At 39.6% G+C, this 129,738-nt stretch overlaps 2 protein-coding genes across 10 annotated transcripts; one reads left to right on the top strand and one right to left on the bottom strand.

The window, feature by feature from the left end:
• Positions 1 to 31,457: 31,457 nt before the first annotated feature.
• On the bottom strand, positions 31,458 to 70,932 carry KIF20B (kinesin family member 20B). 4 transcript variants are annotated; one of them, XM_065671884.1, is made up of 33 exons: positions 70,830 to 70,932; positions 68,437 to 68,593; positions 67,851 to 67,937; positions 67,617 to 67,733; positions 67,285 to 67,423; positions 65,717 to 65,901; positions 63,564 to 63,612; positions 62,816 to 63,013; positions 62,586 to 62,697; positions 62,068 to 62,139; positions 61,488 to 61,634; positions 60,063 to 60,225; positions 59,036 to 59,275; positions 58,185 to 58,324; positions 57,697 to 57,841; positions 56,876 to 57,143; positions 56,075 to 56,136; positions 55,815 to 55,934; positions 54,118 to 54,280; positions 49,150 to 50,350; positions 47,697 to 47,835; positions 46,685 to 46,807; positions 46,266 to 46,326; positions 45,305 to 45,430; positions 44,906 to 45,042; positions 43,743 to 43,898; positions 42,619 to 42,798; positions 41,950 to 42,114; positions 39,538 to 39,741; positions 37,223 to 37,300; positions 36,356 to 36,497; positions 32,746 to 32,888; positions 31,458 to 31,717 (listed from the first exon to the last, which is right to left on the bottom strand). In XM_065671884.1, exons 2-33 carry the CDS (start codon positions 68,590 to 68,592, stop codon positions 31,640 to 31,642), a joined length of 5,496 nt encoding a protein of 1,831 aa, XP_065527956.1. In that variant the 5' UTR covers position 68,593; positions 70,830 to 70,932; the 3' UTR covers positions 31,458 to 31,639. The 4 variants fall into 4 exon arrangements, with proteins under 4 accessions (XP_065527956.1, XP_065527958.1, XP_065527957.1 ...); XM_065671886.1 differs by having other exon boundaries at positions 56,876 to 57,077; XM_065671885.1 differs by having other exon boundaries at positions 62,816 to 63,010.
• A 130-nt stretch (positions 70,933 to 71,062) lies between these two features.
• PANK1 (pantothenate kinase 1) lies at positions 71,063 to 118,229 on the top strand. Of its 6 annotated transcripts, XM_065671880.1 has the most exons (10): positions 71,063 to 71,329; positions 72,307 to 72,406; positions 76,012 to 76,176; positions 79,773 to 79,868; positions 99,239 to 99,591; positions 107,857 to 108,110; positions 110,358 to 110,534; positions 110,939 to 111,062; positions 115,971 to 116,096; positions 116,709 to 118,229. In XM_065671880.1, the coding sequence occupies exons 5-10, from the start codon at positions 99,256 to 99,258 to the stop codon at positions 116,766 to 116,768; spliced, it is 1,077 nt and encodes a 358-aa protein (XP_065527952.1). In that variant the 5' UTR covers positions 71,063 to 71,329; positions 72,307 to 72,406; positions 76,012 to 76,176; positions 79,773 to 79,868; positions 99,239 to 99,255; the 3' UTR covers positions 116,769 to 118,229. The 6 variants fall into 6 exon arrangements, with proteins under 6 accessions (XP_065527952.1, XP_065527954.1, XP_065527955.1 ...); XM_065671882.1 differs by lacking the exon at positions 72,307 to 72,406; XM_065671883.1 differs by lacking the exons at positions 72,307 to 72,406; positions 76,012 to 76,176; positions 79,773 to 79,868.
• Positions 118,230 to 129,738: the final 11,509 nt, after the last annotated feature.

Here is a 129,738-nt window from a genome sequence, read left to right as displayed (position 1 = left end):
TGCATAGATTGCATGTCAGACAGGATGCATTTAGAACGAAGAAGTAAGAATCCCAGGGAAATTCATACCACCTAGTTTCTCTACCCGAACCTTGGCAAAGTTCAGCTTTAGAATCAAGGTTTGGGATTGCTTATATTGATAATAATATGCTTATTGTTACAATTAACCCTTAACAATAAGTCCTGTGCCACATCTTGCTACTTAAGGGACTGCCAGAAATGGTGGGAAAAGATATGTCAGCTCCTGACACTGATTCAAAACTGGTTCTACTGAAAAAGCTAGACGCAGAACTAAAACCAGAAAATTGTTCAGTTTATATTACTCCATGTCTTACCAGCCATGGGACAGAAGAGGGAGAATCTGTCTTTAGCAGGGATAAGGCACTTGCTTCATTTAGTATTTCAAACATGTTTCACATAACACAAACCTTCTCAAAGTACAATTTCACACTTTTCTGTGAGCAAACAGATGATATTTATGTAATTTAAACTCCTCTAACCAATCACTTATTCTTACTAACATGATATGAGATTTGATAGTCTTATTTTATTCATGACTGCTGCTTGTCTGCATATCCCATACTATTACTCAGTCTAGTGATCTGCCATGAAACACTTTTTCCTGATACTAATTGACTTTCACTCACCGATCTCCTAATCTATGTTGCCCTTGAGATGTGGACAAATAGCCAAAGCTGAAAAGTCAGAAGAAGCTGCGTCTGTCTCTCTTCCAAGCGTTGCCCCATACACTCATGGCATGGTAGCAAAGATTAGCCTTTCCAGCTCTACAGTTTGTAGTATTCTGGCAGGTTTAAAAAAGAGACACCTTACACTTTCATGTAAAGCATGGAGTTCCTAGACTATCCCTCAGAAGAATTTCAATTCCCAGTTTACAGAAAATCAAAGCCTGAACTGATGGGTAGGTAATGTGCACAGCTCTTTCATAAACTCTGTACGTGCATTAGAAGAAACTTTTAGTGTCTTAGGTTCTCTTTAAATGCAAATTATGTCAGCCAGATGTAATTCACACCTACTAGAGGTTCATCAACTTGGTCTTAAAGAAGCCATCCTACTGAATTTCTATCGAGCATTTCTAGTTCTAATATACTTCAAATTGTGGTGTGCAATTTTTGTTTTATTCCTTAGTGCAAATCCAGATTTTGTTTTAATTTCTTACATTTTTATCACAAACTAAAATCCTGTAAATTCTAAGTGATTCTTTTGAGTTGAAGGTTTATCATTGTTCAGCAAAAAGTTGATACTGAAACAAAAAGTGGTTCATCTGTGTATAATTGCCATTAAATTAAATCTTGCCCACATGAGCTCCTCAGTGAGAAGGCCTGATGGGTAACTACTCAGAGAAGCAAATTCTGAACATGGCACATTAGTAGCTCTAAGAAGGAAACCATACCTTCAGCTATGGTAAAACCACATCTGGCTTTCCTGAATTAAATCATCTCTAAATGTTCACACAAACTTGCTGAAGCATTTAATTCATGATGGCAAGATTATAGTATAGATATGTATAGCAAGATTTTGTAGTAACTTTTTATGCCATTATTTCTAATCTAAGCCACTATTTGAGCTAACATATAGTCTAATGAGTTTGAAACCCATCTACTGCATTAAGAAAAAAGCTGCATAGCTATCATATTACCAAAACACTGTTTATTCAAGTATTACCAATTGCAGTGATAAGTTTTCATATGATTTACTGCATTGTGACTTTCATCAGTATGGATTGTCTGGTAAGGAAGAGATCATCCTGCAGTCTTTTCCTCTCTCTCCTCTCTCTGGCTGCCTACTTTCATGAAACCTGTGCAGATGGAATAACTGTGATACATCTGCCTATGTATTAAACAGTTAAGATGTGGACACATGCACATAGTACGGTTGTATAAAGTTTTGTCTCTTCCGGAAACCAAGAAAAATAACACCTGCCATCTCCTGTGTCAGGTTGCTGAGATCACTTACCTACGGCTGATCTTTGTCATGACTGTGTCCCAGAAGAGCTGAGGGTAACTCCTGCAGCACCAGAGCAATCCATCTCCTAGAAAAGCAGATGCGTAAATCTACTCACCAGGCAAATAAATGTGACTGCCACAGTCACCACGTGCCCATCTGCTGAATGCTGGGCTGCCAGGTCGTTCTACAAGCATGTTTTTAAATTTTGAGCCTAAGGAAAGTGCAGGAGTTTTCCCTGAGAAGGTGCTCTACATGTATTGCCAAGGGTTTTAAATGTCAGTAGAAATGCACGGATACATTGACTTGCAAATATGAGATCTTTCCACACTTGACACTACTGAAGAAAACAAGGATTTTGTTATTTCCTAGGCAGGCATCAACACATTTTATGCTGTTTGTTCCTTCTGATGAAAATATTTTAAAATATTCTTTATTCAAAAAGGCAAACAAGCTTTCAGGCAAAAGCAGAGGGAAAAAACTTGAGAAAATGTAAGTTGTGAATAGTTTCATTTTCAGGAAATTTTGGCAATTTGAGGCATCTCTGGAACTGTCTGGACAGACTTGCTGAAAGCTTTGCCTTCCTTTCTGTCAGTGTATTCGCATCTTGTCTTGCAGTACTCCCCACTCACAACCCCACTACCTCCTGCAAGCAGACATTCAGGCACAAATCACATTGTAAGAAACAGCAGCAACAGAGTCCAAAACATTCTCCTTTGGCACCTAATTCAAACAAAAGCTGACAGCTCATTTCCAGACGTGAGATGCTCTGAATAAGCTCACATCTGCAAACCCAATTATTTTAAAAACTTACTCCACCATCAGTGAAAGCCATCTGCCAACAGTAATTAATATTTATTGATATATATTGGTAGTAAATAAGGGATAGATTAACCATCTCATAACCTGGAAACACATGCCATTGCCCTATTCTTGCTGGCACTTCTATAACAAAAGTCCTTTTAGGACATTTTTTTCCTTCTTCTTTGTACTTTTGTACAAAAAGAACCCCCCCCCCAAAAAAAAAAAAAAAAAAAAGAAAATAAAACAGAAAGCTTAGGTTTTATTCTTGCAGTTTCTTTAGGGAGAGGCAGAAAGATACCAGATGTTTCAGTGCAGCCCATTTGTAATTTGGCAATCTCTGCAAGCATTGCTGACCCACTTCAGCGTTTTTGAGAACAGGCAGCATTTTGTGAAGTATTACAATCCACTGTACATGTTTCAGATAAACATGTACCAAAGAGAATAAGAAAGATAAAAATTTGAGAGTGGCATCTGAAGCCAAAGAAAGAAGCACTAAATGAAGGTGGGAAAATTACTGGAACCTTGTTAAAAAGTCTCCCCTCTTCTTCTTCCATAGGAAGGGAATCGTACCAATATTGCACTCAATTAAACTGTTCTTCAGCCACAGTAAAAGCTCAGCCTCTTATTAAAAAACCCCAAACATTTCATAGCTGCCTAAAAACTTTTCAAAGGAAGTCAGGATCAGTTGAGATAAAGAAATGTGAGCACTTCCATCTGTGCTTTCCACCATTTCCCAGAATGCTAAAGTCCGGTTCTACTTTGACCTAGTAAAATAATCCTGAACGGCTTGCTATTTGCTCCTGCTTAAGCAAAGAGTCTGCCAGGGCACTCCAATAGGCCCTGCAGGCCCTGACCAGCCTCCCCCAGGACCGGCTCCCACACCATGCTGTTGGATGGGGCCTGTCCCAGGATTAGCAGAATCCCCCTCAACTCCCCAGCCGTTGCTGCACCCTGACAGAGCCAGGGGGGAAAGAGAAAGCCAGCACACTGTTCTAAGAAAAAAAATGGTAATGAAAGTGGAAGGGCCCATAAACTTGTTCCTAAGTCTTCCTTTGGACAAGGCACAACACAAATCAGAGGGCTTTCATTCTGCAGAAACACAGCAGGTTCTGTGTCTTCAGCTTAATTTTCATCAAGTTTCTATAGGTGTCACACCAGAGGATGTGCCTATAGTGACCCCAAGGAGAGCAGCAAAACTGCAAGGGCAGCTGGCATTGCTTTTCTAACTTTAACATTCCCATCCCCTGCTCTCCTTTAGACACCTTTTCCTGCTGAGTTTGTGATATGTTCCATGACATAAAGATCCTACTCTAACAACATCACAAAGTGATAAGACATTTGCCCTCAGGTTCATAGCTGTCAGGTGAACAGTGATGATGATTTAAATAGGAAAAGACATAAACTGATAGAAAAAGGTTACTAGGTGTTGAAAATTGTAAATCTTAAGGAATACATTCAGTCTGCAATCGGTATGTTACCTGGTGAGTGACAAGAAGTGGGAGTATCACTAGCCCTGATAATTTCATACCAGAGAAGCAGTGTTAAAAAGAGCATCCTTTCAAAAAGCAGAGTATTTACAAAAGAGCATTCCTGGATACCTTCATGTTGTCCTCAGTCAATGACATTTCAAACATTTGGACATATGCAACCACTAAGCTTGGAAGGTAACTCTTACTGTGATGCAAAGCACTGATCTACGTGAAGACCTCGGGGTGACCTACATGACCTGCACACTACCCTAGACACCACCGTGTCCATCTGCTTGTTCCTTCTCACCCCCACCTCTCCCAGTGAGCATTTGAACCATCCTTGCGAAGTGGAAAAAAACTCTATAGAACAAAGTGAGAAGGGTATGCAAGTTAGGTCTGGGCTGGTTAGAAACGGAGAAAACTAGTGAACCCATGACCACGGGTAAAGAGTTAACTAGGGTGATCTGGGCCAGGAGATCTCCACTGGTGCCTCTTATTTTGTAATTCTAGCCTTTAGTTTCCTTGGTTTTATTAAGTATGCTCTCAAATCAAGATCTTCTGGTTTGCATCAAGCAAAATGTTATGTTCTATGCAGAATAACACAGGTGCTTGTTTATTCCAGAATCAGTAAACTCAAAACTGATCTTAGTAAGGTGTTTTCCTCACTTCGGCCCCCACATTTTCATCACATCAATAACCATGTTATTCTTGCAGCCTTAGTTCATTCACGAAGATATTCTCCATGAATGTCCTGCTCAATTAAAAATAACTCCGCATAGTTATTTGCCTAAACTCAAGCAAGTATGTGACTGAACCAAGGTCTAAATGGACAAACAAGGTGATCTTCAGAACTGGCTTGAGCATAGCACAGTCAAGCTATACAAAAAAGGAGAGAGGAAGAGATTTATATCTTCATCCTTTTCTTACATATAAATATAAATGTAAAGCTATTTATAATTAAAAGCCACTAAAGCTCTTGAAATATATTTATCTTAAAAGGCAGTTTTGCTAATTGCAGATTTCCTTAAATAGTGAAGTCTTTATAGAGAGAGTTTATAATATAGTATTAACAGAGAGATAAACTGATTTACATGAGAAATTACCTCTTTTAGTAGCAGTTGCCAAAACTTCTTGGGTTTATTATAAAATTAAGTCCCTATGAACATTATACCTGGTAACAAGAAGGGATTCTACAGGTATGTAGCAAACAAAAAACAGACTAGGGACAGCACAGGCCCCCGAGGAAGCCCTCGGGAGAACTGGCTACACAGGATTTGGAGAAGGCTGAGGTTCTGAATGACTTCTTCGCCTCGGTCTTCACTGGCAAAGGCTCTGACTGCACCACCCAGGTCTTAGAAGGTAGGCGCAGGGACTGTGGGAATGAAGACCTTGGGCCAACTGTAGGAGAGGATCTGGTTCAAGACCATCTTAAAAATCTGAACGTGCACAATTCCGTGGGACCTGATGGAATCCATCCGCGGGTCCTGAAGGAGCTGGCGAATGAAGTTGCTAAGCCACTGGCCATCATATTTGAAAAATCATGGCAGTCAGGTGAAGTTCCCGACGACTGGAAAAAGGGAAATATAACCCCCATTTTCAAGAAGGGGAAAATGGAAAACTTGGGAATTTCAGACCAGTCAGTCTCACCTCTGTGCCGGGCAAAATCTTGGAGCACATTCTCCTGGAAGGCATGCTAAGGCACATGAAAAACAACAAGGTGCTTGGTGACAGCCAGCATGGCTTCACTAAGGGGAAATCCTGCCTGACCAATTTGGTGGCCTTCTATGATGGGGCAACAGAATTGATGGATAAGGGTAAAGCAGTTGATGTCATCTCCCTGGACTTGTGCAAAGCTGGCCGCACACAAAGAGTTGTGGTCAATGGCTCGATGTCCGGCTGGAGACCAGTAACGAGTGGTGTCCCTCAGGGATCGGTGTTGGGACCGATCTTGTTTAACATCTTCATCGCTGACATGGACAGTGGGATTGAGTGCGCCCTCAGCAAGTTTGCCGATGACACCAAGCTGTGTGGTCCGGTTGATATGCTGGAGGGAAGGGATGCCATCCAGAGGGACCTTGACACGCTTGTGAGGTGGGCTGATGCCAACCTTATGAAGTTCAACCATGCCAAGTGCAAGGTCCTACACCTGGGTCGGAGCAATCCCAGGCACAGCTACAGACTGGGCAAAGAAGAGATTCAGAGCGGCCCTGCAGAGAAGGACTTGGGGGTGTTGGTCAATGAGAAGATGAACATGAGCCGGCAGTTTGTGCTCGCAGCCCAGAAAGCCAACCGTATCCTGGGCTGCATCAAAAGGAGTGTGACCAACAGGTCGAAAGAGGTGATCCTGCCCCTCTACTCTGCTCTCGTGAGACCTCACCTGGATTATTGTGTGCAGTTCTGGTGTCCTCAACATAAAAAGGACATGGAACTCCTGGAACAAGTCCAGAGGAGGGCCACGAGGATGATCAGGGGACTGGAGCACCTCCCGTATGAAGACAGGCTGAGGAAGTTGGGGCTGTTCAGCCTGGAGAAGAGAAGGCTGCATGGAGACCTCATAGCAGCCTTCCAGTATCTGAAGGGGGCCTAGAGGGATGCTGGGGAGGGTCTCTTCGTCAGGGACTGTAGTGACAGGACAAGGGGTAACGGGTTAAAACTTAAACAGGGGAAGTTTAGATTGGATACAAGGAGGAAATTCTTTCCTGTTAGGGTGGTGAGACACTGGAATGGGTTGCCCAGGGGGGTTGTGAGTGCTCCATCCCTGGCAGTGTTCAAGGCCAGGTTGGATGAAGCCTTGTGTGGGATGGTTTAGTGTGAGGTGTCCCTGCCCATGGCAGGGGGGTTGGAACTAGATGATCTTGAGGTCCTTTCCAACCCTAACTATTCTATGATTCTATACCTTGACTGTAGAAGGGAACAGACACCTGCCATCTTTCTGTTTGTAAGAATGTACTTCCGAACACATTGTTATTTACCTGGTAATAGCTGCTACTTCACACATGCTCGATGCAGCCTTCATTCAAACTACAATTCTTAATATAATGAGAATTACTCAGGAGAACCTTACCACCCAATGCTTAGTGTACTTGTTAATGCAGCTAAGGCTGGGTTTTCTAGACAAAATAAAATACAAAAATAATAGCTGTGTACCATGGCATTTTAAACCAGATGCTGATTTGTATAAGAAAGATGCAGGAGCAGAGAGCAGAAATTTGAATGAGGCAGAGAAAACAAGCAAGGAAAGTGAAGCTGTAAGTACTCCATGGCTGGTGGATGCTGAATAATTGTAGAATTGTAGGATTGAAAGAGTTAGAAGAGCTTCTTTACTGATACATCTGCCTGCCAGTTCAGACTGTTTCCCTATGTACGGGTAGCCACTTCAAATTCAGACTTGAAAGGAAGGTCAAGGCCCTTTACAACAAGACCTACAAGCTAAAAACAGCAGAATAATAAAAATGGTTAAAACTGCTTGTTAATGCAGTACAGTATTTACAGTATTTAATTGAACTCAAAACATTGTTTTACTAAAATATGTTTTCTGGAAAGGCCTAGGACATAAGCAGTGAGTTTATGTATTCCTGGAGTGATATGCTAGAATGCTTAAACTTTTTAAGTCTAAAAACGGATGTCAGTTTCCCATTTCAAATGGCTTTGGCTCTGCACTCCTAAATATTGATTCAGGTCTTACATTTTTCATTGAACTCAACATAGCATATCATGGTGTCTGATATGCAACCCTGCAAAGGTACTCAGAGGCACTATATTTCAGAAGCATTATTCTCTTCTTGTAAGTGTGACCTTGCATGCATTGCTGTTAGGTGCTGAAATTTGCAGCTAAAACACATTTCGGCTGAATGGGCTCAATTTAGCTCTGATTTACCTCTGAAAGAAGCAACCTAAAACTTTGTCAAAGATTTCATATACCTTTGGTTTTCATAAAAACCACCAAGCTGTATCAGACCTAACACTTGTTTTTACAGTTTCATTGGAAATACTGCTGTTTAACACTGATTTTCAACTAACAAGGATGTCTGGGAAGCTGCCAGTCCATACACCATTTCTCTTAGGCTTTGATATTACAGTGCTATTTCGTTTTGGGTGGGTGGGTGGGCTTGAGTTTATTTTGTTTGAAAAGTGACACAGTGAAGTCCATGGATACTTAAAAATTGCTAGAATGCCTTTGAGAAACATTACTGAATAGTATCTCTAGCTCTGTTCACAGTCCATAAGAGAAAGTCTCCTTCTCAGGATGTTCTCTCACATAAAAGCATGTGAGTGTATTATGATGTCACAAAATGCATAAACAAGGGGCATCTATAAACTCTCTCCTTAAAAACATTTAGCATTTAAGTGCTGCTAACACTTGAACTGCTGCTCAGGACTGAAATTATCATGTGAGTCCTGCAGGCACTTTAAGAGAGGACTTTTCACCTGATGATTATTTGAGTTTCATGACAAAGGAAAACCAATCAGTGCGAAAGGATACAGTTGAATCTCTGTGCCTAACACACCAGCTCAAAAGTGAGTGAGGTTTAGTCAGATATGGTGAGATCAGGCTGCCGTGGGAGAGATTAGACTTTGACACTATGAGATAGCGAGCATGGGAAACCAGGGCTGGAGCACATCTGTAGGAAAGAAATCACATTGCTTCATAAACAAACTAGGGTAGCTTTATCTGATATGATAATGTGCTCAGACATCCATGCTTGAAACATATTTTGAGAGACTGTCTATCAACTGTAAAGAGAAACTGCTGGCTGATCAGAGACAGAATTCAGATGCAATTTTCCTCTAATAGGAGAACTTGTTTTGTAATCACATATCAAATGTTATCAGATAAAAGATGCAAACTGTTTTGGTAAATTGCCACCATATTTCCCCTCTATTTGGAAGATTATAGTGTTAAGAAGTATAATACTCCTCCAAAACAGGTAATAATTCCTCAGTGTTCAGGATGGAGTCAAGAGTGTAATAGCCTTCTGCACCCTCAGCCCTGCTAGAGCTTCACTAGAAGGTAGAACATCACCTCCCCATGTGGAAAGGTGTAAGCAGCGCACAGGATACCTGCCATTTTGGGCATTTACTCATTGACAGGAGTTGTGCAGGCTTTCTGTGCCCTTCAGAGAAAGACACACAGCAACAGGTTAAAATCCTCAAGGGGTCAGTGCAGAAAATACAGAACAAGCCTGATGGAATGTCTTTTGCAAATCCCCAAGTACTCAAGGTACTATTTGAAGAGGGTCAACAAAACAAATTTCACACTATGGAGAAAAATCATGCACTCTTTGAGCCTGCAAACAGCCATTCTTTTTCATTAAAAGTCTGTCTACAGCTCCTTGCATTTGTATTTGGTTTGAATTGTACTTTGCCTGTTTAAATTGATTGTTTTATTCTCTGGTCCCCATTTCCAACAGCACCAAGACCCTGTTAGAGGTAGAGACAACGACCAGAAAAACACAGTTTGCAATAGGACACCTTGGAGTGAATGAAAGAACTTTTGGCTTTGGCCAAACACTCCATAGTTCTGATAGCAAGGCCAGTAGAAGTCTGCATGAGCAATATCATACCAGCATTCACCTTTTCTCTCCCACAGGTGATTCACTTCTGCGGCAGGTTCAAATTAATTATTTTCCAGGAAAAAAAATAGCTATACCTGGAATTGCAGATGTAAGACCAACTGAGTTCCAAATTTCTCAAATTCAGTAGTAAACTGTGAAGTACCAGAAAATGGGAATTACAGGTGTTACCATAAAAAAACAAACAAAAAACCAACCAAACAAACAAACAAAAAAAAAAACACAACCAAAAAAAAAAAACCCCTAACCCAAACCATTAAAAAAACCAAAATAAAAACAGAAGCTGAGTTTGGAAAATATCTGTAATTTTCAGACTCAATGTAAATTATAACACACAGTCATGCAGTTACAGCCCCTCCTAATCATCTGCACCTGACTTTTGAGTTCAGGATGCTTCTTCCTATCCTCCGAGTCACAGAGGGAAATACTCCTGAAGATCCAATTATTCCATACAGTGTAGCAGCTCTAATTAAGATGAAGCTTCATCTGTGCTCTGGATTGTTTAAAAGATTTGTGAGCATCTGCCTTAACTGAGAACAGTTGTAAAATTATGCTAACAAACCAGCCAGAGCAAAGATTTGGCTACTGTAATAGAATTTGGAGTTTAAGTTTTTTTCTTCCCCAAGTGCACAAAAATTTCTCAGTGTTCAGGATGGAGTCAAGAGTGTAATAGCCTTCTGCACCCTCAGCCCTGCTAGAGCTTCACTAGAAGGTAGAACATCACCTCTCCATGTGGAAAGGTGTAAGCAGCACACAGGACACCTGCCACTTTGGGCATTTACTCACTGACAGGAGTTGTGCAGACTTTCTGTGCCCTTAAAATAAAATCCAGATACCGCAAGGATAACAAATGGTGCTGTATTACACCACACTTTTTATCTATTTTTGACTCACAGATTGATTATCTCCTGGTTTTTGTAAGTTTTCTAAGAGGAAGATATTTACCAAGGTTCACACCTTAGCACACATCAGATTGCACGAAATTCAGTCCAAAAAAATGCTTTGTACATAAGCTGTGTGAAGACAGAGATAAAGTAAGCTTCAAACCCTTCACTAATGCAAGGCTTTGCACCACAGTTTTATTTGTGTATCACCTAATGCCAGCTTCTAAAAGAGAGATCAAATGGACTGAGGTGGAGGTAGAGTGTATGATCTCTTCTGGAGTACTTCTGCTTGCGGAGTTAAGATAAGTGACCAAGGTCCACATTAGGGGCAGTTGTTCGACCCATGTAAGCCTTCAATTTACCATTGCTCCTTGGGTGTTAATATATTTGCCTTTTAAGTCCTCAACTCAAGCAAACCAATAAACCAGCATCTGGGTAGAATAGGCAGTCCTTGGCTTAAGTAAGGCCATAATATGACACTTCAGCTGTCCTTTCCACTGCTTCAGCTACCTGTTGGTACAACCAAGGTGGAGTAAAACCTGAAAACAGGTAGAAAAAGGAGTATATCTGTTCATCCCCAAACACTGTAATAGAACAGCTTCTCAGCCCACTGTTATTAGGCAGTGGCAACAGGAGCTTCCTTGCTTTGTTTACACTTTCAAATACCTCAACTAAAGCAAAAACTGCATTTGAAAGAAAGGACTTTCTTTGCAGAGTTTAGTGCAATTTCTCCCTCCTTCTGTATTGTTGTGAATAAGGTAGCTCAGGAGACAGCTCTTGATTTATGGTCAGTATAAATCAAAGAAGGGGCGACTTAAGGGCTGCACACAAACTAATTTGTCTGTGATCCCCTAAAGAGTTTGCTAAACACTAGAAAATTAGCAGTTCTTGCTTGCTGTAGTGACAAGAAAGAGCCTTCAGCGCTGATAAATATTGAGAGGCTATCAGCTGCTGACTGCTTGCTGTGTTTCCACAGAACTGTACAGATTAACCCCATAGAGGGTCCAAGAGGGACACAAGCTTAAACTATATAGAATGTGGGATTTCAACGTGCTGCAGGGAACGAGCAAGCCACAAGTTTAAGAATTCTGGGAGACTCCTCCCCAAAACAGAGCTCTAAAGGGCAGTAAAAACACTGCACTTTTACAGTAAAGTGCCTGAAGAATACCTTCTTTACCACAAATCTACATTTCCCACCTGTTCATAGTTACATTTCTATGTATATAGTGTTTCTGTAGACTTATGAATACACCACTGCTTAGCTGAAGAATGTAAGAGCAGATGCTGTTGTCTTCCTCCACCTCAGAAACAGTTAGAGGGTATCAGCTGTTCTGAGTAAGACAGGAGCACATTAGCTGTCAGAAACATTAACTTTATTAACCATTTCAGCACTGAGCACTTTTTTGCCATCCAGTTAGAAGTGTTGTCCATAATTCCAACCCTCTATCCATAACTGCTGAGACACCAAAGGCAAAACCTGTCACGCACCAGCAAGAAAGTGAAAATTTTACAAAAATGTTTCAGTTTTTACATAAAACTTACTGAAATTCTTGTGTGAGTCAATTTAGATATCCAGATAGAGACGCAGAGACAGGAAAATAAACACAGAGATAAAAATTAAGCTCAGCCTCACAAGTGGGAAAAGGGCACAGGCAGATCATGTAATAACTTTCCAGGGTAATGCTCTTTCCACTACCTTCAATATACCTGATCCATGCTAAGAGGAGACTAGTAACACTGCAGAGGGGAGCATTAATTTTCACAACAAACATGGCTAGTACAGGGTAATCCCCATGTTCTTCCTCCCCTCTGGCTCTATCACCCTCTTTAGATTTGAGGCTATTTGCCCCCTCACCGGACTAGATAAGTGTGGCTAGATGTGCCTCTGCTGCTGACTGTAGTAGCTTTTTGAAACTGTAGCTTTAGTTCAGAAGCAGAGCTCAGTACTAATAAACAGGAAAAAATATCTTAACCTTCTTCCCCTCTGCTTCTGGCTAAGCCTCTCTGTTCTCTTATATCACATGTGGAGCCCTGTCAACAGCCAATCCTGCCCACTAAATTAGCAGAAAGCCATGCAACAGTGCCCACAGCAGACTATTAGCCAAAGCATCCTGAATCTCAGGCGTGACAAATCCAAGACTTGCTTTATAGGAGCACACCACAGCTGCCCAGAAACATCCATAGCCCACTGTATGTCCTGTTTGAAAGCAGAGATGGGAAGTTTGTAATGCTCTCCCATCACTCATCTTCAGCTGAAGCTGTTCATTGAAGTGGAATCTTGTGGACCAAGACTTTGACATATGTAAGACAAGTGACCAGAACTACAATTAATAGAATAACCTTGCTCTGTCCAAGAAGAGTCTGGAGACAGCATTTGCTGAGAACTGATTTTTTTTAAATGAAAAACAATCCTTCAGTTTTATCTTGCTTATATAGTTTATATTGGAAAACTATGGCTGGAACACATCTTGCAACAATTCTTTTTTATTCTCTCTACAGGGTAAAATTATGCTCTGGTTTACACAAAGAAAAATCCACCTCTTGATCAAAAGAATTATGTTCAGTTATAGATTTTATTTACTGTTATGTATCCTTGGAGAGCCTGGAATCTTATTGCTAAAACCAGATGAATATTACTTTCTTAGCTTTTTCCTTGCAAGCACATAAATCTCATTCCATGTAGCAAACATTTGTCTCTAGAGAAAACACATTTAAACATCCTTAGAGATTACAGAAGCTCCGCTAAAGCAAGAAGCTATTCTACCATATCCAAAAATGACATCTAATTCCATCCCACTCCCCTGTGAAGTGGCCAATGCTTCCCATGCCCTCTGAGTTTGGCCAGAGCCCCTGACGCATCACAGGGCAAGACATCACCTCGAAGGCAAGACCCTGCCACTACCCACACTTTATAGCCCACCGTGTCAGGTAAGGGATTACAGTACCCTATGAAGAAAGATGCTGGCAGTCACCTCCAAATCAATTGGAAAGTGCCAGTACAAGCTGCTAACAGCTATTGCCATTAAATATTTATGTCAGCTACTCTTGCTGAAGTTCAAGTTGAAAATGAGTACAAATTGACTACTGTTCACCAACAGAGCTGAGCTGATGGATAAGCTGAAGGCCCCATGGACCACTACTCCCATCCTACATGGTCTCTGCACCCAGCCGCATTCTCCTGCTCCTGTGTGCTCCTTCTGCAGCTGTGGTAGTTGTCTGCACTCTTGCCAAGCTAATTCCCGCTCCTCAACCCACAGAAAGATCGATTTGCTTTGTTGCTGGGGCAGTTTTCAGTGGCACCCCAAATTGTCTGTTGGGTGCTGGTATCAGCACTAGAAATGAGAACAAGAAGAGGGATGGTGGGGGCGTAGGACTTGTGTGCCTGAGAACAACGGGCCACTAGATTAACTCATCTTCACCACTGAATCCTGAGCTCTGACGTAGTGCGACTGTGAAGTATGCATCGCGGCATCAGCAGAGAAGTTGTACCTCTTTCTCACGCAAGGACTTATTCAGCCTTTAAGGAATGAGAGAAGACACCTGGCCAGTGAAGAGACCTTTCCATTTCTGAGAAAGTATCAGAGGCACTAATTCCCATATGAGGGAAAAACCTACAAACAGTTCCTGAATAATGGAGATTAAGCAACTTCTGACCTTATCACAAGATGAGCGGATCAGGCCTGTTTTTTCTGTTTTGGTTGGTTTTTTCACATTTTACCTTGACTTTGCCTGAGCTAAGAGTAATTTTATTGTAACTGCATAACGAGAAGCCATTCCGCAACCATGGATCCGATAAATTTCTGAAGTGGTCACAATCGGGCACAAAGCCCTACATTTGAATGCAGGACAAGGATTACAAACAGAAGAGATGTCACTTATTGGACTAAGCTGTACAAAGGAATAATTAGACTGCCTTTGGACATTTAAGCCTTTCTTGATCCAATAAGGACAATTACCTCAGACCACCATGGCTATCACAAATCTTGTATGTTATGTCTTGGATGGTATACGTGAAATATATTTTTTTGCATATGGATGTATATACATCTATATATGTATCTCCATGCCATGATATAGTATGAAAGATTAAAAAAAGAAAGTGTTATGAAGCAGTAACTAAAAGTAGGGCCTGAGTCTTTGTGTCTGATCTTTCCAGAAATACCTGTCAGTCTAAAAAACACGTCAAAGGCATTGTCTCTATTTACAGATCTTGTTCTGTCTGTGTCTTTGCTCCACTGTAGCTACAGGAAAATATCACAAGTTTTAGCACAGGCTCCAGACCCCACAGAGTAGAACACACCATGAGGACCTGAAACAGGTAGAGCTGGGGCAGGAGAGAGAGGCCTCCTCCCCCAAGTGAGAGCACTGGATTGCAGCCACTGTTGAAGTTAAAAATTAACTTTATCCAGAGTTGTGCTATTCTTCTGCCGTTTTGTCATACCCCTCTAACAGAGGTGACACCTGACAGCCTGCAGACACCATTAATCTCTATTACAGACAAATTACATCACTGACTGTAGAAAGTCTTTTTGCTAACCGGCAATTTAAATAATACCAACTCACAATTTTAGCTTCAAGTTCCTGCCTTGACTGGCTTCATGGATAAATTCACAGCTTTCAAGGAATGGCATTGACGGAATACAGATCAACTGGGGAGAATTCTGACACGCTGCTTTTTGTCCTTACTGGCCACTGAGGATGCTCCACAAGGTTCCTCTGATCCCAAAAGTGCTGACACCATTACCGTGAGCAAGAGAAAGTTGATCTTAAGTTGTGAAGACAGATGTGCAGAACTGCTTTGTGTCAAAAGGTTCGTGGTGTTCACTAAGAGCAGGAGACTAAAAATGCGGTAATTTAATTCTTTTCATCCCTTCACTGTTTAGAGTGCTACAAAGAACCACTGCAGAGACTAAGCACACACTGATAAAGAAACTATTTAAAATACCTGAGGTGGTCTAACCTTTATACCTCTGCTAATTTTGAGGCTATGGTCCCAGTAGCAGCTGCTAACATCTTCTCCAGCTCCTTTAAATAAAATCACCTTGTCAGCATTTGCCCGTCAGTGAATCTCTCATAACGTCACCAAGTAATTCAGTGCTTTAGGAGTTTTTGTTTGACCAGTGTCCACAGAATGGCAGCTTTTTGTTGTTCTAGCAAACTCTGTCGAAGATTTCTTACTTTTCATTCATAACCCACAGGTTGCATCTCCCACATGAAGCTAAATTCTGTTTGCAGGCAAATTTCCATTGAAGCCAACAAAGCCATGTACAAGTGCATTTATAGACAGGTTTTGGCACACTTCAGTTAACAGTCAGTCAGGGCAGCTTGAATAATACAGCAGCTAATACAGACATTTTATCTATCACACAAGCAATTCTGTTCCAATTCAATTTACAAATTAAATCACCTTCCAAGCTGGGATAGCACACTGACAAAAAGGTATGTATAATGATGTAGTCTTCTCTTTCTGCTTTAATCCTTAGCATATATCTTTGAATTGCAGCATTGGAAAGCAAAGCTGTGAGGTATGAAAAAAATAATTCCATTATCTAAAATTTTAAAATTGATACATTCTCATATCAGTTTTCTCTGCAAACCCAGTGTGCCAGTCTCATATCCAAGTACCGATGTTCTGTAATGTCTCAGTTCTGAATGTGGTTTGGGGGTTTTGTCCATCACTGCATCTGTCATGAGCTGTTCCAAATCATCTGTAATTCACTTTACTATCACATATACTCATGTTTCAACCGCCTTTAGTTAATGCAAGACAAACTGGCAGCAAGTAAGAGAAAAACATGTGAAAAGAAAGAGTAAAAGGTAATTTTGAAGTTCTCTGCCCACCACTAATTTAATTCACTGTTGTCCCTCTGGTAATAAATTAATTCCTTTTCCATCATTTAAGTGCGGATGCTAAAAAAAAAAAAAAAAGAAACTTTTTAGTGACTCACAGCCTCTGGAATCTGGTTTATTATTTAAACAGTAAGATTTTGTTAATGAATAGAATTTAAAACATCTGAAAGATTTTCTGTCAAGAAGATCATAGAATCATGTAGGTTGGAAAAGACCTTTAAGACTGAGTTCAACTGAAAACCCGTCACTGCCAAATCCACCACTAAACTATGTCCTTAAATTCCACGTCTATACGTCTTTTAGGCAGCTCTAGGGATGGTGACTCTACACTTCCCTGGACAGCCTGTTCCAATGTTTGACAACCCTTTTGGTCAACAATCTAATCCTCCCCTAGCACAACAAGAGACTGTTGCTTCAACCAGCAAAAGCCTGATACCAGTTCTAAGTCTAAGACTAGTCCAGAGGAACCATTTGCAGACAGTGGATTCAGCAATGCTGACAGGCGAATCTCCCCACATGCTGAAACAGATTCTTTAATGCTGTTCCATCAGCTATTCTATACTTGTTTTATGAGTTTCTGTAAATATAAAACCACTACAGCTCACATCTTTAATATGTTAGTGCAAGAAACAGGCTTTTACTGTCAACACTAATATAAAGCAACATTCAATAAGAGAAGCTGTCTGAAGATCCAGCTTCTGCTCCTGACATCAAAGACTGGCAAACAGACCTCAAGTTCCTACTGCTAGAAGCACAACCCCAGATGCAAACACAAGAGCTATCAATATAGTCAAATTCAGAAGTAGTTGCACACTCCTATCAAGCTATAAAGCACCACAAGGTATTGTCATGTTTGTGACTAGGTCAGGCACTGCATCCTTGAAGTCCACAGGCAAGTTGCTCAGCTGGTTCAGAGTATGAGGAAGAATGAGAGTCAACCTGAATAAAATAGCACATAGCACATCACTTTTAATCTCTAGGAAAGTGACAACAAATGCAGTGATGGACATTAGAAAAACATATAAACATCAGGACTTAAAAGTTAACTGTAAAAATTACTTAAGAAGCAAAACAGAAGCCAGAAGAATGAAAAGCAGTGAGACAGAGTAGATAGCAATACTTCTAAAAGGTGTTCAAAAGAGATAACATTTAATGCAAAATATAACCTTTATTAGAGCATTCTTGGCTAGATTGAAGAGCCCTGGTTTTCCCCTAACTTCATCTGTTCACTGGAGAGGTTAGGGAGTCCTTAACCATACCAGTTAGTGTCCATCTTATATTTTTATCTGTAGAGCATTGACCTACAAAGAACATACTTTCACAGTGGCTTTAACATTAAAGCAATGCAGGGATGAGGAAGGTAATTTCATAAGGTTTTTGAACTTTTTCCCCAAGTAAAAATGAAATTTCAACATCTTTGAGTTGTTGCATATTATAAATGTGTTTGAATCAAGCAGAACATTTTATTTCTGCAAATCACAAATTATAAGCAAATATATAGCTTACAAAGAGCATATATATCTTCTACTGGACATAGATTTCTCCCTCCCACAACACTGAAATGTTTAAGTTATGAAGCACTTAGTATTTTGGCAAAATCTGTATAACAGAAATATCCTCTTTCATCAGTTATGTTTATTTCATTAGCAAATAGGAGTCACTCCTTAAATGAAATTCACCTTCAGGGTTTTTCTTTGAAAAGCTGTCATGAGAGAGCAAAGAGACTGACTGTACTTGCTACATCATTTTTTTTATTACTCATTTGCATCACTAAAGTCTGACTATATTTATGAAGTTTAATTTACAAGAAAGGAAAAACTTGCATTCCTGAGAGATTGTCCAAGAGATTTCTTGCTGGGAACTCAGGGTTCCAGCTTGGTTCAAGCAGCATCTGCAGGAGTAAGCACTTCACTGGGCCTGTTTTACATAAGAAGTTTAGCAGTCGATATTAGTAACGAGAGCATCTATCTGATTATCATAGAATCATAGAATAGTTAGGGTTGGAAAGGACCTCAAGATCACCTAGTTCCAACCACCCTGCCATAGACAGGGACACCTCACACTAAACCATCCCACACAAGGCTTCATCCAACCTGGCCTTGAACACCGCCAGGGATAGAGCACTCACAACCTCCCTGGGCAACCCATTCCAGTGCCTCACCACCCTAACAGGAAAGAATTTCCTCCTTATAGCCAATCTAAACTTCCCCTGTTTAAGTTTTAACCCGTTACCCCTTGTCCTGTCACTACAGTCCCTAATAAAGAGTCCATCCCCAGCATCCCTATAGGCTCCCTTCAGGTACTGGAAGGCTGCTATGAGGTCTCCACACAGCCTTCTCTTCTCCAGGCTGAACAGCCCCAACTTCCTCAGCCTGTCTTCATACGGGAGGTGCTCCAGTCCCCTGCTCATCCTCGTGGCCCTCCTCTGGACTTGTTCCAGCAGTTCCATGTCCTTTTTATGTTGAGGACACCTGGGACTGAGAAGCACAAACTTGCTAAGTTGTGTCTTAGTTGAAAAAGATATCAATGACCTGGATGAGGGAACTGAGTGCACCCTCAGCAAGTTCGCTGATGACACAAAACTGGGAGGAGTGGCTGACACATCAGAAGGCTGTGCTGCCATTCAGCGAGACCTGGACAGGCTGGAGAGTTGGGCGGGGAGAAACTTGATGAAACTTGATGAAATTTAACAAGGGCAAGTGTAGAGTCTTGCATCTGGGGAAGAACAACCCCATGTACCAGTACAGGTTGGGGGTTGACCTGCTGGAAAGTAGTGAAGGGGAAAGGGACCTGGGGGTCCTGGTGGATAGGAGGATGACCATGAGCCAGCAATGTGCTCTTGTGGCCAAGAAGGCAAATGGCATCTTAGGGTGCATTAGAAAGGGAGTGGTTAGTAGGTCAAGAGAGGTTCTCCTCCCCCTCTACTCAGCCTTGGTGAGGCCGCATCTGGAATATTGCGTCCAGTTCTGGGCCCCTCTGTTCAAGAAGGACAGGGAATTGCTGGAAGGAGTCCAGCGCAGAGCCACAAAGATGATTAAGGGAGTGGAACATCTCCCTTATGAGGAGAGGCTGAGGGAGCTGGGTCTCTTTAGCTTGGAGAAGAGGAGACTGAGGGGTGACCTCATCAATGTTTACAAATATGTAAAGGGTGGGTGTCAGGATGATGGAGCTAGGCTTTTTTCAGTGATATCCAGTGATAGGACAAGGGGCAATGGGTGTAAACTGGAACATAGGAAGTTCCATGTTAACATCAGGAAGAACTTCTTTACTGTAAGAGTGACAGAGCACTGGAACAGGTGGCCCAGGGGGGTTGTGGAGTCTCCTACACTGGAGATATTCAAGGCCCGCCTGGACAAGTTCCTGTGTGATGTACTGTAGGTTACCCTGCTCTTGCAGGGGGGTTGGACTAGATGATCTTTTGAGGTCCCTTCCAACCCTTGGGATTCTGTGATTCTGTGACACCAGAACTGCACGCAATACTCCAGGTGAGGTCTCACAAGAGCAGAGTAGAGGGGCAGGATCACCTCCTTCGACCTGCTGGTCACGCTCCTTTTGATGCAGCCCAGGATACGGTTGGCTTTCTGGGCTGCGAGCACACACTGCTGGCTCATGTTCATTTTCACATCGACCAACATCCCCAAGTCCTTCTCCGCAGGGCTGCTCTGAATCTCTTCTTTGCCCAGTCTGTAGCCGTGCCTGGGATTGCTCCGACCCAGGTGTAGGACCTTGCACTTGGCATGGTTGAACTTCAGAAGGTTGGCATCAGCCCACCTCACAAGCGTGGGCTGGAGGAAATTAATGCCAAGTGGCATTTTACACATTGATATCATATGCTTAAGATGATGAGATAAATTAAGCTCAAAGCATTTTCTCCAGAGTTTGCTTCAAAATGGACGAAAACCTGTTTTGAAAAACAAGGATTACTCAAATTTATTACCTGGAAAGCTGCCTGTTCTAGCTGGCTAAACTGCTCGGAAAGACAGACATCCAAAACATCTTGCATGTTGACTTTTCACGAAGAAAACACTTCCATGATTCCAGAATTATTCCAACCACTAAGAGTAAATGAGCCAAGACTGTTTCTTAGTGGATGCGGAGAGCCTAGTGCTCTGAAAACACTCTGTAAAGTGTGCACTGAAAAGTGCCTCTGTAGGAGAGGATCTGGTTCAAGACCATCTTAAAAATCTGAACGCGCACAAGTCCGTGGGACCTGATGGAATCCATCCGCGGGTCCTGAAGGAGCTGGCGAATGAAGTTGCTAAGCCACTGGCCATCGTATTTGAAAAATCATGGCAGTCAGGTGAAGTTCCCGACGACTGGAAAAAGGGAAATATAACCCCCATTTTCAAGAAGGGGAAAATGGAAGACCCAGGCAATTACAGACCAGTCAGTCTCACCTCTGTGCCTGGTAAAGTCTTGGAGCACATTCTCCTGGAAGGCATGCTAAGGCACATGAAAACCAACAAGGTGCTTCGTGACAGCCAGCATGGCTTCACTAAGGGGAAATCCTGCCTGACCAATTTGGTGGCCTTCTATAATGGGGCAACAGAATTGATGGACAAGGGTAAAGCAGTTGATGTCATCTACCTGGACTTGTGCAAAGCGTTTGACACTGTCCCACACGACATCCTTCTCTCTAAATTGGAGAGACATCATTTTGATGGATGGACCACTCAGTGGATAAAGAACTGGCTGGATGGCTGCACACAAAGAGTTGTGGTCAATGGCTCGATGTCCGGCTGGAGACCAGTAACGAGTGGTGTCCCTCAGGGATTGGTGTTGGGACCGGTCTTGTTTAACATCTTCATCGCTGACATGGACAGTGGGATTGAGTGCACCCTCAGCAAGTTTGCTGATGACACCAAGCTGTGTAGTTCAGTTGATATGCTGGAGGGAAGGGATGCCATCCAGAGGGACCTTGACACACTTGTGAGGTGGGCTGATGCCAACCTTCTGAAGTTCAACCATGCCAAGTGCAAGGTCCTACACCTGGGTCGGAGCAATCCCAGGCATGGCTACAGACTGGGCAAAGAAGAGATTCAGAGCAGCCCTGCGGAGAAGGACTTGGGGGTGCTGGTCGATGAGAAAATGAACATGAGCCGGCAGTGTGCGCTTGCAGCCCAGAAAGCCAACCGTATCCTGGGCTGCATCAAAAGGAGCGTGACCAGCAGGTCGAAGGAGGTGATCCTGCCCCTCTACTCCGCTCTCATGAGACCTCACCTGGAGTATTGTGTGCAGTTCTGGTGTCCTCAACATAAAAAGGACATGGAACTGCTGGAACAAGTCCAGAGGAGGGCCGCGAGGATGATCAGGGGACTGGAGCACCTCCTGTATGAAGACAGGCTGAGGAAGTTGGGGCTGTTCAGCCTGGAGAAGAGAAGGCTGCATGGAGACCTAATAGCAGCCTTCCAGTATCTGAAGAGGGCCTATAGGGATGCTGTGGAGGGACTCTTCGTCAGGGACTGTAGTGACAGGTCAAGGGGTAATGGGTTAAAACTTAAACAGGGGAAATTTAGTTTGGAGATAAGGAGGAAATTCTTTCCTGTTAGGGTGGTGAGGCACTGGAATCGGTTGCCCAGGGAGGTTGTGAGTGCTCCATCCCTGGCAGTGTTCAAGGCCAGGTTGGTTGAAGCCTTGTGTGGGATGGTTTAGTGTGAGGTGTCCCTGCCCATGGCAGGGCGGTTGGAACTAGGTGATCTTGAGGTCCTTTCCAACCCTAACTATTCTATGATTCTATGAAAAACTGCCTACCATGTAATTTACGCTACTTATGGGGAAAGCATAAACAGGTGATTGGAAAGCAGACTTTCTCCTGACCTCCCATCACAGACAAGGAAAGATAGACTTTAAAGATAGAGAAGCCAGAATGTGCTCAAGTGAAGCATTTCCTGGAACTTTCCTGTTGTGTATTTTCCTAGAAAGAACGCATCTTATTTGCATACCTGGACAAGCCTCACAGTCAATGACATCAGATCAGAGCTAGTGACATTCCTCCCTGCCAGGAGAGGAATAAGTGACTTTTCCAAATTCCTATGAACACAGAAGTGTATCTATAAAACCACTTTCCTTAGTGATAGCTTTTGTTTCAACACCTACCTATGCTCAAAGCCACAAGATTGCTCCAAAGCCACTTTTCCAATGGTTTCCTGTTACAGAAGCAGCAGGTTGTTTTTGTGGGAGCTAAAGGCCTCTTCTTTATCAACATCTTAAATCTCAGACACAAAGATACAGATAAAAGCTGTCCAAATGGGCATGGGTCATCAAGCTGGAGTTTATTGTGAAAGAGAGGATATCAACCTGTGCAGCAGCATCTCAGCTGCCACTGAAACCTATCAGTTCCCACAAATGATCACAAAACCTTCCAATAAGGAAATACTCAGATAATTATTGTAATAGCTGTTTCAACGGAGGAATTTGTGACTTCGTGTGTGTGGAGCAAAGTCTGAGACCTCCAAGCACCTCCCTCATTTAGAAATCAAATAGCAGTTTTGATTTCCAAATTTTCTTATTTTTTAAAAAAAATTATTTTCAAGTCACTGAAATCAATGACATGGTATAAATAATTCATCAAAAACGTGGAAAGTAACATCATATTAAATGCTGAGAGGCAGATGTAACTAGCAGTGAGTGCAGGTAATTTCATTCCATTATCACTGGACAATAGGAAGCTCAGAGATTTGCAGAAGTGACAAGCCAGATAGTGTATCTGTTCCTTAGCTTGCTGTTATACAGCCATCCAGAGCCCAGCCATAGGCACAATGCTGTAGCATCCCAGAGAGAGAAGAGCTAGCACTTTCTAGCTTGCTAGGAACATCTAGTAGGAAGAGAGCAGTGCTGAAAGGAAGTTGCGTAGTAATAATGTCTCTCTTGCCCTCATCACGCCACAAAGCCTCAGCTCATATAGAAACCACTGACAACATGGTGTTTTAAAAATGTTAATAGCTTTGTAAGATACCCTATTAAGTCCCAGTGGTTAAATGTCAGAGTTGTCAAAGTGATAAAACTGCTATGCTAAATGTTTCAATTATTTATTAAAGCATCTTATTGTCCCTGCCTCCTGTGCATTACGAAAACTCACACAAATAAGTCTGAGACTAACCAAACACTGTGGCATTCTATAAAAGGTCAATTTCAGAGCAGGAAAACACGAGATAGGCACAGTAAATAAATCATTACAGTAAAAAGCAGTATAATATACTGTTGGTTTTTTGGTTGTTTTTTTTTTTTTTTTTGTGCAGTGAAAGCTGGCAATTAGACAATTGTTGTCATGATAAAATGCTGTTTAAAAACCCCCAGTGCTTCTGTAATGTAATTGTACATTGTAAGGTATTTGATACAGATGAAGGCTCTCATATCTTATTTACCCCTTCTTGCCTTTGCCTCTAATGTCACATGGTCAATAATCTGCACATTTCTGGAATGCAAACATTTGCTCAAGTAATTTGCATATTGCAGTTCACCAGCATCAATTTCAGATAATTTCAAGCTATAGTGTTTCATTTTACAGCGTGGTCCTGAACAATCCTGCTGTCGACTGGAAGCATTTGCCCAGGTCTCGTTAACACTGGAAGAAGATAACAACTTTTATCTGATTGGATTAACGTTGTCTAGGTACTTTTACCTTCCATGTTAAAATTTTTCCCCTTTCCCATGTAATCCTAAAACCAAAACCAAAATAAGTAATATAGATAAATGTAGTACACATATTACCCTGCAGAGCAAGAGGTTATACACATCCCCTTAAAGTAAAATAAAATTTTGAAAACTGTTTTCTGCCAAAGTTCAAAGAGTATTATCTTGTAACTGTGATATGTGGAACAACTGAAAACTGGTAAGGACAATGAATTCAAATGCATCTGCTTCCATAAATTCCTTGGTTAGATACTTGTGTAGTAGCTGCCAGTCTGTCCTGGGAGTCATGTATGTTGCTTTCCTCTCAAGATCAGTCCTGACACCCACGTTGATGTCTACATTGAGACAAGGAGGCACAAAAGCCCAAAATGTAATCAGTTCTAAGTAATGTTAATTTTGATGGCTTTGTAATGGAAAATGACTGCGGTGCTTGAAGGTAGTTGACATAGTTTTAGATCCTTAGGACCTTAGTACAAAAAGTGTAAGAAAAGCAGAATAGAAAAACAGGACCTGGGGATGGAGATTATCTGGGTCAAACAGATGTCCAGGATGGGAGCAGTTAAACTAACTGATAAGTAGAAGGACAGGATGATTGCTATGTCTGTAATGTTAATTAAGCTGGTGCTTCAAAGACTGCCAGAGGTTATGAAGATTGCTGGGAGAAGTAAACATCCCTTGAAGCCCACCATCACATTTTTGTATGCCTGCGGGAAACTTTCTGGAAAATGATGTAATTCATGTGTAGCCTTGTGCATATGTATGTATGCCCAGTGACCACTTAAGGATGTCCTGTATAGCAATACGGGGACACACTTAAGAGGAGCTATCCTGTGTGTCTCCTGGTATCGCAATAAAGAATACCGGCTTGTCAACTTGAAACTCTGTTGGCAAATTTGTTCCTGGAGTTTTCTCCGAATCAACATATAGATGTATCCAGCTGTCACCAATGTTATAAAAATTTCGTCTTAGCCATGATCTGATTCAATTATTTTATTACAATTGATTAATATCGAGAGGCAATAAGCAAGCAGCGCTGGGTGCACTGGGGAGTCTCCATTCCACCAGAGACGCGCACTGGGGTCTTTGGGGTCTAGTCTGTTATACTTCTTGGTCCGGGGTCTCAGCCAATCCCTTCTTCTGTACTCGGATGCTGACGTGGCCCCTTTCCATTATTCTTTTCTTGTTGCTGGGGTCTTTCGCTGGTGAAGACGTTGCTGAACTTCTTGGTAATACATTAAGGGGGAGGTGTCTTTCACATGCAATTAACCACCATCTTAGTCCCATAAATTCCATTCCTTATCTGGTTACTTATCCTGTAACAGGATGTATCTTTCTCTTAGTTATGTAACCCCCTTAAAGCATTCAAGCAGTTAATCAAAGCACTCTTTAAACAACAAAGCGGTTCCAAGCAGTTAAACAAAGCACCCTTAGAAAACAAAGCGGTTTAGTAAGAGGGATTATTCCTTGGTTTCTTCTTCTCTCTCATCATTGTATTGACAAGAATATGTATCGTAATCATGATCATTCTTATACATCCCACACAAGGTACAATGGTCACAAGGGGTTCCAATTCCACATAAAGTGCAATGGTGACAAGAACTCCTAAGCTGCTGACACGAATCATTCCTGTATACCTCACACCAAGCAGTTAAACTTCCAAATTTCAAGTTTTTAATGAGGTAATGAAATATAAATGAATAATTTCTGTGATTTTTTTCACCATTTTCTCCAGAACACAAATCTGGCTATCATAAGCCTACAAGCAAGGAAAAAAAGCTCATTTGTACAGCAACAAATACTGTAATTCTGACTTCAGAAAATGAAACTAAGTTCTATTCAGATGTATTGTCAACTGCTTTCAAGGTAATTCACTCCTGTCAAACACTCTCACACACTCATGCCAGCTTCCTTCTATGCTTCTATCTTTTGAGCAACCAAGTCAATAAGAGATTGCATGGGGACATGCTGCCAGCCAAGAACCTTTCAACTAGCTTGTCTGCCTGCATCTGAAATTTTAAAGGGCACTGAGGGGAGAATTAATATTTGGGGTTTTGCACAGAGCCTGTGCAATCATTTCTGGTGTTGCTTTGAGGCATTAACACATGTCAAAACAGAAATACTATTCAAGGGCTATTGATGACTGATGACATCTAAATCTACTTTGATTAACAATGCACACAAAATTAACCAGATAGCTTTCTCCAAGTACATAGTCAGAACTATCCCCTTTACTAGCCAGATAGCTTTCTCCAAGTACTGTAAACCACGACAAGTACATAGTCAGAACTACCGACTTTAAATGAGGCCCCCAAGATAAAGTATACCTGCCTATGAGGTAAGGTACTTTGAGGAGATCTAAAATACATACACTGTTTAATATACTGATTTTATCCACATATGCTGCCTTTATCCACTTTTCTTTAAGTCAGAATTTTCTACTCTCTCCTATCTGACACGAAACAGCAATGATGCATCAAATTAGCAATTTCTTTATGATTAAAAGGACTCCTTTTTAAGTGCAAAGCACACTTCAAATAGTTGAAAGTGAACTGAAAGAGGTGCAAGCTCATTTTGCCTAAATCTTCTAGTTATTTAATGAACTGGAAAAGCTGGTTTTTTGGTTCAACTCAAAAAACCTGTCTTTGTTCCCAGAGCAGAGTTTCAGAATTCATCTTTCAGCAGCAACCCAAGAGTGCATGGAGGCCTCTGTACACAGCAGGAAAGGTAGAATTTGGCATTTTCATGTTGTACAGTAAGCCAGAGCTTGCTTCATAGAATATTCATTATTCTCATAAATTATCCAAAAATAAATCAATGTTATAGCACTTACAGCAAAATGCATTCTAAGCCCCTGTGGCAGAATAGTGGTTTTGTTTAATGTCAGCAGCTCAGGAGTGAGGTGAGGAAACAATGGGGAAGTCCAACTTTATCCATCAGTGCAAAGAGCTATAAATATTTGGAAATTTTGGAAACAGCTCTTGGAAAAAAAACTCTTCCCTCACAAAGCTGATCCCATACCCTTAAGTCTTGGAGGAACCCCAGCTCTGCCTAGTCAATTTTGCACTGGGAGTGTCCTTTATGTCTTTGTTAGAAAAGAAACACACTCTGGTGAAATGTTAGCACGCAGAAATTTATGAATAGTTTACAGCAGACACCAGTGCATATAAACCAATACTACTTCTCAGAATCCCAGAAGCAAAATCATCTGTGACGGGGCTATACGCTGACTGCTCCTGTGCATGGGTAACATCACTGTAGCAGGAAAAAAGATCTGGAGAGCTAGGATCTTTCCAAGAGAATAGTCCAGCAGTGCTCCGTTCTTAACTTTTAACGAAGCTTGGCTAAATGCGATGAACATTGGGTTAGTTTAAAACGAAGTAAAACACTTCTGCCTCTCCAAGCCTAGCAGCTGAAGGTCTCAGGGGCGAGACTCGCCATCTCGGGCAGTGTCCCAGCGCCATCTCCTGGGAGTTTTGCTGGCGCTGGCAGCATACCTTAACTGGCTTTGTAGAGATCAAAGCAAGCACGTTTCACCAAAGTACTTTTGTTTTTCTTCTCTCACAGCACCAATCAAGTTTCAAGAACTTCCAAGTACTCACGTCATTTACGGAAAAGTCACCCCCAAAATATTCTGCTCCCTTTTCTCGCTTCAACTCCTGAGTTGCCCTCAATTCATGAGCTATCTGATCAAATAGTGCCACTCTTCTTCTTTGTTTAGTTTTGCCAGAGAAAAGCTTGACCTATATGAATACCCTCATATTTTCCTTCCAGAAGCCTTCATTAGGTCTGTAGTTGGAGTGTCATGAGGATGAGGAAAGCCTTCACCCCAAATGACGTGAAGTTGCAGAAGGATTAGTCTTTTCTAGATGAGCATTAACCATTGGAAAAGTTGGGTTAGCTTGACACAAGTACAACACAGGCTATTTTCTAAGAACTATGCCTCGCAGCATGTCACATTAAAAATGAACTATTCAAAGACAATGTCCTTGCTGTACAAGGCAGTTTGCAGGATTCAGGTGTTACACCAGAAATAGAACTGTTTCATATTATAGAAAAGTCTTCTTCCTTGTGTAGGAAAACAGCACACCAGAGAAGCAAGGCCATATCTTAAAAGAAAGGAGGCCATGTCTTAAAAGTCTGTTATTGAAGTTATAAGGACTTAAGCTTATTCTCTTCGTGCAAAGGAAGCTTTCAGTATCAGTATCAGAAGTTTTCAATGTATAGAATAGATTGATACTGAGTAAGGTTGCCCTCTTAGAATCATAGAATATGAACACTGCCAGAGATGGAGCACACACAGCCTCCCTGGGCAACCCATTCCAGTGCCTCACCACCCTAACAGGAAAGAATTTCCTCCTTATATCCAATCTAAACTTCCCCTGTTTAAGTTTTCACCCATTACCCCTTGTCCTGTCATTACAGTCCCTGACAAAGACTCCCTCCCCAGCATCCCTATAGGCCCCCTTCAGGTACTGGTACAGGACTGGTACAGGTACCTTCAAGGTACTCTTCCTGAACCTAGTTCAGAAACTAGATTTATTCAAATTCGGAGGGCTGGAGGCAGGACTGGAGCACAGAACAGTGGAAGTCACTGTACCTATTTCCCAAGAAATTTTCCTGTGTGGGATCTGAGTGTCTAAGGACATCAGTACTGCATGACCCAATTTCATATATAGAAACTCTTACCCTCTTCAGCCAGTGAGGCACAGTAATACATGCATCAGACCTTCCTACAGCCAAGTAAGTTCTGAGAACATGGACAATTTCAGTATTACCAGATATCTTCATGTCAAAATATAGACCAAATTTCCATTAAATGGTTCTTATATCTTAGTATTTGCTAGGTAAAGAATTGACATCTCCATTAACAGACAAAAAACATTCTCTGCTCTGCAAGTTAATTGATGAACCTTACACTAAAGCATAAGGTAAAATAAATAGGAGATATGCTCAGATTTGAGTTAGCTATGGTACTTATCAGGAAGAATCAGAAGGCAAAACGGACATGAGGTCCTAAAATACCTTTTTGCTTTGTTCTCCAGAGGAGCTGATAAAAGAACAATACAAAACTAGCCCCAGCCTTAACTAGGAGGACAAAAAAAAAAAAAATTCACATTACTCCATTCTTTCTGAAAGAGTGAAAGTGAATATGCTCCTTTCTTGGATTATTTCTTTTATTCCCTTTCAATTCAGGAAATAACTGGAAATCCTGACATGGAGAAAGGAGATAAATAAAGTATGACCCATTCTCTAGGCTACCAGCATATATAGGCTCAAGCTTCAACAACTGTAGGAAGCACAGAAATCACAGTTCCTTGATCAAAACAAAAGGGAACATGCTTTATTTCTGTATTAAAAATTTGTAACCATGGAGTTTGATAACCAAGCCTACACCTACAAAGGAAGTTAATTCAGTATGGCTCTTCCAAATGCAAAAGCTAATTTAAGGACAAAAAATAGAACAAGTTAAATTTTGTGCATGTATATATAGCTACTCTCGTGCTCAGGTTATAATTAAGACACCCATTCAAATGGCTTCCAGAAAAAACTGTTTTTAATAGCCTTTAGATAGCTCAGCAACACTGACGAAATTTAGTAAATATAAGAGCTTAGAAATATTGGCAATACATCTTAAGTGCAGTAGCATTCCTAAATGTCAGTGACTTGACTACACTGAGACACTCTGCTTCCTAGTTAGCTGCACAGATAGATTGCAATTTACCAGAGTAATCAAAGTAATTTTGTCACTTAGTTAACCATGAAATCAGGAAGAAGCACATATTACTTGAAACTATGAAATTTTATATTTGATAAGGAGAATAAACACCATCAGCAATTTCAGTTACATCAAATAGCTGAAGATATTTCTATTACTTTCCACACACTTAGATCAATAAAGAAATCATACAGGCAACAGCAAGTAATTCGGTGCTCTTCCAATCCTCCATTTATCTTGCATGTTTTCCTGTTAAATAAGAGCTGTAAGGCCATTTGACGATTTAACGATAAGCAATCAACTTGCCATTCAAGGCAACATGATGGCATATGAATTTCACTGCAGGCAAGTGCAAGGTTGTACAGTATGGAAAGATCAATCCAGCTAAACAGGCACATGCTGATGGGTTCTAAAATTAACTGAAACTATTCAGAAAAAAAAAAAAAAGGGTCAAGACTGAAGCTGGCTGAAAAAGAACATCTGCTAAGAATGGGGAAAAAAAACCCAGACAAAATGTTAAGGCAAAAAATAAAATATCCCAAGTACTGTCCCATTGTTTAAGACTGTTTTATCATAGAAGCACAGGATGGTTTGGGTTGGAAGGGATCTTAAAGATCAGCTAGTTCCAATCCTCCTCCAGTGGCCAGGGTCATCTTCACCTTGCACATTTCCTGCCTCCAGCTATAAAAGACTTCTGTAGAATGAATAACTTGCATCTACATCAGGTAACAATCTTCACTGGTGTGTTCTAGAGCCCTGAAAGAGATCAGTCCAGGTATCTGGACTACAGATAGCAGAAGACAGGAGATCTAGAGAAAGACAAAATATTCATAGAATCATAAAATAGTTAGGGCTGGAAAGGACCTCAAGATCATCTAGTTCCAACCACCCTGCCATGGGCAGGGGCACCTCACACTAAACCATCCCACACAAGGCCTCATCCAACCTGGCCTTGAACACTGCCAGGGATGGAGCACTCACAACCTCCCTGGGCAACCCATTCCAGTGTCTCACCACCCTAACAGGAAAGGATTTCCTCCTTATCTCCAAACTAAACTTCCCCTGTTTAAGTTTTAACCCATTACCCCTTGTCCTGTCACTACAGTCCCTGATGAAGAGTCCCTCCCCAGCATCCCTATAGGCCCCCTTCAGATAATGGAAGGCTGCTATTAGGTCCCCACGCAGCCTTCTCTTCTCCAGGCTGAACAGCCCCAACTTCCTCAGCCTGTCCTCATACAGGAGGTGCTCCAGGCCCCTGATCATCCTCGTGGCCCTCCTCTGGACTTGTTCCAACAGTTCCATGTCCTTTTTATGTTGAGGACACCAGAACTGCACGCAAATAGTCCAGGTGAGGTCTCACGAGAGCAGAGTAGAGGGGCAGGATCACCTCCTTCGACCTGCTGGTCATGCTCCTTTTGATGCAGCCCAGGATACAGTTGGCTTTCTGGGCTGAAACTACTGTTTCATTGTGCATTCCTGCACAATGGGTAAATTATGAACACTTCCAAAGACCCCATTCCTAAAAATAAAAAAAAAAATAAAAAAAAATAATGGACTCAGACACAAGCTTTCTTGAACAGCACTTAAGTTTTAATGAAGTCAAAAATTAATAACATCAGAACAATCCTATACATCTATATACATACTTCAGAGCATAAAGAAGTATTAATTACTTCCTATGTACAATCAACTGAAATAATACAATGGAAATATGACCTGAACAAGGAAATACTAACATGCTGTTGCAAGATTATTTAGCTTGTTTTGATCGAAGCCGTCGCTTGATAATTAGATGATCGCTTTCCTTCTCTTTTTGTTCTATAAGGATCTGAAAGGGATTATATTTCAAGGGTTACTCAGCATTTCTTTAGAGACAAATTACATCCACTTCTAGACCCATGTAATCAACAACCTGTTTTTTCCCCAGAAGGTGTTTTCAGAATGAAATTTCCTTATTATCTTTTAGCCAGAGGTCTCTGGTACAGAAAAACTCTTATTGCATCAGAATAAGTGACAAATACCGGGGACACACAAAATCACTTTTTTTCCCCCTGAAACAAATACCTAAGTCCAAAGCAAAATGTGATCTGAAAGCAGCTCTCACTTCTAAACTCTGATACTCATTTTGTTAAACAGGAAGTGTTCAGAAAACATTTTTATCTTAATTTTCTTTAGCTATCTCTGCTTTCCTAGGATTTGGTCAGTCACTTTTCCTTTTACTTCCAAGCTTCTTAGCTTCTTTTGCTCTGCATTTCTGTGACTTTCTCCACCATCTTGTGAAAAACATTTTTGTTTCTGCTATATCCACTCATACAATTTACAGAAAAGTCAATAGCATATCTCACTATGGGCAGCCATTGTTACTGTCAAAACCATCTACGTGGATTTCAGAAGTCATAAATCAAGCCCTGGCCTAGAAGACTTGTTCTAGGCTGGCTTAGACAGGGCAACGCAATTTAAGCACACACAGAAGGCTATCTAAGCTGTGCTTTGAAAAGCATGGATGTACCATCATCCTACAGTAACCTAAATATCAGCTGGGCTTAAATGCAAGTTACTGTTGGTGCTCCCTTACCCTGCAAAGTTAATTGTACTTGCAGACTTTTGTAGCTTTAGTGTTAACAATTATGCTATTCCAAATCTATGGACAGGTGAGAAAACAGAGAAAGTAAAACAGCAGAAAGAAGAGGCCAAAAGCAATGGCTAGGTAGAATCAAGAAATAAACAAGTATTTTCAAACTTCTTCTACAACTTGATTCGACCTTCAGATTTGTTCTGTCCCACTAATAGTGTATTTTAAGTCACAGTTACAGAAGTAGATCACAGTGGACAGAACAGTAACCTGTAATCACTTACCGAAGAAGCAGGGATATCTAGAGGGCAAGAAATGTCAGTTGAATACAGCTTTCTCTTAGCTCGTTTTGGCTTCAGCTCATTTTCTTTTATGCTTTCTGGTTCAGCAGAACTCGGAGAGCTTATTGTTGCAATCAGCTTCTTTGCTAGATGAAAATATTTAATCATAAATCAATGTCTTGCTGTGTTTATAAACCTCAAGACTAATGAATAAAGCAAGCTTTATTAAAAACAACTTAAAAATGAAAGATATTGCCTGAAGTTTAAATATAAAAATTTTGATGTGGTATTTGACTACCACAGTTTTCTATGGCTGGAAAAAGTTTTCCATAGCTTCAGGTGCAAAAACTTTAATGTGCTATTTAAAGCTGTCCTTTAAAATCAGGTAGGATTCAGATTTCACTGGAAAAAAAAAACATTCAAAAAAAGTTGAACAACAGGCTTAACACTTCATTGTGCTGACAGGAGCACAGGGTAGAGTCAATTTTCTCTATATATTTCTGTAGTTTTACCAAGGCAGGACTAGCTCTATGAAGAGATGACTGTATGCATATTATGAGCTAGAAAAGTAAGAAGACAACCTGAACAATAGCAAGTTATGTAAAAGAGGAAAAAATACAGGACATCATACTAAAGGTTACAAATTAAGCCTCATTTGCCCAAATTAAGTATTTTCATGGTAAAATTTGAGTAACCTGAATTTGGCTTACATTGAGGACAATGTTGTCCTCACGGAACCAAATCTGACAAGCCTGGAATGTTTTAAAAATCCCACTATTGTCATCTAGACTGTCTTACAGCAGGTAAGATGCACTCTGTAGCAAGTCAAGTTTTTCAGTTGATATAGAGATCTTAATTTTAACCACCCACACTGAATAATGACTGATCTTGTTTTAACGAAACGATTGCATCTTTTAGAATTTAACACAGGCAATCCCTTGTGCCCACTGCTAATTTTATTTTTGTTTCCAACACAGTAACTCAGAAATCATGTTTTAGTATAGGAAAGAATAACATATTCCTTAGTAGAAAGTCCCAGCAGTTAATCTTCCCAAGGCTACGCTTAAACTTAGTGAAATCCATTAACCGCTTCATAGTCAGTTTATTGAAGTCTTCCAAATATTTTCATAAGACATCAGCTTTTAGGTTCTGTAGAACTATTTTTTTCTCCCACATATGTACATTAAAAAGAGCATTAATACAGTTTCCACAGAAACAAAGTGGTGGGGAGGTGGGGTGTGGGTGAGGAGGGATCACTTATAGAACAAGGTAAGATTTAGAATCTGGATTCACAGAATCACAGAATCACAGAATCCCAAGGGTTGGAAGGGACCTAAAAAGATCATCTAGTCCAACCCCCCTGCAAGAGCAGGGTAACCTACAGTACATCACGCAGGAACTTGTCCAGGCGGGCCTTGAATATCTCCAGTGTAGGAGACTCCACAACCCCCCTGGGCAACCTGTTCCAGTGCTCTGTCACTCTTACAGTAAAGAAGTTCTTCCTGATGTTAACGTGGAACTTCCTATGCTCCAGTTTACACCCATTGCCCCTTGTCCTATCACTGGATATCACTGAAAAAAGCCTAGCTCCATCATCCTGACACCTACCCTTCACATATTTGTAAACATTGATGAGGTCACCCCTCAGTCTCCTCTTCTCCAAGCTAAAGAGACCCAGCTCCCTCAGCCTCTCCTCATAAGGGAGATGTTCCACTCCCTTAATCATCTTTGTGGCTCTGCGCTGGACTCCTTCAAGCAATTCCCTGTCCTTCTTGAATTGAGGGGCCCAGAACTGGACACAATATTCCAGATGCGGCCTCACCAAGGCTGAGTAGAGGGGGAGGAGAACCTCTCTTGACCTACTAACCACTCCCTTTCTAATGCACCCTAAGATGCCATTTGCCTTCTTGGCCACAAGAGCACATTGCTGGCTCATGGTCATCCTCCTATCCACCAGGACCCCCAGGTCCCTTTCCCGTTCACTACTTTCCAGCAGGTCAACCCCCAACCTGTACTGGTACATGGGGTTGTTCTTCCCCAGATGCAAGACTCTACACTTGCCCTTGTTAAATTTCATCAAGTTTCTCCCCGCCCAACTCTCCAGCCTGTCCAGGTCTCGCTGAATGGCAGCACAGTCCTCTGGTGTGTCAGCCACTCCTCCCAGTTTTGTGTCATCAGCAAACTTGCTGAGGGTGCACTCAGTTCCCTCATCCAGGTCATTGATGAAAATATTAAACAGCACCGGTCCCAGCACCGACCCCTGAGGAACTCCACTAGTCACAGACCTCCAGCTAGATTCTGCGCCATTGACCACAACTCTCTGCCTTCTTCCTTTCAACCAGTTCTCGATCCACTTGGGAGGAATATAGGACAGTTGTTAGAGGATGTAGGGAGGCAATTAGGACAGCTAAGGCCTCCTTGGAACTCAATCTTGCTAGTCGGGTTAAAGACAATAGAAAGGGCTTCTTCAAATACATAGCAAATAAAACTAACACAAGAGGCAATATAGGCCCACTGCTGAACGAAGTGGGTACCCTGGAGACAGAGGATATAAAGAAGGCAGAGGTGCTGAATGCCTTCTTTGCCTCTGTCTTTACTCCTGCAGACTCTCCCCGAGGGCCCCGGATTTCTATAGCCCCAGAAGGAGTCAGGACAAAGGAGGAGTTTGCTTTGGTAGATGAGGATTGGGTTAGGGATCAGCTATGCAATCTGGACATCTGTAAATCGATGGGTCCGGATGGAATGCACCCACGGGTGCTGAGGGAGCTGGCGGAGGTCATTGCTAGGCCACTTTCCATCATCTTTGGTAAGTCGTGGGAAACGGGCGAGGTGCCTGAGGATTGGCGGATGGCAAAGGTCACACCAATCTATAAGAAGGGCAAGAAGGAGGACCCGGGTAACTATAGACCGGTCAGCCTTACCTCCATCCCTGGAAAGGTGATGGAACAACTTATTCTTGACTCCATCACTAGGCATATCAAGGATGAGGGGGTCATTAAGAACAGCCAACATGGTTTTATGAGGGGGAAGTCATGTATGACCAACCTTATAGCCTTCTATGAGGAAGTGACTAGGTGGAGGGATGATGGTAGAGCGGTAGATGTAGTTTTTCTTGATTTCAGTAAGGCATTTGATACTGTCTCCCACAGCATCCTCATAGATAAGCTAAGGAAGTGTGGGCTTGACGATCAAGTAGTGATTCAGCTGTTTATATTTTTTCTTTAGAGCAGCAGGACAAGTTCCTGAAAGTGCCCCTAATTGTTTTACTGTAAGCAAAACCAAAGTAACTCCAACATGTTGAGCTTAACAGTTATGTCTTTTATGATGAATTTCTATGCATATATTCCACACTGCATCCTTTCATTCCATCCAGTTTACCTTTCACAACCTAAGCTTTATAACCATGTGGTCTTTGCAATCAAGATAGCCTTTTCTGTTCCGCAAGATTTAATATAGCGGGCCCCGGTTCTGACTCCTTTATTTCATAAACAAAACAGCAACTTAATGAAGCAGACATCATTTAACAGTATATGTATTAACAGGTTACAGTAGAAAAAAGCTATTCTGCAATGCCCAGAGAATATGCAATGAGACTTGCTTGTTCTGTACAAACCTTTAGACTGAATAATAGTAGGAGAACTTTGGAAGAAATCTCCAATTTTTTGTAGTGTTCCATCTTTCTTTTTAGCCGAGCTCTTACTTGAAGTGGATTCTTGCTTTCTTAAGGGGTATGGTTTTCTAAGTTGTATAGACATCTGTACAAAAATACAAGAGCATTGCTGAAGTTGCAAATTGACTTATCTTAAAGTTTAATTCTATTTTATTTTACCTTAGTGTTATTTTCAAGCTGACATTTTGAGCTTTCCTACTGACATCTCTGTTCACTGTAATAATGACACTACCACAGCAAAAAACATAAACAGCCTTATTTTATACCCAGAATTAAAAAACATTGTCGAAGTTTCACAAGATGCATTTAAGGGCATGAGAAGTATAGAAAGCAGTTTCTTAAAGAAAAAAAAGGATTCAAAGTTGTAGGCAATTTCATCAGACCAGCTGTTCTAATTGTAACTAAAACAAGAGAAAACTGGTGGGAAAAATGAATCTACTACCCGTCCTCTGAACCCACCCAGTTTACTACTAATGCCTAAAATAATCTTAACAATTTTCATGTATATAGATGAAATAAACCTTGCTTTTACTTCAAAGGTATTGCCTATATCATCATGTATATTAATAGCATATTCAATATGAAAGGTCATTCCCTATGAACGATTGTGCAGTTCAGCTAGTACACATTCTTGGCAAATACAGACTTACTCTTTTTGGTTAGTTTATCGAGTTTAGGAGGACAACATGTTTAGAATCATATTCAAGTACACAGGTAAAGATAAGATACTGCTGCATATGTCTGCTCCTTTCACAAGTCCACCTTTACAGAAAAGGCCAAACTAACTTCAAAAATAGAATAAAATCAAACCATTTTCTTGTTGCTTGTAGAAGGCAAATTAGTCATAGCAGGTTCTGCATTTTTTTTGTTCTCACTTTTCACAAAATCCTAAGAAAAGAAATACGACGAATTTTACCTAGGATTCTTCTGGAAAAAACAATTATTTATGTTACAGAAGCAGCCACTGTTTAAATGCTGTGACTAACAATAGGGAGCCATTGGCTCACACTGGATAGAAGTAATTATTCAAATGTGAATTAAATGCTAAACAGACTTGTAGAAGGTAACTAGAAATACGTGTGGTCAAAACATTCAGACATTTGTTATTTTCTTCTTTCCATTGTTTCCTATACTTCTGGTTTTAAGACATTTGAGAAGCAAATACACAAATTTAAGGTAACTCAATAAACCTAAATAAAAATTCAAATTTACAGTGACAATTATAAAAACATGTCAGTGACATAAACAGCTTAACATGATAGTGTTAAGCTGTCATTAAAAGATGACTTTCATCTCATTTATTGGTGCCAAGAGATTTCAGGTAACCAACAGCCATACCAACTGATAACAGTGCCAGAAGAGAAAGAATTTTGTTCTTTAATTATACGAGTCTCAACAAAAGATGTGGGTTTTTAAAAACCAAACCCAAACCCCAAAAAATACCAACCCCAAACTATACCACTTAAAAAAAAAAGGGAGATGAGCAGTATGTGGTTGAGCACCACAGGTTTCCCCCCAGCCCTTAGTTTTACTGCTGAGAACATGCTTTTCTGTTCCAGACAATTTAAAAAACAAATTGTGTCTTCAGTAGACTTGTGACAGCTAAAGTTGCTGAATCTTTTTATAATGTATTTAGCATAACAAATTATATTTAAGAGTCATATTTGGGTGAACAGAACAGCAATAGGATACTTTTAAATTTAGTGTCATGTTATCAAAAAGTTACTTAGCTAAATGTTCTCCCAGAAGGGTATGAGCACAAACAACACTGAAAGGATTTAAAAGAATAGGTAAAACAATCTTCTCTAAAAACATGGAGGTCCTTTCCAACTCTAACTATTCTATGGTTCTATAACTACATTTGATTAAATACCTGTAGAAAAAGTTCGGTACTTTTTCAGTGCATTCAGAATGGTGGTTATTTTTATACCTACTTTGTCAGCAAGCTGAAAAAAAAAAAAACTACTCTCAAAAGAAAACTAGTTCAAGCCACAAGAAATTTCAATCAGCTCTGGACATGCTTCCAGAATGAAGTGTTGAATTCCAGATGAACTGACTTACACAGCTTTTAACAGGTTTAACAAAATGAGTTTATTGAAGTCCTTTTGCGCAGTAATCATGGAAGTGATTATTATCTTACATTTTTTTAATCTCTTAATAAAATAGTTATCACTTAGGAATGATTGAGCAAGAAATGCTAGAAAAGCATCAGACACTTCCCTCTTCAGCTGAGACAAGTTCACTCGCTAAAACATCACTTACTACCTGGACAAATCATCCACAATGTCATACGCACCTGAAGGCTTCAAAAGTCCTTAAAAGCCTAGAGGTTCATAAGCCCCACAAGTACGATTACAAGCACCACCACAATGCGGTCTTACGGTTTTAAGGCCTTCTTAAGTGTCTTAGAGAAAACTGTGTTGGCACTGATAGAAGGCAGAGGGATGGAACATGCAGTTCAGGTAGGAGAAGTGAAGATTTTTACCATCTTGGACTGCTGTGGAGCCTTGGTCCCACATGTAAACACCACAGCACATTAAGAGGACTGGAGTACATAATCTAATACAACTGAAGAAATTAAAGAGGTATTAAGGCCTACAGAAAACAGGGAGGTTCAGGTGCTGGTACATAGTCCCTTCAAGTATAAAATGATCAGAGAACTCAAGCTGGAGGAAAAGTGGAATGAAGTGGTCTTGAAACTTTGAAATGCATTGATTAAGCTCACAGACTTAACTTGCAATTGACCATTAGAGGGGTTGATAATTGGCATCAATAATTGTCTAAACCAAAAGAAAAAAATCTACAGAACTAGTCTGCAATCCCACATATATCACAGCTGGAGGCAGAAGCAAATGGCACTTGTAGGGAGAGAGAAATGTAAAAGGTGAAGAGAAAGTGCAAATCAGAGACAAGGGGCCAGAGTCTGGATAAAGTGAAGTCTGTAAGTCTATTCCCTTATTCATCACAGGCCAGAGATTCATTCACTTGGCAGGGGGGAGGACAGGATGATATTTGAAGAAGCTTAAATATACCCTACATATATCTTTTGGGTCCCAGTGAGAATCAGGAGGATTTTAACAAATTATCAGAGTACTAGAGAATATGTCAGTTGGTGTAGGTCATACCTCATCCATCTCTTCACTTTTTCTTTTCTTTCTTGACTTGAGCATTTTAACTGTAACTGGTATGGCGCTGCCCTGGTGCTTCACCTCCATCTTACTGGGTTGCAAAGGTGTGAACTGGATTTCCATCTCTGGTTTTGGGAACCGACTAGTTTTTCCATTTTCTGTAGACACTTCAGATGAGTCAAGGACAATTTCAGAATGGTCCTGCAAGCATAGGAACATTTTAAGAAAACGAGCTTTAAAATAACTATGACTTAAATGCTATAATACATACCCTTCTCCAGTGGATTGCAAAGCAAGCATTCCTTTTTCTAGCGGTCAGCTTTTTGAACACTTCTAATAAAAGCGAAGAAATCTACTTCAACTACAGCAGAATTTAACTCTTATTTTCTAAAACTTTCTTGTTAAATCTTAAGAAGTGAAAACTTCCATACATGATGAAGAACTTAAAGTCTTCCTTGCTGAACTCAGCCTGGTACTTTGTTTGCAAGTCATTTTCCTCAAGGGCAGAGACAGCTAGTCAGTTTTCACAGCTATTGATGCTATTTTACTCATGTTAGCTCTGCTGCTCCTTAGGAACTGGGCAGTAATAGGAGCTTGAGAGAAAAGCATAGTCTTTCCCTAGCTTGTTTTCAGGGAGCTTTCCCTTCCCCTTCTACACTTAGAGAAGTTAATTGTGTAAGTAACAAGATTCAACTGATTCAAGCCAAATTCAACTGATGAGGACTTCCTCACTCTACTTAATAATCAGCCACTTTATAAGCCTTGGCAACAGGTAAGTTTTCAAGAACACGTGGTTCAGGTCAGATATATTCACATGATTATGTCATACAGCTTTTATTTCTACCAAGAGCAACAAAACTAGGTGATCTGGTCATCAAGAAAGATTTACAGAAAAAAAAAAACCAACAAACCAAAAAACAGCCATGAAAAAACCAACCCCAAAACCTTTTAGAATTGTTTGGGCAACAAGAAACAGGACATTTTGAATCACTAAAATCTATTCACGCTAAGAGATTATAAGAAATGCACTGCTGGGTCTCACCAGCAGTCCATCTAGTTCAATATTCTGCCTCTGGCAGTGGCAAAGGGAGATGCTGTTATTAAGGGATAAGATGCGTGATCCTGGTCGCCTTGCCATCTGTTCTTTCCATACTCACCCAGCACTCTCAGTTGTTGCATTAGAGGGGTCAAAGGATATACCTCTGCCTAATCCTCAGAGTACCCATTTGTGAATATATTTATGGATTTCAAATATAAGTTTTTCTACTCCCTGCTGATAGTACCTGTTTTAAGAAGATTATTAGTGGGTTCAGATAGGAATAAATTATTTTACTTTTATTGTTTAAATTATCTCTTATTAGTTTCATCAAGAGCTGCCCAGTTCTTGCAGAATTTTAGGAAAGACAGTTCTGACTTTTGTTTACCCACCACAACCATAATTTTGTAAACCTCAGGTCCATAACTGTCCAGTAGCTTTAACCTCTCTTAATCAGAGTGCCCTCTTCTTAAATGGCAGGAGACATATCCACTTGAATGCTCTAGTTTTTCTTCTTTATTGTCACAATGTGTTTCCCAGGAATTATTTGACTTCTCCCCCCAAAACTTTACCCCATTCACTTCAACACCAAACATAAGTTTCTTACATCATAATCCTCCTAGACACCTCCACTTACCCGTAGGAACAAGTATTGTCTCTATCTCCTTGAGGTAAATATGTCAGCACCAACTGTTCACAACAATTCTCCAATAGCTATTTTAATAGCAAAAATATTTATGGTACTCTCTTACCTGCTATTACAAAGCTGTGTAAAGTAGTAACCCTTCTGAGAGCTACTCTGTCCTCCCTCATTCATCACAAGCTTTATCTCTATGGCACTAGCTGAACTGATGAACTAGCAAGAAACTAGCCAATCTTATTTGTCAGTAGACAGGAAAGAGATGAAGAGATGCATTTTGTCATTCAGTCCAGTTCTGTAGCAAGAGGAGAAATGCTGTTTTGTTCTTCTGAACCCCTGTATAGGTTGGAAGCTGCTATTACAGAAACATCTCTATTACCACAGTAGAGGCAATATCACAAGAGTTTTGAGCTGAAAGTCCCTTAGCATAATCAAACTGAATTGGCACTACAATGTCTCAAATCTCTAGAACCTGGATTAGTTAACTAGGTTTTTCCCTCAGGTATGTAAGTTCTATAACGTATCAAGAGATGGTATGCTATTAACATAAGTACCCTATATTTCTGATAGCAAAAGTAGGAGATAGAATGAACAAGAACTCAGAACTGAAGTATGAACAACTATGAGCAATAAGTTTTGTCAGATTCCCAATGTTGCTGAAACATATATTGAGAAAACAACAAAAGTTATTAAAAGCTTATAATTAGTACATACTTTCCATAACAAACCATACCTCTTTGTTTACAGACTGATCTATTTCATCTTGTCCTTCTTCAGGTAAAGGTACTTTTGCCATAGACGGAAGTCTTTCATGGTTAACTTGCTGTTTCAGTTCCTTTATAAAGTCATCCTTCTCAGCCAGCTGTTTCCTTAGTTCTTCTATATCAGTTTCCTTATCCTAAAATCCATAGCAAAAAATGCCACAAATTGCAGGATTGGCAAAAGAAAATATATACACGAGCATCATTACTTGGATGCAGTTTCAGAGCTGCAAGCTAAACCAGTCAGCTATCCAACAAAAAGCCAGCAATTTCATGTATGAGTGGTCACTATTTAAAGTGAAGTCATGTAACACCCTTTATGGGAAGATGTAATGCAAATTTTTATTTTACTCTACTTATGTGGAGTTACAGATATAGTTCACCTCCCATTTGCTCCTTAAGTCCCTGCTGCTGTGAAAAAAGCAGCAGCTATGACAACTGTTTCAGATCTCCAGTCCAACTTTGCAATCAAAGGATCAAAGAGACTACTTTGGTTACTGTTAAAAATTTAGTTTCAAACATAAAGCTTCTATTTTTAATGAGCAGCTAATTTAATAATAATAAAAAACTATTGTGTTTTGCAGAATTAATGAATAACAAAGTAAAAAAAAAAAATCCCAGAAGAACAAGAGAGAGAGAACCTTTCCTAAATCCTTTAGTGCAGCCTGTTTCAGTTCTGCTATTTCCTTATCTTTTTGTGTGGTGTTAGAAACCAAAGTCTTGAGCTGTATTTCCAAAGCTTCTACTAATTTATCTCTCTCTTCACGCCACTTCTGAAGATTGTTGTCCTTTTCTACCAGCTGTGCAGCAGCAAGTTTTTCCTAAATAGGGAAAAAAATACATTAGAACTGAACACCAGTTCTACACACTATCTGAACTGTTCTGATAGTAATACTATGTGAAACCGAACTATTTTATGGCCTGAGTAAACTTGAACTTGAAAGCCTATATTGATCTTACAAAGCTAGCATAGATCTATTCTTACAAAAAACATACAAAAGCAAACTATGCTTCAATTAGAGAATCTGTGTCTATATTTATACTCTTTGTTAGTAATAAAAGCAGAGTAAGCAAGTCTCAGGCAAGCAAAGTCACAGATGTTAAAGTAAACTTAAGCTCCTAATACCCTCCTGTACTGACTGCAGGTCCAGAAAGTCATTGCCAACTATATCTGGATGCAAGTAACAGTTTTAGATTGGTCAGATTTATTTAATAATTTTATATACTCAAGAAATACAACCATGATGCAGCCTGGTGAACAGGCAAGGTGTTTACCTTGCTATTAACTCAGTTGAAAGTGATATAGGAGCAAAACCACTAGCATTTTAACCAAGTATTTTTACTCTAAATCTCAAAAGAAGATTTCTTGTTAACTTCTGCTTTTAGGAATAAGCCAAACAAACAATCCTGTTTTTCCAAGTATGTTTTCTTAGCTTCAATTTAGCAGCAATTCATGTAAGTGTAGGTTACTGATAGCTGTTTTACACACAAAAAGTTTGAAGAATTCAGTGAGGTGGTGATAGGATAGAAAGGAATAGGCATGTTAACTTCTACTACATATGAAGCTTTTTCATTTTGTGACCCTCCTATTCTTCCGTTTTCTTAACAAGATGGTCTCATCTAGGCTTTGCCATGTGATAAAGTGAGAGGATTTTGACAAAGGTCAGCTACCCTCAAGCATCCACTCTGTTAACACTTCACATGAGATTTGCTCTGTACTAAAGACACTAGAGGATTCAATACACCAAGACCTCCAGTCACTTACAATTTCTGCTTGTTGCTTTACATGGCGTTCTCTTTCCTCCTCAAATTTTCTCATTTCTCTGTTGCGAAGGATCTCAGCTTCTTTTACTTGATGTATGAGTGTCATTTTTTCCTCCAGCCACTTCTTTCTATCAGTTTGATACTTTGCCTCATTTTCCTATTTTAATTAAACCAGAAATAAAACCACAGATATAGATTAAGAAAAAAAAATCTCAAAATCCAGATTACCATTAAACGGATTTCTTTCAAAAAGATAAAAATCCTAATACAGGTTTACTCCAGCATATTTCCAAGTGCAAGTATTACATTCTCAAATGTTCCTCCGTATTGAAAAAAAAAAAAGTGAATGATATTCAGCACATTTTATTCAGACTGATACATCTTGGAAATTTTTTTTTCTCATCTAAAAATGTGCTGAGTGAGCACATTATAAAAGTTACACCAAAAGTAAACAGACTCTTTTAACTTACAAATTCCCAATCTTTTATGCTGCCTTGCAGGATATGTTAGAAAACTTATTTCTATTTCAAGACTGAAAGGCAAAGAATACAGGACAGTTTGAATGGTAGGCAGAGATAGGGCATACCAAAGAATGTTGCTTTAATCTACAGCAACCTTGCCTCCTTTCCTATCACAATCAAAGCTCTTGTCAGACATTCACCTATATAAAACAGAAAGCACCCAAGCAGCCGCTTGTGGAGAGAGGAGGGAAATCTCCTCTCTAACCCCTTGAGGATAAGGTTAAATCCTCAGCCTAACAAGAAGGGGTTACAGGTCATACAGCAAGCACAAGATCTTGAAAGAGTTTGCTAAAGTTGCCAAAGCAACTGACAAGAAAGAGGTTTGGAATAGCTATCAAAAGTTAAATTAGCTCAGTCAACTGTCAGAGAAGCCTAGCTATAAGAAGGACATCTATGGTAGCATAATATAGGGAAGAGTGCAGTTCACTATGGGGCATTCAGTGATGCCATACATTACACAGATATTGCATCCAGACGTTGCTGTACTGGTGCACAGCAGCTTATAGAGGAGGTTTCCTTTACTGGTGTAACAACTTGCCATATGATGCCCTAGCTCTTGAAGACAGTGACACAAAAAAAAGTAGATTCCTAGATGAAAGTTATTGCTTTAAAACTAAGTATGAATTACGTCACTATATTTTACCTTCAGTTCTTTTTGCAGCTTTATTATTTCCTCATTTTCACTTTTGTTTTTCTCTTCATTTTTGCTCATCTTTTGCTGCCAGTCACTATCACTCTGGTTATTCAGCTCTCTACATTTCTGCTTCCATACTTCCAGTTCTAGTCAGTACACAAAATGAGGTTATATAATATACAGCTTAAATGCATATTTGAGCACATTCACATCCTTATTCTAAAGTTACTGGGATTTATCAGCTGTGACTGTAAAGGGACAAGAGAGCCTTTAACTGTTAGAAGTTTGTTATGTACTACATAAAATTAATGCCTAATGGCAGTCAACAAATAAAACCATAAATTTAAAGCATCTAATCACAACGGATCCAATATAATTTTGCCTCCCTGCTCCATTTCCATAGATTACCCAAAACTAATCTGTTGGTCTCTTCTAGTTTGGCTTCAATCACTTCTTCTTGTTCAATCTGTGTCTGTTCTTGTTCTTCTAATGTTATCCGCATATCTTCAATTATTTTTTCCTTTGCACACAGATCTGAAGATTTGAAAAATATTTACAGATGAGCCCTATAATGTTTTAACTTAGTTCAGGTCAGCTGTCCTGGCTGTGCTCCCCCCCAGCTTCTTGTGCTCCTCATCACTAACTGAGCATGAGAAACCACTACTTAACGCACTGATGTTTTAATTGTTGCTTTCAACATTAATCTTATGCTAAAACCAAAACACAGCACTGTACCAGCTACTAGGAAGACAATTAATTCTATCCCAGCAGAAAAACAGGACAAGCCCTCTCCTTGTTTCCACAATCCTCTCCCAAAGGGCCTTTATTAGAAGTCATTTCCCCATTCCCCAAGATCAAAAGCTCTATTAGAAACAGTGCAACTCTACTGAACTATCTGAATCCAAAATTCTTAAGTGATTCTCATGAACCTGATTTAGGCAAGCATTTCAGTTTAACATCAGACTGTGACTTATATGGGAAACTAATAATTGTTCAACTGTTAGATGTTTGTCAAGCCTGCAGAAACTGCTAGAAACTGCAGTTACTGTGCTAGTTGAGGTTTCAGTGCTCCAATTTGTTAAAATGACTAATACCAACATTTAATACCCTGACACTGATATCAACAAATTCACACTTTCTCTGAGCTCGTATTTCTTAATCTGAGACTGACTGCTTTCAAATGTACCTGCAAATAATGCCTTAATAAAATTTAGTTCGACTGTATAATTTTAATGCTGTGTTTGAAGTTTCTAGGGTTTTTTTAAATGTAAATATACAAAACTGTCCCAAGTCCATTAACAATACGACAACTCATTATGTTGCCATTCCACACCAAAGGGGGGAAGTAATAAAACAGTCTTTTTCTGACCTTTACATGTTTTCTCATACTCTTTGGAGATTTCTTCCAGCTTCTCATTATTCAGCTGCTCCTAAAGCATTTAAGAAAAACAGTTCAGCATAAATTTTTTACGTGGTGTTAAGGAGCATTCAAGTTGACTAAACCCCAAAAAAGTTTAGAGGAAAACATTACTACTAACATATCTGTGTCACTAATCAGAATATCTGCAGGTATTAAGTGTGTATTAATTAGGCAGATTATTTAAAAACAATTTGACAGTATCATGCAGTGAGAATTTTTTTAAACGTCATTTATCCACCTATTAAAATTAATTTCAAAGTGGCTACTCTTATCTTTACCCCAGTTTCTGTAAGCTTTCTCCTGCTGCTTGCCTCATTCAAGGATTCAAAAAAATACTAAGCAGTAAAAAAAAAATACAAAACCCCAACCTTTTTAAGCCGCAGAATTGTGCGCTGTTTTATCTCCAATTCTTCACTGAGCTGGTTTTTAATTTTCTGAAGTTCATTAACCTTGCTCCTCAGTGATTTCTCCTCAGATCGCATTGTAGCCACCTGTAACAACGCACAAAGACATCAAGGAAAGCTAGTATTTTGTATAAGCCTTTTGCAACCTTTGTAAGTTACCTAAATAAGTAATTCTTTTTAATTAAGAGTTAAATATCTGCAAACAGCTATATTTCAGGGGCTGGGGGTTAAAAACAAAAATAAAAGAAACAAAACAAAAAAGACCTACCAGGAAATAACTTAAGCTACAAATTCATTTCCTTGCTATTTTTCAAACAAGGGATTATACACTGAAAGTTGAGTAGGAATAGGTCCTCAAATTATAGGCTGCTGGGAAAGACATTAATACTTCAAGTCTTAATTTTTAAGCCAAACTCTTACAATAGCCATTTGGATTTTAAGTTCTTGTAATATCCCATGGCATTCTAAGAAACCCTGCTGCTTGATAAGCAAATACTAACAATTAACATTAAAGCAATTCCATGTTTTCATTTCTCTAATAGGAAACATAAAATCTTAACAGTTTCTTTTTCTGAATAATCCATCTCCTCCTTCCAGATATCAGTGTTTTCCCCCTGAAACATCAGTCTTTGAAGTCAGTGCAAATAACGTAAGGGTACTGTTGTCATAAAGATTATAAACTACTTCTCCATAACCAGATTAGCCATAGATTTTACAAGCCTTTTTCAAGGACATTAACAAAATTTACACCCTCCCTGCAGTATCTGTATTAATCTGTTTTGACATCTGGCATTATCTTTAGCTTACAACTTTAATGGCAATTTAATTTTAGATGATTCACTGTTATGCTAAATGCATCACTTGAAACAGCTTTATTATTAATCACGTAACATTCATAGCTTGAAATTTGTGAAAACAGGTTTTAGTAACAGAACCACAAACAAACTTGAAGAAACATTTGGCCTATATTACCAACCTCTTCTTGTACTTGCTGAATTTGTTTCTTGGCATCAGAAAATTTCTCTTTCAAATCTGTATATTCGTCCATTTTCCTATGCAAGTCTTGTTTCAAACTCCGTACAAGGGCAGAACTCTCAGAAAGATCTTTACGTAGCCTTGTGTTCAAAATTAAGAGACATAAATGACATTAGTATTATATATCTCAGAGAAACAGCTTTTCCACATTAACTCAGGCTCTATGCTGTTTTCATTCATTAAAAGAATCTTAGATTTATCAGATTGATGCCAAGCCTTACAACTTTAATTTTGGATTTCAGCTTATTATATGATCCTGAAGTAATAAACTGATCAGATTCACTTCTGAACACTGCAAATTATTTTTAAGCGGACCAGAGCAACCATTTTTATCATTAGGCGTCCTTACAAAGTAAGAAAATGAACAAGGTTAATATTAAGTAAGTTTAAACCTGATACCTACATCCCAGGCCTTGTAAGGATCAAAATACGTAAAAATAAGAAAGTAGAAAAACCAATAACATTGCAACAAGTACTGCTATTACAAGGGCTACAAGAGTATTTAGAAGTTTGACGAGTTCATTTTTAAATTTTTTTAAAAGTTTACAATAAGACACCTTGGATTTTTACTTTAAAACTAGCAGGTTTTTCAGATTCTATAACTGACAATACAAAACAAGGCCACACAACAGGTGGAACACCTTTCAAGGTGGGGGATCCCCAGACCTTCATGTTAAGTTATGCATCACAGTATATGCAGGTACCTAAAAATATGGCACAAAAGAAACCCTAGTAAGGAGAAGGGCTACATAACATCTTGAAGCTTTTTTTGTCTTGCAATTGCCTTAGCACATAGCAAATATAGTCTGTCAGATATATTTAAGCTCTTATTTCTTAAAGATTTAAAAAGTAGAAGAGGCTGGGGAAAGTTCTATCCTTCTAAACCTGTTATTCCTTCAAGTTTTTATAGTAGACTCTGTTCACCTAGAACAGCTGCAACCAAAACCAGCTGTTTACTCCCTAAGCTCTTTTTTTAAACTTTCTTCCTTTCCTTTTTAACATTCTGTCCTTTCCAAAGAAAACATTACCTGCTATTAGACAAGTTAGAGGATATAATATTAAACTATATGTTACTTCCTCCAGAAAGGGTATGCAATATAACAATATTAGAGATCCCCAGAGAATTCTTTATTTCCTTGCATGCTCCTGTTTCCCCCTACAGTAGTTCCACATTATTTAGATGCATATTTATGAAAGAATATACAAACAGGTGAGGACAACATAGGCAGCAGAATATGCAACTGTAAAATTCAAGTAGTATATTATAACTTCTTGAGCAGTTTGGTTAAAAAAGTTGATAAACATGCAAGTGTTATGTCAAAATGAACTTATGTTCACAGAAAGGAGCTTTGAGTCTACTCTCAAAGGTCTAGAAGTTTTCAGTATTTACTTACAATTCTATAGATTGTATTTGCTCATCCTCATTTTTCTCTTTCTCCTGAAGACAGTGCTTCATATTCTCCAAACTGTTCATCAACTGCACAATTTCTTCCTTCAGATTTACTTCTTTATCATTTAGTTCTTTAATGGTTAGGTCTGAATTGGCACATTTCTCTTGCAGAGCTACTGTATTAGTTTCTAGATTTAAAATAACAGATTCTTTTTCTTTGAGTACTTCTTCTAACTTTTCTATGCTGTCATCTTTAGCTTTAAAAGCCTCCAATAGGCATTCAAGCTCTCTTATTTTCTCCTTGTAGGTGGTAACTTCCTCCTCGAACTCGGCAATTACTCTGCGATCTTCTGCAGCCTGTTTTTCAAAATCCTGTGTTTTCTTCTGAATTTGTTCTTCTAACTGACTCATAAGTTCTTTTTCCTTTAAGGACTGATGATCTGGATTTGCGATTTCATTCAATTTTATTTTCAGTTGATTATTACAATTCTCAGAGTCATCAAGTCCTTTCTTTAAGTCTTCAACTTGTTGAAGTAGCTCTTGAATCCGCTGACTTTTTTGTGAAGAAACCCTTATAATGTTCTTGCATTCTTCCCAAATGCTTTCAACACTGCTGTGAAAGGAACCCTCCCATCTCTGATCTTCTGTAGAAGCAGTTTGAGACTGCATGCATACAGAACTCACTTGAGCTCTCTCTAGTTCGCCTTTTTGAAAGTCTAATGAAGCTTTTAGGTTAACAAAATCAATATCCATAGCATAAGACTCAGCTAGTGAGTGACATTTATACACCTCATCTACTTTGGACAGTACTGCTTTAATTTGTGACAATTTATCAATTAACTTTTGTTTTGCACTTTCTACTTCATTATTTAGCTGAATAATCTTTTCTTCTTGTTCCTTATTTATAGTTTTCTGTTTGTCCAATTCAGAAGCAATCTTCCGATAATCAGCTTGACATTGCTTAAGTTCTTCACTTAAGCCAAAAGCCCTTTCTTCAGAAGCAGAAAGCTCGAGATGCAAGTTTGCTATCTGCTCGTTAAACTCTTGTTTATTCTTTTCTTCAAGTGCAGCTAGCTGACCTTCCAAGGTTTCAGTTCTTTCCCTCAGTGCTAGTATTTCTGCAATGTTCTCAGAAGTATTTGTTTTCAAATATTCAGTTCTCTTTTGCTCTAGAATGTCATATTCCCAACTCTCCTTTTTATCTCCTAAACAAGAAAAGCAACATACAGGTCAGGCTGGTTAAAACAGATAGTACAAGTCACTAGAAATACCAGATGGCAATTACTATACAGAAAGCAGTCACCATCTGAAAGCCACATCCTTATAGAACGGTTAAGGCTGGAAAGGACCTTAAGATCATCTAGTTCCAACCCCCCTGCCATGGGCAGGGATGCCTCTCCCTAGACCATATCACCCAGGACTGTCCAACCTAGCTTTGAACATTGCCAGAGATAGAGCATTTATCCATATCATTGGACATTTTGATCTTGAAGTTGTTAAAGCCCTCTGATTAATTTAAAATGCAATAGGTGCCTGTTAGGCTTCTAGAAAGTTTGCAGGAGGAGAAGTCTTAATACTTTTCCATGGCTCTATTCCAGCCTCCTACTCTGCACCACTAGTAGAAAGGCCTTTCTAGTTTTACTAATAGGTAGTGATACCTGTGAGCTACATACTGTTCACAGTCATATATAGTTTCCACCTTCACCAGTTCAACATCTTTAACACAACCAGCAACCACTCCTACCATGTTTAGAAGAGCTGTGTCATATACGTTTCTGAGAAGTTTCATTCGTGCTTGCTATCCCTTAACTTTAAAAGTTAAGCTAAAAATCCAGCACAAGGTTTTTTTGCTTAGTGTTGGGACCTTCCTCTCTTTTCAACTGGTTTCTAAACAACATATAAGGATAACTATTTATGCATGCACTTAATATGTTGCATGTAAAGTTCTCCCAGAAAGATGGGAGAAATGTTCCACCCCAACCCCAAGTTTTCATAAATATTTTATCAGCTTAAGCCAGTTTTTTTTCCCCCATAAGTAATGAGCAATTCTAACTAAAGTAACACACATTTCACCACCTTCAAAATTGACTCCAGCTGTGCTTCACACAAGCATTTTAGAATCCAGCAGTGTCCAATTAGTAACATACATTCTACGTTTTACTATTAAAATCAAGCCTGACAGAGCGTTCTTGCAAGTACTGTGACTACAGCAAGGTGGAATTTGGCTGTCATCTTACTTTGGAAGCGTTAAGTAAATAGGCACCACATAGAAGCATCCTCCAAACAGATCCAAGTATAGAGTTAGTAACAAAGAGTCATACTGAAACATTAGCAACAGCGTTCTCCATCTCAAAAGAGGTTCTGATTTCAGTTTGTTGGGATTTTTTCATTATTTTTAGAGTGATCAAATTCCACAGGACATTATTCCTTCCTCCTTTTCTGTACTTTTCTGTTCTAGTTAGACATATATCAAGTGCTCCTGCTAGGTCAGACACAACAGCAGCTTTACTTTGGCTTGTGAAGCCATGCTTTTGAATCCTACAAGATGAAAAATTCTGTGTAGGGAGATAATTTTCTCCCTATCCAAATGCTACATATTTTCACATTGGACATGAGTTTTACACAGTTCACACTAAAAAGGAAAGGTGACGAGGTACCTTAAGATACATTTTGTGATGTAAGGTGGCAAGATGAAAAGTGGCAGATCATAGCCCAACACCTACAGTGAGTAGGGTATGATCATTCACAATAAAATTTAGAAATGATTTAGATGCATGGTATTGACAATCACAACCATGCAGCAAAGTAGAATACTAGTGCAAGAAAACACAATATTTAGTCCAGAAGGTTTTTTATGTAGGAAGTACTTTAAAAGCCCCACCCCAAAGTATGGAAGGCAAGTTTTAAAGAACAGTACAAAACCAGAAAGTTCAAGACAAGATAAAACTTATCTATTCCCAAAGTAAACTTCAGTCTTAGGCCATTAGTATATCTAAATACTATGAGAAAATGATCACAGTGTAGCTGCGCAAATTGTTCTATTGTACATTTAACAAGAATGGTTAAATGTAAGCATATATTAATAAATATCATAATTTTGGAGCTTCGAATAAACCAGTTTTAAGATCAGATGCCTTCTATTCTCAATGCCCACAAAAGAAACATATTTAACATGACTGAACAGCCTGTTCTTCCCAACAGAAAAATCTCAGTGCTTTTATTAATTGGCACTGATAGCCAATTTTTTGTTTGAGTACTATCCCTTTTCAATTTTAGTTTAGATGAGCTTCAGTCATGAAATAACAAACCTACTACTATCTAGTATATCAATGTCTAGATGAGCTTCATTTCCCACCTTTATATAGATGGCACCATCAAATGGCCATGCTATAATCCAATATTCATCCTAATTGAAGATAGCAGACCTGAATCAGACATGCATCTGGTACAGAGACAGCAGCTCTCTGCAAGTGTGATGTTTATACATCTTCAAATAAAAGACATCAAATGACAAATGCCCTACTGCATCACACACCATCAGTTAACATAGTCTAATATTTTACCGTCTTTTTCTACTGTTGTTAGGTCCAGCCACTTCCTACAGACCTTCCCTGACACAGAACAATTGGGAGTGTTGGAAAAATATGGGACAGTACAACTCTGCTTAACCATTTCAGTATCTGTGTGTGGACCTATTGGCTGTTAGCTTGTCTAATCGTTCCTGGAATCTGAGAATCATCTGACTCTCCTGCCTTCTAGGGCAGGAAATACTTGAAGTTCATTACCCACTGCATGAAATGGTTCTTTTCATAAACTTAAACCAATCTTCTACTCAATCTAGTGTTCCCTTGTTCTTTCACTGCAGGGTGTGGTACATGACAGTCTGGCATTCCGTTTACTCACTGTCTGTATCCACAGTTTTCTGTAAGCATGTGAATTTAATAAGTCTCCTTTTAACATGTTTTATCTCCTCTTTATGGACAAAAATGTTTTCTGCTTCCCATTTTTTAAAATCTTATTTCTAGTTTTCTATCCTATCCTCACCTGGAACATTTTCTTGCTTGCATCTATTCTGCAGGAGGAAGGCAAGAAAGTAAGGGACACAAAGGAAAGACACTTCATTCTGCTTTTGTATGTACTTTACCATAATTCTGAGAAACTGAAGGCCAGCTGTGTCATCAAGTCACTTAGATGCAGACAGATCTTACATATACCATTTGTACAAGATCTGTCCGATAATTTATTAATCAATGAGATTTGAGCTATCTATTTCATTCAGGTCTAAGTGCAGTGTCCTTTTAAGTTTCACCCTTACCCTTGAAGTTCTTCCACTGTAGCTAGTTTATTCACCTCATTCTAAGAGAATTAGTAAGCTCACAGATGAAGGAAGGAAAACAAAGATTAAAGTGCAAACATGTGAGCTGCACAAAATATGTTATCTGTGGACTTGAAATAGTTTTACTTCCATTTAAGCGGAAGGTTTCTCTTCTTTGCCAGCACTGTCACCGTGACAAAAACTGGTGTGTTCACAGCACGCATTCAGAACAAAACAAAGTTTAACAGCACATGCTGTATGACTGAAAACAGTCAGTGACAGACCCTTTTGACTATTGCTTAGAATATTTTAAAACAGCTTGAATGGGAGCTGCTACTTTCCCAGAAGTCCATCAACAGCAAGCTCTGTACAAAACCAGCTGTTCAGAAATTTCTTAAGAACTACAGCTGAGTGTGCAAGCCCATAAACAGATGAGAAAGAGTCTAAAAACTGAATTTTAAACATTTAGGAGTTCACAGTATAGGATCTGCTGCAAGACAGATGAAATTTACACAAGTTACTTCCATTTACAGTTTAACATAGTAGATTTTCTCTTCATAACACAATGTTTACGCTTCACAACTTTTAGTTTCTGTTCTGGAATACTAATCAAGTTTTTTTGGGAGGCCCCCTCTTGAGTGGTGGTAGAAATTGTACCTTTCTTTGCAGGTGGCTCTTCTTCCACAGTAGGCCTATTTTCAAAGCAGCGTTTTCTTCCCACTTCCAATACAGTATCTTCACAAGCCTTGAACTGACTGCTTTCAATCACCAGGTTAGAGTTCTTTTCTGCCATTCTTTTAAGGCTAGTTACAGTGTTGTCCTGTGTTAAAATAAAACCAATTACTTATAAGTTTTACAAAGTGAGCACTTAAAACGCTTATTAATCTTTTATAACCAAATATTTTTACAAAATTATCTAGTATGTTTAGGGTTGTGAGAGGAACAAATCAGTCATAGATCAGTTACTTAAATCAAAAGCAGGTGCACTTTCAGATACAGTGCAAAGTATTGTGCTTGTCTGAAGTACAGAAGCATAGCAAGAAACTAGGAAACCACAAAATGCAAGATTTGCATGTAAGAGGAGTTTGCTTCCCATCTAAAGTAGTGTCCGGAGTCAAAAGAGTTGAGGAAATTCCTAATTTGTACAAACGGCAAATAGCTCTGTAAATTCATCACTTCCTTGTCGTACTTGGTAGTTGGAAGTAACTTAAAAGCCCAGTTAGACTGCACGTTTGAGTAAGAATGAAGTTTTACTTTCAAGATGACAGAAGTAACAAGTCATGCTGGTTGCCAAGGACCAATTATTCATCTTGAAGTACTTTCAAGGAAAAAAAAAGAAAGCAGTGGGGGAAATCTATTCAGGCATGATGTTTGAGGTCATTTTAAGTTTCATACCACACACTCTCCAGAAACACTGGACAGATTGGAGTCATCAAAACTCTTACACTCAGAACATTCACACTTTTGAAAAGCTAAGTTGCTGTGGGGCAGGAAAGGGAGCAGAAGATTAAGTATATCAAAGCCTTAAGTTTATAGTGGAAGAGAGAAATAGGTCAGAGCCCTGGCTAAATTTAATTTGAAGGGTTCTCAGAATTACTTCAGGTTACTGGACACCATGCTCAAAAAAGAAAAGAAAAACCCAACAAAAACCAAACAAGCCCTAAATGCAGATTTTAGTGGTTTTTTTCTTTTTAAACCGGTATACATTTAGCAAAGCTAGTCTTTTAATATTCAGCAGATTGTAGTAGACTAGCCAGTTGCAAGCTTTACTAATCACATCAAAAGCAGAGACACCCTGGCCAACAATTCCCAGTTAAAACTCTGCTCAATATATTCATATTCCCTCCCTTTAAAAGGATGTATGCATGGTGGGGGGGGTGGTGGGAAAAATGCACTGATTTTTCTTACTAATTTATGCAATCACTACCCTTCTCACATTAACTTTTTGCCTTAAATAAAATTCGACTTTTTACTGCAGCAAAACCTCCTTTTCTTCCTCTTTCATTCAGGCAAAAGTAAGGACAGTAACATAATTCCTCTATTCTTACTGTTAAAGTCCTCCCACTTTGAGTTTTGTTTCCCCACCCTCATCCCCTTTTCTTTAGAGTGGCTTTTCCAAGTCTCATCTCCAGTTGCCCAATAACTCCAGATCACTGCTTCTGTAAGTTCCATTTCTCCACACCCCCCACCCCTGCACACATTTTGCTGTAACTTTACTTTCAATGCCAACTCACCTGCTACCATTCAAGCAAGCAGCAATTTCTTACAGAAAAACTCACTTTTCTGAAATAGTTAAGCCAATATTAAGAGATTTAGATCTTTGTATAAGGAAAACTGAGACACCCAAGACTTACATAGTCTTTTACGGTTTCTTCTAAAAGGGATATCAAATCTTGTAGTCTCACAATAGCATCATCTTTTTGCTCCACAATGTCCATTAGTTCTTGAATCCTTTTATTCTGTGTATTCATGTTCTTGGAAATGAAAGAACAATAATTCAGTGTTAAATCATTCAACTACTTGGAAGCATTATCAGTCATAATGGAATTTTAAGCTACTGGAATACTGTATTAAATCACATTATTTTGCACAAGTTTTTCCTTGAGAAAGTTACCTCAGCTGCTTCTTCAAGCTGCTCAGACGACTCAGCTAATTTTATCATCTGTGTTTCAACGTCTGTAACAAGATAAGATTGTATCAAGTAAGCAGCTAATATGTAGTTTAGTCTATTTTTTCCAGGTCTTTGGGTAACTCAGTAACTTTTGAATAGATTGATTTATTTCCATGTTGACATCTACTCGCAAGACATTTCAGAAGTTGCCTAGTTTTTTGTTTTTTTTTTTTTTTTTTTTTTTTAACAGAATTGCACCTTGCAACCCATATAAAATATAGATCATGCCAAGAGACTTCTGGTGAAATTGTATTATAAGGTATTGTTACTTTTTCCTCTATGAAAGTTCCACAGGGTACTTGAAAACACTGCATCGGCAAAACGTAGTGCTGGGACTACAATATCATGAAATCAAGATTCAATTTTATGTTTTACCCCAAGATTCAGAGGACTGCAATTGATAAAATTAAGTAGTCTTAAAAATGGAATAACCAAGACCTGTGAAATTGTTCAATCTGAACATACATAAAACAATTGGTTACCACCTTGATACATACAATTTAATTCCAAAATTCTGCTTAACTGGATCATTTGTTCTACTTAGAATCATAGAATAGTTAGGGTTGGAAAGGACTTTCAGATCATCTAGTTCCAACCCCCCTGCCATGGGCAGGGACACATCACACTAAACCATGTCACCCAAGGCTCTGTCCAACCTGGCCTTGAACACTGCCAGGGATGTAACATAGTCAGTAGTCAGTCCTTTCTTTTTTCTGCCTTTCACATCAGTTACACCCAGCTCACCCTTTGTTTTCTTTGCCAGCTCTCCTTCAGTTTTGATTAGTTCCTTGGTTTTCATTGTCAGTTCTTGTTTGGTCTTAGTTAGCTCAGTGGTAGTTTTTCCCAGTTCTTTTTCAAGCCAAGCTATAGCTTTCTGTGGGTCCTCTAGGTTCCCAATGCACGTGTGTGCTGCTTCTGCTTGCTTTTTGATATCTGCAATATCATCCTGCAGGGAAGCAATAACGCCCTCAAGATCAGTGTAGGTACCTGGCCCAATGCTATGGTTTTCATCCTGGAAGATAATTTATACCCATTTAGAAATGGCAAATAATTACCCAGTAGTCATTATTTCTACAAAAAACTGGAAGACCATTATGAATTCAAACATTTAAGTACAGCTCATCCCAAGACCATCTTGGGGTTTCATCTGTTTTGATTGCCAGTTTTTGTCTACCTTTACACACAACTCTTCAGTATCAAGGCATAGCTATTTTTCTTTTTAAAAAATATCTAATGACCCACCACATTCCCTTTTACATCGCCACAAAAGCATCCCCTCTAAACTTAGTGTAAGAGCAGGTTTGTTTTTTTTCCCTGAGGAGAACATTGACTAAATACAACAAGAGAACAGAGAATGCAGAAAACCCCAAAGATGCCTAAATGCACACCCACCCGAGGCTCAACAACTACAATTAGATTGGATAAATACATCTTGCTGAAGGTACAGTTACACAGCACATAATCTTCGAAACTGCTCTTCTAATCCCCAAGACATAATGGCCATAATGGGTAGTTCGTAAAAGATGTTGGGGCACGGGTTAGGGGGTGTGCAAGGGTAAAAGTACCAGAGGTCCAGCTTGCTCACTGCCAGGCCTGTCTTTATATCCTTCATCTGTGCTTTTAATATAACCATTTACAAGTTCCTTGAAGATTTCCAGGCGTCTTTCAGTATTCTCTTCAAGTCGTTCTCGTTCCTGAGAAAGGCACTCTCTATAGGAGAAAAAATATAGTCAGATAAAAGCTAGCCAGTATGAGATGCTAAGTTATTAGCACAGCTGCTTATAAACTAAGTTGTTCATTTTAGCACAATAGAATGATACACAAAATAGTGCTGCTACACCAAAATCCAAGTATATTTCCCATGCCACACCCCCCCAAAGAATAAGGGGAGACTAATATATTCGAAGAATACGGATAGCATTTAAACTTTTTTAGTAAGCTTCTCAAGTCAAACTGGCTGAGAGACAGGTTTAAGGAAAGTGAGTTTTACTTGGTTTTTTGTGGGTTTTTTTGTTTTAATCAGTAACTTTAAAACTGTTTAAAGCTCTCTTACTTGAAATCTCTTTCCCTTTTAGCAAAAAACTGTGTAAATTCTTGCGTGACTTCTTCACGAATTTTTAGTTCCATCAGTAGCTTGTTATTCTTTTCAGCAATAAGTTTCTTCTTCAAATCTTCTATGAGATTCAGCAGTGTCTAGAATTACCATAAGTTTTCAATAAAGAAACAGTTTCTCACAAACGAGATTTTTCCCCTTTCCTCAACCATTACAACACTTTGAACTGGCAAAAGCTCTTACAGTTCTTTTACTAGCTCATTCATACAACAGGAGGATTCATGAGTAGATTGAACTATCAGTAATTTATAAGTTCACACAGAGTAGGCATCAGCAAACAACAAGCTTATTACAGGAATTCTGGAAGTTGTCTTAAAAACACAGGCTTAAGCACCACAGGATTTGGTTCTTGTTTTCCAGATCCTCATTTTGGGGCAATATTAATGAAAACTCCACAAAACCCCCAAGTCCCCTGTTCCCTCACCCTTGTCTTCCCTAGACTTGACCAAAACTGCTGTTCCTTAAAGAACGGGTTTCAGATTTTTCCTGTACATATAGAACACAAAGGAACAGTCTTCAGTATTGCTAGAAAACAGGTAATACTACTTGCTGTGCAAAGTATATCAAAAGGAGAGAAATAGAAATCTGCAACTCTTACTTCTCAGTCTGTACAAAGTTTTCCCACTAAGTCATGAGCAATCCCACTTTCAGATCTGAAGACCATATTCAAGTCAAATAATGGTGATCAGAAAAAAAAAACTACCAAAAAAACATGAGATGGGAAAATGAGAATACCACTTTGTTTCAAGACTCCATTCAACACTAATTCTTAAAGAAGCCTTAGCACATACCATATAGTCTTCTTTTCCCATACAAACTTGATTTGCTTCATGTTGCTGCACTGCTTCTTCTCTTGACATGTGCTGTTCCTCATCATCATCTTCAATCACATCTTCTAAGCTCCTATCCCATAGCATAGTAGTTCTTTTACTTGGGATTGGCATTTTAGTGTCAAGCAGTGATGATTCTTTTGCTGATTTCTGGCCAAATGACTGAACTTGTGGAAGAATAGATGCATCCATAACAAAGACCTACCCAGAAAATAAAGAACAAAGCCACCAGTAATTTTTTAAACCTCTACTGGCACTTCCCGGAGGCAGCTGTTGGAACTTTCCTATACATCTCCTGAGACTATTCTCTGTTCAGAGTCACTACCCCAAAAAGTCGCTTTATAATCTAACCCTTCTTTTGATCTTAGGAACAGCAAGTTTCACAAGCTGAACAACCTACAAGAGAGTTGCCACCTCACACACCAACATATTTCTATTTTTCCTATACTTGGAGTTTCTAGTTCTATTACATAAATGTCATCCTACAAATTCTATTTTTTAAATAGCTATATCACCCCTACAGTCTGCTCCTTCTCGTGTTGTACTTAACCTGCATAGACAAGCCCACATGCCAAAGGCCTGGACCTCCCTCCACTTACCCACTGAAGCCTCTATGGACATAAAGATGACCTTTCAAACTCTGGTACTCAACCTATTTTATCAATATTTCAGGTGAGCAACATTCAAATGGCAGTAGTAGATAGGGAGCTAGAATTGCTCCTAGGTGGGAGCATATCATGACCACAGAAAAAAGTTTACCTAGCTCTCAGAATTTCTTCCAAATACATCAAGTGTCTTGTTAGGCTGGACATTTTATAGGAATTACAGATTTTCAGCAAAGTAGTAAAGCCTGACTAGGAACAATTAGAAAATATGATTGCAATGAGACAAAAATTAATTACTTAAGTTTATTCTTACAAGTGAGAATACCTGCCCTTTAAATGCAAATCCAAAGCATTGATCACAAGATGAAATACTACACACTTACTTTTTGTGCAATGGCTGAGAACTTTAGCACATTGAGCGTTTCATCATATGCTGACGCACACTGGCTTATATTTACTATCATATAGATCTTCCCCTTTCCACTGAAGAATCCTTGGAAGTAGTGAGTTAACTTACTTTCCCGAAAGGGTATGTGCTGCTGTAACCTTCGAAGACAAAAGAACAGATGACCAGAAAGTTAATAATTTCCAGTTAGTGTCAGAGCTATGCAGTGAAACCCAAACACTTAAATATTTATGAAAGTAGTCTTTATATCAATTAAGGTTATTTTGGACTAGATATAGCTATTTGTGAAAAGATTGTGCAGCTGATGTGAGCTGCCGCTTTAGCCATTGTCTCAGATCAGCTATAGCAATACATTTGGAGGGAACACTGAAACCAACAGCAAGCTCGACACATAGCATAAGGTAGGTCACATGACCTGTTGCTACCTCAAGCTATAGTCCACCTCTTTTCCTTTCCACATTCATGGAAAGCATATACTTAGTCCTAGGCATGCAGTATCCAACACTATCAGAGACCTCTTACTCAGTATCCTGTCTCTGAAAATGGACAATTGCAAGAAAACAAGTAAACATCAAACACATGGAGATACTTTTCAGAACTTCTCCTAATCCCCAGCAGTTTAGCATTTCCAAAATCAAAAGCTGTGACCCTGAACATAACAGCTAGTGATGTAGTTTTTTTATGGCAAGAATTTTTATGAGAATTTCTAAGATATGACTAAAGACACTTGCCACTGAATAAGTTGCCTGCATTTTGGACACACAACGGCTATTCACAGTTATATGAGCAGTAATGTAGAACTCACAAGATAGTGACACTCCTGCCAGAATACATGTACACCTCATAAGTAGCTTTGCTGCAGGACTGAAACAAAACTCCTTTAAGAAAGTTACTGCTTCCAATCCAGCTTGCAAAGGGGCACATATTAACATTTTAAGAGAGTATTTTAGACATTTCTTCTATATTGTTAAAATTCAAAGCTAAGATCAAAAAAAAACACATTCTAAATAGACTAACAGCTTATAAGCAGCTGCCAATTGAAGTACATAGAAGATAGAGTTAGCTGTGAGGGATAATAGAAGGCTGAAAATCTGACTAACACAAGTTTAAAGAACTCTTTTGCAAAGTTTGTTGGATAAGCCAAGCTCATAAGCAAGTTAATTTGATAAAATCCATAAGAGCATGTCTAAATGATGTCAGAATTTGAATGATATAAGAACAAAACAAGTTTAACAATAGTTTTCCTAGATCGACATGACTTCACAATATAGACTTTACAAGTCTATATATCTTTTCTACCAAAACCTTAGTGAGAGCATTGTCTGTTTTAAACAATAGCTTTGAAGTGTTCTAGGCAATATTTAAAATCCACAACCAGTCTGCAATTCGTAAGAGGACTTACTTTGACTGTTGACAGTTCTTGAGTGCGTTAATACACTTGCCTAGAATCAGGAGGGAGGTGTTTATATTTCCACTCTCTTTCAGTCTATCACCTTCATTACGGGTCTTGGTACATCTTTCTGAACCAGCAAGATCACACAATGACAATCTGAAAGCAGATAAAGAAATCCACTTTAGCTACCTTTGAGCATGAAGAAATCACTTGCTTTTAAAAACACTTTAGAGAAAGAATTTCTTGCTGCTTCCCTAAACAAGTTTCATACTACTACCTGCCAAACTCTTTCCCAACAGGTTTCCCCTTCCCCCCCAATTTCTTCTGAGGACTTAACATGAGTTCAGGAGTACAGCAGGCTAACTGAACCCAGTGTTGAACAGAGGGGACAAGGTACAGAACAGCATTGCCACCTGATGGCTTGAGGTAGAGGACCAAGTACCATATGAATTTAGAAAGTGGGGAAAACTCTGTATGTACATGAGGTTCTAGCAGGGAGTTTTGGGTGTACAGTGCAGTACCAGTACATCAACATATAAGATAACTGACAACATCATAAAAGAAGACTGAGACTCAGCTCTAAACTTACTCATTGACTCGAATCACTTGCAGTGCTCCTGAATCTTCAATTCTCAGTACCTTAACTGTGAATATGCTGTGACTAAAAGAAATTTAAATCAGTAGAGAAGTGAAAATATTTTTAGCCTCCACCACATCTGTTTAAAACACCGCTGAATCTGCCAACATATCTAAGCACATACCCTATCAGATACAAACTTTAAGAGATACTTATGTAGCACTTATTTTGCTTTTTCCTCAGACATTTAGATAGAATAAGAGCCAAGGGCTTTTGCCTGAAGGAGACTATTTGATAAAACACTGTTAGGTTTAGTACATGTTCATCTTATTGAAGGATTGAATCCTTTTGGCTTAAAGCACTGCTAAAGGATGCCAAACCCTAAACCTAGATATCTAGGCCTTCTTCCTAAGCCTAGATATCTAGACCTTCTTAAAGCTTCTTCCCTAGACCTTCAAGCCATATTTTTTTGTTGTATGCTCTGTCCCACACACCATCCTATGCCCAGTGTTATTTAACATGTTTCTCACCTTCTGCTGGAGTAAGCATTTAGTCTTGTGCTTGCAAAACTCTGCTGTTTCAACCCCAGTTTTAGAAGTCGCAAAGCTTCTTTAGAATCAGAAATCTGTACCCACTGCAGACCTTTAGGAAGAACAAGCATGATAAACTTGTAAATATCAAAAAGTAAGAGGTGCTTCAGAGATAACATATGCACACCAGGAGTAATACTATTTGGCAATTTGCAATGTATTCCAATCACCTTTTACATACGAACATCCCTTGATGTCTTGAGCAAGGCGTAGTGTTCTTCTTTTCTTGTCGTTTGATATAGGAACCAGGAGGTCATAAAAACATTCATTGTAAATCTCGAAAAATGAAACCCAAACAGAAAACTTCACATAATTTTTCGCAGTTGGGCTAGACTGTTCCGAGTCTTTTAAGAGCTGTTCCAAATCTGCTAAGAACAAAGTATTACAAGTCAATATAGGCCTAGTAAAGTGAATTTCATTTTAAGAAATTATTAAGTGAAAACTGAGCCTTCTAGAACACGTGTCAGACAAAATCAACTGAGATTCCCTCCCTCTTTATTAAGCATCACATGCTTACCCTACATAGTTGCAAGAGACACTCTACCACTTCCTTTTCCACTTGCAAATTTTATCAAACTCGCACAGCTTGGCTGGAATATTCAAGTCTCTCCAATATCTTTAGAAGATTGAATTAAATCAACAAGTACACTTCATTCTGGCTTTTTAAAGCAAACCTAGGTAGTTTTTAAGTGTGCAAATTAGGTTACATACAGGTACTCTAAAAGCCTGTCAGGACACCACTAGTGCCCAAAGAATAAGTAATACTGTTTTCTGCTCAAATAACTTGCTTACTACCCAATTCACCAGCATATAAAAATGCCAAGTAGTCATTTTATTACTAACATAGGCCATAAGTCAGTTATTGACCTGAAGAAAACTTTGTCAGCTTTAATTACAATTCCTTAATATTAAACATACCATTAGAATCAACCGGTGCTCTATTGGTGGTGCTGTTTTGATGGTCTACCTGTAAAAGAGAACAGACTTGAAGATATATTGTTGACTGTACACCACCGGTTACTCCTGTAGTAGCTGTATTGTCCTACTAGATAGGAATGGAGCATAGCTGTAATATGCCAATACAAAGACCCTGCCTACATATTATGCCTAATGCACCAGTAGACTCCTGTTGAAAGGATTGTTCTTACTTTAATACTCATTCCTGACACTTCTGTTATGTTGGGCCTTATCACAGCATACAGCACTTCAGCTTGCTGAACCAGAAGAAAATGAGCCACAGAAAAAGAGAGAATTGAGAGCCCACACAGAAACAGGATAATTTAAACAGGATGATTTGCAGGAGCCCAGTTGCAGTTTACACTTTACTCTTATCATCTCAGCAAATGTAGAGTCCTGATTATTTTTTTATTATTGGCATTTTGCTAATCCAGAATTCCTTATCTTGCAGCTTATTAGGTCAACTTTCAGAAACAGGTAAGTATAGAACATATGTTCACTTAAGAAATTAAGTGAGCAATTTATTGCTTCTTGATTCAACTGTGAAAGGCTTCTACAGCCTGTAATAAAGTTTAGGTCTTAGAAAAAAAAAAAAAAGAACAAAAATCTTCTGCTATGCTCTTCAATAGAAGAAAACCACAAATCTAAAAAAGATCAAAGAAAAAAAAACAGAGCTTATGAGGTTCATACTCATGTACACCATTCCCAGTTTTAGTTCTGGTTGAATGATTTTTGTTTAGAAACAGAACTTCCTAAAAGAGAAGAAAACAGGCACAGTTTAGGTCAGTTTGGTTTTGTTTGGGTGTTTGTTCTTTGTTTGGTTGGGTTGCTTGTTTTGTTTTTTTTTAATGTTTTGTCAAGGTTATATTTCATCTAAAGCTGGAATTCTATAAAGATATTCCTGAAATAAATAGTTTGGTAATCAAAACTTTTATGTTTGAGCTTTATACATAAAAAACACCCATTATAAAGCTATCTCTTAATATAGATAAAAACTTTGCCATCACATGCATAAGCTGAAGTACTGAAGCACAGTTTTAGAAGCTAGAGGGAACATATACGTGTATTCAGTGCACATATAACAGGCTTTTCTGAAATTCTTAGACTGTTAGATCAAGATTTAACATGGGCCTGAGCTTCTGAAGTGAAGTTTTGAAGAATTTTGCTGCCACCTGCCTTCCACACCGGAGAAGTCCAGTTAACTAAGATTTAAAAAAAAAAAAAAGTCACAAATATTCCAAGACACAACAGCCAGAATGCTTCATTATAACCTAGCATACCACTAGGGAGATAAATTAAGCTTTTTCATTAAAGAAAAAAAAAAAAGAAAAACAAACCAGAAAAAAAACCAAACACCACAATAATCCCTTCCTAGTTCAAATTGCTAACATACACTCAGGTTTCTTATTTCATTCATTTCAGAATTAAAAACATCAAGAAAAAGTGTATCCTTATATAAAATACAAATCCCCTATAACTGCAATTAGACTAAACAGCTTCAGAATTCCAGGCAGCTCATGAAACTGGTGAGTAGTCCAGAAATACACAACAGTGATCTGTTTAAGAAGAAAGCCCAGCAGAAACCCATTTTAATTCAAATCTTAAGAAGTCTACTGGCTTTATAGCTCTGCTGCTAAAAATAAAAAAAAAATTAAATGGAAAATTAAATAATATTTGCTTCTTTTGAGGATACGTGCCAAGCAGAAAGCGGGTAACAATCTCAAAATCATTAATTTCAGTCAAGTATCCTGAAAGACAGTAATTCTTCAAAGGAGCAGACCTAGTAGCATCTCCACAGATGGGGATACTATTAGTGTACAGTCCTTTTTAAGCACCAGCAGCCCTAGAGGATAAGTTGTCAGGTGCCCAATCTACAGAAAAACACACCCTTAAGTTTATATCCTACCAAATATTCAGCTACAGGACAGAAATCCACAGGATAACATGGTTCATCAGCTCTACTGCCCACTTTACTGCTCATCTGAATAGCTGGCTGACAGCAAACAGACATGTCCATGCTTAAATACAGTTTTTCTATTGAAAAATGAACAGGGTAACATTGAGCTATCGAAAGACGTGCATACTCATCAGTATAGGAAGAAGTAATTCTCTACCTCTTTTGTTAGGCGAAGTATTGAATTTTTAATAGCAATTTCTTCTCTCACTTGCTCTTTAGTCAGCTTTATATAATCTCTACACCGATGGGGTTTGAGATCCATTGCTGTGTATAACTTTCCTTGAATGCTTTTAAACAACATATCCATAGTCCTTGGCAGAATACCAACATCATCTTCTGTCCCTGAAGGCAATGTGCAAAAGAAAGATCCTAATTATTACTGGGACCAAGGTAAACAGATAAGTGAAGACAAAAATAAACAATCCTAATCTCAAGGGATACATGAGCAATCTGGAGGCCACTTACAGCATCAAGCAGTAGGGGTTTGGTTTTTTGTCATTGTTGTCTGTTTTCTCAGTATAACAGAAACATCATTAATGTTTTGGAAAGTATTCGGCTTTCAGCAACTGTTCACGCTCTACGCTTCCGACAATAAGGGGTAAAACACATGAAAAAAACTGCTGGGGTATTCTCATAAGCTTAGCCTTAAAGGAAAAAAACACCCCAACCAAAAATACTGCAACCAGCAAGACACTTAGAGAACTGCAGCTTTTGAAATCACATTGCACAAGCTGCCTTCACTCACTCTCTCAAGGAGGTAATCTTGAAATACAGGTCATTACTGATCTCTCAGCTGTTGTCTTGTACTAATTCCACAGCCCCTACAGAAGTACTAGAAGCCTTGTGGAAAGACACAGGCCTGTCCCAGACCCTTTTCTCAGAGCATACTACTTTTGCTCCTGAAAGGCAAAAAGGAGTCAAATAAAAGATTATTGTGCACATTTGATTTTTCTGAATCCAGATGCAAGTTTAAGAAGGGTTCACTTAACTGATTTCTAAACCAGAGAGAATGTGATATACTAGAAGAGAAACTACTGCTCCGTCTCAGACTCTGAAAGCATTATCTTCAAGCCTCTGATAGTTTCTGCTGCTCTTGAGACAGATGGGCTTCTAAGAGTTACAGCACTAGCTGCGCTACATAAGTCAGAACTTATGTAAAATATAGGTAGCACTTAAAAACCAAACCAGGAACTAAATAACATAGGAAGTTACTGTCGCCTTCTGTTTATTTCTCATTGTCTCTCTTCTCTAATCATTTTTTATTGTGATGTTATTTGTTAGTCAACATGAACAAAGTAACACTCACTGGCAAACAATAAACAGTCTTAAAAAAAGACACAAAAACCCAAACACTAGTCTAGTGTAGAGTAATTTACACATCTTTCATATCCTGGTACATAGAAGGTATGTTTTCATAACTCCCTCTCATCCCTGACATTCTACATACTTCAAGGGGAAAAGAAAAATCAAACAGCTGGTTGAAATTATTGTAGCCTTACAAATCACTGTATGCTTACTTTAACTCTGGGAGGGACTCCATCTGTTGGCAGCTTAGTGATATTTGTTATGGAAGAGGACTTGCAAAGGCTATTTATTAATATTCAAGATATGCCAATGTCTAGGACCTATACTTTAAATAAAGGAAAAAGCTATAATATTTCTGCTAGAAGCAATGAGCACTCAAAAAAGAAATTTCATTCAAGGAGAACTCATTTCTGCTTATACCTCGGAATGTGTAGGTTTTCCCAGCATTTGTGACACCATATGTAAAAATAAGGCGATTATATCCATCTAAGAAATCCTGCACTGGTTGCCTCATGGCACCTTCAAAGACTTCTTCTTGAGTTGTTTCAGGTCCAAACACCTAAGCATAAACAAAATAGAAATATCTCTTGGTAAAGTAATCATTAGAGGCTTCTAAAGAATCTTTTAAATATTATATATTTGTAAACTTAAAGACTATTGACAGTTTAAAAATCTAGTTTGCTTAGTATTAAATAAGTTGAATCAAGTTTTTCCATGAATAAATTAAAAACATTTAAAGACAATTAATTTACTCTTGAAAAAGTGAACTTCTGTATCATCTGTCCAGCATTCTTTTCACTTAGTCGACTCAAAAAGTTTTTGGGGGCCTTCAGGATGATGCTTGTTGAGTCTTCAAGTGAAACACAGTCCTATTAAAAGGAAACATAATCAATGCAGGCATGAAAAGAGTATAGAGAGCTCAACGTACAGGGGAAAAAACCACCCCTATGCATTTAAGGTATTTTTGAACTGATTAAGTTTCACACCTGGAATTCATTCTCTCTTTCCAATGATGTAAATGGCCTAATACGCAGACAAACTTGTATGTGTCCCTTAGATTCCAAACTGCTCCTCTTCAGTAAAAAAAAAAAAAAAAGTTAGACATTTGTCAAGATTCTTTGATAAGTAGCATGTTCAGTCAATTTTATTTTCAACAAGCTATTTTGAACAGACTGATGACATGGGAAGCAAAAGCAATTCATTACATCAGTTTTTACAAGTGCCTAGGCCCCTGCAGAATGTCACTGCCATAACTTACAGTTATGAATCTAGCAGCACATGTATATACACTACATACAGGTCAACTAGATAGCAAGAATGAAACCCACAAAAACATTCAATGATTAAGCTGCTCTAAACTGGCAATTAGGCTCATTCATAGAAGACTGATGTACCCTGCAAGGTAGCAGCGCAATGCTACACTACTTACTCTAATCCCATGCATCTTCTCTAAATTAAAGACATACTAAAGATTCTTTTCATCTTTTATGTAAAGTTCTGATTATTGTTATCAATGAAAGGTCTAAACTCCTTTAAAAAGATAATCAAACAATGCAAGCAAAGTTTTCTTACCTGGTTTGTATCTGAGCTTGAAGAAACCAAAGAAAATTCACTAGAGAGATCTGCTTTAAGATCTTCCACATTTACAGGTCCTGTTCTTTGAGGTGGCTCAATACTAGTAATATAGGAACGTCTGAAAAATCCCTCATTATCCAGCATTGGTTCCATCCTGCAAGATAAAACAAAACTATTTTTTGCTTTCTGATCATACAATGTAGAGCTCGTGAAGTCCCTCAGAATACAATTTGAAACCAATTGGTTCAATTTCTCCAAGTAGAAAGTTTTCTTTATAATTTACATAGCCAGTTTCTGATAGCTGGGGAGAGGGTCTGCAGAGGGGTTAGCACCATGATGCAACAAGAGCAGCCATTCTTCCATTCTTCATTTAATGGAAAGCAACTGCTTACCAGGAAAAGCCTTACACATATACTACAACTTTGCTAAAAAACATGTCTGACAAAGAAGATAAAATAAAAAACCCCTCCAAACAAATCATATTGCTCCACATCCACTTGTCCATCAACCCGTTACAGCATCCATTTTGAATACTCATTGCAAGAGTAACCCACAATTCATGGATATCACTGCAGGACCTGATAAATTCCAAAGGCTAAAAAATACCTTTAGCTATTAAGGGGACACAAGAAAATCAAAGACCTCATGTCACAGTATGAGTTGAAGTACTGCCTTTTAATAATTTTCAACCATTTTACACATCAGCAATTCATTTATAAATCCATAATCTAAATAAAGGCTTTTGTCCATCTCAGAACCTGAGAATTGAAAAGTTGCTCTAGAAAATTAATTCAATGTTGAATAGACAGGTAAATTTCATAATAACTTTATAAAGGTGCATTTAAAAATACTAGTATATTTTGTTGGCATTTTACTCTCTTACTGCTTTTTCCTGTGGAGTTACAGATGTGACTAGCAGGTTTAATTATAGATTGAGTTTAAAGTAACTAACTCATTGGGCAATTGTTCACAGAGGATGGCAGCAAGCATTGTAGCAATTGGACTCCTATTACATGACCTCCTATTTCTGAAATGAACATGCAGTGTTCATTAAAGCAATGGACAGATCAGAGCTGGTTCAAAGCCCCTTTGCTCAGGAAGTCATGCCTATAAAGCAGTTTCTCCCCCCCCCCCCCCCCAAAACCTGAAGCACATCTGCAGTTTAGAGCCAAAACACTTCAAAGCTTAGTCTTCCTACCCAGCCTGTAAAAGGCAGGCACAGAACTTCAACAAGCTAGGCAAACATCACCAAGCTACAAGTGAGGTAGAGTTATAGGTAAACTAAGCAGCAACATTTACTTCATTTCTTCTAATAAAAAGTTTTATTTTATCAGGCCTGGTATGAAAGCAAGGAAAACTTGGCCTAGAATACTATCACAGCTTGAACAAACACTGACCTGTAACCAAGCTACTACAGGAAACAAACATACCTGTGCTATCACCATCTAGAAGTCTTACTGATCAGATACAGAAAGTCACACTGTAAAACTCTTATCAGGACTTGACAGGAAAAATATTTGTTAGATAACTGACACCTTAGCTGCTTTAAATATAAACTTAAAATGTGATTTGTGAAGATTATCCTCTTAATCTGTACCTTTTTACACAATTAAAAAAAAAAACATTAAGCTATGTTTGCAAAGCTAGAACTCCAAGTGCTCATATGAGCCCAGCACCCAAACCAGTAAAGTTCAGCCAGATGACATGGAAAACCCAAGATGTAGACTGTCCATCACCCCAGCATGTCATACAGCACAGTAATTACCATAGGTATTCTTATGTAAACAGGTATACTACGTGGCTGTAGGCAAAGGGTACTTACATACTGGGATATGTTATTGTAACTCTGCTTATAGTGACAGTAGAGTTTAGAGCTGCGGGGACCCTAGCAGAAAGACACACACAGCAAACTGCTTTCACAGTACACATGCAGGCTGTGTGGTTCTGTTAAGCAGCACAAGAAAGGGTAGAAAAGGCTCCACGCAGACTGGCAGCTTGACATCAGATATTACACGAAAACAAAGGAAAAAAAAAAACTACAACATTTTCCCCCTACAAATACCAACCTTCCACTTCAAGGCTTCGCACTGTTTTCCCGGTTTTATGGGACACTAGCACATCGCCTTGTTAGCATCCCAGCCCTGGGCCAAGCATCACCCGCGGCTTTCAAGCCCGTCAGCCATACTGAGCTTTCAGACTCCCCCAAGACTTCCCACACGCCATTGCCACCCGCAGGCGCCAGCCACGATGAGCAGAAGAGGCCCCAGCACCACCCCCAGGACGGCTCCCCCCCACTGCTGCTTCCCAGCTCCACCACCCACGGGCCGCAACCACTGTCTCCTTTCCTCCTCAAAGGAGAGCCCAGCAGCCCCACCACCCGCACAACTTACCTGAGAGCCAAGGCTACACCAGGAGGACGTAGCCGCCAGCTCCGGGCATAGGAAAACGACCCAGCACTCCACTCTCCCGAACCACTTGCCGTTACCACCGATACCGCACGGCCGCGGCTTCTTTTCAAATCCCACCAATGGCAGTGCACGGCGCCGCGCGGCCTGCTGGGAGTGGGCGTGACCGGGCGAAGGGGTCGGTGGGAAATGTAGTCGCGGGAGAGCGGGGCATTGGCGGCGCCGGTATGGCCTGGTTTGGGTGGTGGGGTAGTGTGACTTGCTCTTAGGGCGCGACTGGGCCTTGCTATGGTAGTGAGCTATGAGCGGGTGCTTACTGGGTTTCAGCTCTGTCGGCACCCAGAGCCGCCGCGGCCTCCCTCCGCCGCGGCAGCGGGAGCTGGAGTGCCACGGGAAGGCGCCCTAGCCTCGCCGGGCCTACCTGCTCGCCTCGCTGCTTGCAGAGCCCGGGCTGTGCCTCCCTCAGGCCTGACAGAAGGATATATGTAAGTTCAAGCTGCTGATTCTGTGGGTGATTGCAGGGATGCTATTTCTACAGGTGTTTTGCAGTTTGTATATCAAACAGGATAATCGCTGTTTGCAAACAGTGAAAGAGAAAAGGCCAGATGACCTGCTCAAGCTGCAGGTGTTCTGTATCAGAGGAAGGATCAGCAGAATTGGGAAACCGGTTTTAAATTGAGGCTGTGCTTTTTCCTTACCTTGGTTTACAATACTGACAGAGTGACAGCTGTGGAAAATGCTTAGTAAGGTGCTTTTGCTTAAAATCATCCCCAGGTGGACAACACCTGGTTTGCAAGATGGGGATTTAATTTCTTAAACAAGGATGAGAGAAGTCATTTGGCTTTATTTTCAAAATAGTATCATAATGCTAAACAGATCATCCTTTCTTAGAATGGCAGGGTATGGAAATACACACGGTTTGGTAATGAAAATCATAGTAAGTTTCTCTTTAGAGAATTCAGAGAGGAATTCTTTGAACTTTAATAAGGAATGTCTGCCTGCTTGAATTTGAAATTAAAGGAAAATAACTTGAACGTAGCCAGTAGCTACCAAAACCAAATGTTTGTCTTTCATTTGATGAAAAGAATGCCAGCCAGCGCAAGCAATTCTATAAAAAGAACAATTCTACACAGATCTTGTATCAGCTGCTTTGATGAGGTTGTTTTCTAATATTAAATCCCATCTTTCTTTCTTTAAACAGAGGCTATGTCATATCCAAAAAGATGTGTACTTAATCTCAGTTTGGGTGCAGGCTATGTTGCAAGAGTGGGTCTGTTCTAACAGCAGAATATGATGCAACATTGGATTTGAAATTGTTGCTAAAGAAAACTGACAAGCTCTTGTAGACATGCTTTACGTCTTAGGCTTTTTAAGTAAAAAGTATCTTGGTTTCTGACCTGACCTGAACAGTAAATACTAACTGTTGAACTAAGCTAATGCCAAAACACCTTTCTCATACCAGGAGGGGACTGTGAGAATGGCTGACAAGGAAATGGAAAAAAATAGCTGCTAGGAGCAAACCTGAAAGTTGTTCTCTTCAACTTGTTGGAGTATTTTACAAGGTATATTCCTAAAAAGGTTGGGATCTATTTCCTGCAGAACTTTGTTCTCGCAAAGTTGAAGCATAATAAAGCTCATGGTACAAGCAATATTTTGGTTTTGTTTGAATATTAAATTTCTGAAACTGTTTTTATAATATTGCACATACTGCATAATTTAAACTAGTATCTCTTTAGACCAGTATCTTAAAAGGACTACCAGCAGCATACTGAAAGAGCAAAGTAAACCACAACCTAATGTGTCCCTAGCTTCACACAAGCCATGATAAAGAAAGCATTAGATTAGCATAAACAATCCAGCCTGCTTAAGAGTGGGAGATGATGAAACTCCATCTATGTAAATAACCTTTATGGCTTTCCCGCAATATCATCTCCTTAAAGTGGTTTGTGCAGGCACAGCCAGTTGCAACAAAAATATTTCCTGCCAAAACTGTTACTTCTTCACCCCTGAAATTTGTTTGTTTCTTTTCGAATTCTCTATAACTTGTGGAGCAAGTTCTGCTGCCCAAAGCGGAAAAGATATTTTATAAATTACCTGCTGGAACTCTCACCATTACCCTTAGAATCTTATGCTCCTAGCATTTGTGACAGGATTCCAAAGGTGTGGATAGTCTACTCACCTGAATGATGAGATGATGCCCTATGAGATGGCATATCTCAGCTAGCTTTTAAATTGCTGTCAGAAGTAGAGACACAGCTAACACTCCTGGGACTTGGCCCGACATCCTTCAGCACATCTGAGCAGCAGCCAAACCAGGACTAGCTGCAGCTTCTCTGTACTCAGCTCACCTTCCCCAGGGAATTAACATAGTACTTCAGTTTCTCCTCAGCCCTCCTGTTTCTGCTGTGCTTCTCTGTGCTCTGACTGTGCTGCCTTCCCATCCTGGTTGCAAAGTCCTTCTGCAGGGTTTGCAGCTGACTGTAAAGAAAACCCACATTCCTTGTCCCAGAGGTGTCTTGGAGGAAAATGGTGTGTTGTGTTATCTTCTTGGGAGTCTGCCACATCAGCCCTTTTTCCCCCATCTTTCAGGGCAATGCTTGTCATTTGTCTAGTTGCTTGCAGTCCAGTGGATGCATTTCAATCTTCCTTTAATTTGAACATGTATAGTGGTACCCTCACTGTCCCGCTCCTGTAGCTTGCTTTCATGTGCCATTATTTCTGATGTATAAACAACTGATTTTATGAACTCATGATTACGTAGGCTGTTCATTAGCCTATTTTTCTTTGGTAATACAGACATGTTTTTCTTTATCATCTGTTTTAAGCAATGAGCTACTTTTCAGTCTCACATTTCCCAATTTGTTCAATACTGGTTTTCTGTGGTTGACTTTTGAATCTTTACCTATTTGTTTGTTTCCTGCTTATGCCTCCTACAACATTTTCTTTTGGTTTTCTGCAAAAGTTACTATTATGTTATCTGAAAGAGCAAGATTAGTTTTACGGTCATAAACTTAAGAGAAAAATGGCTTGGGTTTGTCAGTCTAGCTTAACCTGCGTTAGTGTTGCATATGTTCAAGCTTTCCCTTGAACCATGTGCACAGAGGCAGTCCACCTGAAAGCAAACAAATGTTCACGTTGCCATCCTGTGCAAGTTGAATAGCACAGCGTTTCTTGCTTCAAACAGATATGAACACACAGCAGATTGATTACAGGAGATGAGGTGGCGTGGCCCTGAGTGTGAGGGTTGCAGTAGTGTCCGGGGTTACTGCCTCGGCCCCACCACAAAGGTCCTTTCAGCCCTGCTTACTACACTGCACTCCTTGGCTGGGACTGAGACCACAGGTTGCCCTCCACCACCCTGACCCTGGTGGGTTCTCAGGCGAGCCCTCAACAGAAGACTCCCAGTCTAGCCTAGGGGAGCTGAGAGCTTTCGCAGGTGTTCCCTGGCTCGTGAGATTTTGCCCCGGGGCGGGTGATGGCAGCAGGGCTGGAGCATGGCAGCGGGGCTTAGTGGTGAAGGGCAGCTTTCCCCAGTAGGGGGGCAGGGGCTTTCTGCCAGCCACAAATGCTGCTGCTGTTTCGTGTCTGATTTGGTTAACTGAGTAATTGTGGGATTTTGGGTGGGATGGGAGGAGATCTTTATTGGAAGGAGCTTGTGGATGGTTGTGAGGCTGAAAGCACGAAATACTGTTTGAAAAATGAATCATAGACCCACTGACAAAAAAGTTTGAAAAGGAATCTTAGACCCACTGGCTTGAGGAGCACAATCCAGTGTTGGATATGCGGGTAGGAGCCTGAGGAGAAAGGAGGGGATTGCTGATCAGCAAGCTGGAGGCAAGCCAGACAGTGAGGCTGGACCTGGGGCTTGATTCCTGGCCTCTGGTTGCTTCCCAGAACCAGGGCTGGTTGCTTCAAAAAGTAAGGTTATGGTTGTTTAAAACATCATTCACTGAGAGAAGAGACAGGGAGCTCACAGCTGGAGACATGGTTGTGTTAAGAAGGCTTGTTTAGGTATTGCTACATGTGTGCTTCTTGTAGATGCTGTGAGGCCTCTTGGTCCCTTGCCAGTGTTTTGTGTAATGAAAATGTGCTTCATGTGCCCAGCATACTGTTTTTATTTGGAAACCCATGCATGGCAAGCATAGTATTACTCATATAATATAGTATTGAGCAGGAGCTATGTTGTCTTACGCAGAGAAGATCTGAAGTCAATTTACTGACTTGTATTTTGTTCAGTTTGCATAACTCAAGGCTTAGTCTTTGGAGAGAGTACAAATGAGACAAAGTTATTGCTGTTCCATCTGGATTCTCCTTCAACCTTCTGATTATTTATTCTGTCCCTCTTTTAATTATTGCATAATTCTCTGATGAGCTAAAGAGAACATTTCAGCTGTAACCAAACTTTTAATCTTGGAATTAAACAAAAAAAAAAAAAAATTCAAAATCAGTTCCTCTCTGTAATGCAGTAATATAAATAATAACCATTTTGAAAGCGAGATCTAGCATTTTGAAATCAGAACCTTCTACCTCTTGTCAACAGGTTTAAAACATACCTATAGACATAATCATGTCCCTTGAATCATTATGCTTACCAAGTGTATGAGGTTTTAGGTTTTCAGATTATTTGAACTTGAACAGCTCTTTAATAAGCATGTGTAACAATGTGTCTTAGTGATAGTGTTCTATACTGGCTCTGGTGACTAAAGCAAGTAAATGGCTTCGATATTCCGAGGAATTAGTAATGCAGTTAGAGGGTTTTTTTTTCAGTATTAATGTTGCATATTTTTCTACCCATATTTATATCTTTTGTTATTATGAACTGGAAACTTTTCAAGGCAGAATCACTAGGGCCTTTCATTGCAGCAGCTGTACTCATGTTTTCCTAATATAGTGGGATTCTTAACGTCAGGGGTTTTTAACCATGATCACAGCATAAATGATGATAAAAAATGTTTCTTAAATGTTTCTGTGATACACCCTACTCATTTGAACTGTCAATTTGGAGTAAAACTTATTAGACTGTCAAGATTAATAATAATTGAGAAATATTTTGGGTATGTGTGTGTATATATATATGATTTTGTGTGTTTTATTCCAAAGGAAACTGAAGCTTTACTAACTGAAGGGGGAAAAAAAAAATTACTTCTTTTTTTTCTGCCTTTTCTAGGGTCTTTCTACAATTCTGGCAACCAGTGCTATAAGACCACTAGTGATGGCTAAGTATTTTGGGTTTTTGTTGCTGAAAGATGCTGAAGCATAGACATGAGTCGGCTGATCAGGCTAAGCATGTTAGTCAATGTAATAGCAAAAGTGGCCTCTGTTGGAGAAAATGGTAAGAACTGTTTTCAGGTTGTGACACAAGCATTTGTCTTATAAATGTATCAGCTATCTGTCTGATTCGTGGTCATATAGCAAATAATGTAGTTAGTTATCAGGTGTTTAAGATATGTGTTGTGAATAGCATAAGTATTGTTTAAAAATATACAGTCAAAGGATTCTTTTGTGAAAGCATATTTATATGAGAATAGATGATTTCTTTTAAATTGTATGCTCTCTTATTTTTTTAAAACCACTCTGCACAGATGACTTTTACATACAACTGATGGCTAAATATAGTTTCTGGGGCAGTTCTATTATAACCAGACCCAGTACTCTGTCTCACTTTGGTTTGTGATCATGCTGAATCATGTAAACCAGGCGTTTTTGATCTACTGATAATTGCATAACTGGAAACCTTAACAGAAAAAACACAAGCAGGAAGACTGATGGTTGGTATTGACTAGGTGTGTAAAATATTCTCCGCTCCTAGTCAACATTATACTGATGTCTCAGGACATACTGTTAGAAATGGCTCTACAGCTGGAATACTAAAGTGAATCCTGTATTTAGATAAGTTAGTATGAGTTTTGTCACTGATTACACATAGCCAGAGTATTACTTGTCAGTTTTCCTATGGATTTCAAGTCTTTGTATCCTTTGGACATAAAAATGGAGAAGTATTGTTGATACCGAAGGATACCTTCAGTTCAGAAACATTGACTACTTCAGAAAATGGGGGGGGGGTTATATTGCATATATTTCATGAAGGATCTTGGAAGTATGTATCCAAATTTTGTTTGGTTTCCTAAATCAGTGCTTAATTTCTGCAAATATTTGCATAATGTCTTTTTGGCTCCAACTCTAGGCCTAGACCTATTGCCACTTTTTGCCGTACATGGTGTTAATTATTTTCTTTGCAGACCATGTTAGATTGTAACCAACAGGTTAAGGCCTGGGGATGTGTTCCAGATCTTATTAGTAAAACTTTATTTCTCTCCATGTTTTGTTGATTCCTTTTCAATCATCCACAGAGCTATTTAAATACCAAGACAGGTAGCCATGATTTAAAGGTAAAATCTCAGGGTAAACTTTCCTAAAATGAAATGTGTGTTTCAGTTTTATTTCAGCTTAGGTTTCAGAAGTTTTATTTCAGTTCCAGGCTGCTTATGGAAATTCTCCATGGCATAAGAAATTCAAGCTTTAATTCTTAGGATTACTTTGTTTTGAGAACACTCTTTCTTCTTTTATAGTGTTATGTAAAATATGGGTTGTAAATAGCTGTCTAATGGTCCCAGACCCTTCAGAGCAGCTCCAGGAAATTTTACCGAGACATTCTGTTGATCATTGCATTCTCAACTTTTGCTGTGTCATCTTACTAAAAATAAGAGAAATAAATTGGAACATTAAGTCAGTAAGTATCTAGAAAGTCTGAAATAGGAAAACTGGACGACAAGATACTAAGATCTGTCTAACAGGTATGAGATATACAGCTAATAGCTGAAGAAACTGAAAGATTTCCACCAAAGGGGGTGTGTGTGTGTGTGTTTGTGTGTACATATATATAGATACACAGACATAAGTTCTGTGTAGAAGCTGGAAGACAGGACAGTTCTGTATGTCAGAAATACAAGGTGCCTGCAAAAGATGTAGTTCAAGAGCAAGAAGCTTGCTGCTCATGTAACATGGGCTGAATCCAAGAAGCAGGATACATTACAGTGCAGCCATTACAGTTTTTCAGTGTAGTATTACTCATCTTTCTGGCTCTGACACCCAAGACTGATCTTTTGTTCTTGGCAAGTGTCAACTGTCTGCCTTGACCTCAGAAACTAGTGCTGTTCACTGACATTATGTACCGTTCCTTGGAATGTCATCATGGCTTTGGATGCTTGGAGTTTCTTGAACTCATGTGAGGATGTGATTGAAGTGGGACAGTCATACCACTGACCTTCAGATTTTTTTACCTTAGGCTTCCTGTAGAGCCAGTGGCGAGAAATGCTCAGAATAGTTTCAGGCCTAAGTTAAATTTTTGTTCTGGAAGGGCAGTTATGCTACATGGTACAGGTAAGCAACAGAACTGTAACTGAACTACCCTCTGGAGGAAGTCGGGAATGAAGCCTTAGCTTTCTTCACTAGCCTATTAGTTTAGCTATCAAAATGAATGTCTAATATTGGGTAACACAGTTATCCTACAGAATGATAAAAGAGCAAGGAATTGACATCTTTCTTTTTTTAAGCTTGTATTTTATTAGTATTTCAGTCTTGGCATTGCCCAACCTATAGGAAAAACAGAAGGCAGAGAGCTTAATACACGCCAGACATCTGCCCTGCACAGAACGAAGTCATACTCCTGAAAAGAAGAGCCTGTATTTGTGCCATGCAGTCAGACTACACTGCTCTTTGCAGTCCTTGAAGAGAAACACAGTCTTCTTCCTTGAAAGTGGAGCAACAGATGAAAGATGATGAAAACTTGTAAAGTCTCAGTTGTTTCTAAAGAGTGGATTAATGAGCAGCTAATTTTTTAATCACCTTTTATACTAATAGTTTCAGCCAAATCAGCAAGTAGACCTTTGTGGCCAAACAGGTGCTGGAACAGCAGAAGAACAGGCAGAAATGCTGGTGGGACAGAAGGGCAGGGCTGCTTCTCTTCTGTTAGGCAGTCTTAGATTGTCTAAATTGCTTGTGAAGTTGCACCTTTGGCAATTCTTCAGCAAGGAGTTAAATTGCAGGCAGCTGAATGGGCATATCCAGACTTGTAGAGTATTTCCAAACATAGTTCCACATACAGTTCTCAATTTTATGCTGCCTTGTCTGATGTCACAACATGCTGCAGCCAAGGAAAAGCAGGTTTTGAAACAGGCCAGGCTTCCTTAAAGTTTGCTCACAGCTGATATCCGAAGAAATAGAAAGGTTTCCACTGAAGTGAGGAGTTACCAAGCATTGTCTGATCTGACCTTCTGTAGTCAAAATAAACCCTACTGTGCAAAAACTGTAAACAGCAAAATTCCATTATTTGTAATTCAGTTTTGTGAATCTGAATTTTCCTTTGCTATTTCAATTGATAATAGGTTCTAACTGCAGTTTCAGTCAGGTGCTTTTGTGTGGTGTTGCCAGGTACTGTCATACTACTACGCTTCATCGTAAATGTGGGTGCTCTAAAGAATACACACACATTTATAAAGCACTGTAAGATCTCTGGGTGAATGGCATAATGAAAAGAAGATAATTATTCCAACAATTAATCCAGCTATTCTAAATAAAGCAGATTTTGGCATTGTGAAAAGAACCAAAATGTGCAACAATTTAAGGGTAAGGAAGGAATCCTTTTATTTTAAGGATAATATTAATAAAAGTTAAAATGAGTCATTCTCTAACTCATTTCTGAGTGACTCGTGCTCTTGGCAAATTAATTATCCAAAATAAATGACTCAGAAGTAGATGCTATAGTTTTATTATTGTTTTAGTCAGATGGCTATTGCTGTTACACATAAACATGAGGCTTGATTTTATGTGTAACAAATGTTGCTATACCCTGCAAATTACTCCAGAGTTCTTCTTGAGGATGTGTTAAACAATGTCAGGTTTTTTTTTTATCTGACTCTTTTGTTCCAGTTTTAGGTGGATGGTGTAGCTAGGTACTGGGCATCTAAAGCAGCCATGGTCACCAGGAATCTCCGCAGTGAACTTAGTCAAGGAAAATTTAATGTGGTATGTATTTCTTTCCATCCAGGAACTGTGATTTATTAAAGCCTCATCACAGGAACATGGTATGAATTAACTTTGCATCTCAGAATTCTTAGTAAATTGTTTGATGTATATTGTTGAGAACATTGATAGGGGGATGATACAAAGATCTGTGCCATCTTTACTTGGGGTGGATATAGTATTGTTGGCTTCAACCCTCTTTCTCTGTTGTGTTTCTGTTTCTCTCCCTGCCCTCCCCCCTCCTCCTTGGCTGCAGTTTGCAAGGTAGTATCAAAATGTAGGGTTGATCTGATGAAACCACAACTAGTGCCAATGCCTGCCTATGATGGGAAGAGAACCCAGACCACAAACTTGGGATTTCTAGCCTCTTACCAAGCAAGTTTGTTGCTCATCTTCCTCTTTCTCCTCCAGTTTGCCTTGTTGCTTCCTCTGTATCATTAACTCACATCAAAGTTCAGTGTCACTGGTTGCTGGGAATGTAGTTTCATTTGGCTATACATACACTCTTCCCTGAGGAAGACAGATATTACCTCCATGTTGAACATTCATCATGCAATAGAAATATGGAACACAATTTTATTGTAATAGTTCTGAATGATTTTCAGTTAAAGTAAGGAAGAGGGAAGTCTGGCACATTTTAGTGAGATGTTGATGTTTCTTAAATATGATTCTTAAATTGGGAGTTGAAGTAACATTAGAAATTATTCATTTTTCATTGTACATATCTCAACATCCTTATCCTTAAAAAGGAGGCTACTTACTAGTATAGCTGAAATTAATTCCAGTACAGTGACAGGAGAATGTCTTAAGAAAACTGCATTGAATAGTAGTTTCTATTCTCTTTTTTGTTCAGCTGTAAACATAGTAGACAACAGATGAAACTACTGTTGACATAGAGAATAACACCGTCATGGTTTAAACCACAAATTAGGTCAGACAAGGTCTTCAAACAGCGTGTTTTGAGGTCAATAACCTGTGTGCCTAGAACCTTGATCACGGTGGTAACAGCCAAATGACACAACTTATGTGGATGTACCTGCAAAGATAAATAGCTTTTCACTGAATTTTACAAGCAGAACAGCAAAATGACAGTGAAATGAAAATGTATGTTTCTAAGAGGCTCAAGGAGCTTCAGCAAAGGAAGCTAATACTGATGAGTTAATTTGCTGAAACTGCAGGCAAGGGGTTTGTTTGTTTGTTTTTTAAACCTAAATGGATCCTGATTATAATAAGCAGCATGAAGGAGGAGTCTTTCCAGGGCCCTGACACATCAAATGGAAGACAGCATATTCTATCTGGTGAAATGTAAGTTTGACAGCTAATTGCTAGATTAATAGCTGATTTTGTTGAGAATACAACTTCTGGAGATCTGAAGCTGTTTCTTGGGTCTATGACTGGCTGAGAAAAACAGAAATTATTTTTAAGAAAATGAAGATATTCTGATTTATTTTTTTAAACAGAAATCTCAGATTTCCATTTCGGCACTGACCCTGCCTAGACAAATGAATTAAAAATCTGAAAATGACTGTAATACTGCAACTAAATTTTCCAGTTGAAGGGCATGGGTATTGTAATTACCATTTTGGGTTAAACTGATCCAAATACGAATTTCATTTTGGAGGTGAGACCTGTCTGCAAGTCCTTTCTCAGCTGGCTCACTACTTTTTGGTTTAGCATTGTTGCTTTTGTTTCTTTAGATAGGAGGTGAGAAGAGCAGTGATTCACAGTTTGCAAAATGTCTAAAGATCTGTGGCTACAGAGAAGTGCAAAGTATTTAAATTCAGAACTATGTTATTTATGTCTTCTTCCTTTTTCCTTATGCCAGTCTGTGCTATGACTGAAATCAATCTGCTTATAATCAAACTTAAACTTGGTTGGTAAACAGGGGAGAAGTAGTGGTTTGGGTTCTTTTTGTTTGCCTTTTTTTTTTTTTTTTTTTAACCACAGGCTTTCTAGTTCACTGAAACTGGGGTTCCAGCCTGATTTCTCTCTGCAGGAAAGGGATCTTTATTTTTTAGTGTTTTCATTGATTATGCAGTCTTTATTAATGCAATGAAAAGAGTCATGATGTGTCAATCCAGTGCTGTTTGCCTCAGAATGTGGGAATTAATCTGCTCTAAAAATGACCTGGTTTATGTATGTATTGTTTATATGTTCTGGGAGGATCTAAGGTATGGAAACTGGCAAGAGTAAGGAGGTCATAAATCAGACAACTTTTCTTGGGTTAGGATTTTAGGTCAGACATATCAATTCCAGTTTATACTAGGTTACAGTTGTGCCTGTGAATGGAGACTAGATCATGTGGGGATTCTCCTATTTGCATGCCTCATAACTACTGTGGCAGTTTTTTCCTTATATCTGCATATGATGGAGCAGCTGTACCTCCCTTTCTGGCTTGTGTGCTTTTCCTTTTCCTTTTTAATTTTCCTTTCTTCTAAGAGGAAGTGGAATGAAGATAAGATACATGTCTCCTTTGATATTTTAAGTAAATTTCATAAATGGAGGAAAAGCAAATAAATTGGTTCTTGCTACTTCTAGAGCAGTCAGGCAAAAAGTATGAGAAGTCCCTGTCTTAGCCATATCAGTTCATTTTTCAGTGGATACACAGAAGTTTTGTAAACAAAAAAAGGTATCTTTGTCTCCTGTTTTACAGGAGATGCACAATGCTTTTGGTTTCTCTTCCCATATGTGAAATTACTGGCACCAAAAGTAACTGTAGCTCCTTTATCTGACTTCCATGTCAAAATCAAAGACAAATACAACAAATCAGGTTAGCACTGTTCATGAGACCAAGGAATCTGATTTGCCATTCTGGGTTAAAAACAGCAATAAATGTGTACAGTTAGGACTGTATATGTGAGTGTCAAAATAATGTTTTGATCCTGAGATGTCCAGTCATATGTTACAAAATACTACAAAATTTTGTGCTCCATGGTACTTGGCATATATGTTTTTTAGATCCTTCCAGGTTAATCACTGATTCAAGGAACTTGTTTTGTGACCCAGGTGGTCTCTTTGCATCTTAAATTCCCATTAGACCAACTGTGGTTTTGTATTAGTTATGTTTTATTACAAGAAAACAAGTATTTTGGTGACACTAAGATTCCTGCAGTGAAATGCAAGTTGCTTTCTATGCAGGAGAGACCCTGGAACTTACTTCCTATTGGTTTTCTTTTGCTTTGGGGTTTTTTTCTTCAATGTCTGTAATGAGAAAACAGAAGTCTATGATTTTAGTTCTGTTTTTCTTTTGGTTTGTGTGTACATAGTTTATATTGACTTTGCGAAGATATAAGGTCTGTAAACTGGCCTCTTGAATGAGACTAAATGCATTGCAAAGAACAGACTATTCACTGTAGTATTTACTCTGAAAGGTCAGTAGTCCCAGAAATATCAGAGAATGTAACTATGACAAACCAACCCAATGTTAGTATAATGTTTGGTTGTTTCCCTTCTTTGTTACTAGGTAGTTGGAGCCTTTAGGAACAAATTTGTCATTTATAGCACAGCCCCTTCCCACACAAGACTCTCATTCTTTGCAAACATGGATAAAAAGATATTTTTAAAAATAAGATCAGCATTTGAGTTTTACTGTCTGTGGTTTCAGCTTAGTCTCACAAGGACATATTAAATGTCCTCAGCATCAAAAACCTAAACAAATCTTTCGCTTATCTATCCGAAAGCAAAGTCATATTGTTCAAGTTCTAAAATTTTAACTCCAGATTAGTTGTGGTGGTTAGACTTAATCCTATGCTTAAATGCTCATTCAGACATACATTCCCCTGCTACTGAAGGTGGTTGAGGAGAAATACCAAAGGTGTGGTCTGTTTCTGTTTTACACTGATTCCCATCTGTGGGCTAGTTTGGAAGAAGGAACATAGAAGTTCTGTGTCCTCTCTACCCTCTGATGGACGCTGTGTTTCCTTCTGCACTAGAGGAATAAGCCAGGTTTGTCTGCTTTGGAGGTATATGTGTTTAGCTAAAACAATTCAGAGAGAAGCCTTTTTTTATCCCTTCCCCATACAAGTGTAGAAAGTCTGGTTCCCTGTTGTTACCTGGTTCGTAATCGTTAATATCCATGAGGATTTCATGTCAGCATGTAAAATCTGGGAATGCAGATGAAGGCAAGTGAAAAACCACCACACAGCTGAGTATTGATAGGACAACCTGTTTCTCCTCTTCAGATGTAGCAGTGATGAATGACAAAGAGATTATTCTGTAATCGTCAGCCTTTCTGTCATTGTCTTTCAAAGTGCTGGTTTTGAAACTGTCACTTCCTTCCTGTTTGGCATTATGTAAGACCATAGAAAAATGCCAGGTTGAAAAAAGTGAAGACAGCTAAGCAAAAACAGTATGTAGACATACATGAGGGTAATTGTCTATGGGGGAGCAGTCAGGAGCAAAGACCATTGTTTTCTCTACTGAATACTCTGCCACTTGTTGCAATTATTTTTTTAATGATGATGAACAGTATTTCTCAATCATCTGTGGGTTGTTAACTTTCATGTTTTCCAATTACATTTTGTATATTTAAGTTTGATAAAGATAAGCAGCAATACACTGAGCCAAATACTTAGGTACGAGATATAGTGGATAGGGTCAAAGGAGACTGTAATTGAAAAAGTAGGTTTTTTACATACCTGATAGTTTAAATCCATTACCTGGCCTTTTCTTTTTCACAAAATCACTTTAGAATAGAAACTGGCATGGAAAAAAAAGGTGATTCACATCCAACACCTACTTTATCTTCACTGACTTGTACTCCTAAGCAATAATTAAGGACTAGATTTAAAACTGAACTGAAGGCACTGAAGGTTTTTGTCCCCTATAAAAGAAGGGCACCAGCAGCTCTGCCAGGGTTCAGTTAAAGTTGTGGAGAGTAAATGCACCTGCATTTTTTTTGTAATTGTCTAGTTGGACACAGAGAAACAAAAGTACTGGCAGGGAAAGATTTAGAAAAATTTAGGAAAATATTCTCAGTGTTTTGTGACTGCTGTGTGCTTTATATCAGTTGGGATGAAAGACAGCAACCGCAGTCTCTAACCTCATCTCAGACCTGCCCAAGGATAACTGCAGAAACCACTTGGGCCACTGCAAAATCTGGCCACAGGAATTGGCAGGCTGGTAAAACCAGACTACACCTATGTCCTCTTCTGACTGTTATTCCCTAGTCCTGGCTATTGTGTAGATATACAAGTCATGTCCTAGTCCAGACAACTTTATCCAGATAGCATTCTTACTGCCTTGCCTGGACACTCAGCTTGGCCTTCGCACCAGGAGATCTGTCTATGCCCCATTTGTCAGCAATGAAGTGAAAGAATGTTCCTCTTGAGGGCCATTCAGACTGCCAAATCTAAGTTCCTACTTAGACAGAGTGTCTTTCTCTATCTTTTACTCCCTTGATGAAAGTGAAGGGGAGATAGCCTCAACTCTTCGCAGGGGAGCAAGACTTTCCTTTGTTAAATCAACAGGTTTTGTTTAAGTGTCACAGAAAGCATAACTGCACCAGGAGGTGGGTGGGGAGGGAAGGAACTGATGGTCTCAATATAATCTTTCTTGGCTTCCATCTGGTAAAGATTTAGGTGTATGACTATATTTATGCCCTTCACTTTCTCTGTCATCTGCAGTCAGGCCCCCTCTCTTAGAAGTGTTAGTGTTCAGGGAAAGCAGAATTTTCATGCTAGCTAGCTGTTGTCATAGCAAGGCTGAATTTTCTGTGATCACACTGACAATACTAGAGCCCTTTGGGTCCTTTTTTAAATACTCTGTCATTGCATTTTCCAGATAAGAATTCTACACAGTTTTAGAGCTGTTTTGTCCCATTTGGTTTATACATCTATAATTTGTCATTATATACTTAAGTTTGACTGGTGGTCTTCTAGCCCTGCGATTTAAAGTAAGGGGAAAAGAGCATTAAAATATATTTTAAACATGTGTCTACCGAAGAGACCTGCAGAGACCAGGGACCAAAAAAAGTGTGGGGTTTTTCCCACTTCTGAAAAGAAATTGGGAAGAAATACTGGACTTCTGGAGTTGGCACTTTCTTTTTAATATGTGTAAAATGTGAATATACCTAAACCAAATCAACAGGATATTTTTTTTTTGCAAGGAATGTTCTTAATATTTTTATGTTACTTTATTAAGCCATACAGTATTTGCTTTATTTTTAAAGGGAAAAATTTGAATAAGATCTAGTGTGATTGTCCTGTAATATAGAAACAGGATAACCATAGAACTAACCTGAATGGAAATGAAAACAGGAATGGCTGAGTGCCAGCAGCCCCTTGAACATAAAAGTCTGCAGGCAGCTGTGCCATAAGTCTGTTTCATTGCACTTTTGCGTTGTGTAATACAGTTTATGTAATTTGAGATGCGTAGATGCTCCTCATTACCACTTTTCTCCAAAATGTGACCAAAGCTTTGTTTTGGGTTGGTTTTGTTTCGTTTTCCAGTGCCATTGGTTTTGAAACAGTAAGGGCTGGAGCACAGCTCTTTTGATCCTGTGGCATAGTATCTTAATCACAAGGTAATTGTTAGTTTGTTGAAGCTGACTCATTGAAAATTGCAGCCTGGCTCTCTGTGTTATCTAAAGAAATAAATAGAGGTAATAGAAAGCTTGATGTCTGAAGTGTAGGCAGGTATCGAATAATCCATGAAGTGTTTGCCATGCAAATGTGAGATGTGCAGTGAGTCAGTACGGCAGAGCTGTTCACTGTTCTGAGTCCATTCGTGTCCTGGATTCTTCAATATGCTGTGTTTGTAGTCCTTTTCCCAGCAGATTTCTGTTTTACAGTGAAGTATTTTACAGTGAAGTATATCCTGTTCAGAAAGGAAGACAGAAATACTGAGTAAATTAATATTGAAAGAACTGGAAGCATCCTTGATTTTGTCAGTACTGCATCTCTACCTGAATTGTTGTCTTGCAAGCTAAGACTGAAAACTGAACTGACTCACAGGGTTTGTTTAGGAATTTAGAGTAAAAGGAAAAGTTGAGTTTGGTTGCACCAAAGTGTTAGAAACTGAACCTGTAATACATGCCATTACTTCACTGATTTATGTTCTACCTAGTCTTGATTTGCAACAACTTAAATATATATAAAATAAAAATTAATATAAGGGGATGTAGAGTAGGCAGTACCATACTGGGTGTGTATACATGTGGTATGAAGGCAAGAGAGTACAATACTCATTAAAAACAGTACCTGCTTTCAGCCAGTTGTGCTGTGATGCATTGTCTCAGTAAATAGTATGGATTAAAAAAAAACAGCAGACAGAAGGTCTTGAGCCAGCTGTTCAATTATGAGAGTAGCAGGGCCATTTATTTCTACTTTTTGTCCTGTTTTAAGGAGGTGACATTATCATTTCTGTCATACCTCATCTGCATCATGTTTTTTAAGACACCAGTTTAGCCCCTGTGCTGAATATTGGAAGAGCACAGGCTGTCTGCATCACTGTATCAGGCAATGAGTTTGTGAAATCTGGTGTTACCAGATTTCTACCTGTGGCTCATGGATTTTCTACCTGTGGCTCATGGATTTTCTACCTGTGGCTCACAGCTGATGCAGAACAGGATAAATGGTTCATCTGCTCCCAGTTTCAACTTGATTAATGCAAAAGGCTCAGGTCTTTTTCCCTGAATGGCAAATGATTGCACTGTAGTTTGCGGGTGCCTAAGGTACGCCATGCTATATGGAGTGGAGGACATGAGATTTCTTCATTTTAAACACTTACAGGTGATCACATAATACATCACATATACGCTAATTTTATTCCCTTTGTCTCAGCTTACATTGTAGAAGAGTTGGAGAATTCAGAAATCAAAACTAAAGAGGGTATCTAAAACTTTTTGAAAAGCTCATTCCAAAATTAAGCAAGTGTAAACAAAAATAATATGAAAAAGGTGGTATTTTGCAGTGCAGAAATCAGCTCTTGTGAGATTCACCATTACAAAAGTCTGAAATGGGTTTGAGAAAGCAGCATATTAACTTGAAACTAAACCTTTAAACAATTAAAGTTTGGAAAGTGTTTTCATCCATTTCTGCTGGACAGCTTACAAAATCAGGGAAACTTGCACACGTAGAAGTGAATCTGTCCCTCTACATAAACCCTTTCAATTGACTTGGACTGTCTTTAACATTTCTCCATTTTTATATTTCCTCCAGCATTATTTGAGATGACATTTGTTGTTGTTATATGCTATTAGTCTACACTGCCCCTGACTTGTCAGGGATTTGGATCATATCCCAACAGTATTTACCTGACCTACTTCTTCTATTCAGCACAGTCTAATCCACTTCTACCCTCGGCATAATTGTGCAGTATTTACAGTGAGCTATTAGGGAAATATTTAATTAGAAATAAAATACTGAAAAGAACTTCAGAAAGGTGTCCAGTCCATGCCTTGTTCTTGCTCTAAGTCAGGATCAGCTCTACTGAGTCTGTTCCTCACAGATACTTAACTTTTCCTAAAAGCTTGCAGTAATGGACAGCTGAGTCTGACAGTGCAGCCTGATGCTTGCCTAACTTCATCCTAGGAAATGTCCACCTCAAGTCTAAAGTGAATTTCCCTTACTGCAGTTATTGATTATAAATCCTTTCTGGTTTCTCAGCAACTGTGATATATTTCCTTTGCTGTTACCTGTTCCAGAATTGAATATCCCTTCAAGTCTTTAATTTTCTAGACTAAAACTTGATGTTTTAATTTAATACTGTGTTAGTTATTACAGAAGTTTAGTGCCTAAAATTGAGCACGATACTTGAAACAACAGCATTCCATTGGAGAGTCAGTGGAAGGATGGCTGTCCTACCACAAGGTAATGTAAGCATGCAGTTAAAGGTGGTCTTGCTTTTGTTGGAGTCAGGTAAAAAGTTGCCAGCCTTAAGCTGAGATACCATAACTGCCCATGTGTCTGCTCCCAGTTACGCTGCAATTGCAGAGAAAAACAAGTTCGTAGGACTGATCCCATTCTACATTGGGCTGGTTGGATGTGCAGTCAGTTTCTGTGTCAGGGATGGAGCGAGGGACAACCATTGGCACCTGGGGACAGTAGCAGTAAGGATTCCTCATGCCGAGAGAGGTATGAATTAACAAGGGAATTTCATAAAGCAGCCAGCTGCATAGAACTGCAAACAAGTGTTGTGAAGTCCCTGCAAATCCGTGCAGCAGCCTTCTGGTTTTTAGGTTAAACATAATTCAGTAAGTTAGGGGGTCTTGAAGAATTTCAATTTTGGAAGCACTACAGTTCTAGCAGTAAATGTATGTAGCCTGCTTTCCTTCCTGCCCTCTTCAAGGCAGTTGCTTTTGGGCTGGCAATTACAGCAGTTGTTTATGCTTTAGGATATGAGGAAAACTTCAAGTGTTTTGATCACCTTTGGAACATTGGTAGCTGTTTTTTAGGAAGAAAATTTTACGTGTTCATTGTTCTCAAACACTTTCTTCATTTCCCCAACTTCATGTGCATGTTTTCTTGTGGCTTCCTCCTAGGTATCTTAACATGTTTTGGTCCCAGCCAAAAAGGGGAGAGAATGTGGTGTTGTTACATCTCATGAAGCAATTTCTTAACGTAGTATCCCTTTCTGGAGGCAGTTAGAGAGTAGCTCTTCATTCTCTGTAGGTGTTTCACAGAGGAGGGCCCGTGTCCTGTACTAATTTTAGGTGTAGGGAGGAGCCATTACATGACCTGTTTTTGCTTTAAGGACAATCATCTGTGACTGGCAGTATGTCTATAGGAATAACCTTCATTTGCAGGGCAAAATTCAGTTAGTGTTTCAGCTACACACATGACACACTGCAGCACGGTTCACTCCTGTTTTATGTCCACTTGATATTTAATACATTTCATTCAGAAAATGTGTTTTACACTTGGAGGTCTTGGTGGTCAGGGAGTAAATCACAGTCACAGGATTGCCAGTTCTGGGCAGGGAAAGCGAAGACACTAAAATAGCATGAGGTCAAACGCCCTCAAGGTCACACTAGTCCTTCTAGGCTGTGCGGGAAACACGTGATGATGTAGACAAAAACGTGAACGCTGATGCCCGAGTAGGTGTGTGAGAGGTACAGGGCACACCTGGGGTCACGGGCCCCCGGGATGTAGATACCTGAGCGACCCTGTGGACACCTTGAACCGAAATGACAAGGGCAGGCCTGCCCGGTGTGCCGCACCGGCCGGGTCCGCAGGAGGGAAGGCGCACTGCAGCCGTATCGCTGCCGTGCCAGCGGGGACCACCCCGAGCTTCCCGCTCGCCCCCGGCGCGCTCCTGGGCTGCGCGTTGTACCGCAGGTGCCGGGCGCGGCGGCCGGGAGCGCGCACGTTACCCGGGGGATCGGGTGTTGGGGGGGGTCGCCGCGTCCCCGACGGAGGGCGGTGGCCGCCCCTCTGCAGCGCGCTGCGGGCAGGACGCCTGCGCCGTACGCCGCCGGCGGGGGGGCCTGGCGCTGCGTCCCAGCGCACGGAGTTGCGGGCACGGGCGCCGGCATGAGCAGAGTCTCTGCCGCGCCCAGCCGGAGCTGAGCCGGGAGACAAAGGGGAGAGGCTGCCGCCATGGGAGAGCAGCTCCGCGCACAGCCCGCCGGCCCCGCGGGGCCGCCGCCGCCCACCGCCTCCTCCTGCTCGCTGCTCGGCGGGCTGCTGCAGAACGGCTTCCACCCCTCGGGCCAGCCGCTGAGCAACGGCGGCTGCGGAGAGGCCCCGCACACGCTGCTGCTGCGGCCGGAGCTACCGCCGCTCAGCCACGGCTCCCCGGCCAAGAAATGCAGGCTACGCAGGAGGATGGACTCGGGACGCCGGCACAGGCCACGTAAGTGACGAGCGCGACAGCCCGGCCCCCTCCGTGCGGCGCTGCCGCAGACCGGCCCGGCGGGCCCCTGTATCGGCCCGGTGTCAGGCGGCCGCGGGTCCTGCGCTGTCTGCCGTCTCTCCGCCCGGAGCGCTGCCGGGCCGGGGTTGGCTGCCACCCGGCTGTCGCGCCGCAGGCGTTTCTCCTCCCTCCTCCGCGGGCCGGGCGGGCGGAGCGAGGGTCCCTGGTGCCGTCCAATGCGGCGGCGGCTGCCGGGCACGGCCCCGCTGCCGCGTGGGCCGGGCCCGCCCTGCGCCAATGGGGCGGCGGCGGGCGGGGAGCGGCGGCCCGGCACGAAAGCGGGCGGGCGGCAGCAGCTCCGTGCTAGCGCCGAGCATCGCGTCGGGTGGTGCCCAGGGTCCTGCCGGTCGCTGCCGCCTCCCGGACGCGCCCATGAAGCTCATAGTTCCCAAGCAGCGCTGTAAGTAACCCTCGGGCCGGGTCAGCATAAGCGCTGCTGTGGCTTGGGTGGTGGGAAGGCTCTGCGGTCTTCATGTTCCTTTGCCTTCCCCACGCGCTGTTAGAATTAAGAGAAAAGAAGACCTGGGAGCTGAGTGCGAGTTTTTCTGACAGGGAGGCTGGAGAAAAAGTGTATTGCCAACAGGGTAAAACCGTGATATGCTCCTTTTGAGCATTGCCTGTGGCTTTTGGTTAGTTGATCTGGGAGGTGTTAGTGAATTGCCTTCCGTGTTTTTTCAGGCTGAAAGTCTCAGGCATCCATATTTGTAATGTTCTTAACTGTATAAAGTTTGCTGATTAATATCTTTTACTTTCTTGATCATAGTTAACTTCTGGTAGGTATGGAGCCATTGAATAGTTTGATGGTAAGCTCAACAAGTAAAACGATCCACTGGAGAAAGCACTCTGTTTCTTTGCACTCCCACCTCACTAGCCCTTCCAATAAAACCAACAAATGTTTGCTTCTTTGTTAAAAGTTCAGCATGTTCTGAAAGGGTAATCAGGAATAGTCAGGATCACAGCTACCCGCTGCCAAAACTTAAAGATGTTTCTACTCAGTAGGAAGTAGTGTGCATTCAGCTGGTCTGAATCTCTTTCTTTCTTTCTTTTGAACTCAATACTTAAAAAACTTTTCTGTATAAGCAGAGCAAAATAGTTAGAAACAGCCTTGGAGAGCTGCAGCTTTCACAGGTCTACTTAACAGCCAGTACCTTGTCCAGTTTTTTAAATGTTTTTGCTGAGCTACACATACCGGTTTCCCTTAGAATGTTCTCTGTGTTGATTAATCATGTACTGTACCTGTTGGAAGTTAATTTACCAGATTTAACATGTTGATGACCAAATCATTCTCTGTCACAAACAGGGTTAGCCTTTGTCCAGTTTCACGCTTTCATTCAGCAACAAAAACTGCAGAACTTGGACTAACATTTCGATTTGGTGTAGCTAGGAAGAGTCAGCACTTGCATATCAAACTCTTCATAACAGTAAAAAGTACTTTGAAGCAAAGCTTAAGGCTTTTATGATTCATGGAATCACTTGAGTAAAAAAGAATCTGGAGTTTGTAATTTCCTTCCCATCTTGAAGGGGTAAAAGAGCCCATCAGAGTGAAGAGCATCAGTGACTGGCTGTGTTGCCCAGGATGTGTGACAAGCAGCTCTTCATTGTGGGGTTTTAATGAAATGAGGCTTTAGTGAAAACAGCAGATGAGGGAAGTGCTTTGTAGAACTATTCTGTAGGCATTTTCTTTGCCAAATAAATGACATGAATTCTTGCTGCTATTGTACTTTTTAATTTATATGACTGGTTTTTGTGAAAAAACCTAATTTGCAGTTATTAGTCCTGCAGGAAAATATGATAGCAGACTGTCACCAGCTTAAAACAATGATTAAATTATATTCAACTTCTCCTCTCTATCCATCTCCAGTGAATACTACACAGTCCCGTTTTACTGGTTTTTTTATTTAATCCCGACCTTTGCCAATGTTTGTTCTGTGTTTAAGGATACATTGCAAAATGAAGAGCAGTTGCCACATGGCATGTAAGACTTCACTATTGATTGTGGGGTTTGCTTTGTGCTGTGGAAAAGATAATGAGGTAATTAGCATTTCCCAATATTTCAACAAATGAAGCCTATCTTTCTGCAACAATTATTCCTTTAAATCCTTATATGTTTTCTTGACCGCTTTTACTTTCTGCCAGCATGAGGTAGAGTTCTATATTCCTAGGTCTATTTTCCCTCTGAGAAAGGAAAATTCCCTGTGAAACCAGTGTGCTTTGCTGATTAGAGTATGGTGAGAATGGATCTGAGTACCAGTTTATATTCTTTTTGACTTGGCTTCTGCTGAGAAGCTTGTCTTTGCTTTGTGTTTTCCTTAGCTGAACTAGGTGAGTTATCAGGGATATTAGGCTTATTTCAGTTTTCTGGTTCAAATTACTAGTGCAAAACCTTTGTGAGACTGAGGTCTGCAATTAACTTTCTGCAGCACAGCATAATGAACACAGAAAAATACCTGTTATGATGCCAGAAGATAATAAAAGTGTGAACTCTGCAAATTTCAAAAGCCTCCTAAACTGTCATGTTGTTCAGTTTAAATGTGATCTTTGAACAGAAGAAAAAAAAAGAGCAGTTAAGTGCCTTCATCGATCCCTATTGAAACAGCACTGTAGCCAAGTGAGGACAAAGATTTCAGAGCACCAGTAACTAGACTGGTGCTTCACAGTGTTATTCTACATCAGACATAGAGAAGAAGCCAGCTGGGCATCTTAATGCTATTGCTTTTCTTAAATTAGTGTAAAACTTTGGGGTCAATTCCTATTAGTATCTTATCTCACCCCAAGTCAGGTGGTAACTGTTAGGGGTCAAAGAATGTGTGTTTTGAGGCAGTGTGACTGTTTCCAGCTATTAGGAATATAGTTGTCGTGGATAATTTCTGAACACTTGCGAGTTGTAGCTTCATGGTAAAGAAGGCTTTTGGCCAGTATTGAGGTTGTCAATGTGGTGTTTGCAACATGCTTGTGTAGCACCACTTAAGGCCAGGTAGAAAAGAAAGAAAACCTAGGCTTTTTGACATGTTGTGATGTTGCATATGGATTGCTATGATTATCTAGTCTGCTTTAGTGAAGACTACAGGTGGGAAAATGGTTTTGATCTTGCTACTGTATGATGTGGTGAATAAATACAATGATACCAGTTACTGAAATTTTGTCGGAGGCATTGGAATATCCCCAGTCTTTTTAATCCTAAGAAGCATGTGACCTGAAGGAATTCTTAAAGTTAGGCTCCAGCTGCTTTTAATGTAGTTGGAAGTGAGGGTTGCTGAAGGAATAGGACTGGTCATAACAAACTGAACTAGTTGGTGTGTTGTGGTCCAACATCCCATGAGTTAAAACTGCATATGCAATTTATCAACTAGATAATGCATTTCCAACAGGAATGGGAGAATTAAACTTATCACTTCCATTGGGTTGGGTGCTATTAGATTAAAGAATGAGATTCTCTGTAGCTAACCATTGCTTCTTGTAGCTTTGCAAATTGGGGTTTTATTTTTCAGAGTTTTCTAATGAAGCTGTACAGGCTAGGTGTTGACCTAGTCTCTTAGTGCTGTCTTCAGAAATCAATTTGTGATAATACGAGTACTTGCATGTGATAGTCACACTTGTTTAACAAACAGCTCTGTGCTTCCAGGTTTGTCATTTTTTGGGTTTGTTTTTGTGTGGGTTTTTTTTTTTGTTTGTTTGTTTGTTTCTTTCCTTTTCTGATGAGGAGGTAGACATTCCGTAAGACCTTGCTGCTGAAAATGAACTGGAAGGCATCACCTCATATATGTGCATGATTTATTCAGCTCTAGCTTTGTAAGTTTTGAAGAAACTTCCATTACTAAGCAGATATAATTAATTTTTAAGATACATACTCTATTTTTGTTCAAAGGAAACAAACGCTTCCATTTTACAATTTATTTGGATTGTTCAAAATAGCTGTGTAAAATAGGAAGGAGGGATTGAAAAAAAAAAAGTAAGCTATTATCAGCTTTTAAAATAAAAAGCAGCTAACAAGCTGGGAGAATGCTGTCTCATCTTACGTGTGTCTCTTGTTTTGATCTCCTCTTGCCCTGTCATTATTTTTGGTGTTCTCTCGCCTCTTCCAATTAAAATGAGAAGTTCTTAGATCATCAAACTGTCAAGCAATGCAGATGAAATGTAAATGGAGTAATAGGATTTCGTCATGTGTGTGTCCAGGAAGAAAAGCAGCTGAACCTAAGGTATTTTATCTGAGATATGTATGACTAAGATATCAGAGTATTGATACCACCATTCAAATTATTGGTAAAAAAAAAAATAAAAAATGGAGATACTGTACCTGTATTTGAAGAAATACATATCTTGTAAGAGGTGTGTAAGCTGAAACAGTTTTGGCAAAAGAATAAAACTCATGCAAATTGGTCATGAGTAAATCTAGGAGCCAGGTAGAGAGAAGAAAATTCTAACCAGCAGGATTCAGGCAGCCTTTAAGAGTTAAGGGGTAAAAAGATTTAGCCAACCTTATGTTGTGGTTGTTTAAAAGGATTACTCTTGGTTATCCTGTTTAATGGAGGGGAGATGTAACTTAGGGACTCAAGAGTTCCTCTTCATTCTTGCTTCCCCTGAGCTGTCCGTGTGGAGCAGGTTGTGATTTGGTATTTACCCCTCACCCCCCTCCTTACATTGTGTGTTAAAGACAGGGTTTTTAAAAATCAAATGTGTTCAATTGTGAATGTAATAATGCCTTATAGGAGTAGCTCTCTGGGTTCATACCCTTCAAAGTTTGTGCGGAAACTAGGTAAAATGTGTCATGGAATTTCTCATGAGCGAACCTTTCCCCCAGATAGCACAGCTGCTGGTGTGCATCAGATTACCTAATTATGCAATGCTGTTGATACCTTCTGTTTGCATTGTCACATGCTTGTGCAGCAAATTTTGGAGTAATGGAGATCTTTATCTCAAGATAACAAATCAGTAAGTAGTTGGTGCAGCTTATTAGCACAAAGAATTTTCTTAAAGTTAGTAAAGTCTTTGATTTATGATAGACTTTTAAGAATGTGTAATTCATCTTGATGCTTTCTGTATCAGTTCCATGGGACTTAGATTTTATAGTGTTGTTACTTTTTATGACCTACTGCTGTGTAGCAATACAGTAGAATAGGTCTGTTTTTGACACAATAATAGGTTGCACTGATCCAGTACTGACGGCTGAGAAGAGAGAAATTGGCTCGTAACAGTCTTGCCAGACAATTTTAGTTAAGTGCATTTTTTACACTGTGAAGGCATCTCTGCAGCATATCCCGTGTCTCCAGTCTTCATGGTAAATCACACAATTCTGAGTAACTTATCAGCCTAAGATGTGGATGTGATGGATTTCACTTTCCCCTCCTTGCTCTTCTGGCTTTTAAGAACTCGGCAAATGTTGAGTTTTATTCAATGTTTTTTCTGGTTATCAATCAAATGCTGAATTTCCAGTTTAAAACAAACAAAAAGCTGAACAACCCTTAAAAAACCTCCACAATTTTCCCTCAAGTCTGTGGAGACTGTATCAACACAAATACATTTCTTTCTTCATATCCCCAGTTTGTAGTAGTGAGGGCCCTAACAAGTTTTGTGACCTCTGTATTGTCTTACTGCCTGTATTCAGGGAGGCGACAGAACTCAGGAACACGTTGCAGCCTGCATGTATGCTTCCATTACCCCTGCATTCAGTGGCGTCAGGGAAGTTGAAGTGTGTATGTACCAGCTAAGGTGGAGTGTCTAAATATACTGTAAAGAACTGACGGAACTGCAGTGGTGCGTTTCATTTTGGAATGTGACAATAGTAACAAAAGGTGCAATGAAAAAATCTTTTAAATAATCACTGGAATACAGAAGTCTTTCTACTGTCATTCCAGCTTTATGGAAGTTACATGAATTACAGTGAGACTTGTCAGGAGCTTTGAGTCTTGGGTTTTGTCCTAATTGGTCAACCAGTCAAAATAGCTAACTTTGCTGCAAGTGAGTTCAACAAACAGCTGGTGTGAAAAACTGTGAAGAAAATTAAGCTGTTGTTCTGTGTAACCAAAGTACTGGTTGTTGTGGACTGATCTTATGCTCTTTATTTTTGCTGAAGAAAACTGCTGTTCTAAGACCTAAGTTCTTTTCTTTCTGCAGCTCTGGCTTGCAACAAAATGAAAGGAGCTTAGATTCACAGAGAGAAGAATCAACAACAACAAAAAAGTGTTTTGGTATTTCTGCTTGATTTTTAAATGTGAGCATTATCTGTACCTCAGTCAAGGACTGTTTTCTGCAGCACGTATTCTTTGTTAATGATTTAGTTATGACTCCTCAAAATATTAAGATATAAAATAAATGTCTTGGCAGTCATTTATGGGCTCTCAGCTGTTAGTACTTAATGCTTTTATTGTTGGATGTGTGTTTGATAGGAGGCTGGAATGCTTCTTCCCTCTCTTAAAGAGTAAATCTACACTGTATCTTTAAAGCAACTGTTGGTACAGGTAGATTGTAGCAGATTTTATGCCCATGATGTTGAATATTGGAAGTTGGCTTACATTTAGCTGCATGGTGGTTCTATATCACACAGTCCAGCCATGCTGCTTTTAAAATTAAACTTCCTGCCTACATTGTTAAGATACATCTGAGGAGGAGACTTACTGTTCCAGTGGGACAAGTAATTAAAGTTCTCAGCAGCTTAAATAAAGATTTGTGAAAGTCACTAATGCAATTGGCATCCTGAGCTCTGCTGCATTATGGTGTTGGTAGCGTAGACCAGACCACTCTTGCTTAAGTGTTTACCTTGTACTTCCAAAAGTGTTTGAGTTACAGGATAGTGCATGATAATCCCACCCCACCCCCCTCCCCCCCAAAAAAAAAACAAACCCACCAGCCTATTTTAAAAACACCTGGTTTACATTTTTCCTGTTTCAGGGAGCTCTTGTTCATCTGCATAGTATGTATCTTCCCAAATAGTATGTATCTTCCCAAACATCGAATTAGACTTCACTTCAGTGTCTTTGTGTCTTGCAGCTTGCAGGATATGGAAAAAGAAATTAGATGTTAAAACAGGTATGAGTAGGTCCTTTTAGAAAAACTGAACAGTAAGCAAGCTACTTCAGGGGAGTTTATGCATTTTGTCTGCCTTTCCTTAGGGAAAGGGGGAGAAACTGATGATTCAATTAGTCGGCATACAGCAAAGGAGCAAAATAACCTTTTTAAACATCTGACATTTAAGGATTGGGTTAGGGGTGGGGAATGTATTGACAATTGTGAAATTGAAGTTTGAATTAGCCAGCCAGACAAGAGTGATGCTGAGACCTTTGTAAAAAGTAAAAGACTCTAAGCTCCTTTCAGCATGACATTGAGTAACCTAATAGTAATCTGTGATTGTGTGAGGAAAACTGTGTGATCATTACCTCCTATGCTAGTTAAAATCTTTGCCCCAGATTGCTTACATTTAGGTTCACTGGCAGAAAAATCAGTAATGTATATGGTAATGTATATGGTATTCATGGTTTGGAGTTCGTAGCAACACTAAGTTGGGATGCCCTAGCTGGTAGAATCTCATTTCTAGCAAGTCTGCCTGATTGTCCCTAAAAGCAGCAAAGTGATTATGTGACTCCTATTTTAGATATATATCTTAGATGTTAAGCCACATGCTCAATACTTTTAATTTCATTTCTCTAGAAACATTACTAGCTGCCTTCTTTTGCAGTACCTGTATGTAGATTTTATATTCTCACCTCTTACTGCTTTATAAAGTTTCTTGGCCTACGATTTGAAATGTGTGCTTGTGTTTACAAGCAGAGCAGGTAGACAAATCTAATTGAGTTAGTATCTTATGCCTGTGTGTTCTCCATACTCATTTTCTCTTGCTATTAGCAGAACGAAGGCTTTGGTTGATCTAGGCTGGCTGTGGCAAATACACATATGCTGAGAAACAAATAGTGGCATTTCTTGTATAGTTGTATGATAGCCTAACGCATACAGCAAAGGGTATGTTTAGTATTTTCTCAAAACAATTGTCAGTGGTAAACATGGAACTTAAAATATCTTACTCTCTTTCTGCTAATACATACAAGTAGTGTAGTTCCAACAGAGCTGCTAGTTCTGGTGGGTTGAAGTCTGGAGACTCCCAGTATAATGGGAGTATTGCTGCTCAGACAGAGCCTTCTGACAGTGGAAATTCATCTGGCCTTAAAAAGGCAATTGTAGATGTTATGCAGTGGCAGTGTGACTTGAGAAATCTTGTTCTCCTGTTTGGTTGTTTCTTTCTCCTCCCCTCCTTAGTCTATTCTAACAGTTGGTGCCAGGAGTCAATTGAGTGAAATGCAGTAAATGTGCTCTGTCGTGAGGTGCTGTCTGAGGAATAAATATTTTCCTGGGAAAAATATTTTCATTTTATTAAAACCCACTTCTCCAGAGAAGAGTATCTTGAGATTTTCTTTATTCTTTTTCTTAACTGAGGTCATTGTGACTTCACTAAATTGTCCTTCAGCAAATGCTTTAAGAGATATGGGTAACCTCTATATTTATAATGACTTTCTCTCTTTCCTCATCCATAGCATTTCCATGGTTTGGAATGGATATCGGTGGAACATTGGTTAAACTGGTCTACTTTGAACCTAAGGACATAACTGCAGAAGAGGAGCAGGAAGAGGTGGAAAATCTGAAAAGCATTAGGAAATACTTGACCTCCAATACAGCATATGGTAAAACTGGTATTCGTGATGTCCATCTTGAACTGAAAAATTTGACTATGTGTGGACGGAAAGGAAACCTGCACTTCATCCGCTTTCCCAGCTCTGCCATGCACAGGTTCATACAGATGGGTAGTGAAAAGAATTTCTCCAGTTTGCACACTACACTCTGTGCCACAGGAGGTGGAGCTTACAAGTTCGAGGAAGACTTTAGAACGGTATGTGAATGGTTCATAGGGGTTCAGTGGGAAGTACTTTGGGGAAAAAATTGTAGGAGTCCTGTAAGAATTTGCAGAGAAAACTTGTTTTGTAAGTCCATCCTAACTGGTTTAAGACTAGCAGAGTTAATTCACATTTGTTAATTAGTGGAATTGCTGAGATCATGGAGGGGACAAGAAGAGGGTATTCTACTAAGTATTAACTGTGCAAGATATCTTTAGTAAATTAGGGTGGTTTTTTTTTTTTTTTAGAGTATAGCTGTGATGATCAGATACTTCATAATCAACTGAGAGTGTGTTATGACAACCTAGAAGCTGAGACTACAGGTGCTCTTTTCAAACTGGATATCTATCAGAAAACCAGAAATGAAGCCATGCAGGCTGGAGATTAGGTTGAGGTTTCCTTCCCCTTGTACTGATATTCAAGCAGACATGAGTCAAGAACCTGGAAGACCAAGCATGGTCCAAGGTTTACTTAACAGTAAACCTCCCAGAAAACAAAAACCATGAAACCAAACATTAAACAGAAACTTGACCAAACGTGAAGCCAAACTTAAACAGAAAACCATGCTTACTTAACAGTAGCAGCCTAGGTTTTGATTTCAGTTCTGGGAGTACATTATGAAGAAAAGCAGTTCATGAGACTATGGGGTCCCAGATCTCCTAGAAGTTAAAAATAACTTCTGTAGGTACTCCAGAAGGTGATGTAAATCTGATGTATTGGGATGCTGCTGTTTGCGTAAACTTCAGCAGTAGTCCTGGCTCCCAAATGACTTCACTGAGTGCACTGCAGAAATTGATTGTGGTGACAGAGGCATAGAGAGCCATTGTACAAACTGTATTAGAACTAGTCATTTGAAAGACAGTTGCCTGTTGTGTATGTGTATCAACTGGAGCATATCTCCATTTATTTTCTGTAAAAGAATGAGTAATCTGCCAGCACCAGAGCAATCTCACTAAGGTTAATGTGAATGATTTACTTGACAGACAGGTCTGATATTTATGTCCCTAACTTTTGACCTGATCTTGAGGGTGAGGGGTGGCTGCTGGGTATGATAGGTTACATCAGTTCCTTTTCTCTCTCTGCTTCAGTCTAGGGAGCTATCATACCGATTCAGAAACTGCAGTTGAGTGCAGTCCTTGGCTTTGTGTTCTTCATGTTTAACTCCAAGCATCTATTCCTGCAGTGCAAGAGGCTTTTTCTTTGTGAATACCCCTCACCTAACAAATGACCAGGATCCTAAGGGGGAGAGAGAATGCTGAAGATCAACATGAATCGCAGCTGTTACAGTGTTGTATAATCATCTTCAGTAAACTTGTGACATGGAAGCAATTAGTCTAATGAAGTACTAGCAAATTTTTGAATTGCTGTAGTAGTCCGCTGCTAGTCACAAATTTCTTGTCCTTTAGGCTGATTGCAAGTCCCTCATGTTAGGGTCTGCTGATGATGAGTCCTCCTGAGTTTTAGTTTGTCTCACAATGTGTAAGTATGTTGGCACCACATTAAGGAGGTTAATTCTAGTGCTAGTCAGCATGGTATCAGTTCAGGTTTCCAAGCATCCTTCCATGTGTCTGGGGAATGATTCAGGTCATGTTCTCTGGTAACAATGGGAGGTCGCTTTGAGACTTTCTGAAGAGTCACTTCACTTGAAGACTATCCCTTTGGAATGGTCAGTCTTCCCAAATTCCTCTCTCCTATAAATTGTACTAGAAGCTAGAGTTGCTTACTTGACAAGGAAGTTCATGTCCCTTGCTCCCCCAGCAGTAGAATTGAACTGGAAGTTACCTGGTGGCTATCACAGCTTGGCATTTCTCTCCATAGCTTTGGCTTTATCTAGTATAAATATGAAGCTTACAGTGAGGGACAACTCTGTAATCTCTGTTGCAATATAATTAATGTAGCACTGGAAGCCGTAATTGAAGTTGGGGCTGTTTTGCTAGGTATTGTACAAAGATATGAGGTCATGTAGCAAATTACTGGTGGACTTAAGTGTGAATCCCACATCACTGCAGTGTTGGTTAACATTCTGTGTGCTGCAACACCTTAGAGGTAGTTTAAGGAAAACATCATAAAAGCTGGCTGGGATGTTTTGTAGCAGACAGTGAAGTGCACTCACAACTGAGTGCTTTGGACATCTCTTCTTACAGCTACCCAGCTCCACACCTTCCTTTATAGGAATTATTTGTTGGCTCACTGTAATACCCATAGAGTATTACAGAAGCACAATACTATCCATTACATGAAGGCTTGCTTGCTTCATCTCTCTCGAAGGGCTGAGTATCCTGGGTATTAGCACTTAAATTGTCACACTTCGTTAGCCATTGTAACAGCACCTGCCTATCTCAGTGTGTTCTGCTGACTGTAAATTGACATTGGACAACAGCTTCAGGATTGCTCTTTCAAAGCATTGAAATGTCTGTTTCAAATATTTGATCACTAATGCACCTGCTGAAGTGGAGAGTACGTGCCAAGTCCTTCTGTTGCAGGATTCAGTATTGTATAATGCCTTATATGGAAGAGACTTTAAATATTCCTGTTTCTGTTACTTGGAAGTCATGTGGAAAAATGACAGTACATTTGTGAATGTTGATAATTTCATGAAAAATTTTGACTAAATGTTATGAAACTCATGAAACTGATAATAGATCACATGCTTTTGTTCTGGCTCTTGATTTTTCCTTGTACATGCTTTTAAGTTATTTGTCTTTTATGGTATTTCTAAATGCATATGGGACTTTCAGGATTGCATAGGTTTAGGACAAATCATCCAACATACTGCAAAACAGCATTCAAATCCCAAATAAGGAATCCTTCTAAAATAACAGCAACTTTTTCTCCTTAAAATAGACAAACAAGCAAGCACCCTGTTGTTACTCACCTGTTCCAGTGTCTAATTTCAAATCCCTAAATGAGTTAAATAGGTTTGGTCTAGATATCTCTTTTGTGTATTGCAAAATAAAATAGGGAGGTGTTTTCTGTTTACCTTAAGCCTGTCTTACGTGCCATAGAAAGGCAACTAAATCTACAAAGATAGCTAGGTTTAGCCATCTGACCTCCTTCTTATGTGATCCACAGTGTTGGATAGTAGGAAACCTGGAGAAGTCTCTATGAACTGCGTGGTAGCTGCCAGCAATAACAATCAGTAGCCTGGCAAATCATTTAATTCATTCTTAAGATCTGAATGCTTCCCCTAGAAGTAGGAAAACACTCTGTCCATTAAACTGAACCACAGAAATCATTTTTACCAACCGTATGGTTATAGTCATTGAACAACATCAGTAAGTAATGCACTGAAGGACTGTTTCCAGCTTAGAGTAGGTTTTTGTTTTGATTTGGTTTGTTTGTTGTTGGGTTTTGTTTGTTTTTTCTTCCTTCCTTTCTGAATAACTGGTTTTTATGTCTTTATGACTTTACTTTCAGGTAATAGTGGTGTTAAAACATAGATGAGTATGTTGATATGTCACCTAATTCTGATAATCTTTGCCCAGTTACATACTGTTACCTTACATATTTTGTAAATGCTTAAGTGACATCAGTTCTGTAAAAATAAGGAATATATATGCTTATATACCTGTAATAAAAATCTCTTTATACTTTGTGGCTCCTCTGTCACATTACTTGTGCAAAAGCATGCTGTTAATGTAATGAGGAATAAATTATTAAGCTGTCATTCAGTTTTTTAAAGCAGCTCAATGTAAAGGATACATGGGGGATGAGGGTTATCAGACTTTTGCCTAAACGTGCTCTGCTGCAAAATTCCTCTCTATTGCAGTGGGATCTTTGTATTCCTTTACTGAACACCTATAGAAATTTTACTGTCCTGTGTTGTAGGACGAGTAAGCTATGTAACTCTAGGTTAGTGTAAGTCACTCAAAAATCTTGTTGCACCTCACTTGCTTGGAGGAGGCTGAGTGCTGCTGCTCAGGCCATAGGTGCTGGCTTGTAGTGTGTAGACTGGGCTGGAGCTGAAAGCTGCATCTGGAGAATGGGTGAAACAAGCATGATAACTTCTCTTACCACCACTGGACTTCCCACCAATTGCTGGAAAACTGTTCAGTAGGAGTGGGGAGAAGTAATGTGCATCTCTTACCTGCCAAGAGAGGGAAGAGATTCTTACACTTAGCTGGGCAAGAGGGCAGATTCTCTGCAGAAGATCCCAGACTAGTGTGCTTTTTTATGCCTCAGCAAGTGTTGGGCTTACCCTTTATTTGCATTAGACTTTGTCTTGTTTGAATGTGAGTGGCTATTTCCCAGCCTCAGGGTACGGAATCAGCTGGGGTAGTACCCCAGGTTTAGCAGTTGAGGTAAAGACAATAAAAATCTAAAGGAAGAAAAGTAAGTCTTTATGAAAGTGGAGGATCCGTAGTGGGAGGGAGATGGAAGGAAAAGCTAGGCTGTAAGCTATTATAAGAAATAAAAACTGGCACAATGCCCAGAAGGCATATAAAAGCCCCAGTGGTATACTAAATGAGGCTGTTGTAATTGGTATTTAAAAACTTCCAAGATGTTAGTTCCTAACAGTTTCTTACAGGAAGAAAAAAAAATCATGTGTCTGATTGGAAGTCCAAGAGACAGATGAACTCCTTTCTGCATCTAGGTTTGGACATTTCTATGCTCATCACTACTTGGTACCTGAAAATTCAAACTGAGTGAAATCTTGGGCTGGAATTTCATTGAAAAAGATGTCTGTACACCAGTGTTGATCTGTTAGGGTGCATAGATGTGTTAACTGCTTCCTTGCTGCGTTGCACCTGCTTGTAAGCGTGGTTGAAGTCCCAAGTCCCTCCTTTTGATGGTGCTGAAGAGTTTGGTGAGAGGTCCAAAGTGTTCTGTTCTTTCCCTTCTGTCAGTATTTAAAAAGCAGTCTAAAATAAAGAGGAATTTCTGTAGTGCAGAAAAATTGGTCTTATAAGAAATGTACACATGATTTTCCTATAACCATCATAAATTTTCCCTCCAGGGTCTTGTATGCTGCTTTGTTCTTTGGCTCTTACTTGCACAGCACAACTTTCTGACATAAATCTTTTCTGGAGAGGCACATAGTTACAGGAGTACAAAGTAGGATAAGTTAACCATCATGCTCTCTGCCCTCACATTAAGGCTTGGAAAGGGCTGCAAGCTATCTGCAAATGCATTTTGTAAAAAGCTGTAAGAAAAACAAAAAAAAACCCATAACATTAAAACATGCTTCTACACACAGCTCCTGTTTTTGTTCTGTATTTTTGCTCCTAAGCTTTTGTTCCTACAAGAAGCAGCAGTTTGAACAACTGAAAGATGTGGACTAGTAGACTGTGGTAGGTCAGGTCGTGGCACCAGAAAACACCCTAACCATTTGCCTAATCACACACCAGTTACCATGTTTACAGGCACATCTATTTTGTGGTGCAGTTTTGCTGCTTGAGCAAAAACACAAATAATAAAGAAAAGGCAGTTATATATACAGGGAAAAGTCTTGGGAACTGTGACCCTTGTTTTATCACGCCTTCTTTTGCAAGACTGGGTTACTGCATTTCTTGCAACTATGCCCTCATTTGTGTTCAGAAGTGAGCAGTGGTCGTTCACTGGGCTGGGCTGTTTGGAGCCTCAGAGGTCTAGTAGCTGCAGAATTCATGGTTCTCTGAATGAAGGTGGGTTGACATTGAAATGCTGATGCCAGTCTTGCTCCTCCCAAAAATGAAAACCAGACTGCTGCAACAATGCAGGAAAATAGCTTTTCTGTCTGCTATGGACATCATACATGAAAGAAAGCAATCACAAGGCTTTTCTGCTTACAGTATATCAGCTGTTAAATATAGCACAGAGCTATAAAAAGCAGAACAGATGTCTTTTTTTTACATGGAGGGCTGGACCTAATAAAACTGCTATGCTTAGTGCTTGAAAAAGAACCTTTGATTAGGGTTTTTTGTTCTGTCCTTACAGGATTGGTGGGCTTACTGGAGACTTTGTAGAAACCAGGATTTTGTCTGTGTTTTTTCATTGACACCAGAAATGTTTTCCTTTAGATTTGTATTGCTGGCTTCTGTCTCTCGCTGATGCTTACCTATTTGTAAAGGTATAACATGGATGAGACAAAAGCAGCTTGTGGCTGTGTGTTTGGCTTATGGGACAATGGAGATTTTGACAGTAGGGGCTTTAAATCTACTACTGACTTGTTTTTATATAGCAGGATTCTGGTTCATAGCATGTTTATGCATGCTGTATCTGTACTAGGTCATGTTTGGTCATGCTGCATGTAGCTTACACAGTAAGATGAGGAAATCGAATATACAGCACATAAGCTAGAGAGAGATCATGGTTAGTGTAGAATCTTTCCTTATTTTTATTAACTTTGTGCTACTTGTTTTTTTAAGAAAACAAATCCTCTAACAAGTGATGACTCATTGGGCTCACAGCGTCCACTGTGAAAGATAGTGCATGAAGCATTTATTATGTTAATGCCTTGTATTGTGTATCTCTTGATTGGAGCTTTTCCTGTCAGTCCAACAGCAAGAAATTGCTGAAATACATGATATTTGCGAAGCAGCCTAAAGATTTTCATAATGTTTCTTTAAAAACCTTTTCTCCCGATTTGTGTTTATTCTTTTTATTTGTTGGCTAAATGGTTTAAGTCTTTTATGCTGTGCTTCTGTGCTTGTCATTTTTGTAGCCATGTGGTAATAAATGAAAATTATTTCATAATAAATGAAAATTATTAAAAAAACCCAAACAAATGGATTTAAAAGTTGCAGCAGGAAATACTTAAAAAGACATTATCTCCACCTTCCTCTGTTGTCGTATGAATAACTGGATCTATATTATGGTCTTTGAGATGCTGGTTTGGTGTTTTTTGGTTTTACTTCTTTTCTGTGGTTCCAGGGTTTGAGGATTAGCAAGTGTAACAAAAAGGCAAATACAAAGAATAGAATGGCTTTCAGTTAAGGCAAGTTAGAGCTGTGCTCAAATAGAGAAAAAACAGGGGGAGAGATTTGAATAGCTCAAAAGAATGTAACCTATTGACCGTGCCAGTTCCACAGAAATATCTTGCTGCTTTATAGTGACTTAATATAGCTTCCAGAATTAAAAATAGGAGGTGGTTAGCCTTGTAAATCTCCTCCATTAGCTGTTATAAAAACATCCTGAAATATGCAAATGTTTGAGAGCAGCTTTCTGCTTACAACTTCCTTTTGTTCCTAATACCCTGTAGCTTTTTCTGCTAGAAAGTGGAGTTGGGTAAGACCTACTTTTGGGGTACAAATGACCGCAGGGTTTGGATGGACAGCTACTATTTTATTTTTTTTTCTCCCTCCCTCTGCTGTCCCTAACACAAGTCAAACCTCAATGTCATCTGGAAAGGCGACTTTCTAAACAGATTGTCACTGTATCCTATTTCAAGAAAGGGATGCGATTTCTAATTCTAGTAAACAGAATGCTATGGCAAGTAGGCACGTCTGCTTAAATACAATCACAGATGACCTGAGAGATCTCAGAGGGAATGTCCTTTGAAGCTCTTATAATTGTTTTTCTGCCTTCTGTCACAGTTATATTTCTGTGAACATTTTGCCGGGGGCACGGGCCTGACAGTATATTTTGGTTGGTTGTGGAGTTTTTTTACATCGTTTTTCACTAAACACGGGGAATCCTCTTTTTTTTTTTTTTTAATGAGTCATATTATAATGTTCATCATAATTAATAAAAATAGCTCTCTTAGATTACTGGTGATGCATACTTGGAAAACATCAGATCATATAAGCATAACCCACTGCATATTTAATGCATATTAACATAAATGTGCACTTTGTAAGGCTTTAATTATCTTCTTTAACTGGAGTTTCTTGCTCTTAAAGTTTCTATTGAAGATTTCATTGAATTGCTGGGAAATGTAGTTGAATGATAAGTTATAGCACTTTGCATCCTGTCCAAAAGCTGCAGAACACAGCTCCCTTTGGCATGGGATAAGGGGAAAGAAATCTATTGCTCCAGAGTACCGGGGGTGGGGGGGAGTATGTCAGGGAGTGTTTCCTGCTTGCAGAGTGAGGAATGTCTCAAAGGCAAAGGAACTAGGCGATGTTACTGTGCAGCATGTCATTGTTTTGGGAGGTGCCCATTGTTGGGCGGATAACAAACTTTTTATTTTGGACTTCATGCTTACACAGATCTTTGTACTGTTTAGCATAATGTGTTACTATTAAAGTGATCAAAGTGCTTCAGCAGAGCCTTTTGTCCTTCTCAGTGTTGTATCATACTAGGAAGTGTTTGTTTATTAATTTCCTGTTGCTGTTTTCCAGATTGCTGATCTACAGCTTCATAAACTGGATGAATTGGACTGTTTGATCCAGGGCCTCCTTTATGTTGATTCTGTTGGTTTCAATGGCCAACCAGAGTGCTATTATTTTGAAAATCCAACAGATCCTGAACAGTGCCAGAAAAAACCTTACTGCCTTGATAATCCATATCCTATGCTGCTGGTTAACATAGGCTCAGGAGTCAGCATCCTAGCTGTTTATTCTAAGGACAACTATAAGAGAGTCACAGGATCCAGGTAAATTTAATTCCATGTTCTTTTAATTCTGTTTTCTGTACTAATTGGACAGATAGAACCAATCAGTGTGACTAGTAGGTGCAGCCCCAAATTGTGCTTGTCTTTTTATTTCTTTTAAAAGCCCACCAGTACCAAGGCTGGAAATATCCTAGGATTCCTTCGGGGGGGGGGGGGGGGGGGGGGATGGTGTCTATATCAGGGAAATCATTGCTCCGTTCAACTTTAGAGCTGTCTTAGTCTCTTCTTGGTATTCTTACCTACATTCTGTCTCTTGCTGTGAACTACCGAAATAAAGCTGTCCTGGTAAATGAATCTTCTTTCCCCTGCTTTGATCCCCCAGAACAGCCAGAGCAGTGAAAGAAAAATTTTGGGGTTAAACAATAACCTCTTGCTTAGTAGTTAGGATGAATCCAGGATATAGGAAAACTTTGTAGAATTACCTGGTACTACTGGATATTGGCAGAGGGATCTCACTAGATTTCTTGTTTCCTTACCGATTGCACTAGTCTTTGGACCATGCTGGTAGATTAAGAAGTGCCAGCATGTAAAGACTATAACCTGATTGTCTCTATTCTTACTTTGTCCTTAGTGTGATTTTAGCCCGCCTTAGCTAGTGCTCTCTGAAATGATTTGAAAGGTACAGCTGAGTTGAAATTGTCTCTGGGCTACATTCAGTAATAAATTTAGATGTAACTGCTCTGTTTAGGATTTCAGGTTTTCAGTAGTGTGGATGCAGAATTTTTTTCTCAAGGCCAAAAACCAGCCTTAGGCATGTTTATGTTCAGACTATAGAGGTGGCAGTCATGCTTACTTATAGGAAACCACGTGGTTACAAATGTGTCCAGAGTAGTAGTAAAAATATCTATAAATCTGACCCACTTTTTTTCATACATGCAAGCTAAATTGATACACCTCATTTTTAGTAATCTTGTAATCTTAAAAACAAACCACCAAAATTGAAACCTAAATAAAAAAGTCCCATTTCAAAACAACCACCAAAGAATCTTTTTGGATTTGCTGTAGTCTCTTCCAAATTGCATTCTGTTCTTCAGTGCATGGTACGTAAAATAAAGCTTTTCCTATATAGTGCACATGACTGCCTATGTGTCTTCTGTTGGCTTATCTAGGGCATATCTTTGCCGCCATGGTAGCCATGAGCTGTTTTTCTGTTTACGATACAGATGAACACAAATTGAATGGAAGAGGCATCGGTTTTCTTGCAATTCTGATTGTTTTTCAAGCTAGCACTTTTGGTATCTGTACATGTGCTTTCCACCTTTCTACTACAAAAGGAAAAACATGACTGCAGTAGGTTGCTGACTTACTGTAGATGATGAAATAAGTACTGTCTTGTGGCTGGTGTACAGAGCTTGCTACTGGTCAGATACTGAATATATTACAGTGCTGCTAGATATGTTCTGACTAAATGGTGTTCCTATCTGACCACACGTACTTTCTTGTGAAGTGCACGCGTGTGTCTCACTGGCCCTCTTGTTTAAAGTGGCTACAGTTGGTGTGACTGTGATCAGTGCAAATAAGCTAGCTTTCTCAAGGGTTAAGAAAGAATGAGGAAGGACGTAGAGGTTAGTAAGTTGAAGTTCATGTCTGTTAAGACTAGAGTCCAAAGTAGAATTTTTATGAATGAGTTACCAATCTGCTAGATTTATGTAGTCAGTAAATATTGTACTTGAGCCTGTGCAAGATGTTAAAGTGACTGATTTCTTCTCAAAGAAGAGCCCTTCAGAGGGCTGAGGTGTTAACAGCTGATGCTAGCCTTACTCTGAACAGGAACCAAGCAGACTGCTTCCTGCCAGTGGTTAGGGGGACAAGATCTGTCTTGGCTGCCTACCCTTGTGTAGATATTTAGCTTTGATCTCTGTTTATTCTTTCATCACTGTCTTAAGTGATCTGCTGGCCAATTATTCTTGCACAAGGACAACTTGCTAGAGTGCTACAAATAGCTGACATCTGCACTGTTGGATTGGACTTTATTCTCAGCTAACCCTTTATTTAGTATCATTTTTCTGATTTAAATATTAAGGATTTAAGAGCAGTTCAGTTAAAACCATGCTGGACTACATCTGTGTTAAACAGAAACTTAATTCAGGGTGTCTGTCTTCGCTGCTCTGAAGGAAGAGTTATAAGTTACGGTTGGTAGCTGTGTAGACCGTGTTGCAAACAGGAGTCTGAAGAGCTGTTGTAAAAGTTGGTTCAAGCTGCTGGTCTGAAGGAACTGTGCTTTTTTAGTCTTGGAGGAGGAACGTTCCTGGGCTTGTGCTGTCTGCTGACTGGCTGTGAGACATTTGAAGAAGCGCTAGAAATGGCTGCGAAAGGAGACAGCACCAATGTGGATAAGCTGGTGAAGGATATTTACGGAGGAGACTATGAGCGGTTCGGCCTTCAAGGGTCTGCTGTAGCCTCAAGGTATGTGTTAGTTGAGCTGGTTTTAGGAGTTCCTTGGGAAACTTACTGTGTATGCTGAGCTGAGTGTGTAATCCCTGAACTATGTACTAGGCCCATGTGGAAATGTCACTCTGAATGTATCATGTTGTTCGCCCTTAGATCTCTCACCTACTTCCTTTTTTATTTTTTTTTAAGCAGGTGTAAGCAGTGCTTGGTGTAGTTTGCTTCAATTTAAATTCCAGTTATTTTAGACATGTCTTTGCTCATTGTTGTGCCTTTCCAATGAGATCCCTTTTCACATTTCAGGTCTGTCTCAAATCAATGGATATCAAATCCAAGCAAAGCTTACTAAATGATAAAATTTCTAAGGGCTTTTAGCACTCCTGAATAACTCATATTAAAAAGGAATAATCTTCCTTACACAGCTTTGGTCATATGATGAGTAAAGAAAAGAGAGATTCCATCAGGAAAGAGGACTTGGCTAGAGCTACTTTGGTCACCATCACCAACAACATAGGTTCTATTGCTCGCATGTGCGCATTGAATGAGGTAAGATAGTATATTTACTATGAGCTTAAAACCTTTACAAACAACATGGTAAGATTATCAGAATGCGAAAATGCAAATTGGTGATATAGCAGGTGTGTAGCTGGCCTTGGGAAATACACATATGTTTAACGTGGTGTCCTAACTGTGTTATGTGTATGCTTTGATGCAAGGTGTAGGGTACTTTAAGCTTCAAAGTTAGGGAGAAAAGGGGAAAGGTTGAATGTAAAGATCTCCTTGAACCATTGATGCCTAGAGCTGTTCAGTTGCTCTCAAGCTGTATGTAATACGTAGCGTATTAACACCTTTGTAATCAAAATTAATACTCCCAATTACCTCGTAGTTATTGTCTTACCCATGACAGATACTTATTTTTTTTAATAGTATTTTGTTTCACTGCTTTCAGTAGGATGATGGGTTTAAATTGCATATTGTTTTAAATGTTTAGATATGAGATCCATTGCATTGGGTCAGAAAGAATAAAAAGATAGTTTATTATCCTGCCTCAAACTCCTATCAAACTCCTATTTTCTTTAGAATAACAGCTAGAGATGGATTATTCCATTCATACACCTTTCCAGCTTCTAGCAGTTTAAAAAACACCACCCCCCCCAAAAAAAGAAAACCAAAAGCCAGAAAAATAACACCCCTGGAAAAAATTCAGACCAAACAAAACTCAAAAAAAAACCCCAAACCCAAAAACCCACAACCAACCAAACAAAAAAACACCACCAAACCAAACAAAAAAAGCCCCAAGTGCTTTAGGCACTTGTTTTCAGCTGCAGATTGCATCCTTTACTATTATGTGGTAATTAATCTTTATCTGCTCTCAATTAATTTTTCAAATCTCTTTAATACCTTGAGCTCCACAGCATTCTGTGTTTAGAAGAAGGTGCTTCTAGTTCGGTTTTTTTTAATCAACAATACACCCACAGAGCCCTCCAAAACCCCAACAAAACAAACCCAAGAGACTCACCAAACTGCCATCTGATTACTTTATTGGGTCCTATCTAGCTTTTTGTTTTATGAGAAATAGCAAATATTGCATTTGGTGGGGTTTGGTTTTGGTTTTTAATAAACCTTTACCACATCTCCCTCTAGGCCTTTCCACCTACTATTTTATCTTCTTAGTATTTTATGGTTCTGATTTGGAGATTGAAGGATCAGATCTTCATGCAGTATTCGGAGTGTGTTTGCACAGTGAATTTGTGTGATGACATACTGATAAATTTAGTGTTCTGAGTTACTCTACTAACAGTTCTTAATATTTGTTTTTTGTGACCATGGATTTCACTTCTAGGAAACCATCCACAGTCCCTCCACAGTCTTGATTGGGGGTAGCTAATTTGGAGCGTATCGCTGTGTCTGAATACTGAAGTCTCTCTCTTTTGCCCCTTCCATTTGTGTCATTTCACATTTTTTTAACTTAAACTTAATCTGTTATTTTATTCCTTGGCCACTGTGTGTCTCTTCAGCATTGCTGTGCCATTAATTTTTTATCCTGACTCTCCTGAATATCTTTATATGCCAATACTTGTTATGTTTGTCGCTTATATTCCTCTGTAGAGCACTTTTAAAATATATTGAACAGGACAGATCTTAGTGTCTGCCTCTATCAAATGCCACTGATAACCTCCCTTCTTCGTGAAGAGTGGCTACAGACATTATTTTTTTGGCAATTTGACTCTTTCAGTCAGGATGATTCTCTTTCAGTGTTCTCTTTGCTTTCAGCTTCTTTACAGTGTTGCCTTGTGGCATGGAGTTCAAGCAGCATTGTACAGGGCTATCAAAGCATGGAGAGTTGCAGCAGGGAACTACATGTGATGCATTCAGAGGAGGAAATGGGCTACTAATGAAACTAATGCTTCTGAGTCACTGTGAAAAAGTTCCTAACATCTTTATTTTGTGGGTGGGCTTACTTAAAAACTGAACATGATCCACAGAATTTTGTGGAGGAATGTAGATTGATATGTAAAACATTCTTCATTTTGCCGACAATGTCAAAGTGTAATTTCTCCAACACATGTGCTAAGTTATTTTGAAGCTTTAGAGAATGAAACCTTCATTTAGTAGCTTTACATACTGTTAAAAAATTCAAACATGATATATCATTGCAAGTAAACTGATCTCCAGAGAGCTTGCTCTCAGGGGCTGGGGGAAGTAATGCTACTGTTTTCTAAATAATCTAGACACCAAAATTGCTTTTGGGTGATACGGCTCTTACTCTCACCAAGCTTGATGAATGTAATGCCTAAATAAGAGATTAAAAAAGCAGTCAAATATGGTATATTCTTTTGTGGAGTTTTTCTGTATTAGATTAGGGTTATGGTAAAGCTCACTTTTAAGTTGTCAAAATCAATTTATGTCCTGAAGCATGAGTTTTGATAAGTTGGTTTTAGTTTGTTGTTTGGGGGTTGTTTTTTTGTTTTGTTTTTGGTTGGTTTGTTTGTTTGTTGGATGGGGGGGTGAGTGTGTGTTTTGGGGGGTTTTTTTCAATGCTTGCAGCTTTAATATTGTGTTGAAAATTACTTGCATATGTGCAGAAAAAAATGAGGCTGGGGAATAAATGAAATACTTTGTCTGCAGAACTTCAAAGCAAAGTTCGCTTGCACAAAGTTGGCAGTGGGGTAGAAAAATTCCATAGTCTGGAACCATTTGGCTGCACATCATTTGAAACAGTCTATCTTAGGCACAGCAGAACTGCATAAAGGAAACCAATCTCCCCGGTTTATACTTTTCTTACTAGCAGAACATGTAAGTTGCATCTGAATGAGGCTTCTTGCAAAAACATGTGTAGGAGGGTGTTTCTTATTGCATCTTTGATACAGATTCTGCTATTCAATTATATTGGAAATATGCATGTATACTATATTGAAGCTATATTATAGCTTTCTTCTGTAGGGTAGTTGAACAAGTTAGCAAGACCTTACAAAATGAAAGAGTTTTTTCCATGATGTTGTAATTTAGTTAGCTTAGTGATTTCATCACCATCAGTTCATCAGTTTAAGACTCCTTTCTTTCAGCTTTGAATGTTTCAGCAGTGAACAATTTAAAAGTAAATTGGCAAGACTCCCTTAGGAGATGAAAGTAGCATTTCTTCATTTTTTGACTCCTGAAATATGGCAAAGCTGGTTTTAGTTCTGTTCAAACTAGAAAACTTTTAGCATAATTTTTAACCTAGTGAAGTCAAGCAATGTTGGAAAATGAAATTGATACAAAATTTGCATGTTGATATGTACTCTGCTATTCTAGTAGGTGTGACTAGTATTTTTAAATTTAAAACTTTCAGTGATTTCTGTACGCAGTGGGAGGTATTCAGTGTTGGATTTTTGGTAACAGTAGCTTGGGTGAATTCAGCAAAAAATACAAATTCATGAAAATGAAATCCAAATGTAGATTCTAATAAATTTGATGGCATTGTATTATAGGCGATTAATTGGTTACATGTCCCTCCTTTGTCAGAAATTACTTCAGAGACAAAACTGCCTTGTCAGAGGATGCAAAGTGCTCTCGGCCCTGTTTAATAGCAGCCTATTGAAAATTAAGAAGTTCTTACTTTCAGTCATAAAAGGTCCCATGAAGAAGTATGAATGCGTTTTCTGTGGCTGCAGAGTCTATGGGGATAGATGACTCTAAACCTGAATTATTTAAAGTTTGTATTGATGTTTGGTTTGAGAACAATCAGACATGTAAATCAGTCATCAGAGACTGGATGAATGAATGATTGCGTCTGGCTATTAACACTCTCCAATACTGAGTATTCAAGTGAGGATGTTCTCTGTGCTATGTCACATGCACAGTACTGGACATGATAAAACTGTGGTCTGCAGGGAGAGTAATTGCTGCAGAGCCAAGTGTTGGGCTTTATAGAGCTCAATGAACATAAAGAAGCAGCACTTGGTAATTCTAGCCTGTGCAGATTTTTGATGGTAATTTTCAGCAGAGGATTCTTGAAGACACATTTGTAGAGCTCCTTCAGGACTCCTGTAAAAGCTTATCTCCAGGATGGCCTTATGGCCTCCTACTGAGTCTTCTAGACAAATTTTACTGTATGGTGAACATCATATGGTGCACCGATTCAAAATGCAAGTATGTTTTTGTGTATAGCAGGCAAAAGGGGGCTTGAGAAGATAGTTATGGTTATTGCTTAAGTACCAGAACTGTTGCTTACATGCGCTGATGTGCGTACAGGTAATGATAGTGTGTGGCTTTCTTACTGGCAGTGTAGTGCTGATTGTTCAAAAATCTTAAAGCTTCTGTATGAAAATTGAGTACAAGTTGGGCTTTGAAACAAAGGAATGCAATATATTCAAATATCATGTTGGCCATGTTTCACTTGCTTTTTGAAAATGGAACCAAAGTCTAGATAATAGATAATGAAAGATGCTTCTTCCCATCTGTAATGTAATCCTTCTTGGATACCCTTCAGAGGTTGTCCATCTGGATTTAATAATCATAGTGATCACTGAAAAGTTGCCTCATTTAACAAATGGGGGAAAGATGTCTTCAGTGCAGCCATGTCATAGTCATATATGATTGAAATATAACCTTCCTACACCCCCCCCCACACCCCCTAAAAAACCCAAACACAACCCCTCCACCCCCCAAAATACAACAAGACACTCCTAACCCTGTTCATGTTGGGATGGCCACGAGCTTTTAAGCAAACATTCACCGTATTCACCATCTGTGATACCAGCCTCTCACTTTCTTTGGGTAACTCTTTTTTTTTTTTTTTTTTTTCTCTTGCAAAATCTCTACTTAGCAGTCAGGCACTGTAATTAACTTTCAGTCGGGAGAATTTAAATGTTACCTAAAATTCCCGTTTATAGTGGAGGTAGAAGTACATGTTGGATGAGGCAAATAATGCATCTGAATATAAATTTTCTGGTCTGCTTTTCAATTTTACAGAACATCGACAAGGTGGTTTTTGTTGGCAACTTTCTCAGAATTAATATGATTTCTATGAAGGTGCTAGCATATGCAATGGATTATTGGTCCAAGGGACAGCTGAAAGCTCTGTTTTTGGAACACGAGGTAAGGAAATACATGTCAAACTTTTCTTTGTAACTCCAAAAATCTTGTGGTTCTTGGTGAAGTTAAAGGGGAGAGTTTCAATGCTACTGCTTTGAAGTGAATGCACAAACTTAAATTCAGCATCAGTACAATTAAAAATTAATTTGAAAATATCCCTTGTTAACTCCCTGGCTTGATCGCTAATCTTGTGGTATTTGTTGCTAAACACTGCACATCTCTTATTTTTGCTCTCTGACCCTAGTTACCAGCAGTGTTCTTTTGCATGGTCTGGTATGTAAATCTGAACTAGAACTAATTTTTTAAGCATAATTTTGGGATGAATATCAGATGGATGTGTTCATAATGGAAATTGCCCTATTTCAGTCCAGCATCATTATAGTGGTTCTGTAGTTCCTACTTTTTTGACGATTTTGGACAACTGTGTGAGATGTCTCATGGTATAAGGCCTTTTCTTTGACCTAAACAAGATCATATTAAAGTAAATACTTGGCACAGCAGTCTTATAAGAAAGGTCTTTAAATTGCCTTAACAGAACTGAAGACTTCACATGTTCATGCTTATGTCTTATTTTGGGATTTGATTGGTTTTGTTTTGCCTTTGCCTTGTTTAAAGGGTTATTTTGGAGCTGTTGGGGCTCTTCTAGAATTGCTTAAAATGACAGAAGATCAGTGATGAAGCTGTCTGAAGGAGGTTCCTACTGCAGATGCTGCTGGATAAGAGTGAAAGCCACTACAAGGATGGGAATGAAGCCATTATGGTAGTTCTACCTGCTGGATTTGTAAATAATTTAAAATTCTTTTAGCTGATCTTTAACTTCTGGGTTTTGAGCTTATACTTAAGAATTCATACTGGGAATAATGAGAATTTTTTTCTGTACACTGTATTTTTTAGAGGAAAAATGTGCAAAGCGGCCAAACATACAGATTTTATGGATTTATTTTAAAAAGCAGATACTGTTTAATATAGAACCTATGATATGAGTCATCTGCTTTTCTTCTGGGGTTTACTGATTAGTGTGGTAATTATAACTTCATTTAGTAATCACTCTAGGAGATTTTTTTATCTTATTTTCATGACGTTTCATGATTTGTTCTTGGTTTCAAATGAAACTACAAAGCTGATGCATTTTACTGCGAAAACTAGTCATTGATTTTGTTTGCCTTTCCTTTCCTCATTAGATGAGACACTTTCTTATTTAACATATTCCCTGCTCCCCCCAGAAAATAAATAGACAAACTTTCTGTGGCTACATGGGTTTCTTGGCAAGACTGTGAGAAAACATGGTGGGGCAGGGGGTTTAAGATTATAATGTTTTCAGTAGTCATGACTTGCAGCAGGAACAGAGTGCTAACTGGTTTTGCAGGACTAATTCTCCTCTATGTTAAAAACTTTAAACAAGATGTGAACTAATATCTTAATTATTTGCTTGACGCTAAAATGAAATCCTGTTCCTGTTGAAAATCTCTGATCTATACGAGGAGTACTGTAGTACAGATGTTATTTATATGGTACATACTTGGTGTTAGATGACAAAGGGAGGAGTTTGTTTTCATTTATGTGAAGAATTTTCTGTAGTCTGCAATTTTAAACTTGTTCTTAATCAAAAACAACTGATAATTGCATTATTCAAGGCCCAGTTTCTAAAATTAGCAAAATACTGACTAATGTATTTTCTGTTTTTAAGCTGAGGTAAACTTTCCCTCCAGGACACTAAGACTTGAGTGAGTTTTCCAATACAGTATTTTCTACTTTTTTTGATTTGTGGACTTCTCTAGAGTATATTTTTTCCCAGTTAAATTGAGACCCTTTTGAAACCTATGTCATTAGGTTGCTGCATAGCATGTATAAAGTTGCTGTTCTTGGACACCATGAGGGCTCACAAGTCAGAAGGTGAAAAACAGTCCATAATTTTTGTCTTGCAAAAACTGTATGTGATATCACATAATGTAAAGGGCTCATCAGAGGAACAGTATAAAATTCAGACACATGTATTATCCAGTATATTTTTGGAAGAGGGTTTATTTCACTTTTTTTTAATAGTCATTAATTTCTCCCAAATGCTGAAATAAATTAATATCGACAAAAGTGTTAACTTGTCTGATGGAAATAAAGACCACTACTGTTTTGACTGTTTTAGTGTTTCTGTGGTATTCATTTCTTGAAATCAGTGATGTGAAATGCATAACACTGTTTTGTCACAGAACTAGTTATCTCCATGATAATTCTTTGGTTCTTGACAGATTTTTTTTTTTTACTCTTTGTTACATTGCTTTGGTCTATGAAGCTTTTTGCCTGCTTGAAGTTGACTCTTTCATAGACTGTAAACTACAACACGAGACTAATAGCATGTTGTAGTTGATATTTCATCTAACATTGAGCTTGAGGTAAGTGGGGATAGTTCTGCTCAGTGCCTCCTTTATCTCGTGTTAAAAATGAAACTTTCATTAAGCTTACTTGGTGATTCTTGCCTGCAGCTGATTGGTTTATATGTTGGGACTTTTTAAGGAAGACTTCAGAATGTTAAGAGGTAACTGCATTTCTTAAGATAAACAGTAGAGGGAAGCATAACATCGACAATGTAAATATGCTTTGCTAAAGCAGTGGAAGTCGGGGCAGTTTGTGGGGTTGGCTGGTTTGTTTCAGAGAAAAATTCCATCTTTTTCTCCATGGTCAGTTTTTGAAGGGAATTTGATATGGGAATATTTGTCACTGAGGCATCCTTGCATTCTTAGTTTTTGTAGTTACATGAAGGGAGAACGTAATGTTAAGTACTCAAATATGAAATAGCACTTCTTTTTAAGATCCTCTAGTCCTCAGAAATAATTTTGAAACCCTAGCAAGGCATTCAGGAAAACAGATATGGACTGTGTGAGATGCACAAACTGAGGAAGTGTGGTTGAAGAAGAAAAGCACAATGGTGGTAGCCCTCACATTATCTGTAAGATTCCAGGAGCTGTCAGGTAAGTTGATGACAGCAACACTAAGAGAAACACAAAATAAAACGTTAACTGCAAAATGCTGATTTGAAATTTAAAATGCTCAATAGGCAAGTTGCTGTAGTTAAAGGGCTGGGAAAATACTCTAAAATGCACAAAGGAGTAAATTCGTTTGGGGGAAAATATTAGCAGACTAATAGGATGAAGAGTTTTGAGAATTCACTGAGTAGGAGAAATTAGTAAAAAAAAAAAACCCTCAAACAAACAAAACCCATTTTAAGTTAAATTCTTCCTTTCCCAAAGGGGAAAAGCCCACTGCAACAGTATTTCTTTGGTACCTTGTAATCTACAGCTGACTTTTTTTTTTCCTTCCCCACCAGCACCATCATTTGAATCTGCTGCTACTGTAATTTGCCTTTAGACTCTGCCTGCCTTCCCTAATCCCAATTTTTGTTTTCCTTCCCTGTATCATAGTTAAGGTGGATGGATGACTGTGATTGATTTCTAGCCCTGATCCAATGCTTTTGCTTTAGAGCAGCACTTTGGGGCTGTTCTGAGAGCATCACTGTTGTCTTGAGTTTTTGTGATTTTATTTTGTATCCAGTAGCTATCTACAGTCATCTGATGGGAGGGTTCTTTGCCCTGCTTCATCATCCAGAGGCATCTAAAGAGTCTGAAAACAGTTTCACTTGACTACATAGATGATCCTCTACTGTGACTGGTACAAACTAGAAATCTGAGCAAGCAAAGCTCAATGGTACCACTATTGAAGAGTTGTATTGAGAATCTAGAAATACTCAGATCCTTGGGAATGGTGAGGGTGAAGGAGCAGGCCTCCGTAAGGAAGATCAGTGAGTTTGCAGATTTAGTATGTATTCAAAGCACTCGTTTTGATATAAATTGATGAGATATCTTAAGAAGTTAGGCCATGTTAATCTGGCTTCTCTTCTGAAACAAGGTAAGTTGGAACAGAATGAGTAGGATTCCTTACTCTCTCCTGTGCCAATTTCTTGCTTCTTTTGGACTTGGAACATTTGTTTTTCTTGAAACACATGCTAATCCTCCCCTTCTCTCACCCCTGCCAAGAAACCCTGATTTTTAATGGTTCTGACAAAAAGCTTAATTACATCCTGTAGGAAGAAATTGTATGTTTTAAAATAAATTTGAGGACTAAATTATTTGGGAAAAGTTGATAATGCGGGCTGAGGAGTGAGAGATGACTAAGATAAAGTATTTGCTTGATCAGATTTGATAGAGAAGACCAGCATGGGGTGCGTCAGGACAATGCAGAGACTAACTTCTAGGACAAGTGGGGTGTTTGCAGTGCATTCCAACCTCAGCAAAGCTGTCCTGGTGTTTCGCTGTTATCAGCACTTAAGACTGTCACAAGATACTTGCAAGTGATTTTTGGCAGGACACAGCAGAATTTTAGAGATGGAAAACCATATGGGGTTGAACTGATGACAAAATAAACATACATGATTGTTTCCAGTCGGATGAGTTCTACTGGGATCTGTTTCTCAAGTACAAGGTGTCTTTGAATTTGGGATTAAATACAGGCTAATGAGAAATACCACAGTCTGTCTTGTGTCTTCCTACCTCCCACTACCTGGGAGGTAGAGGACATCTCATCTCTAGGATGTCCTGAAAAAGAAGTGCTTGTTTAAGCCTAAAAAATGAATGAAGTTTCTGATTCAGTATTCTGATGCTGACGGGAACTTACTAGCTGCGTGATTACTAGTGTGATTGGAGAAAAAGAAATGCAGAGGCCGTGCAGTAAGAGTCTGTTCTTCAAACCCCCCCCCTACTACCTACCCCAAAAATCCCGAGCAGCAAATAAAAATTGTGGTTCTAATTGTAAAAGTGGGAGAACCTGCAAACTCCTTTGGGAGTTGAGATTCACCTCAAGCAAGAGGACGTACTGGCACTTGGGGAGATGGAAGAGAAATGAGTGAGAAAAGTGGAGGCTCACAAGAGGGGAAGCTGCTGTGCCTAGGAAAGGGACATGGCAACATCACCTTCAGAGGTTTCTGGGGGTGATGTGAACAGGATGAGAAGGGCACTACAGGGTAAACAATGCACTAGTTCTTTGTTAGTGCAGCCAGTGAGAGATGGGTGGCAGAGATGGGGAGGCCAGGTTGTTTGACAGAATAGCAGGAGTTGTCCTAATAGAGCAGTTAATGGCTACTGCTTGAGTCGAGCAGCCTGTGTAAAATACCAAGGGACTTGTGCTGAAGTATTGGGTCTCTAGATGCAGATGTGCTCTCAAGTGTGGGGAAACAGCCTGGTCTCAATCATTGTTTGTCTCAGTACGTGAGACACACAGTGAGGGATGTACTAGCCACCAAATGATTTTAATTATTTTTTTTCCATCAGAACCAGCTTTAATGTATTGGCAGAAACACAGCTTGTTTCTGCTCGCCTTCAGCAGCTCGCTCTGTTGTGCGCAGCTGTGCAAAGCAGCTTGTTGCAGCAAGGGGTCAGCAGCTTCCTGCAGCTTCCACCCAGGCTGCTTCCCAATGGCAGGGTGGTGCAGGCAGCAGAGACCCCCAGCACAGCGCCTTGCTCCTGCCTGCTGGGTTCCTAAACACTGTGGGTGCAGCTATGAAACACCAAGTTAAAGGTATGAGTTAAGGCAATGAAGAAGGGCAAGCAGCCTGAGACATCATCATGTTGTACTTAAAACAGCAATGTGTCACTCCCTGTTCTTAATTGGGTTTGCTTATTTTGTTGTAACGATCAGAGCACTTCCAGCTTAGAAGTGCTTTTCCAAGTTGACAACTTCACTGTTTTCCAGCTTTTTGGCTGGATGACCCATCCAGTCTGGTTGCAAACTTAAGTCTGAACAAATTTGAACACTGTATCTAGAGCACAGCAGAAGATGCCCTCTAACAAATGCTATGGTATACCAAAGTAGCCTTGGTGATGTATTCAGAGCTGAGTTTACCCATGTCACAGAGATCTCTGTTTATGCCCATCCATGTGGATGTGGCCTTGTCTAACCCTGTTGCCACTTTCTCACATAATATATTTAGAATTATTTTTTCCAACTGGCATACTTTCTGGTTTAAGTTCTTTCGTGAGAGGAACTTTCCTTTCTGAGGGAATATGTATTCTCTGCTGCATTGAAACCATCGAGGAACAATGCTTAGAGCAAGACAGAGCCTCAAGAACAGTCACTGGTTTGGTAATGGAGAAAATTATCGCAACGGAGACATTGGTGCTTCAAGCAGCAAGATGTTGTGGCCATTGGTATGTTTTAACTCCATCATGGGGGTTGTTTGGGATTTTAGTTTGCATTCATGTGTTAGCCAATTGCACAAAAATAAAATAGCTGCTCTCAGCTTATAGGAGTTCCTAATGCAAGTGCTTGGCTGTGTGGAATAGGGAATATGTGTGTGCCAGTAAGGATGGGGAAATGAATGCCTCAAGCTCATAGCAAAGGTGTGCTGATGAAAAGATTCTTTCCTAGCAGTTTTTATAACAGTTGCATCAGTTGAGAGACTGCAATTGAAGTATTCTTGTGTAAGTCAGTAAATCATTACCAACTGGCAGATGTAATACCATGTTAAGATCTTCACATTTTTTAGCTGCTTTGCTGAATCTGCCCCCTCTATCCTCCCACTGGCATTACCCCATCAATATCCTGATTGGAAGCGTACCAGTAGCCCAGCATGCAATGGAGGCAGCACAGTAAATGTGGTCTGTGAACGTCTGTCTTGTGAAATTTAATAGTATAATGCGGGCAAGGTAACTGAAACTGAGAAGCTCCTCCCCTGAGGAGGTCGATAGGCTTCACCTGGAGTTTGAAATAAGTTATTATTAGAACTGATTTGAACAGTGAGAATGCTCTCTGGTATTTGAAAATTATTCCTACTATTTTTATATTTTAAAAATGTAACTGTAAAATAAGGCATATTCAAAAGACTAAAATGAATTTTCTGTTTTCAAAGCTGGCTGGTTAAATGGGTTGCAAAATGCTGAATGTGCTTAAAAGAAATTTTAGTTCCTTTGAGAAGATTTGTCTTGTTTTTTGAGCAACCTCACCCCAGTGTTATTTGAATAAGTAAACAAATACGTGCTGTTCCTATGTCCTGAGCATGGAGCATGCTGTTACCCAGCTAGCATCCAGCATATTGCACTTGGCTACAAAAGGCTGTGCATGAAAATATCCAGAAATATTTACAAGATAAGCCAAAACACTCCCAAATTTCCCACTGTTTTAGCCATTTATTTTTCAGCTTAGAAATTAAGGTATCTCTTCTCTTCAAATAGAATAGGTTTGAAGCCAAGCAGATTTGTCTGTGTAGTGTGGCAGCTCCCTGACTCTTCTCTGAAAGGGAAGAACACTGCAAGGAAAGGTAAACCTGCTCTCTGATGATAGCTATGAACTGACCCATAACCCATCTCATGCTACAGCTGCTTTTTTACAGGTAGGGCAGAAAATATTCAGGAACTGAACTTCTACAGGGGTTTTCTGTCCCCTCTACTCCGTGCTCTCATCACATGAGAAATTTCATTTGAAAAAAAATAAAAAAGATCACCAACCCCCCTACCCCTTTGGCTAGTTTGGGTCAGGTGTCCTGTCTCTGCTTCCTCCCGGCTTTCCCTTCTCCCTGGCAGAGCATGAGGCTCAGAAAGTCCTTGGTCAGACTAAAACATTTGTGTTATCAGCTCTGTTCCCAGGCTGAAAGTCAAAACACAGCACTGCACCAGCTACTAAGAAGGAGAAAAATGACTGCTACTGCTGAACCCAGGACACTCTTTTTCAATTTCTAATCTTTTTCTCCACTATTAGGAGCTTGTTGTTAACCTGCCATCCAACAGCTCACCTTGTTCTGGTTCTCTTACCTGTAAGGGTTCTAAAATGTTCTGTGTCAGAGTTCCATAAACATCTGCTTCGCAGCCTCATGGGATTTTTGAGTTTTGTTTTGCATGTATTACTATAAGGCTCTTGGATACCAACCCGGAATTTTTAAGTACCTTCATCAGTACAGGAGCAAAAGAGCTGTTGCTGTGGAGTCCACTGACTGCTGGTATCAAGATACTGTAGAAATCTGTCTTTCCTATGCATAGAAATTGTTAGGCTGAAATCTCTTTATTCACAAGCATAAGAGAAGAACTGGCTTTTCCTTTTCTAGTCTATTTGCCTTGCAGACCTGCTGTAGGAAAGAAGATAATTCAGAGTCAGTTCCCTTTCAGTCCCTGACCTTTCCACTTTCCCTGACATACTAGGGAAGTGATGGTACGTGGCTGGCAACTTGATGACGGAATGTCTGGCCACCCAAAAAAAAAGGCTGATTACACAAACATCAGAGAACTGCTTTTAAAGACAAACAGCAAAACTCTTCAATTAGTAAAATACTACTCAGGCTTGAATCAGAAATCTATGGCCAGCAGGACTAGAGAAGTAATAACCACCCTGTACTTGGCACTGGTGAGGCAGCATCTCGAATCCTGTGTTCAGTTCTGTGCCTCTCACTATAAGAGAAACATTGAGGTGCTGCAGCAAGTCCAGAGAAGGGCAGTGGAGCTGGTGAAGGGCCTGGAGCACAAGACTGATGAGGAGCGGCTGAGGGAACTGGGGTGGTTTAGTCTGGAGAAGAGGAGTCTTGGCGGGACCTGACCACTCTACAGCTACCTGAAAGCAGTACCCATGCTGGTGAGCACCACCACAAGTCAGCCTGCACCCACGCCCCTCTGACCACCTCTGGGCACCCCACAGCTCTGAGGGACACCTGTCTGACAAAGACATTTCTCATTTCAAGGGGCTGCTGAATTTCCATGCTAAAAAGACTGCTGAAAACCCATGAGGCACCTTGCTCAGCCACTGCTGTGTGGCCAGGGGAAACCAAACCCTCACGGTGTTAAAATGGCAGCAGTTTGGCTTTGCAGATACATGGCTGGTACTGAAATGCAAGGCTGTGGACAATCAATGTCATGATATTTACCAAAACATCTTGCTGCACAGAGCAGATAGTTTCTGATGTGCTTTTAGCTAGCTCTGGTTTAGGTCTCTGTCCACACATGCTTAACTTGGAAAGGAAAAAAGCAAACAAATGGCAGGGGGGGAAACCCTTGTACACACACAAAGTAAAAGGAAAAATGAAGTTATCTGTAAGGTTCTGTGTTGCATAAGTGCCCTGGAAATAATCTGGTACATCTCCAAATACAACAGGAATCTGTGATGCTTGTAACTGTCTCTGAGTGGAATGACAATAGTTTGTGTGTTTAATTCTGTAAATGTTTGCTGAAGATATTATCAATGGGCACATTTTATTTAAAGGAGTGTATTAAAGCTTAAAGCAAAGAAACTCTTTCCCCAAACAGTGAACAAAATTAATGCAACAATTAGGTATAAAATGAGAACTGCAAGTATTCCTAGCTGTTAAGGTGTGTGTTTTACAGGTGAGCTGGAACACAACCACATCCAGAGACACAGCAGACCCTGGGTTCGGTGAGGAGCTCTCCTTGAGAGCCCCATCAGTCAGCAAACACCAGCTGGAGTTTAGTGGGAGGTACTGCCAAATCTTGACAAGTGACTGGTTTTCTGTGCTGTGGAGGTGTGGAGAGCCAGGGGTAGCTTGTCATCTTTTACTTGGTATTGTGTGATGACTGGGGAATTAGGATAAAGGTGATCTGCTCTGCCTTCCGGCTTCGAACCCCAGTTCAGCCTTCTTTGCCTTGTGCTTTTCCCCAAGAGGTGGAACAGGCGAGGGTGCTGGTGATGAGCAGGAAGAACTGCCAACACCATCTCTGCAGAAGAGCGCAGCAAGCCATACTCGTTATCCAGCAGGAAGAACAAAAACACAGTGCCAGGAAAGGTTGCAAACCTGTGGAAATGCTTAGCTCTACTCAGACTAGAGCAACGTTACAGCCTATATTTGGTGTTGGATCCCTGTATGGATTGAAATAGCCCAACCCTCTTGTCCACAGTCAAGGGGATATGGAAGAGGGACTGGAATGACTGTGCAAAGGCTTGCTTCCAAGTACAACTAATTCAAATTTATTATTCTCATGCTGTGAAAAATTCCAACACCCAGTTAAGTTTTTCTTCTGATGTGAAATGAAATTTTTGACATTTTGAAATTTCCCTTTTTTCCACTCAAAAAGCCTGCTAGCAGGAAATCTAGCAGGCTGCCAAAACAATCATTTCACAGATAAGGGTTTATTTTAAAGCTCCTGCCTTTGTACAGCCAAAAGTTTGTTAGAACCATAGGATTATATTTTTTTTTGATGTTATCTGTATTTTGTAGTGAAAAATTGTTGCACTGTAGAATTGCTGCATTGCCTAGCTGGAGTGCTGTTCTTTGTAAAACACGTGCATCAAAATGTGTCCAAAAAGCTTACAGTGTGTGCTGGGACCAAGGCTTCCAATGACAAACCAGAAGGGATACCCCCGAAAAATGGCAGTGGCAGTACAGCATCCTCCTACAGCAGGAGGTTTGAAATGTGGAAGCTTGTAATCATCCTCTTGTTCAACTAACAGTAAGTATTGATCTGCCTATGCTTACTTTATAGCAAGAAAGAGAGGATATTTCTGCCAAAATTTCCAAAGATTCTGGAAGATGGAACACCCAGGCAAAATAGGCTACAAGACATAGCTGCTTGTAGTCTTACATTCCAAGAACTGCTATTATCCATGTAAAAGGGAGCAGGCCATGGAATAACAATTACATATTCGTTCTTTTCTAACCCAGGTTCCATATAGGACTTTATTTTGAGGAACTGACCATAGTCTGTTGATCTTCTGCTGAAGCCCCTCTATGTTGGTAAGAAACAGAGCTTTCCTTCACCTTTGGAAAGGAGCCTCTGCTCACAAGTGATGAGTACTTCACCTTCTTGCTTTGAAGTTGGCAAGATTTGCTGCAGTGGGGGGAACTCAGGGAACCATAGGGACTATAGTTTCTCCAGCCTGTGATGTCTTTGGCTGAATTTCCAGGGTGTCAGGGTGTCCCCTTGGCTATAGGATGCCAAAGGTTGTATATCCATATAGTAGTGGCCAAATCTGAATAAGATACTCTGAGCATGCCGTTACAGCGTATCCCTATGAAGTTGGCTGGCTGTAACAGCAAGGGGAGAGAAAAGGGCAGAGGAAGTAAGGTAGTGGGGTTTTTAGTTTGTGACAGATATTTGTATGTAAAGGTTCCTTTAAAGAACGTACATACATTCACAGGAAAGCTATTCACGTATCGTGGCACCTAACCATCCTCCAAACTGTCAAAGCCTTTATTTTACCTGTTGAGCTCTATAATGTTACAATTCCTGATTATTTCTGTGGCTTGGAAAGTGTAAGAGAGAGCAAAGGTACTATTCTTGTTTGCATAGGGACCAAACCAAAACAATCCCCTTGCCAGCTGTGTTGTCCTTTACCTGGTCAGGCACTCTAGGTAAGGGAATGTATGAATGTATTCCTTTCATATCTTGGTTATAGCAGTTCTAGAGGAGCAACATGCATAGTCCTGCAGCCCTGGAAGGAGTTCTGTACTGTGAGGGTGGTGAGGCACTGGCATGTGTTGCTCAGGGAAGTTGTGAATGCTCCATTCCTGGTGGTGTTCAAGGCCAGGCTGGACGAAGCCTTGGGTAGCATGGTTTAGTGTGAGGTGTCCCTGCCCATGGCAGGGAGGTTGGAACTAGATGATCTTAAGGTCCTTTCCAACCCTAACTATTCTGTGATTCTATGATTAAGTTCATTAGGTCATTACAGGTAAGTAATAGTATGTTGCTTGTCAAACTGCTAGATGGAGCAGTGCAGCAACCATTTATCTGGTATTAGCAGTTGAAACTTGCATGAGAAAAACTGCTTTAGCAGTAACAAAATGAAGCCTGTCATGAGTGTAAACCAAAACCTTCTATTTCTATTATGGTTACAGCATTGCTCCAGAGATCCAAATGAAGTCATGCGCATTGTTTTGGTGACACCTACTTTGTGATGCTTCAGTGTTTAAAACGAATTTATATAAAAATCAAATAGCACAAAAGTATTTTAAAGCCATTGTGGTGCCAATGGCCAGATCAACAGCATATGAGCAATGTTACTGCCTCTCTGTGTATCGCTGGTATGTACAATGCACGATGTGGTTCTGTGCTGCTCTGGCAATATCCTTTCCACACCACAGAGAAGAAAGCATTACTTGACACCAAAATGTCAGCAGCCAGCATAGATAACCATTGTGATTCCCACTGCTGATGGGAGTTGTCATAGAGATGCTGCCAACCAGATTTGCAGAGAAGTTTGTTGCAATGCTGAGATCCCCAGTTTCTCAAGCAGTAGCTTAATGCACAGGCCATCTTGTTCAGAGCTATTACCCTTGAAACATTACACAGTACAAATAAACTCTCTTGCAATTGGGTTGGCAGTGTATTTTTGCGAGGAAAATCTTTCGACATGAAGCACAGTTTAGTCCAGCCAAGGTTAAAGATCTTTCCAAACTATAACAGAACATAAAAAGAGGCAAAATTCAAAAACTCATCAAGAAAATATGAAGAAATTCTTCACAATGAGAGTGGCGAGGCGCTGGCACATGTTGCCCAGAGAAGCTGTGGCTGCCCATCCCTGGCAGTCTTCAAGGCCAGGTCTGATGGGGCTTTGAGCAGCCTGGTCTATTGGAAGGTGTCCCTGCCTGTGGCAGGGGGGGTGCACCTAGATTATTTTAGGATCCCTTCCAAACCGAACAAATCAAAATTCAATGGAAATAAGAGCTACATTTTTTTCTCATTCATGAACAAGTTTTTGTTACCTACGCAGTTGGTGGGGAAAACCTACCCCCTTTGCAGCTGCTGTGAGCTGCTGCTGCAGGAAGGGGAGTGCTTGCTCTGGGGAAGATGTATGCAGGTGATGTGGGCTCCCCAGTGTGCAGCTTCATCCCAGAGCATGCAGAAGGAAGGTAAAACTGTAGTGACAGGACAAGGGGTAACGGGTTAAAACTTGAACAGGGGAAGTTTAGATTGGATATAAGGAGGAAATTCTTTCCTGTTAGGGTGGTGAGGCACTGGAATCGGTTGCCCAGGGGGGTTGTGAGTGCTCCATCCCTGGCAGTGTTCAAGGCCAGGTTGGACAGAGCCTTGGGTGGGATGGTTTAGTGTGGGGGGTCCCTGTCTGTGGCAGGGGGGTTGGAACTGGATGATCTTGAGGTCCTTTCCAACCCTAACTATTCTATGATTCTATAAAACACTTCAGGCCAGTCTCTCACAGCTGCCTCATGCCACTGTCATGTACAGAGTAGCTGTCACTCGGTCAGGAGAGTCTTTTCCAATTAATACTCCACCCTGGAGCTGCCATGCTTATCCAAATTGTGTGCATTTCTTTACATTGAAGGGTTTTGAACTTAGCCTGGGAGAGCAGTATCACAACCACCTCCCTGCCACCCGCTGCTTTTGTACTCCTGGGAGCTTTGCACTTGCTCTTTACAACAGCACTGAAAGGCAGCAAGGTCCTGGGTGAAAGACAGGAACCAAGCAGCCCTTGCCTGGTGACAGTGTTTGGAAAGGGTAAGAAAAGATCTGATTTGTTTCATTTGTTCTCATGGAAAGTGTCACAGGATGTTTAATGTCCCTTCTGAGCAAAGACCTGCTGTTTTCCAGATCTTGTCTGAAAACCCATGCAGTATTCAGCAGGCCACTTAGTTTATCTTCCTTGGATAAACAAAAGGCTGCTGGAATTTGAAACTTGTTCCAAAAGTCTAGGGTCCAAAGCCTGCTGAAAT

This window comes from Lathamus discolor, chromosome 3, assembly GCF_037157495.1.
Source record: "Lathamus discolor isolate bLatDis1 chromosome 3, bLatDis1.hap1, whole genome shotgun sequence".
NCBI lineage: Eukaryota > Metazoa > Chordata > Aves > Psittaciformes > Psittacidae > Lathamus > Lathamus discolor.
This window is presented reverse-complemented; position numbering and strand designations above follow the sequence as displayed.

Coding starts and splice junctions, on each gene's coding strand:
- KIF20B (XM_065671884.1), bottom strand. CDS start 68,592: ATGGAACCAATGCTGGATAATGAGGGATTTTTCAGACGTTCCTATATT. Junction 39,742..41,949: donor ATCAGTCTGTAAACAAAGAG/GTATGGTTTGTT, acceptor CTATGCTTGCAG/GACCATTCTGAAATTGTCCT. Junction 31,718..32,745: donor TAGATATCCCTGCTTCTTCG/GTAAGTGATTAC, acceptor AATCCCTTTCAG/ATCCTTATAGAACAAAAAGA.
- PANK1 (XM_065671877.1), top strand. CDS start 90,404: ATGGGAGAGCAGCTCCGCGCACAGCCCGCCGGCCCCGCGGGGCCGCCG. Junction 90,660..99,238: donor GGGACGCCGGCACAGGCCAC/GTAAGTGACGAG, acceptor CCTCATCCATAG/CATTTCCATGGTTTGGAATG. Junction 99,592..107,856: donor TCGAGGAAGACTTTAGAACG/GTATGTGAATGG, acceptor GCTGTTTTCCAG/ATTGCTGATCTACAGCTTCA.